This window comes from Eucyclogobius newberryi, unplaced genomic scaffold (assembly GCF_026437365.1).
Source record: "Eucyclogobius newberryi isolate DKJ021-1_F unplaced genomic scaffold, fEucNew1.0.hap1 SCAF_7, whole genome shotgun sequence".
In the NCBI taxonomy this organism is placed as follows: domain Eukaryota; kingdom Metazoa; phylum Chordata; class Actinopteri; order Gobiiformes; family Gobiidae; genus Eucyclogobius; species Eucyclogobius newberryi.
The window spans coordinates 15660701-15799838 of record NW_027316389.1 but is presented as its reverse complement, the minus strand read 5'-3'; the positions used below and the strand labels follow the sequence as shown (position 1 = coordinate 15799838).

General features: G+C 42.2%; 11 protein-coding genes across 24 annotated transcripts in view; 8 read left to right on the top strand and 3 right to left on the bottom strand.

Annotated features, from left to right (window-relative positions):
* tln2b (talin 2b) overlaps positions 1-33507 on the top strand; it is a 43246-nt gene extending 9739 nt beyond the window's left edge. Inside the window, exons 9-56 of one of the 2 annotated variants that reach the window (XM_072436007.1) lie at positions 1397-1552; positions 2540-2641; positions 3054-3130; positions 3488-3671; positions 4283-4396; positions 4756-4864; positions 4950-5158; positions 5494-5592; positions 6793-6960; positions 8011-8305; positions 9720-9886; positions 10199-10327; positions 10728-10841; positions 11145-11258; positions 11338-11472; positions 11619-11747; positions 11882-11984; positions 12123-12331; positions 13087-13206; positions 13282-13479; positions 13869-14008; positions 14165-14258; positions 15996-16085; positions 16181-16303; positions 16378-16521; positions 20755-20916; positions 21050-21190; positions 21450-21631; positions 21723-21855; positions 22426-22527; positions 22606-22776; positions 22880-23026; positions 23127-23228; positions 23479-23598; positions 23729-23875; positions 25695-25861; positions 26174-26357; positions 26475-26600; positions 26736-26852; positions 26984-27169; positions 27522-27629; positions 27713-27818; positions 30195-30319; positions 31989-32114; positions 32197-32259; positions 32339-32521; positions 32598-32723; positions 33343-33507. In XM_072436007.1, the coding sequence (XP_072292108.1) occupies positions 1397-1552; positions 2540-2641; positions 3054-3130; positions 3488-3671; positions 4283-4396; positions 4756-4864; positions 4950-5158; positions 5494-5592; positions 6793-6960; positions 8011-8305; positions 9720-9886; positions 10199-10327; positions 10728-10841; positions 11145-11258; positions 11338-11472; positions 11619-11747; positions 11882-11984; positions 12123-12331; positions 13087-13206; positions 13282-13479; positions 13869-14008; positions 14165-14258; positions 15996-16085; positions 16181-16303; positions 16378-16521; positions 20755-20916; positions 21050-21190; positions 21450-21631; positions 21723-21855; positions 22426-22527; positions 22606-22776; positions 22880-23026; positions 23127-23228; positions 23479-23598; positions 23729-23875; positions 25695-25861; positions 26174-26357; positions 26475-26600; positions 26736-26852; positions 26984-27169; positions 27522-27629; positions 27713-27818; positions 30195-30319; positions 31989-32114; positions 32197-32259; positions 32339-32521; positions 32598-32723; positions 33343-33471 (6675 nt within the window). In that variant the 3' untranslated portion in view covers positions 33472-33507. Of the gene's footprint in view, positions 1-1396; positions 1553-2539; positions 2642-3053; positions 3131-3487; positions 3672-4282; positions 4397-4755; positions 4865-4949; positions 5159-5493; positions 5593-6792; positions 6961-8010; positions 8306-9719; positions 9887-10198; positions 10328-10727; positions 10842-11144; positions 11259-11337; positions 11473-11618; positions 11748-11881; positions 11985-12122; positions 12332-13086; positions 13207-13281; positions 13480-13868; positions 14009-14164; positions 14259-15995; positions 16086-16180; positions 16304-16377; positions 16522-20754; positions 20941-21049; positions 21191-21449; positions 21632-21722; positions 21856-22425; positions 22528-22605; positions 22777-22879; positions 23027-23126; positions 23229-23478; positions 23599-23728; positions 23876-25694; positions 25862-26173; positions 26358-26474; positions 26601-26735; positions 26853-26983; positions 27170-27521; positions 27630-27712; positions 27819-30194; positions 30320-31988; positions 32115-32196; positions 32260-32338; positions 32522-32597; positions 32724-33342 lie in introns of both variants that reach the window. The other variant, XM_072436006.1, reaches the window with a different exon arrangement.
* An 8591-nt stretch (positions 33508-42098) lies between these two features.
* On the top strand, positions 42099-54567 carry tpm1 (tropomyosin 1 (alpha)). 9 transcript variants are annotated; one of them, XM_072434565.1, is made up of 10 exons: positions 42099-42370; positions 42966-43091; positions 46343-46476; positions 47365-47482; positions 47580-47650; positions 49677-49752; positions 49902-49964; positions 50318-50387; positions 50722-50800; positions 51642-51823. In XM_072434565.1, the coding sequence occupies exons 1-10, from the start codon at positions 42257-42259 to the stop codon at positions 51643-51645; spliced, it is 855 nt and encodes a 284-aa protein (XP_072290666.1). In that variant the 5' UTR covers positions 42099-42256; the 3' UTR covers positions 51646-51823. The 9 variants fall into 9 exon arrangements, with proteins under 9 accessions (XP_072290666.1, XP_072290667.1, XP_072290670.1 ...); XM_072434567.1 differs by lacking the exon at positions 42966-43091 and adding an exon at positions 42616-42741 and having other exon boundaries at positions 42135-42370; XM_072434572.1 differs by lacking the exons at positions 50722-50800; positions 51642-51823 and adding exons at positions 42616-42741; positions 54115-54567 and having other exon boundaries at positions 42136-42370.
* A 1438-nt stretch (positions 54568-56005) lies between these two features.
* On the top strand, positions 56006-60219 carry lactb (lactamase, beta). Its single transcript, XM_072435362.1, has 6 exons — positions 56006-56409; positions 56501-56567; positions 57520-57710; positions 57878-58145; positions 58451-58616; positions 59653-60219. The coding sequence occupies exons 1-6, from the start codon at positions 56092-56094 to the stop codon at positions 60179-60181; spliced, it is 1539 nt and encodes a 512-aa protein (XP_072291463.1). The 5' UTR covers positions 56006-56091; the 3' UTR covers positions 60182-60219.
* An 802-nt stretch (positions 60220-61021) lies between these two features.
* Positions 61022-63229, bottom strand: LOC140349136 (pro-neuregulin-4, membrane-bound isoform). The gene is made up of 5 exons (XM_072435363.1): positions 63002-63229; positions 62862-62923; positions 62697-62790; positions 61882-62034; positions 61022-61385 (listed from the first exon to the last, which is right to left on the bottom strand). The coding sequence occupies exons 2-5, from the start codon at positions 62869-62871 to the stop codon at positions 61271-61273; spliced, it is 372 nt and encodes a 123-aa protein (XP_072291464.1). The 5' UTR covers positions 62872-62923; positions 63002-63229; the 3' UTR covers positions 61022-61270.
* Positions 63230-63914: 685 nt separating this feature from the next.
* tmem266 (transmembrane protein 266) lies at positions 63915-70924 on the top strand. 3 transcript variants are annotated; one of them, XM_072434697.1, is made up of 11 exons: positions 63915-64296; positions 65745-65823; positions 66324-66503; positions 67360-67514; positions 67915-67988; positions 68368-68424; positions 68480-68618; positions 68935-69050; positions 69283-69460; positions 69633-69695; positions 69767-70924. In XM_072434697.1, exons 2-11 carry the CDS (start codon positions 65813-65815, stop codon positions 70294-70296), a joined length of 1503 nt encoding a protein of 500 aa, XP_072290798.1. In that variant the 5' UTR covers positions 63915-64296; positions 65745-65812; the 3' UTR covers positions 70297-70924. The 3 variants fall into 3 exon arrangements, with proteins under 3 accessions (XP_072290798.1, XP_072290799.1, XP_072290797.1); XM_072434698.1 differs by having other exon boundaries at positions 65742-65823; positions 69283-69448; XM_072434696.1 differs by having other exon boundaries at positions 65742-65823.
* Positions 70925-71099: 175 nt separating this feature from the next.
* On the bottom strand, positions 71100-74978 carry etfa (electron transfer flavoprotein subunit alpha). The gene is made up of 12 exons (XM_072434700.1): positions 74872-74978; positions 73582-73731; positions 73413-73494; positions 73232-73314; positions 73057-73156; positions 72830-72940; positions 72492-72593; positions 72355-72423; positions 72191-72273; positions 71944-72009; positions 71673-71753; positions 71100-71344 (listed from the first exon to the last, which is right to left on the bottom strand). The coding sequence occupies exons 1-12, from the start codon at positions 74908-74910 to the stop codon at positions 71309-71311; spliced, it is 1002 nt and encodes a 333-aa protein (XP_072290801.1). The 5' UTR covers positions 74911-74978; the 3' UTR covers positions 71100-71308.
* Positions 74979-76632: 1654 nt separating this feature from the next.
* isl2a (ISL LIM homeobox 2a) lies at positions 76633-78626 on the top strand. Its single transcript, XM_072435647.1, has 5 exons — positions 76633-76685; positions 76964-77153; positions 77225-77490; positions 77839-78125; positions 78609-78626. Exons 1-5 carry the CDS (start codon positions 76667-76669, stop codon positions 78624-78626), a joined length of 780 nt encoding a protein of 259 aa, XP_072291748.1. The 5' UTR covers positions 76633-76666.
* Positions 78627-80132: 1506 nt separating this feature from the next.
* scaper (S-phase cyclin A-associated protein in the ER) lies at positions 80133-115989 on the bottom strand. Of its 3 annotated transcripts, none has more exons than XM_072434559.1 (31): positions 115689-115989; positions 114740-114857; positions 109688-109749; positions 100077-100268; positions 99774-99874; positions 99538-99654; positions 99329-99456; positions 98910-99157; positions 98109-98426; positions 97421-97582; positions 97261-97327; positions 97057-97174; positions 96756-96867; positions 96069-96209; positions 95770-95925; positions 95556-95698; positions 94840-94921; positions 94604-94756; positions 94254-94361; positions 93563-93699; positions 92775-92840; positions 92498-92624; positions 87591-87706; positions 84111-84234; positions 83758-83975; positions 83447-83602; positions 82816-83047; positions 82328-82477; positions 81173-81364; positions 80532-80580; positions 80133-80415 (listed from the first exon to the last, which is right to left on the bottom strand). In XM_072434559.1, the coding sequence occupies exons 1-31, from the start codon at positions 115842-115844 to the stop codon at positions 80318-80320; spliced, it is 4347 nt and encodes a 1448-aa protein (XP_072290660.1). In that variant the 5' UTR covers positions 115845-115989; the 3' UTR covers positions 80133-80317. The 3 variants fall into 3 exon arrangements, with proteins under 3 accessions (XP_072290660.1, XP_072290661.1, XP_072290662.1); XM_072434560.1 differs by having other exon boundaries at positions 98166-98426; positions 115689-115988; XM_072434561.1 differs by lacking the exon at positions 98109-98426 and having other exon boundaries at positions 115689-115988.
* Positions 115990-116010: 21 nt separating this feature from the next.
* rcn2 (reticulocalbin 2) lies at positions 116011-120522 on the top strand. The gene is made up of 8 exons (XM_072434564.1): positions 116011-116206; positions 117147-117245; positions 117325-117427; positions 118095-118291; positions 118691-118804; positions 118884-118977; positions 119040-119179; positions 120282-120522. The coding sequence occupies exons 2-8, from the start codon at positions 117147-117149 to the stop codon at positions 120423-120425; spliced, it is 891 nt and encodes a 296-aa protein (XP_072290665.1). The 5' UTR covers positions 116011-116206; the 3' UTR covers positions 120426-120522.
* A 199-nt stretch (positions 120523-120721) lies between these two features.
* On the top strand, positions 120722-128531 carry pstpip1a (proline-serine-threonine phosphatase interacting protein 1a). The gene is made up of 16 exons (XM_072434563.1): positions 120722-121035; positions 121128-121548; positions 122441-122541; positions 122641-122715; positions 123464-123498; positions 123597-123703; positions 123775-123837; positions 124371-124475; positions 124588-124633; positions 124711-124790; positions 125243-125341; positions 125413-125509; positions 125585-125669; positions 125735-125808; positions 127635-127729; positions 128274-128531. The coding sequence occupies exons 2-16, from the start codon at positions 121519-121521 to the stop codon at positions 128436-128438; spliced, it is 1257 nt and encodes a 418-aa protein (XP_072290664.1). The 5' UTR covers positions 120722-121035; positions 121128-121518; the 3' UTR covers positions 128439-128531.
* A 657-nt stretch (positions 128532-129188) lies between these two features.
* On the top strand, positions 129189-130362 carry ch25hl1.2 (cholesterol 25-hydroxylase like 1, tandem duplicate 2). Its single transcript, XM_072434574.1, has one exon. The coding sequence runs from the start codon at positions 129312-129314 to the stop codon at positions 130146-130148; it is 837 nt and encodes a 278-aa protein (XP_072290675.1). The 5' UTR covers positions 129189-129311; the 3' UTR covers positions 130149-130362.
* Positions 130363-139138: the final 8776 nt, after the last annotated feature.

Below are 139138 nucleotides of genomic sequence, written 5' to 3'. Positions count from 1 at the left end.
AGTACTTCCCTGCAGCCTTAGCGATGATCTTAGTCTTTTCGGATCTCTTCTTGGTTTGCCCAGTACAGTTAATCACTTCCACTATAAAGAGGAAGAAATCTTTCCTCTTCACAACCAGTACATCCTCCGCACCCACAGGGCCTCTGCCCGTGGAAGCCACACTCACGGGCAGTCTTTTTCCGTAGAGATAAAGCCTGCAAGGGGGGGTGCAACTCCCCCCCTGGGGCAACATTCTTTGGCCCATCTTTATGACCCCTTCACAAATGCAGTTTGTCACACACCCGTTCTTCTCTTAGACTAATGATGCAGATAAAATATCACTATTATGCAGATAAAATACATCACAGAAATATAATCATATATTCACATTTTATCACACTTGGTTTAGTTGTTTTATGTCAGTTTTAGATTATATTTCATGATCTAATATTTTACACTCAAACTACTATTGTGATATATAGATAGGATTCAACATTAAGTAAAGCACATTCTGTTTTGTTTTTCTTTATTAAGATATAGCGTCAAGTACATGTGAAATGACTTCATCAGAATCAGAAAAGGCTGTATTGCCATTGTCAGTGAACACAATTCAGAAATTAGGAAGATGCTTCGGCAATAACTTGGGACGAATACAACAAAGAAAAGAGACAGACAAAACAATAGCACAAATAGATAAAAAGAATAATGGGTAATCATAATAAAAGACACTATATACTATAAGCTCTTTATTTCATCAGATATCACAATTAATACAGTTTTTCACTAGATACAGTTGAATGGCTGAATGGAATATGATTTTATAGGAGTTGGAGCAGTGGAGAGTGTGATAGAGATAACGCAATGATTATATTAAAGGCATTGGCAAAAATAATATTGATGGTAATTAAAAAAAATAAAAAAAATAAAAAATGTATTTTTGTTGTAAAGGAAGGTCTTGAATTGAGGTTGGCTTATGTTTTGTTCAATTTTGAAGCAAGTTTTTATGCAATCTTTAATGTTTATCCATATGTATATGAACGGTTGTTGTGTGGCAAGAAAATAATGTAGAAATAATATGGTGCTTTGAGGCCTCCGGCAGTTTTGTAACGTTATTGTGATTCTGGGTCTTATATTTTTCCAATAAAATAAAGTAAAGCACCTTTTTTTCTAAAGATAATAAGCCTGCCTAATGAGTGGGTTAATGTATTAATGCAAGGCAAATGGTACAAGACCTAGAATAGATTCTTAGGAGTCAGGATTGCATTTAGTATTGTCAATATATGTAATCTAAGAATACCTGCTGTGGGTAATGAAGAAGCAGGGCTAATACATCAGATTTATGTCATTGAGGACATTTAGCTCTACTTCAGTCATTGTACATTAGCAGTGTCTTACACTGTATGCCATGTGGTAATAGGAAAAGATGAAAGGTAAAAACAAGCTTGTGCCAAGACTGCTGGGGATCACCAAGGAGTCTGTGTTGAGAGTGGACGAGAAGACCAAGGAGATGGTCCAGGACTGGCCCCTGACCACCGTCAAGAGATGGGCGGCTTCCCCCAAAAGCTTCACACTGGTAACATGTCTCTAACTATTTTACAAATACTTCCTTTTGTATTTTTGTCATCCCACAAATTAGAGCTGCACGATTTGGGAAGAAATATCTACCAGTAATTGCAATTGTGATTAGATCTGCATTTTTTTATTATTAGGATTCTGTTTAAAATCACATGAATAATAAAAATATTATGTTCAGGAGAATTGACAAAAGACTGAAATATGCCTTTGAACTGATAAAGTAATAAAAGAATCCTGTGTGTTTCAGAACATGTTTGTTCAGCTCTAAACTACAGGACTAGCAGTATTTTGCAGAATAAAATAGGATATGTTGTTGTTTCTGGAGGAAATTATGGTACTTACAAAACTGCAGCCTTTGCAATTTGCTGCATCCATCAACATTGCGATTTTGATTAGATTTTGATTAATTGTGCAGCCTTACCACAAATGCCAAGACAGTGCAACCAGTTTGAATCTGCTGTGATACGGGGGTGAAGTCCTTGCATTTGTCATAGTGAAAAATGTTTTGTCAATGTATATCTTAAACCCACCTTTAAGAAAACTGGTCACTCCCAACTAGGTCTGCACAAAATGGCCCATGAACTAAAAAAAACAACAAAATATTCTAAAAAAAGATCTAAACCACAGAGTTAGAATAAGACACGGTTGTTGTTTTTGGAGGAAATTATGTTACTTTGCGTCTTCTATTTGCATCCATTCAAGTTTTGATTTAGTTTTAATCCTTTATCCAGACATATATTCACTAAAGCAGTCATTCCTAAACTCTACGACGCTGCAGCCCCCTTATCAATGCAAAGATCCCCCAGTGCACCTGTGTTATAAGGAAAAATCAAATCATTTTCTGATAAATATGAATAAATATGATACAGAACTGTAATGGTTATAAAATAATTTCCAGAAGCAGCTAACATGCCATCCTTTCATTAAAATTAAACTGCAGACCTGTGTAGGATGTGACGCCTCTCTATCTTACGTTACTAAACAGGATTTTGGGGAATACCAGGAGAGCTACTACTCAGTGCAGACCACAGAGGGAGAGCAGATATCCCAACTCATTGCCGGGTACATCGACATCATCCTGAAAAAGGCAAGTGCACTATCCCTCTACAAGCCACGCACCAGCTTTTCAAGTTATTCCACATATGATTTAACGGCGCACTGCGAAACTTTGCTGGTGGAGTGTCCGCTACCTACTTGAAAAATGTATTTGAATAGCATTAAACCTTTCTTTCTCTATCTATTTATTCATTTACTGGTGTTTTATTCCTCAAAAATACCTTGATAAAAACTCAATCTTGCCTGTAACTTGACTTTATTGTGTCACCTGTTTAATGCCTTGTGGAACAACCAGGCAAAGCAATAACACATCAATAGAGACAAGAATGTGGCGTACCATCCACCAGAAAAGCACAGCGCACCTTTAATGGTCATGATTAAAAAGCGCACACAGACATCACCCACTGTCATAGTAAGAATTATATTTGTCCGATCGTCCACAGAAGCAGAGCAAGGATCGCTTCGGCCTGGAGGGAGACGAGGAGGCCACCATGCTCGAAGAGTCGGTTTCTCCCAAAAAGTGAGACGCTTTTTAGTCCCCGCGAGCTGACAGACATCACACCTTTTGGCCTGTCAGCACAGTTGTCTGGAGTCACACAGAACTGCTGTTGAGTAGCGGGCATTATTGGCAGAGCTTCAACACTCTTGTCCGACACTAGACTCTTCTTTCCGTTACAGAAATAGCACACCAGCAGCGTGTGAAAAAGACTTCAATTTCAACGCAACGATACATTGCTTGTCTTTTTTATATTGAGCAGACGATATCTTTTGCCCTATTTATAGATTACCGAAAAATGTCCCTAAATGATCTTACTAGCTTGCAGTGTACTCAAAGGCCCTTATGACTTAGGCTTGTCTGTGTGCCTGTGTCTTTCAGGTCAACCATCTTGCAGCAGCAGTTTAACCGCGTAGGTCGAGTGGAGCACGGCTCAGTGGCGCTCCCTGGGATCATCAGTTCAGGCTCCATGGGGGGGTCTGACACCTACAGCATGGGCTCTATGCCCTCAGCTCAGCAGCAGCTCAGCACAGGTCAACTGCATCGTGCGCACATGCCCCCGCTGGTAAGGACAGGACGATTCACTATCACATCCATTTACCGTATTTTCCGGACAATAAGACGCACCTTTTTTCATAGTTCTGGCCGGGGTGCGACTTATACTTATATTTATACTTATATACTTATACTCCGGAGCGACTTATATGTGATATTATTTGTTATTTTTAAACTTGCAACTGCCTTTCATACTCCATTGCAACTTATATGTATTTTTCTTCTGTATTATGCATTTTTTGGCTGAAGCAACTTATAGTCTGGAAAATACGGTAGTTTTCTTAAATTAGCTACTTGCCTTTTTTTTATGTGTTGTTGCAAATCTGGTTACAGTACCAAAATTATTTGGGATGTCTCTTTGCCAGCTTTGGTAGAAAGCATAATATGAGTATTTGAGCTAGAATAGTCAAAGAGCCCAAAAAGGACCCCCAGACTCACCACCTGAAACAGATTATACACGTTGGGGCCCCTAGAGTTCCATTGTGATTATGTCATTGACGTAGCTGCAGGGTCACTGCTTTTTCCCCTTCATAATTAAGTGCCTTTGTGTCGCTTTGATAGTGATGACTGACTGGGAGATCAGTATTTCACCCCTTGCTGTGTGTTTGTTTGTGTTATCAGAGCCAGGCCCAGCAGGCCCTGATGGGGACCATAGGCAGCAGTCTACGGGCCGTGCAGCAGGCTCAGGGAGATCTGGGACACATGGACCCCCTGCCTCCACTGGGACACGACCTGGTCAGCGCACTCTGCCTCATCACCCAATGACAATTACAATCAATATGTCTCAATATCTACACATTATCTTTAACTAGATGTTGAATTGTAAGCTGGAGTTACTTTGGTCCATAGGCAACTCAGGAGGACAAAGTACTACTCCATCTACAAATCCACACAATTGTACTGTACATGTATGTATGACAAAGAAAGCATTTTACTTATAGCAATGGTAGTGTGCAAGTAGTATAGTTGTAAATTAGTAGTACAGCAGCAGCAGCAGTAGTAGTAGTAGTAGTAGTAGCAGTAGTAGCAGTGGTACCAGTACAGTATTGTAAGCAGCAGGCTCATGATGAAGCTCTTCTCTCTTTCTTCTACAGGCCTCCAGGGTTTGGGTCCAGAACAAAGTGGATGAGTCCAAACATGAGATCCACTCCCAGGTCGACGCCATCACGGCTGGGACAGCGTCTATGGTCAACCTCACTGCAGGTACCAGCGCTGCACAAAAACACACAAACAACTCTTTCCATCGTTACTCTTGAGAAAAGAGTTACCAAATACTTGTCCTGTCCAGGTGAGCCCTCGGACACAGACTACACGGCGGTGGGCTGCGCGATCACCACCATCTCCTCTAACCTGAGTGAGATGTCCAGAGGGGTGCGTTTGCTGGCCGCTCTGCTGGACGAGCCGCTGGGCAGTGGCCACAAGCTGATGGCTGCGGCGCGGATGCTGTCCGGCGCTGTGTCTGACCTTCTCCGCTCTGTGGAGCCCGCAGCCGCACAGGTGAGACATTTTACTTAATTCTTCTGATACACTCTGTAGTAATGCACACAGCAAAAATAAATAACTAAATGAACGGTTTGGAGTATTATTTTAGTTAGCACAGAACTGACTTGAATTGCACAATATCCATTCAAAGAAAAAATATTTTAAAAGGCTCTCATAAATACCAGAATGTAGAGATACTCCTGGCTATATACTAAATTACTACTAAATGTATTGTTATTTTTCTCTGTGGTTTCGTTTGCCCCTGAATATAATAAAATACATCAGTTTCCTCTTTGAGCCATGTTTGGTTGCTGTGTTTGCGCTGCTGATGTTGAGTTGTGTGTTTTCAGCCCAGGCAGAACGTACTGACAGCAGCAGGAAGCATTGGTCAGGCCAGTGGGGACCTGCTCCGACACATGGGGGAGGGTGAGACCGACGACAAGTTCCAGGTGATTCTTACTCTCCCCCTTTTATCTGTGCTTTCATCCTCCACTGCTTTTAAGAACAAACATTCCACCATAAAAACTATATCTTATGGCTTCTCATTCGGTTCTCGTAACCTTCACATCACCTTGCACCTCTCAAGTGTTAATCCCTGGAGTAGAACTGTGCTCTACGTTCTACTGACATGATTTTTTCTCATGACCTTGAGCTAATTCTGTACTCGTGCATGCGGATGACTACCCCAAGGCAACACTTTTTACATCATGCCATTGCTGTTCAATTGAGATTGAAATAGATCTGCAAATGGATGCGAGTACTTCCCACTTCAACTATACCATGTTTTTTGGTACTGGTGTATGAACAATACATAATTCACTACCATTTTATGTATTAAACATCAGTACGAGGGGAAAATAAATTGGTAGCAGTAACCTACCTTACCTATTTTTTCTGTACCGGTCCAGTTGTACTATAACTCATTGGTCTTTTTGGTACTGTATCGTGCCTTTAAACTGTACCCAGCCCCAGATGTGAGTCCATCCTGGGCACATTTACAGCCCGTCCTTTTTTTGTCTTTCCCTTACCAATAAGGAGGGGATAAATGGGATGAGACAGTTATCCATTGGCTTGTTTCCTGTGAATGTTGGTAAATCTACTTGTCTTTTTATTAAACAATGGCTGTTTCATTGATTGGTTTTCAAACCATCTCTGTTGGTTGAAATGAGTGAGTAAACATGAAAAGTCCTTAGGTTTTACTATTTCAACATAACTGGACCGCTTTCTTTCATTTGTACATGATGGTTTAATCTATTTATCATGACCACTTCTCAAATGTCATATAGTGGCAATGCATGAAGCTTTTTTAAGTTCCATCACTGTCAATAAACTAATTTCAGTGCTCACATTGCTTCCACAGCACAGCTCATCAACTATATAGCATTGCAGGAAGTATTTTTTACTTAATTCCACATCCTTTACTCTCTGTTGCTTTGGCTGATGTAGTTCTTGATAAATAGGTTGGAATAAATACATATGAAAAAGCAGGGGATTTGACTTTGTTTGAATACATTAGTAAATTAATCTACATATGATAAAACCAACATTAAATAATAATAATGTGCATTATTGGACTCCATAAATATTCACTTGTGTCAGATGTGTGCAGCTGTGCAGAGGTGTGACGGATGCTGATCTATATGTTTCAGGACACTCTGATGAATCTGGCCAAGGCGGTGGCTAATGCTGCGGCCATGTTGGTGCTGAAGGCTAAGAATGTGGCTCAGGTGGCAGAGGACACTGTGCTGCAGAACCACGTGATCACTGCAGCCACTCAGTGTGCCCTGTCCACGTCACAGCTGGTGGCCTGCACGAAGGTGATTTGTGCGCTGAGATGAGCCAACGTTAGCCAGACCCAACGTGAACACTCGAGTCTTAAATCAGCTTGGCGTCAGCCCGTTTAATTAAAGAGCAGCTGTGAGGTTGACCTTTCCAAGAAAAAAACTAAAATGTAATTTCAGTGAAAATTAAGTAAAGCTTATGGTGAGTTCTTAGTAAAAAAACATTGTGTAAACTAATTAAAATATTGCATTCCTGTGCAAAAAGGGACCATGTGGTATTGTATTATACTTGGGAATGTAAAGACCACAAGTGACAAATACACACTATACACAAGTCATCAATATGTAAGATAGAGTTCATCTTTGAGCTTCCAGGACAAATTCACAAAAGCCAATTTTATTTAAAGTTTGATGTGAGTAGTTTCCTCTCCTGTAAAGTTTCCAGAATAATTTATTGGCCTTTTTGATTTGGTGCACTCAATATTGACCAGCTCAGTTGGTGGAGTGCTCAATCCAAAGGATTGATTGGTTGGAATACTGCTCTCGGCATAAAAACATTGATGGTAGAGTGTTCACATCTCCTGGGCCTCAGTTTGGAGGTAAAATTCCAGCTCCCACTGATTAAAACTGTTATTGTGTCCTCTACATCTCCTTGATGTAAAGCCTTGAGGTGCCTGAGGGTAGAAAAGATTTGACCATTTACTTACTATTTATTTCCCTGGGTTAAACACGTATTATGTAAATCTGTAAATCTAGACTTGAAAAGATGATGTGCAATAAAGTGCCGTGATATAATGTGAATAATCTAACTTAACTGAAGTCACTTTACCCGTGAATTTATTGTGTCCATATGGTACACTGTGCACAACCATAGTCATAGTTAATAGTTTTATAGGCCTATATTTTTGCTGCACCTGCTGCGTTAAAACACTGGAGGTTCTCTTGTCTTACTAAGTAAATGTGTCCAGCTACTGTGTTTAAGCAAATTGTATGTAGTTGTAGAATAAAAAAGTGAAAAACAAATTCTTCATCAAGCCTTGTGCAGTGTTGTCTTTTTTGTACTAGCCTTGCTTTCTCCGTGTGCAGGTGGTGAGCCCGACCATCAGCTCCCCGGTGTGCCAGGAGCAGCTGGTGGAGGCGGGCAAGCTGGTGGAGCGATCCGTGGAGACTTGCGTCAAATGGTGCCGTTCGGCCAGCGATGACTCTGAGCTGCTCAAACAGGTGGGAGGTGCGGCCGCAGTGGTGAGCCAAGCACTCAGTGACCTCCTCCAGCACGTGCGCCACTACGCCAGCTGCGGAGAGCCAATCGGGCGCTACGACCACGCCACCGACACCATCATGAATGTGACCGAGAACATCTTCACTTCCATGGGTGATGCTGGTGAGTCAAATGCTGGATCGATTCATCAACTGTAGTTTTAAATATAAGATTTTGTTGGCATCAAACTGGCAGTAAAGACCATTGTAGGCACAGACAGACACTCCTGCGGTCTTTTTGTAGAAGTCGAGTCCAATGCGGGTTATGATTTTAATTTTTCTTTATTTTTAAATTATGATACTGCATTTAATCTTTTTTCTTTAAACACTACATGCCAGGGAAATTAAATCAAATATCAATATCAAATATCAAATAGCACAACAAACAACTCAAATAAATAGTTAGTCTGCAACCAGGAATCTTCCCAAATATCCCTGTTTTTCATTGAGAGCAATGATATTTCACCTCTTTTGTCTGTTGTTTGTCTCTGTCCCGCCTACCACTAAGATGTCTCATTAAACTGCCATTTTTCTTCATCAGTCCCATTCATTGGAACTCACAGGGTTTAGACAAGAATCTAATCAAAAATCTAATTGGAATATAGCAGGAAAATAGTTACACAGTGTGACTTTTAAGATCCCAAACGTTAACATGGTTTAGGGAATGTAAGTCCTTTGATATTTAAACATACTCTCACGAGACAATACACATGATGGATGATGGGAAACCGACAACTTTAGGATGCTTTTAACCTTGTTTTGAAATCATTAAAAAAAGATCACATTAAGCCCCACCCTACTAGATTAATGATTGTGATTGGCTGGGGAGAAAGGGCCAAACCACATTTTCAACTGTGTTTTATGCACTGGGAGACAGGCTTCGTTTGGTTGTTAGGTTTTGTGGACCTGGTTGTAAATCCACTCATGACTGTTTGTTGTCACACCGCCAACCCTGAAGGGGACTGTCTGGTTTAAATCAGAGATAGAGAGAGGGTCCCTCCCAAAGCTAAATGAAAACACATGACCAGGGAATTGTGACATAACAGTTTGCATCTACTGTGGGTATTCCTTCCTGTGTCTGTTTCTTCTTTCAGCTATAGTAATTTCAATCACAAAATTATTGAAAGTATGTTCTGTACTGCCCAGGGAAGTGACTGACCCATTGAAGTGAAGTCCCATTACTTTAAACTAATGATACATTTCCAAATGGATCCTGACCTGTCTTGTGAAAGAGTCTATCAGGATTTTTTTAATTAAATTTAGAATCTCTTGCAAAAGCTGTATTAGCTTCAAAAACCAAAGCACCCGGAGGGAACCAACAGTGACAGGCACGCAACCTCCTCACAAAATGGCCCCATCTGGACTGGGATTCAGACCCCAGACCCCAGGAGGGCTTGCTATTGGCCCATACTCAAATCTAGCTCAAGTTGCTTTAAGATTACAAAGGCCAAGGACCCCTCTTACCATAATCTTCATCTTCTTACTGGCTTGTGGTGGATGTCTGTGTGTTTTATTTTTAAAGATGGGTGTTTTTACAGGAGAAATGGTACGACAGGCCAGAGTTCTGGCACAAGCCACGTCTGACCTGGTGAATGCCATGAGATCTGACGCAGAAGCTGAGGTGGACGTCGACAACTCCAAAAAACTTCTGGCTGCAGCCAAACTCTTGGCGGATGCTACAGCTCGGATGGTCGAGGCGGCTAAGGTAAAGTATCTATAGCGGTGATAAAAAAAAAAGGTTTTAGAACTGAGATATTGATCCCCTCCATTATATTATGTTGGGGTTCAATGATTTAAAGAGAAAATTACAATGGATCGTATTGCAAACATAGGTTTCATCCCTTGCTTAGACTTTGCTCCTGTTCAAATCTACTGCTTGTATCATCTCTGGTCTGGGTTGACATCAGAGCAGACAGTAGCAGCTCTACAGAAGCCTCTGGCTCAGTTGAATATCCATCTCCGCTGCTCACAACCTGTAACACATTGTTTCCTCGCATCACTTTCATTGTTCCCTCAGGGAGCGGCTGCTTATCCAGAGAATGAAGAGCAGCAGCAGAGGCTCCGCGAGGCTGCAGAGGGGCTGCGTGTGGCCACCAACGCTGCAGCTCAGAATGCCATTAAGAAGAAACTAGTCAACAGGCTGGAGGTGAGTCGGTCTGAAGGTCACATACTGTTGCTCATCATTTATCCAGTCAAAGTAATGCATGTGTATTTGATCCAGGGCCTTGTAATCTGTACTCAGCCTTATTGAGTTTTGATGTATAATTATGTGTATGTGTGTGGGTTGTTTGGTGTGTATGTGTGGGTGTGGGTGTGTGTGTGGGTTTGTTGTTTGGTTGCGTACGTCAGGTGGTTGTGGGTGGACTATGGGCATGTGGGATTGTTTGGAATGCACAGGGAAGCACTTTGTGTTACAGTTTATGCAAGAAAAGCGCTTTATGAATATTGATTGATTTATGCTGAAGATTGTTTGATTGATAGAATTTATGTAAAAAGTTGTTTGATGTTGGTTTAAAGCAAACTTTACATTTGTTTCATTTGAACAGGTTGCAGCAAAGCAGGCAGCAGCCGTAGCCACTCAGACCATCGCCGCTGCCCAGAATGCTGCCCTGTCCAACAAAAACACTGCCCTGCACCAACAGCTTGTGCACAGCTGTAAGGTACGCTTGTGCACACGCAGGGGACATCGGGGGCTGGTCATGAACATGTGTTAGCCTTTCAGAAGTATTGTCATAGAGATTCGCTCTTTGTAATATTTCAATTCAATAAATCCATCCAACCATTTTCTACCGCTTATTCCCTTTCGGGGTCGCGGGTGACTGGAGCCTATCCCAGTGACTTCGGGCCTAAGGCGGGGTACACCCTGGACAGTGGCCAACTTGTCGCAGGGCAATTCAATAAATCAATATCAATAAATTTGTTTTATACTGATGTGGTGTTGAACTTCTTGTCCACGACTGAAGGTAGTGGCAGACGGCATCCCTCAGTTGGTCCAGGGAATGAGGAGCAGCCATTCCCAGCCAGAGGAGCTCGGGGCCCAGCTCGCGCTGATCATGGCCAGCCAGACCTTCTTACAGGTGATGCACAGCACAGTCAACCGCCAAGACAAACATTAAGTCAAGAACTACCAGTTAATTCCTTTGTCATTTCTCATAGCCCGCGAGCAGAATGGTGGTCTCTGCAAAATCAGCTGTTCCCACAGTAGCTGATCAAGCGGCTGCGATGCAACTGGGACAGTGTGCCAAGAACCTGGCAACGTGCCTGGCCGAGCTCAGGACGGCCACTCATAAGGTAGTGTCCATCCCTGGGGTGGCAGTGAAAGAAATATACATTTTAACTGTACTTACACTTTTTCTTTGTTGAGTCCTGTAAAGTGAACAGTTCTTGCATCTTATTGTATGAGTGAAATATTGTAAAATATTGTGTTTTGTCAATAGGCCTACGAAGCCTGTGGCCCTCTGGAAATCGACTCGGCTCTGAAAACTGTGCAGACGCTGAAGAGTGAACTCCAGGATGCCAAAATGTCTGTCATTGAAGCCCAGCTTAAACCTCTTCCAGGAGAAACGGTCTGTGGCAAATATCCAAACATAAACATACATTTCACAATATTTCCAGAATCATCTATACAATCATGTCTAATGTGTCATAATTATCGTTAAATGCTGATCACTGACTGTGTTTGTCTTCTGGTGTTTTAAAGCTGGAGAAATGTGCTCAGGATTTGGGCAGCACTTCTAAGACTGTGGGATCTTCTATGGCACAGCTGCTGACGTGCGCCGCTCAGGGCAACGAACACTACACAGGTCTAACATGTTTCACCTGCGGAATATTTTATCTGTTTAAACTATGTTTATGATTAAAAAACATTTTGTTTTACATTGATGTGATGAAATAATTACACTTTCATATTAATATAAACTACAGTAAATGCTTTTTTATAGGAGTGGCTGCCAGAGAAACTGCACAGGCCCTTAGGATCCTGGCCCAGGCTGCTCGGGGGGTGGCAGCCAGCACCCCGGAGCCCCAGGCGGCTGCTGCCATGTTGGACTCAGCCCAGTGTGTGATGGAGGGCTCTGCCATGCTCATCCATGAGGCCCATCAGGCTCTGGTGCATCCAGGAGATGCAGAGAGTCAACAGAGACTAGCACAAGTACTGCACACTCCAGCACCCTCTGTACTAGGGCTGAATGATTTAGGCCATTTTTCTGACTAATATTATTTCACTAGCAAGGACCACGACCCCAGTTATGATGCAAAATGTTTATTGGCATGCGAGAAACATGAACCACACAAATGTACAGAAATGGATGCCGTTTTGGGGCTTCTGGCGATGAGGGCTGTAGGCTCCCGGGCCTCGATACCCCCATCAAGGAGATAAATTAGAAGAATAGAAGAATTAAAAAGAGTGGGAGGGAGGTTCATGACGTAATGAACACAGGTGTATTTGATCTGGATGCTTAAATAGTGTAGCCGCAGGAGGGGGGCGCGGTCCTGCTCTCGAACTTAAGATAACAAACATATCTTCATATATAAAAAATATATATTATATGTTGAATTCTGTGCAAAATGCTAATTTTTAACCCTTCCATGAGCATTAACATCTGAGGGAAGACTGAAATCTGAACTGCCAAACTAATGCACGAATCCTATGAATTTCAGAGCATGTTTGTAGCGATCTAAACTACAGGGTTAGCATGTTTTATAAGGAATAATACAGGGCATCTTGTTGGTTGTACGGGAAATAATTACAGTTCTATTTGCTAATTGCGTCCAATCAAATTGCAATTTTAAGTGATTGTTTCCCCCATTTATGTTTGCTCTTTCCCCGTTCAGCTTATTTAGGTCAAATCAATGTGAGAAATATTGTTGTGATGGCTGATGAACAAGACCTGTGCTACATTTCAGGTGGCCAAAGCAGTGTCCCACTCCCTCAACAACTGTGTGAACTGCCTGCCGGGACAGAAGGACGTCGATATGGCCTTGAGGAGCATCGGAGAGGCCAGTAAGAAGCTGCTGGTGGACATGGTGTGACTTGACTAAAAGACTGTTGTTTTTAAACATGTATGTACAGATATTCTAACAGTGGTGTCTGCTGTGTAGCTCCCGCTCTGCATTAAGGCATTCCAGGTGGCTCAGAGCGATCTCAACAGCTCTGCAGCTGAACTTAACCACTCGGCAGGGGAGGTGGTCCACTCCTCCAGAGGCACCAGTGGCCAGCTAGCCGCCGCTTCGGGCAAGTTTAGTACTGACTTTGATGAATTCCTGGATGCTGGCATTGAGATGGCAGGCCACACGCAGGTATATGATCATGCCCCACCCATAAATGTTTAGAGCACGTAGTAGTAAATATGTTTTATCCTAAATATGAACAGCTATACAAATGTAGATGCTTTGACTTTGAATTTCTGTATTGTTCCACTGTAAAGCCCATTGAGTTGCTGTTTTGTGTTAAATGTGCTCTACAAAGCAAGTTAAAATAACTGGAAATCTGGAGGGTGTCTATGTAGCAATCAAATCACTTTTAAATTCTTCTTAGATCTCAACCAATAACCGCATATTTTTTCTTTATTAGTCTGAAAGAACCGAGTACAAGATTCAAGATTCAATATTGCTTTATTTTCCCCCGAAAGAAATTTGTCTTGCACACTGGCTGCCACACAGGAAAATACATTTTTTGTCTAATTCAGAGCAAAGACGACCAGATTCAAGTCATTGGAAATCTGAAAAACATCTCGATGGCATCCAGTAAGCTTCTGTTGGCCGCCAAATCTCTGTCTGTGGATCCAGGGGCAGCCAACGCTAAGAATCTTCTCGCAGTGGCAGCAAGGTCAGACAAATCCCACCTCAATATAAACTAGTACCTCACTATATATCTACTGTATTTATATCAATCTTCACCTTCCACTGTAAGATCTTTTTCCACAATATTGTTTAGTGGAGGTGAGGTCGTTCACATGTGAAAAACTGTGTTGTTGTGTTGCAGGGCGGTGACAGAGAGCATAAATCAGCTGATCACACTGTGTACGCAGCAGGCAGCAGGTCAGAAGGAGTGTGACAACGCCCTCCGTGAGCTCGAGGTACCGCTGCGCGCTCACTCATCTCTACCAGGACACTAGTTGTATAGTTAATGTCTATGCATGTTCTTTTTATTTTATTTTTAGAAACCAGGAAAGCTTTGTTTTTAATCTCCTTGAAAATATGGCAATGTTAAAAGTCCTGGGTTGAAACTGATTACAATGCCAAAAGTTGTAAAACCTTTAATATTAGGACAACGACACTATTTAAATGTAACAGGTTAAGGTTTAAGTAAAGGTTAGGCAAGTAATAACGATGGTTAAAGCTTGGGTACCAGACATTATTCTTGTAAATTTGTAAATTTTGTATTTTCCCCCAGGTAGTAAAGTAGTAAAAGCATACTTTGCAACAATAAGATAAGATAAGATAAGATATTCCTTTATTGTCCCACATGGGGAAATTTCATTGGTGCAACGCAGGTAGATCCAGAGGTAGATACAGAAGAACAGATCACTTATAGGAAGTCTGAAAAACACTTTCAGTAGAAGATCTCCTATAAATAAATAAATAAAAACTCCCATAGACAAATAAATAAATAAATACCATTGCATGTGATCCCGACAGTAATTGCACATGAATATGTGTCACGACAGCACATAGATTGCACATGAATTTCACAGTAATTGCACATGAATTGCACATGAATTTCACAGTAATTGTACATGAATTGCACATGAATTTCACATGAATTGCACATGAATTGCACATATGACAGAATTGCACATCAGTATTAGGTTAGGTCAGTATTGCGACGGGATAACGTGACGATCTCCGGGTAAGACGACAGTTCTCCGCAGTTTCATGAGTTCCTCCTTTGTGGAAACGCGGTACGGCGCCGGCCGGGGGGCGGGGCCGGAGCCGGGGCGGGGCCGGAGCCGGGGGACTCAGAGCCAAGACACATCGCAACGACACGACGAAAACACTCAATCCAGCCGAATAAAGTCAAAACAAGTTAATTTAAAGCGATTCCAGTGCGTGTCCCGATCGTTCGTGAAGTTCCTCTTTCATATAAACGTGTATATAAACGTGTACCGACGACACGCCGTACTTTAGCGCGGCCGGAGGGCGCGGGGGGGGGCTGGTGGGCTCACTCGGAGCTAGCTCACGTCACAACAACACAACGAACGCAACGAAAAACGCTCAAATCCAGCCGAAAAAAGTCAAAAACAGTTGAATTAAAAAACTATTCCAGCGCGTGTCCCTATCGTACAGTAAAATAGAAAAAATATACTAACTATATTTACAAAATATAGGAGATAAAGCACAATAAGTGTGAGAAAGAAGAGAGAGCGTTTACACCGGGCTGCCAGCTGTACCAGCGCTGGTACAGCTGGCATATAAATATGAATCCTGTTTGCATCTAAAATAATCCCTCTATAAATCCGGATACAAGAGCTGAAAGAAGCATTCTGATTTACTGCGGGGTTTTGTTCTGCCCCATTTGCCGTTGGAAAAAGCTGTTCTATAGCTGTTCACGGGCCAAAACTAGTTTGATAGATAGATCCTCCCTTTGCTGTTTGAAAATCAGGTACCCCAGCTTTAAGGTTAGCATCAGTCCTGAATTAATGTAAGTAAATGTCCCCAAAAGAGACGTAACCCAACATGTATGTCCTAACCCAACATGTATGTACTGCATATGTATCTATGAATGCATGTCAACTATTTTCTCTTGACACTTTTAAATCATGTTGCTGTTCTTTTTTCTAGTCTTGATATAATTGCTGTTTTGCTCTTTGCAGGCTGTGCGGGGGCTGCTTGAGACCCCTAATGAGCCTGTCAGTGAACTTTCCTATTTTGACTGCATTGAAAGTGTCATGGAGAACTCAAAGGTACAGACCAAATATTCCTGATAAACTGCATCATTCTGTTTGTTCGCCACGATCCGAAGAGTGCTTTTAAGTGTACTTTTTCTGCTTGACGTAAGGTGTTAGGGGAGTCCATGGCTGGCATTTCGCAGCACTGTAAGACAGGGGACGTGTCAGCATTTGGGGAGAGTGTTGGGGTAGCGTCCAAGGCCTTGTGTGGGCTCACTGAAGCTGCAGGACAGGTACTTCCTTTCATTCCATTGCCTTTCTTTCTTTGTTACTACTAAGTATTTGGACATGTTTCTGGATATGCCAGGCCTCATATCTGGTTGGAGTGTCTGATCCCAACAGTCAGTCTGGTCACGAGGGGCTGGTGGATCCTATCCAGTTTGCTCGAGCCCACCAGGCCATTCAGACGGCCTGCCAGAACTTAGTGGACCCTGCCAGCAGCCCTTCACAGGTAAATACCATTGTGTTTTTAGCAGAGTATGGGGTTAACTACAAAAACAGGTTTTAATTCCGTTATTGTTTATTTAAATGTTTCACCACTTAGTCACTCTGATTTTTGACAGAGACACAATTGTCTGGGATAGTGACAATCTTCTGTCACTGGCTTTAGCCTTCTTTTGGTTTCATCCAAAAAAATTACTTTTACCTTGTATGAGTATCATTCAGTTGCTTTGAAATTACAATCGACTGTTCAACAGCTTGTAAACAAAAACATTCTAAATTCTGGAATGGAAGAAACTGGAGCCAAAAGAGAAGTGGAACATAATGTGATTTCAATTGAGAAATTGGATTTAGCCTTAGAATATCACAACATATTTTGTGATATTCATTTGCCAAATTGTTTTTTGGCAAATGAAAAACTCACATACATGTGAGTGATATCAAAGCCTGGTTTAAAAACATGTACTCTTGTACGTTACATTATTTGTTAATTTAATCCATTACTGAATTGTGAGCATACTGAAGAAATAACATTTTAAGTGGTCTATATAAGAAGAAAGGAAAAAAATGTCAGGTAAAATCAATATAAATTAAAGACGCGGTAGCGGCGATGATGGCTCTCGCCTCCCGCGCGACCGCCTTCCCGCACCTCCATGTTTTCTGCTGCGTTTTGCCGCATACCAAACGACGCTCAGAAATTCACTGTTGGTGATTGCGTAATCACAATAGTACTTTGTCCTGACAAATTGCAAGATTGTGCTGAATGCAGACCTGAGCAGGGAAAAAGAGAGAGAGCCTCGACTTTTCATTGATGTTCAGGGGGTCAAAAATACCCGAGTTGAGGCAGAAAGAATAAAGTCTAAAGAATAAAGTCTAAAGAATAAAGTCTAAAGAATAAAGCCAAAAGAATAAAGCCTAAAGAATAAAGCCTTAAGTATAAAGTCTAAAGAATAAAGTCTAAAAAATAAGGTCTAAAGAATAAAGCCAAAAGAATAAAGCCTAAAAAATAAAGTCTAAAGAATAAAGTCTAAAAAATAAAGAATAAAGCCTAAAGAATAAAGCCTAAAGAATAAAGTCTAAAGAATAAAGCCTAAAGAATAAAGTCTGAATAATAATAATTCTAAGATAAGATAAGATAAGATATTCCTTTATTGTCCCACATGGGGAAATTTCATTGGTGCAACGCAGGCAGACACAGAGGTAGATACAGAATAATAATAATAATAATAACTTTTATTTTTATAGCGCTTTTCAGTGACCCAAAGACGCTGAACATATATAAAAAAGAGGGGGTATTTACAGACAGGGGGGGACAACACGTACAATACACATTAATATACAGATAAAATGAACAAGACAGAAGAAGTAGAGAGAAAAAGATGGGGATGTAACGGGGGGTAGAAGAGTAGGCAATGGGGTAGAGGAGGCTAGGGGTAGGGGAGGTCATAGGCTTGGGTGAAGAGGTATGTTTTTAGGCGGGATTTGAATGTTGTGAGTGAGGGAGAGTGGCGGACAGGTTGGGGGAGGGAGTTCCAGAGTCGGGGTGCTGTTCGGGAGAATGCTCTGTCGCCAAAAGTTTTGAGTCAGGATGTTGGTGCAGCCAGGGTGAGAGAGGAGGAGGATCGGAGAGCTCGGGAGGGGCGGTGGGGGATGAGGAGGTCAGACAGGTAGGGGGGGGCAAGGTGGTGAAGAGCTTTGAAGGTGAGGAGGAGTATTTTAAAGTTTATGCGCTGCTTGATGGGGAGCCAGTGGAGAGAGCGGAGAACGGGAGTGATGTTGTTGTTGTTGTTGTTGTTGTTGTTGTTTTATGGCGGTTGGCATCCAATTGTTGTTGTTGTTGTTGTTGTTGTTTTATGGCGGTTGGCATCCAAGTGTTGCATTACCGCCAGACTTTATTCCTCAGACTTTGTCGTAGTCCTCAGACTCTGTCGTAGTCCGTAAAAGTACTCCTTCCATTGCTTTGGTTGTTGTTGTTGTTGTTGTTGTTGTTTTATGGCGGTTGGCATCCAATTGTTGCATTAACGCCAGACTTTATTCCTCAGACTTTTCGTAGTCCTCAGACTGTCGTAGTCTGTAAAAGAACTCCTTCCATTGCTTTGGTGTTACAAAGCCCATGAGGTCATGATATGTCTTTGTGACTAGAATAGTTGTTGTTGTTTCAGAGACCGACCGGCTTTATTCCAGGGAGACTCTTCTTCATCTTCCTCTCCTTCTTTGACGTTCGGTGCTTCCACCGTACAGCTTTATTCTTGGGAGTGATGTGATCACGGGACCGGGTGTGGGTGAGGAGGCGGGCAGCGGAGTTTTGGACCATTTGGAGTCTATGGAGGGAATGGGAGGAGATGCCAGTGAGGAGGGAGTTGCAGTAGTCAAGGCGGGAGGAGATGAAGGCATGGATGAGGGATTTAGCAGCGGGGAGGGTGAGGCAGTGTCGGATTTTGGCGATGCGGCGGAGGTGGAAGTATGAGGTCTTGAAGATGTGGCTGACATGGGGAGTGAAGGAGAGGGTGGGGTCCATGATGACACCGAGATTGCGTACCAGGGTAGAGGGGGTGATGGTCGAGGTGTCGATGCTGAGTGAAAAGGGACCAGTTTTATTGAGAGTGGATTTGGTGCCAATGAGGAGGAGCTCTGTTTTGTCACTGTTCAGTTTGAGGAAGTTGAGAGTGAGCCATGATTTTATTGTAGAGATGCAGGTTTCGATGTGGCTGAGGGGTTGGGTTTTGGGTGGATTTGGTGGTGAGGTATATCTGGGTGTCGTCAGCGTAGCAGTGAAAGTCCAGGTTGAGTTGGCGGAGGATGTGACCAAGGGGGAAGATGTAGCAGATGAAGAGGAGGGGGCCGAGGACTGAGCCCTGGGGGACCCCTGCGTTACTGGGGAGAGGGTGGATGAGTGACCGGAGAGGGAAATGAACTCTTGCCTGTTGGTAAGGTAGGATGTGAGCCAGTCAAGTGCAGAGCCCTCAACACCCAGTTGGCGCAGCCTTTGTAGAAGAACAGATCACTTATAGGAAGTCCGAAAAACATTTTCAATAGAAGATCTCCTATAAATAAACAAAAACTCCCATAGACAAATAAATAAATACCATTGCATGTGATCCCGACAGTAATTGCACATGAATATGTGTCACGACAGCACATGGATTGCACATGAATTTCACAGTAATTGCACATGAATTGCACATGAATTCCAACAATTATTCTAATGCTAACGCTAATGCTAAGACCGCGGCACGAGAGGAATTGTCCCTTCAAAATAAAAGAGGAAGAAGAAGGGAAGGTATTAATTGCGCCCCTGCTGGCCAATAGTGAAAAATACACAATATCTGTAATGCACTTTTTTCATGGCGTCTTGAGGAGAATATAACCTATGAGTTTCAAACAAATCAGACATTGTTGAGTTTTTGAATTTTTTTGAATAATAAATTTCAATGTCTCTAGATACGGAAAGTGTTATTTTGAGCTCGATCGGACGAAAAACCTAGGATAAGTAAGATTTTTTTTTTTTTAAAGTCAAACGTGGCGGAGCCACTTTGATTCAACATGGCTGACTTCCTGTTTATCATAGAGCGATGCTGCCAGGTGTGTTTTACTCCTCATTACTGTCCGAAGTGTCATGTGCCGAGGCCAAAGATTAAGAGTTTCATGTTTTCTCTTTTGCGACGGGCGCTCTCGCAACCTCCTTTTATTCGAATTTGGGCCGAGCCGATCGCATCTGTGTCCCCATGTGTGACATTCATCAATGTTCAGGGGGTCAAAAATGCCCGAGTTGTGGCAAAATGACCCTGAATAATAAGAATGAGAATAAGAAGAAACCAGGCAAGAACAAAGACTCGTTGCATTCCATTCCATGGAATGGCACGAGCCAATTAATATCTCTACATAAAAGGTCTTAAATCAGCTCTTTTTTACAATCTATGTATGGGCTTCTGTTCTTGCGGCTCATTTTTTTTTGGACCAAACTCTTTCCTCGCCTTCCAATAAGTGTCTATGCTGCAGTCTTTGATCTGTGAACAGCAGAGTGAAAGAATGTTTTAGTTTCAAAATACTCGATGGACAGTGTCATTTTACAGATTTGTTGTTTTTTAAAGCAAAGTCTTGAACCTCAACAGCTCTACAACTGCTAATGTGAATTATCGCAACATATTCTTAAATGTCTGAACCGCTGTATCAGATTGAAAGTTGTTGAAATATAAAAACCTCCTCTAAAATGTGGCTCATGTGTTGAATGCTTTCTTTTTAGGTCTTATCAGCTGCCACTATTGTAGCCAAACACACCTCAGCACTCTGTAATGCCTGTCGTCTGGCCTCCTCCAAAACCTCCAATCCTGTGGCCAGAAGACAGTTTGTTCAATCGGCAAAGGAGGTGGCCAACACCACTGCCAATCTTGTCAAAACCATCAAGGTCAACTCACCAACTGATCAAAACGTTGAGTGTATACTTGTTACAAACATTTCTTATATTCAGTTCAGTGACAATTGTCTATAATTGTATGTACAGTAATGGATTTCACATATACAAAATGCTATTGTTTCAGAATTTAGATGGAGATTTCTCTGATGAAAACAGAACCCGCTGTCGGACAGCTACTGCTCCACTTCTCCAGGCCGTGGAAAACTTGTCCACTTTTGCAAACAATCCAGATTTTGCAAGCATTCCTGCACAGATAAGCCATGAGGTACTTTTCTAAGTGTTCTAACCAACAGAGAATGTAACATAGTGAATTCTTTAGATTGCATCATGTTTAAAAAAAACTTGGCCACAGAAAAAAAGGTGCACATGCTCTGTTATTTTGTAGGACCGCCTTTAGCTTTGATTACAGCACACATTTGCTGTGGCATAGTTTCAATAAGTAGATTAGTTTCTGCTCCTTCTTACATGTTTTTTTTGCGTGATGCCTATGAATAGACCCTAATATTGTTCTGGTCTTTTCTCAGGGCTCTGCTGCTCAGGAGCCAATTATTAGATCAGCCCGCTGTATGTTAGATAGTTCTACATTTCTGTTGGAGACGGCCAGGGCGCTGGTGCTCAATCCCAAAGACCCTCCGACGTGGTCCATACTGGCCGGGCACTCTCGCACTGTGTCCGACTCCATCAAGAGCCTCATCACTGCCATTAGGTGACAAACATTCATCCTACAACTGTTTTGATAAACACAAAGTCAATCTAATTTAACTAATGTACTCTGTATTTTTGAAATCTTTGTTTAGGGACAAGGCACCAGGACAGAGGGAGTGTGATTATTCTATCGATAGCATCAATAAGTGCATCAGAGACATTGAGCAGGCTTCACTCGCTGCAGTGGGACAAAGTTTACCATGCAGAGAAGATATCTCCATGGAGGTATGTGAACACAAGGCCTCTTTCTGTTCCCTGTCTGTTGTGGTATTTAAAGTTGTTTCTAAACTGTTTACTGTACATGTTAGGATTTTTTACATTGTGTATTTTTATTAAATATGTATTATTATTTTGTAAACGGCGGCTTCTCAAAAGGTTCACTCACCACACCAGAACGTATAGCCTTTTTTGTCCGGCTAAATGGAAACACATTGTGTGGGGAAAATGTGGCAATTTCGTCTTGCGAGACCTTGTGGCACAAGATCTTGTCCCATCCCTAGTAAATGGTATTTAATAGAATTTTCAACCTTTCAATATTTTCATTTTTAGTGCAGGTTAATTTGCAAGTTTGTGGTCTAAAATTGTCTAAAATTGAGTGTGTGCTTCCACCACTAGCCGATACATTTCAAGAAGCCTCTTTTCTGATTAGAGACGCCGGGCTGAAGGGGCGGAGTGTTTATGTCTGTTAGACTAATCACACTGACTTTTCCCAGTTCATCAGCTCATTTGGGCTGTAGTTTTGGGCAGAGTTTAGATGTTTAGTCCCACTCAAATATCTTCTTTTCTTCTGCCCAGGCTCTCCAAGATCAGCTGACCTCCTCAGTTCAGGAGATTGGACATCTGATCGATCCAGTGGCCACAACGGCCCGAGGAGAAGCAGCTCAACTCGGACACAAGGTGCAGCTCTGAGTCCTTTATGCTTCTACATTCATATGCGTCTATCCTCATGCTGACCTTTTTAACTCATCTTTCTAGGTGACCCAGCTAGCCAGTTATTTTGATCCCCTTATTGTTGCATCTGTTGGTCTGGCCTCCAAACTCCAGGACCACCAGCAGCAGATGAACATTCTGGACCAGACAAAAACTTTATCGGAGTCCGCTCTACAGATGCTCTATGCGGCCAAAGAAGGTGGAGGAAACCCTAAGGTACTGAGGAATACACCTGCTATCTCTTAACTATCTCTTACTGCAGGATCAGGCATCTTTAAGATATATTTTTGCTAATACATGCATTGACTACCTGTCCCAGGCCTGTCACACCCATGACGCCATCTCAGAGGCAGCTCAGCTTATGAAGGAGGCTGTGGACGACATCATGGTGACTCTGAATGAAGCAGCCAGTGAGGGGGGCATGGTCGGGGGCATGGTGGAGGCCATCGCAGAGTCTATGGGTCGGGTGAGTTCAACATAGATGAATAAATATAAGATCATTCAGTCAATCTGACCTATTTAATAGTTGTGTGCAGAAACAGTATAAATATGTATTGTGTTTCCAGTTGGATGAAGGGACTCCTCCTGAAGCAAAGGGCTCCTTTGTGGACTATCAGACCACCATGGTGAAGTTCTCCAAAGCCATTGCCATCACAGCTCAGGAAATGGTGAGCTCACCTCTTCTGATTGTTGTAGATGAACATTTTAGAAAGTGCTTCTTTGAATAAATCTGTGTCGGACTTATGATTAGTGTGTTGTGAAATGAGTTTCTCCATCAAAGTCTCGAAATTTGTATTTAATACTTATTTTCTTCAGGCATATGGGAAGTTGATTTGCTTATACTTTACATGAAGTAACAGTCTCTTGCCTCTTTTTGTTGTTACAAGAATTATTTATCTACATGTTTGTCTGTCTCAGATGACTAAGTCAGTGACGTGTCCAGAAGAGCTGGGGGGCCTTGCCTCTCAGGTGACAGTGGACTATGGGCAGTTAGCTCTGCAGAGCCGTCTCGCTGCGGCCACAGCAGAGATAGAGGAGGTGAGTGCCTGTGGCCAATTTTTTATCCCATTTCCAAACACTCAAGAAAGCTTGTATTTTCATTTTTAAGATTGCATTGTATGACCTAATAAGTACAAACAACACTGACCTCTTATACTTGTGCACTTAGGTGGGACTGCAGATCCGCAGCCGTGTCCAGGAGCTGGGACACGGCTGTATCTACCTGGTGCAGAAGGCAGGGGCTCTGCAGCTCAGCCCCACAGACACTTTCTCCAAACGGGAGCTCATCGAGTGCGCTCGTGCCGTCACAGAGAAGGTCAGAAGGGGGCAGTGGCTCTGGGTCTCAGTGGCTGCAGGCTGTTAATAATAATAATAATAAATATAGCCGCAAGCGGCAATGATCGGCCCTCGCCACGCCGCCGCCACACCGCCGCCACGCCGCAAGAGGAGGGGGCGCTAACGCGCCCCAATTGTCCTTTTATTACGCCTACTGCTGAATCTGTGACGCTGTCACATCTTCTCCCCTTTGTTTTACCATCAAAAAGCTTTTTTATTTTGAATTCTTGGCAAAATGTGCAGCTTTGCCGCACAGACACCGTGACTCTTTGAATAAAAATGTGGATAACTTTTGATGGTCCTGAAGATGAGTCTCACCAAATTTCAGGTTAATAGGGCTGACGCCCTGGGAGGAGTTTGTGAAAGTCTAAAGTGTAAACATGTTCTGGCGATTTCCCCATTGGAATAACATGAAAGGTTTCGGTCATCGTTACGGCAACGCCATAACAATTATGACATGGGTCTCATTGACTTTTTTGATGGGGATGCTAAAATTGAGTTGTGTGTCAAATTTCATATAATTTCGCAAAACTAAACATTTAACCTCCATATAAAATCTGTAGGGGGCGCTGTGGCGCCAAATGAATTTATTTCACTTCAAGTAGGTTTAGGGCAAAGAGTTTAACAACTGATTCTAATTTGACGCAATTCGGACTTTATCTGCGCAAACGGCAGAAATTTTAAATATGGGAGATTTCTGAAATTCTAGCTACAGTTTGCGGCTTCGCCGCACAGAGACCGTGACAGGTATCAATGTAATTTGGATAACTTTTGATGTCCCACTCCTCAGTAGCATTTTCACCAAATTTCAGCTTTTTAGGGCCAACGCCCTGGGAGGAGTTCGTAAAAGTACGACGTTTGGAAAAACTCCGAAGTCATGTTTAGCCATTTTTGAAGCAATATGGCCGACATTTGGTTGGGCGGACGGCGTTGCCGTAATAATATTTTTTACTTCTCTTGTCACCATCTACCTCGGCGCCAAATTTCATGATTCTACGATCAGATTTTTTTTGGGTCATTTCCCATCTCTCAATGCATTTTTGGTACATTTGGGGGCGCTGACGCGCCAATTTTTTTTTTATTTTAGAAAAGGGAAATAGCCAGAATGTAGAGAGGCACGATTTTTAGAGGTGTGCAAATTTTTGTGACTTTTCGTCAATGTTCACTGGGTGAAAAATAGGGGGGTTGGTCCCGAGAAGAAGAAAGAAGAAAGAATAATATTTCGATGCGAAAACAATGTTTCCCATTTTTCAAATATCATAAACTATACATTTTCGGAAAGCGCTCGCGCTTTCCTACCTCATGGTGTGGGTCCCTGGTCACTGACGGGTACTTTCGTTAATTTTGAGTGGGCTCCGCCCACTTTGTGTTTTTGGCCCTCTATACAGTAATAATGTTCAATTTTTGCATTACATGCTTATATGCACGGAACATGCAAGAGATGGGGAACGTATTCGTGAGCTACTTAGCGCAAATGAGTGGTTTATATGGGGATGACGACCGCTTCGCGGTCGTCATCTCAATGTAAAGTGCTCGTTTAGTGCGCACTTTTGCACGGGCTTCGCCCGTTTACAACGGTAATGTTCCATTTTCCTACTACTAATTAGTATGCACGGGGCGTGCATGAGTGAAGGAGTGCGTTAGTGAGTGTTTGGAAGTGGGCGAGCGCTTCGCGCTCGATTTCGTGCGCACTACGTGCGCACTTTCGCAGCCGTGCTTCGCACGGCCTTACGAGATTAATAGGCCTCTCGCCAGCTTGTGGCGCTCGGGCCTAATAATGATGTAATTATGTGTTGCAGGTGTCATTGGTACTTTCAGCGCTGCAGGCAGGAAACAGAGGCACCCAGGCCTGTATCACTGCTGCCAGCGCAGTGTCAGCCATCATCGCAGACCTGGACACCACCATCATGTTTGCATCGGCCGGAACGCTCCACCCTGACAATGAGGAGACGTTTGCTGATCACAGGTTACTACCCGCACAACAACCCATTCTATGAATCAAAAATAATAGCTGTAGGATAAAGTAAATCAATCCATTTTACCAACATGTTGGGGTTTGAGAACAGTGCTATACATCCAAATTTAAAATCTACTTATAAGTAATTGAAATGTATTGTCAGCTGATCTACGGGTTAAAAAAGCAGACTGTATACACTTATTTTTGAACATTTGTCCTCTTAGATACAGTAAATCATATTAAGCCAAACTACTTAATTGACTTTTTATCAGTGTCTCAGTGTTGATCAGGAAGCTTACTGTCCTTTGTGTCATTCTTCAGAGAGAGCATCCTGAAGACGGCCAAAGCCCTGGTTGAGGACACCAAACTGCTAGTGGCTGGAGCGGCTTCCAGTCAGGACAAACTGTCCCAGGCTGCTCAGTCCTCTGCCAAAACCATCACACAGCTCACTGAGGTGGTCAAGCTGGGGGCCACCAGCATGGGCTCCGAGGGCCCGGATACACAGGTCAGGCTAAGTTATGCAGAGATCAATAAACAGTGTATGTGTGTCCTGATGGTCGACTGTAATCCTCTCCATCACTCACTGATAAAACCTCACCTAGACCTTTGTGCTGTGTCTTAGGTGGTTCTGATTAACGCCGTGCGGGACGTGGCTAAGGCTCTGGCTGAACTCATCAGTGCCACCAAATGTGCCGCAGGCAAACCTGCTGATGACCCATCCATGTATCAGCTGAAAAGTGCAGCTAAGGTGAGGAATATCATTTATACGTAATTCAAATTTCAAACTCAGTACTGTTGAATTGGCTTGAATGTCTCTTTGAACAAATATGCTGTCCCTTTGTCATTATGGATTATTATATACAAACATGATGATCTGTTTCAGGTGATGGTCACCAATGTGACGTCGCTGCTGAAGACGGTGAAGGCCGTGGAGGATGCAGCCACTCGTGGGACCAGGGCTTTGGAGGCCACCATTGAGTACATCAGACAAGAGCTGACGGTGAGAGGGACATGAACTTACGATCATTTAAAATTATGAATAGTAATAATAATCATTGTGTTTTATGATTTTGGAATTATTGCAATATGTTTTAATAAATATTTTGCTTTATAATATTTTTTGTTTACTAGGTTTTCCAGTCCAAGGACATGCCAGATCAACCGGCCTCACCTGATGATTTCATCCGTATGATAAAGGGCATCACAATAGCAACGGCCAAGGCCGTCGCCGCGGGCAACTCAACCCAGCAGGAAGATGTAATAGCCACTGCAAACCTGAGCCGCAAAGCCATCTCCGACATGCTGACTACCTGCAAGGTGCCGCACAGAGACTCATCAGCAAAAAAAGCACTACACAGAGAGAAGCAGGAGGATTCAGGGTCATAACTCCAATATGCACCAGCACCTGGCGACTTAATATTATATTACTGAGCTAGTTACTCTACTCTGCTCTGTTCCAACTTAATAATGGTCCTTGCTTACAATTTTATAAATTTTACAGGCAGAAAAATATGACAACCTGAAGGCACTGTTTAGCTTATTTTAAACAGTTTCATTTTGCCAACAAAAGAGACAAACCTGTATAACTATATTCAAATAAAACAAATCTGCTGTTGGTTTTCTGCAGTGACACTTACTGTGGTTTTGTGCCTGGTGATGTTTACTACAGCGAGCGGCGCACCACCCTGAGGTAACCGAGGACGTGAGAGCCAAGGCGCTGCAGTACAGCTCTGAGTGCACGAGAGGATACATCATACTTCTGGAGCAGGTCCTACAGGTAAGACCTTCCTTTCATGAATACAGAACAGAACATACAGAGACAAGTCCAGCTCACCTTTGAGAGGTGTGGTTCTGTCCTAGGTGCTGCAGAGGCCCAGTCCAGAGCAGAAGCAGCAGCTGGTCAGGAACTCAGAGCAAATAGCAATGTGTGTGACCGAGCTGCTCCAGGCCGCCGAGAATATGAGGGGTGAGTCACCTCAAACAAGACCCATCTGCAACATGAACACTCCAACAAGACCCATCTGCATAACCATTCATTCATCATCATTTTCTATTACATTTAATGGTATATACACTTTCAATAACCTTAATGAAGCATAACTAATAGTTTGTTTTGCTGAGGTTAGTAACTACTTAATTAATACCCTGACCCCTAACTATTGAGTCGTTACCTAGCCATTCTTAATATTTGTTCATTTTAAACTAAGGTGTTGTTGTTAAAGTGGTACCGCTTGGATTTGAAAATGACTAGACAAACTTTTAGTCAGTGCCTTTAAACACAAAACAATTGTTAATGTATTCTTCCAAAGTCTGAATTCTGCTCCTTTGGATTTATTTTTAGGCCCGAGCGCCACAAGCTGGCGAGAGGCCTATTAATCTCGTAAGGCCGTGCGAAGCACGGCTGCGAAAGTGCGCACGTAGTGCGCACGAAATCGAGCGCGAAGCGCTCGCCCACTTCCAAACACTCACTAACGCACTCCTCCACTCATGCACGCCCCGTGCATACTAATTAGTTGTAGGAAAATGGAACATTACCGTTGTAAACGGGCGAAGCCCGTGCAAAAGTTCGCACTAAACGAGCACTTTACATTGGGATGACGACCGCGAAGCGGTCGTCATCCCCATATAAAGCACTCATTTGCGCTAAGTAGCTCACGAATACGTTCCCCATCTCTTGCATGTTCCGTGCATATAAGCATGTAATGCAAAAATTGAACATTATTACTGTATAGAGGGCCAAAAACACAAAGTGGGCGGAGCCCACTCAAAATTATCGAAAGTACCCGTCAGTGACCAGGGACCCACACCATGAGGTAGGAAAGCGCGAGCGCTTTCTGAAAATGTATAGTTTATGATATTTGAAAAATGGGAAACATTGTTTTCGCATCGAAATATTATTCTTTCTTTCTTTCTTTCTTCTTCTCGGGACCAACCCCCCTATTTTTCACCCAGTGAACATTGACGAAAAGTCACAAAAATTTGCACACCTCTAAAAATCGTGCCTCTCTACATTCTGGCTATTTCCCTTTTCTAAAATAAAAAAAATTGGCGCGTCAGCGCCACCAAATGTACCAAAAATGCATTGAGAGATGGGAAATGACCCAAAAAAAATCTGATCGTAGAATCATAAAATTTGGCGCAGAGGTAGATGGTGACAAGAGAAGTAAAAAATATTATTACGGCAATGCCGTCCGCCCAACCAAATGTCGGCCATATTGCTTCAAAAATGGCTAAACATGACTTCGGAGTTTTTCCAAACGTCGTACTTTTACGAACTCCTCCCAGGGCGTTGGCCCTAAAAAGCTGAAATTTGGTGAAAATGTTACTGAGGAGTGGGACATCAAAAGTTATCCAAATTACATTGATACCTCTCACGGTCTCTGAGCGGCGAAGCCGCAAACTGTAGCTAGAATTTCAGAAATCTCCCATATTTAAAATTTCTGCCGTTTGCGCAGATAAAGTCCGAATTGCGTCAAATTAGAATCAGTTGTTAAACTCTTTGCCCTAAACCTACTTGAAGTGAAATAAATTCATTTGGCGCCACAGCGCCCCCTACAGATTTTATATGGAGGTTAAATGTTTAGTTTTGCGAAATTATATGAAATTTGACACACAACTCAATTTTAGCATCCCCATCAAAAAAGTCAATGACTCATGTCATAATTGTTATGGCGTTGCCGTAACGATGACCGAAACCTTTCATGTTTACACTTTAGACTTTCACAAACTCCTCCCAGGGTGTCAGCCCTATTAACCTGAAATTTGGTGAGACTCATCTTCAAGACCATCAAAAGTTATCCACATTTTCATTCAAAGAGTCACGGTGTCTGGGCGGCAAAGCCGCACATTTTGCCAAGAATTCAAAATAAAATATCTTTTTGATGGTAAAACAAAGGGGAGAAGATGTGACAGCGTCACAGATTCAGCAGTAGGCGTAATAAAAGGACAATTGGGGCGCGTTAGCGCCCCCCTCCTCTTGCGGCGTGGCGGCGGTGTGGCGGCGGCGTGGCGAGGGCCGATCATTGCCGCTTGCGGCTATATTATTCAACTTATTTTTTCTATTTTGGTTATTATCATGACTTCATGGTTTTGGGATCAGTCAAATCTACTTTAGCACTTATATAACATTTTGTTGGTTTTCTAGTTTTCTGTTTGTGCTGCACTTTATAAACTGCTTCTGTTTATAAAATCTGCTGTATAAATCAAGGTTATTTTGATTTTGATTATATGACTTATTCCAACATGACCCTTTACTTTGCTTGGCTGATTTTGACCTTCTCTAAACTTAGCTCAGTTTCTCCCAGTTTTCCGGGAGTCCCTTACAGAATTCCCTCTCTTTCAGGATCAGAGTGTGTCGACACAGAGGAAACTACAGCCATCGCAGAGACAGAGCTGTTGGGAGCAGCCGCATCAATTGAAGCTGCCGCCAGGAAACTGGAGCAGCTCAAACCGAGAGAGAAGCCCAAGGTACAGGACAAAACACGGCCTCCGGTGAACAAAACACAACCGTAAACCAATAATTCAAGAATCCAAGATCTTTGAAATGTAATACAGAGAGACGTAGGGTAGATATGTCCAGTTTCAACAGGGTTTTCCCAATTTTATTAAATAATTCAACAGTCTCTTGTTTTACATCTGGAAATTATTTGTAAAGTGCCAGTCTGTTGTTTGTGACACTTGTCCTGTGTGCTCTTTAAAATGTATGTACACCAAGAATATTGTTAAAAGTGATAAAAGCTCAGCCACAAATTAATTCTAAATCTTAGTTTTTACTTCAAATTTGGCTTCATTTATGTTTTTTGTGACTTTTCAGATTGTATTTATTGTGTGACACGGTGGCGTAGCAGTTAGCGATCTTACCTCACAGAAAGAAGGTCCTGTGATAGGGCCTTTTTTGTGTAAACTTTTGCATGTTTGTGTAGGTATTCTTTGGGTCCACTGGTACTAAAAAAGTCCCCTGTATTGCCTGGACTACCTTGTTAAAGAGATGAGTGTAAAAGAGTGGGTTTTCTACTTAAATAAAGATTGAATGGCTAAACAAACAAACAGAATAATGAGTAATTTAATTTATTAGTCTGGTAAGAGGACTTTTTGGATGTATAAACGGTAGCACACCATATTCAATGCTGATCGCAGAGGCTTTTAGACGTGGAGCCGTAGTTTTATGCTCACTGTTTGTACTTTGTTTATCAGACGCTTCTTTTCTTGTCTCTCTTCCTTGTCTTTTATGCTCCCTGTCTCTCCTCCCGAAGGAAAGGGTCTGTCTCACCCCATGCATGTCCCCACCGACCTCGTCTCCCTTTCCAAACCGTTGTAGACATGGATGCCTTCTCTGCAGGGCTCTGTCTGATATGTTTGATATATTAGGTTGTTATTCAGTCCAACTATATATCAAACATATTCCTACAGTGTCCCGCCCTGTCTCCAGCCTCGTGTTCCTCTGTGTTGTGCAGTTGCATGTTGTGGGTTCACAGAGAAAGGGCCGCGCGTAGCCGCTCTGTGGCGGGTCGTCTTTTGAGGTTTTTTCCGTCGTGGATCGTGTAATGGGTGGTCTACAGTCGGTCACATATTCTGGGTTCTGTGCAGTGGTTCAAGTGGTGGAAATGTTGTTTTTATAAAAGAAGATTTATTCCGACATACTGTCTGCTATTGTTGTGTCAGTAAGCTAAGGAGCGGCTGTTACTACAGATGTGACTTACCTCAACTGACAGTGGGGAGTGAGCGATTAATGCAATGTCTAAAATGTGTCTTACAGTATATGTAATAACTGAATAGAACCTTCTATTTTATTTTAAATTTCGATGTTGCAACAGGTAAATAGAAACTAGATAAAATATACGGCTGAAAACTAGTATGTACTATAAGTGGCTATGACGTTGGTTACGTACAGTTTAGCATATGGACAGAATAAATGGCATGTAAACATTTTAAATCATGTAAGGTCTCTAGAAAAACTGAGGAAAGATTTTCAAAACACAAACCTCCATACTGACCTTGTTGATTAAAGGTAATGTGAGGAAATGTTTTGATGTAAAAAGTATACACACTTGTTTGACCTAATAATTTAAGGCTTGTTTTGTTTAAATCCCTTTAAAAATCTTTATGTCTTACTGGTACTGTCTGATGTTGTCCACAGCAAGCAGATGAAACACTGAATTTTGAAGAACAGATCTTGGAAGCTGCAAAGTCCATCGCAGCAGCCACCAGTGCTTTAGTGAAATCTGCATCTGCCGCTCAGAGGGAGCTGGTAATGCAAGGCCAGGTTAGTGTCAGCGCACACAACCAGCACACTTCTACATGCATTATGGTTATGGTCATTCAAAAGGATGATGTTGTTGTTATAGGTGGGATCCAACCAAGCAAATGCAGTGGAAGATGGCCAGTGGTCGCAAGGGCTTATATCAGCTGTAATATTAATGCACGATCAAGTATATTTAGTCATGAAAGTCTTTCTGGCTAATCACATTAAACATATTTTATATACAGGCACGAATGGTTGCAGCTGCTACGAGTAACCTGTGTGAATCTGCCAACGCGTCGGTGCAGGGCCATGCGAGTGAGGAGAAGCTCATCTGCTCAGCTAAGCAGGTGGCTGCCTCCACAGCTCAGCTCCTCGTGGCGTGTAAAGTGAAGGCAGACCAGCAGTCGGAGGCTGTCAAAAGATTACAGGTACTATGCGTTAAAAACAAGAGGAAAATCTTGTTGCATGTTGACTGGTTATTCTGACAAACGTGTGTCTGCGAAGGCTGCGGGAAATGCGGTAAAAAGAGCTTCAGACAGCCTGGTGAAGGCTGCACAGAAAGCTGCTTTTGACAAAAGTGAAGATGACAGTGTGGTTGTCAAGACCAGATTTGTTGGAGGCATTGCTCAGGTACGTCATACGTTAAATTATACAATAAATATTTAATTATAAAAAGAAAATATAAAATAATTAACACATAGGTCATATTGAAAGTCATATTACTCATAACAACTCCAAAATGTGTAATTTGCTTATGTAAATTCAGAAGGGTTATAATTACGTAGTAAAAGGTGCACTAAGAGGTTTTACACACAACATTTGGAATTACAGCAGGTAAAGTGGTGTCAATGGTTAATAATGAATCCTGCAAGAACAGATTTTGAGAGCACATTCAACACACTTGAATAAGCTGTTTCAGAGTATAAAGAAAAATTACTTGCACTTTTTGCGATTAGAATCACGATTTATACAGTATAGTTCTGTTTAGAGTGTGCATTGTACTATTCCAAGGGCCTTAAAAAATTGAGAGAAGAATAAAATATTTCCCATTAACTTTCAATCCATTTATATAAACAATAAATATTAACTGATAGACAGAACAACAACAAAACTTTCCAATCTTTGCAAAGGATAAAGTATTATGGGGGGTTGAGGCAAAGTGCCCCCTATCGCCCCCTGTTGTTAGCGAACAAGCTAACAATAAGAATATTTCATTCAGTCAGCTCATATTTCATCATATTTTCCTCAGATCATCGCGGCGCAGGAGGAGATGCTGAGGAAAGAGCGCGAGCTGGAGGAAGCTCGTAAGAAGCTGGCACAGATCCGGCAGCAGCAGTACAAGTTCCTGCCCAGTGAGCTCCGGGAGGATCAGGGATGAGCGTGGGTCAGAGCGCTTCACTTTCACACGGGTTTGGACAGAGCAGGGAGGGGGGATCTGAAAGAACACTGAGAACTGAATCTGAAGACAGTTTGTACATTTTGTCATGATGAGACAGCGATGTATGAGGGTGTCTGATGCGGCTGGCGGGTGTTGTGATGTGGACATTACAGACGTGGGTCATTTATCGGGAGGTTTGAATGTTTAGAAGCAAATAGAAACTTGCGAAATAGATGAAGGATACATATAAGGTAAGGCTTGCATGTATTATAATATCTTTACATATCAAAGCAGCTACTAACCAATAAAGAAGTGCTTTTAAATAGTGGGTCAGGGGAGTATATAGGAAATAATGGCTATACTGTCACTTATACAACGCATAAATATACCGCATAGCCCAACACTTAAATGGTTATTATAGTTGTAGATAACAATGTACTGGCTTTATATCCTCACAAACCACCACAGTAAACTCCCGAATGGACTTGAGAAGAAAGTGAATGATCAACGATAAATTTGCAGGACTAGTCAGGAACCACTGTAGAATAGTTGTGTACTTTGAACCAGAACGGCACTGATATTGAAATGTGAATTTGATGGTGCAATATTTATGTAAGTCTTTTAGTTCAAATAAGCTTTAGATCAAACAGTGAGTAATTGCAATGAAGAGTGACTTTGAAGACAGTGACCATCTCCTAGGCCTGTCCAAACGGTTGTATGAAATATAAATAAGTTACAGGACTGTACTTCCACACACAGCCTTTGTATGAGTTGTGATGTCTTTGGTAGCTATATTAGTTGTATGTAAATGGACATTACACAAGCTTGAGCACTGAAGAAGGCTTCCACTATGACCACTGTAATGCCCTTTATGAAGCAGAGGTAAATGTACAACGCTGTATGAAGTACTTATAGGTACACGTTATGGTGACGTTAAAATTCTGGGTGTGTATTCTGAGTTAATTTGAGTGTAAAGGCTCTGTCTACTAGTGCCTTACCTGAGTCTGCACTGAAAGCCGCAGTCAGAGTCCATGAGGTCGACGGGGGCGAGGGCACGTTGCAAAAGTTTTAAAAGAAACCTTCATGGAAATTTCTTCACGGAAAAATATCTATGGTATCAAGGGTTTTCCTCTGTCTAAATGGAAATGTGTATTCAAAAGTGACCACAAGATGAGTTCAAAAAAGTAGAACTGAGAATTTGAATCTTTAAGTTGCAAAGTGTACATTTTCTGATGGAAAACGCTTTGCCTGGAATGCTCCACAGAATGGCATTGAAAGCATCTATCTTACATTTATTTAATTACAGATGCTTGTATTTCTATTGAAAAACATGCATTCTTACAGTGAGTAGCCTCTCCACAGATCAGACCTGTAACTCTGACTGATGGTGCGTGTGGAGACAAACAGGTGGCGTATCCTCCACTAGAAAAGTTACACAGTGCACTAAGTATGGGGGGTATACTTATTTATTTGATGGACTTTTTGACTTGTTCCAAGATGTTTCTGATTGGTTTCAATACATTGCATCTAATTGCAGGTTAACTTAAATGCCCAGGTGGTAAATGGTAAATAATGGTCACATTTATAGAGCGCTTTTCTATCATCAAGGCACTCAAAGCGCTTCACATCAAGGAGCCAGTCACCCATTCACACACACAATCACACACCAGATGTTCACAGACACATTGGCAAATATATTTTCTTATTTAAAAATGTTGTGAAACTGGCAAGACATGTCTTTAGGTCAGTCCATAAAAAACTCAATTATATAAAATATTCTCAATTAAATTCTAGATATTCCATGTTGCATAGTACATTTGCCAACAGGTTATTAAAATAATCTGCTCTTGTGCCGAACAGGACAGACAAGATTCAACACCCTTTTGTTTGCCTTTTGATGTTTGTTCTGATGCTTTTCGGATGTTTTGATTGGCCCAGTTAGGGCTCCATAAATTATACTGCTTTGAGCATGTGATGGTTTGTATTAGAGTGTTCCTCAGAAATGTCCAACTAACCACCAGTTCCATTATAACTCCTTACTACATGTTACGAGTAAATGTGAGACTGATCACGAGTAGTCACTGCAGTAGAAGCTTTCCGTGTTGTACTTGCTTTTTCTCACTTGATGATGTACTGTATGTATGATATTTATCTGGTGACAAAGTATTTTTTGTATAAACTGAAAATAAAAAAAAAAATGAGGGGGGAAAAGACCACTAGTATCACTCAGCGGGGTGACATGACCGGCACAGTGGAGACATCAGAGTTTTGTTTTAAAGGATTTTTTGGCCCGCAGGCTTTATTAGACCGGACAGGTGAGAGTGAAATGGGGGTGAGAGAGAAGGGAGGGATTCAAACTCAGGACACTGCGGCCGGCTGCCCGTGGAGCCTGGCATGCGTTCTGCTGCCCCACTCGACCACTGGGCAGCACAGAGACTTCATGGCAGGGTCTGTTTTCCTGCACCCCTGAAATTGGCACCAAGATTGTTCAAAGAATGCAGCAGACTACAAAAAGTGTATTGTTCTTGGTGAGTTTTGGATGCTTTGCCCAAAATCTTGATTCAAATGAGTAGACCTATTTAACTGCACCATTACAGATGTATGTTTGGTATACGTATACTTAGTTATACTTAAGAGTGTTGCAATACATTTACAAGAATGAACTGCCGGTTAATGAAATGTTATGTAGCATCACATGTTAACCAGTAGATGTCAGTATAGTTTAGTGATGTTTTGTTTCTGTCCATGTTCCCAGAAAATACAGCTCAAAGGAGAAAAAGACTATGTGTGACTCCAAATAAGGATATAGTGGATGTGCCTTTTCTCTTCTGTTTCTCTGCCCAGACGCTGCACCAAACTTGTCTTTACTACATCAAGCTCTCTTATGGTCACTTTGTTGTGAAAATAGGCCCACAAATTAGACAAAAAGATGCGTTTCTAAAACATGTTTACTGACTTACAATGTAGTACCTGGATGTCCAACACATCAAAAGCTCCTGGTCAGTATTACCTGATCCAGAGGAACACCTGACTGACCACCACAGAAAAACAAATATATTTTTTGTAGGAACAGTGCAAACCACGTCTCCCTGTGCTTTATTCAACAGTGTGCAACTTATAATAATCAAACATTTACACTTACTTACTATGATTTAAGAGTCGCTCCTCTCCCTGCCGGATGTGAGCCTAAGATGAGGAGGGTTTCCTAAACTACATCACATGACTATTTTAGGTCAACATAGTTGGTCGGGCGGCCCATCTCGTCATAGCCCTGTGCTGCACATGCAGAGACTCAATTTACTAAAGGCCATGGTGTCAACCGTTGTGTAGTTTAACCATACAAACTGTGGTGTAGGTACATCCGTCACTCTTCGGATGTGGGAGTTTAAAAAATAACTTGATATCATGAATATTATATGACATTATACCTTTTCAAAAGCTAAAGTGGTATTTGGAGATTGCTACTCACAAAATAATGTGTGTATATGTGCTATAAACTTGCAAGTATCTTTATTGTCCAGAGAGTAATGCAGTAATTCTTCTTTAATTATCAGGATAAAGATTAATCAGGTTTCACTCCTTATATTGTTGACACATAACATTCGGAGGGTTTAACCACAAAGTACAAATAAACACATTTCTGTCCTCTGTAGCAGGGCAGATTTATCCCAAAACCGAACTTTATGAAATATGAAATAAATACACTAACTCTATGAGATGTTTCTCCCTCAGGATGGTCTCACGCTCAGAGCTGTCTCACAGATTTTCCATTGGAAACATTTTATGGATGTTTTGTGGACCTACAGACACCGGTCCTGATGCGTAGCAGGGCCATATATGGACTTGTACTGAAAGTAAACACGCACAAGTCTGTGGCACCAGCACACAAATATTTAACACGGCCGTGCACGTGCTCCCTGTGTGCAGTCACTGAGAGAAAGAGGAGGAAACAGAATTCAGCAGCAATCACAGAAGACAACTAATGATGTATCTAAGATATCACAGCTGTCTCTCATTCAGAGGAATCTCTCCCTGAAACTGTCTCAGAACTGTCTCTCCCTCCGAGCTGCCTCTTCCTCAGAACTGTCTCTTCCTCAGAACTGTCTCTCCCTCAGAGCTGTCTCTCCCTCAGAGCTGTCTCTCACTCAGAGCTGTCTCTCCCTCAGAGCTGTCTCTCCCTCAGAGCTGTCTCTCACTCAGAGCTGTCTCTCCCTCAGAGCTGTCTCTCCTTCCGAGCTGTCTCTCCCTCAGAGCTGTCTCTCACTCAGAGCTGTCTCTCCCTCAGAGCTGTCTCTCCCTCAGAGCTGTCTCTCACTCAGAGCTGTCTCTCCCTCAGAGCTGTCTCTCACTCAGAACTGTCTCTCACTCAGAGCTGTCTCTCACTCAGAGCTGTCTCTCCCTCAGAGCTGTCTCTCCTTCCGAGCTGTCTCTCCCTCAGAGCTGTCTCTCACTCAGAGCTGTCTCTCCCTCAGAGCTGTCTCTCCCTCAGAGCTGTCTCTCACTCAGAGCTGTCTCTCCCTCAGAGCTGTCTCTCACTCAGAACTGTCTCTCACTCAGAGCTGTCTCTCCCTCAGAGCTGTCTCTCACTCAGAACTGTCTCTCCCTCAAAGCTGTCTCTCCCTCGGAGCTGTCTCTCCCTCGAAGCCGTCGCTCACTGTTGTCTCTCCCTCAGAACTGTCTTTCACTCTTAGCAGCTGCATGTCTCCCCTTTCAGGACTCTCTGTCTTATCATCAGAGCTGTCCTAAAACTGTCCATAAAATGCTAACTTATTGATCTGTGAAATTAAATCTCCAACTGCTGTACACAATTGACTTGAACCTCAGTACTGCCAGTACTCAGTGGTGCGTTCGTGGCTAGTAGAACTTTAGTGGCTAGTGAATTATGTAATTTATTTACAGGTCGGAGATGACAGATTATTCCTTGCCTCCTCACTGGCCTCCTCACTGGCCTCCTCACTGGCCTCCTCACTGGCCTCCTCACTGGCCTCCTCACGGGCCTCCTCACTGGCCTCCTCACTGGCCTCCTCACTGGCCTCCTCACGGGCCTCTTCACGGGCCTCCTCACTGGCCTCCTCACTGGCCTCCTCACGGGCCTCCTCACTGGCCTCCTCACTGGCCTCCTCACTGGCCTCCTCACGGGCCTCTTCACGGGCCTCCTCACTGGCCTCCTCACTGGCCTCCTCACGGGCCTCCTCACGAGCCTCCTCACTGGCCTCCTCACGGGCTTTCTCACTGGCCTCCTCACTGGCCTCCTCACGGGCCTCCTCACGGGCCTCCTCACTGGCCTCCTCAAGGGCCTCCTCAAAGGCCTCCTCAAGGGCCTCTTCACTGGCCTCCTCACGGGCTTCCTCACTGGCCTCCTCACTGGCCTCCTCACGGGCTTCCTCACGGGCTTCCTCACTGGCCTCCTCACGGGCCTCCTCACGGGCCTCCTCACTGGCCTCCTCAAGGGCCTCCTCAAAGGCCTCCTCAAGGGCCTCTTCACTGGCCTCCTCACGGGCTTCCTCACTGGCCTCCTCACTGGCCTCCTCACGGGCTTCCTCACGGGCTTCCTCATTGGCCTCCTCACTGGCCTCCTCACTGGCCTCCTCACTGGCCTCCTCACTGGCCTCCTCACTGTGCACCTGCAGCTGAAGAATGTGACCTTCACCACCCTGGAATTCTCCCATTCTGGGTAAATCCTTCATGAGGAAACTGTTACATGTTGAACTGCCTTAGAGCTCACCGTGGTGTGCCCTAAGTAGTTCAGAGAGCCAGCTGCCATTAAGTCAGGCTAATTTACAGGTCTGCTGACAGTTTTAGCACTGCACCGAATGACATGTGTCAAAGTGGCGGGGCCTTGTTGTATCAGAGAGGGCACCAGTCAACAAGACTGTGTCAGTGAAACATTGCGGTAGATAAACAGCCAAACAAACATTTCTTTTGAGCTCATTTCACCCAAGAACGAGGACTGAACCATTACAGACAATTCATATTATAAGAAATAACTGAATGCAAGACCACAAGTCAGTCAATTCTGTTCTAAGTATTTGAAATGAAATGTGAAACAGTTGTGTATGGAAAAAATGCTTCCACTTAAGTAAATTAAAGAAGATGTATTTGAATAATTATACATTAAAATTGTATAAGTAAATATAATATTATATATAATATTCAACTATAGAGTTAATTATGAAATACATTTGACTCCTAAATCCTGCTGATAGTCAGTGGAACATGCCTGTAAATAACCAGCACCAGTTGCTGCTAAATTGGGATATGGCTTCCCCTACTCACGTTCTGCTACGGCAAATAATTATGGGGCTATCATATCCCTGGGGAGATGTCCCGGAGGCCCCGCCTCTCCACATTTATATTTATATATCTGAGAGGAGTCTGCACAAATGGAGACATGGCATTTGTCACTGGACCTGCAGGACTTCTAAAATCCACAGAGCTGCCCTTAATGCCCTCCCTGCCCTCTGTCAAGCTGTGGATGTTTTTAAACTATTAAAGCATAATGATGCCAACGTCAGTGTTACAACAAAGAATACATATTCAGAGCTAATCCTTTAATCCTAGAAAGAGCTGCCCTAATGTCCAACATTCAGACTATGACAGTTCTCTGTCTGCCAATAAGCCTGAGAATCCTGGCACAGTGAGCGCTCATTGTGGTCTTGTTAAGACTACACATTAGCAGGTTTGTGACACACACTCTCTCTCCTGCTCTTTGGCCAATTATTGTTATTTATTTATTTATTTTTTGCTGCTGCTGATTTCTGTGCAGGTGAAATCATTTATTACTGAAATAGTCATCATGTCTTCGGTCATTTCTGCAATACATTTCTCAGCCCAGGAGGGAAAAACTGTGGTGCTTTCAGAGGGCTGTGTCTGCTGCAAGATTTTTCCAAAGAACACCAAATTATATGTTTGAAATAGTTGGACTCCTCCAGGGCCTGTGAGCAAGAAGTGGCTTTTGGATTTAAGACCATAAGTCAGATTAAAGGGGAAATATAACTATACTAGACTGAAACAAAAATGAGTGAGCAGCAATAAAAAGTGTACAAACTTTAAGTAGTTGATCAAAGAGAGACAATGATGTAAATTAGTTGTAAACACTGTTGCTGTGAAGACGAGGAGCTGGAGAGGCTGGTTCTTCTACTGCTGCAGTGAAAATAGGATTGCAAATGCTTCATGTGGCTGAAGTCGCAAGAGGACTTGTGCTAAGATGTATTTTGAACTCTCACGTATACTTGTCTAATTGTGTCCGTCCCAAATTGGTCAAAAGCAAAGATGCAGTGGATTGCATTTGTTTCAGTTGTTTGCACGTGGAACACATGGGACAAGCCTGTTTGAATAAAAGATATAAATCAAATAAAAAAAGAGTTAGTAGCGATATTCAGAGATGTCGATAAAGATAGAGGATCCATTTGCCTCAGTTCAAAGAGCACATACCTCTGAAGTTAAAGTGTGAGCTCAGAGATACTATATAATGTTACAGTACGCATTTATACTCGTCACTGCAAAGTATAATGTTATAAATCTGGTTTATGCGTCCGTTGTACATAGGAGGGAGCGATATCTGATGACCGGGTCCTCTTTCAGTCAGGCCAGGTGCAAGAAGTGAAGGCAGCGTTATAAATAGAGCTGAATCTTTGAGAGGGGACACTTGGAAAGCTGTGGGCTGCGTCTCGACTGCTTGGTTCGTTACTGCATTAAGGAATAGTAGGAACAAGGGATTATCGTGGTTCATTTTCAAATCTCTTAACACATTTGGAACACCCCTGTGGTCATTTGGATGCAGTGGTGACACAGTGACATAACCAGCCATTCGCTCAGTCTCATTCACTCCCAAAGGTGACGCCAGAGATAGTTTGATCTATATTTGTTCAGTCAGAAACACAACATCTGCTCTGACTGATTATGCAAACCATTTACAACGACACTAATAACCTCTTCATATCTCAGCCAATTGATCCACATAATTGTATAACATCAGTACATGTTCCCTTGTTTTTTCTTTACAGAGTTTATATATACAGAACCACATAAGTGTCCTGTCAGCCACTGAGAGAGCAACTGACCAGCAACAATATTTAGAACTTAAAAGCATATCCTGTTTAGATAAAGCTGTCATTTGGACGTGTTTATTGCCATGGCTTCCCTTATCTCCCCTGAATCAAGTCAGTGTGTCATATGCATTATTATTAGTGACGTCGGTGAGGCCGAATGCGCAGAATGGCAGCCACGGCAGCCATACAGGGAACTTCTTAGGGGGACAAAGCTGCTGAGACGGTCGGCTCCTGTCCGCACAGCCCCCGTCGTGGTTAAATCCCGCATAAACAGTTTACAGGAAGGATATGAGATTCTCTATCTATAAACGCGCGCGCTCTTCTCATTCCTGAGGACATTTGTGCGTACCAACCACACACACACACACACACACACACACACGCAAATGTCCAAAAGTTCGTTCAACCCAGCCAATGGTTCATGTGTAAATTCCAAAAAGAGGGGTTCTTTCTCTGTTTTTTAAATGTCCATCTTGTCCCATATAAAGGCGTGTCGACGTTGGCGCACGGGGAATGGCCCTTGGAGCAGGAGACGCACGCCTACCACCAAAAAAGTCTCGCATGTCCAAAGCAATCCGATGGCCCCCCCTTTTCCCCAAACTTCATATTTGACAGAGCGCAGCGAGGCAGAGCTTGCACTCCAGCTTTGCGTTCAGCTCGGAACAGGCACCCCCCGGTCCTCCTCCAACCTTTCCATTGTCTTACTGTTGTTGGTGCCCTCCCAATAAGCAGCCATGGATGCCATCAAGAAGAAGATGCAGATGCTCAAGCTCGACAAGGAAAATGCCTTGGACAGAGCTGAGCAGGCTGAGTCAGACAAGAAAGCAGCGGAGGACAGGAGCAAACAGGTCGGCCTCTTGGAGATATATCCCTCTTCTTTTCTTTTTTTTTTAACACGGACTCAACGCTATGGGATTAAAATTAATTTATGAAACCAGGAATTTCTAACCATATCTTGAATGTCTACATATTTAGTCTGTGGGCTATTTTCTTTTGCAGTCATTGATTAGCGTTTAGTTCTACATCAATCACTCTGTGTGTGTGTGTGTGTGTGTTCTAACTATATCCACCGGTGTTTTAATTGCATGTTTAGTTAGAGGATGAGATGAGAGAGATGGAAAAGAAATTGCGCGTAACTGAGGACGAGCGGGACAAAGTTTTTGAGGAATTCCAGTCGGCGGAGGAGAGGCTGTTGGCCGCGGAGGAGATTGCCACCAAGGTATCTCTTTAGCACGTGCATGGACTAATCTGTCCCTCTCTTTTCCTTCTTTTCTCTCCTCCGGCGCTCTGTCCTCTCTCCTCCCTGTCCATCCATCCTCCCTGTCCATCCATCCATCCGTGCGTCCTCGTGACACGTGGATCCCCGCTTCCCCCGCGCACCTGCTGCACCCTTTTCTCCCCCCGCTGCCCTGCTCACCTGTGCGCACCACATCACCGCTGTAGCTGGAGGACGATCTGGTAGCTTTGCAGAAGAAGCTCAAGGGGACAGAGGATGAGCTGGACAAGTACTCCGAGGCGCTTAAAGACGCGCAGGAGAAACTTGAGCTGGCGGACAAGAAAGCCACTGACGTGAGTATGAAAAGTCCTGCTAAAGACGCGCCCTACTATACTCCTCACACTTTTCCCTTTCACTCTGGCACACAAATGTACAAAGTGGACAGCCAGTGCTTAGGCTGATGAAACATGTCTGATTAGTGATAAAAAGAACTTTCATTTCCAGCCCATTTGTGATGATAATGGCCTCACACTTGCATCAAGATCAACATCTGAAATAATTAAATGCGTTATATTCAAGTGACACGTGATTACATTATTTATGCCCAAATATAGTAGTCCAAACACTGCACTTTAGAGGCCAATGTTCATTTGAGTGTGCTGGCAATCCAAGACTCTGAGATGGAGCCTCAGACGCGCGCGCCAAGGCGGACTGGATAAATATAGACCACTGCTTTATATGGTCAAGACTGGCTCACATTTCTGCGCACTTCGTATACCGCAAGACGAAGAAAAAAAAAGTGAAAGAAAGAGGGGGGAAAAGGGATCCCAGCTAGGCTACAATAATAATATATGAAGTATGTGAAGAATTCAGACGGAGGTATTTAAAGTTCTCGAGGCTGACCGCGGTGTAGAAAGTGAGAGTTAAGATGGTCTTGGTCCTAAAATGTTCCCTTTGAAGAGGCACAACTTATGCCACTGAGACGAAAATCATGATCATAATGATAAAATAAAAATGATAAATCAGCATCACAACTATTAGTGTGACCTATTAGTTGTTGAATGTGGTGAAATGGAAGGACGGATTCTGGAAATTAAAGTTCATGGATTGTAGTATGATTTTCAGTTTTTCCTCACTCATCAGCAATGCGTTCCAACATATTACAACCCAGATATATAGTACACCCATTAGAATACAAACGTTCTGATTTTAGAGGACAAAATGCTTATTATAATTAGTTTTTCGATGTAGATCTCAGTTTTAATGGACCTATAATGTAGATGGCATCAAATATAAAGGGGAACCTATGGCTGTGCACGACAACCAAAAAAAAAAAAGAAAAAGAAAAGGAAAGGAAAGGTGATCGCCCAAGAAACCGTTCCAACCATTCCATTGTGTGTGGTTTTTTTTTTTTTTTTTAATAAATGTTGCTGTATGTAGTACCCACAGTCTGCCAGCAGAGGCCGCCATCGCACTGCGGCTGCCGCAAACCCCCGCACACTGGGACGTTGATGACTGGCTGGGTGTGTTTCCTCAACTAAACACGCACGCAATTAGATCTTAATTCAATTTGACATTTAATTCCTCGTCACGCACAGCTTAACATACATCCCCCAGTGCGGTTCCATTGCGCCATCGCGCGCTCAACCGGTTTTGCGGTCGGCGTTGATGCCACTTCCTGGATGAAATGCAATGTGCGTTGCGTTTCACTCCTGCCGCTCGCCTCCTGCAGCCTTCAGCACAAACTACACACGGACGTCATCTTTGCGCCTTGTCATTTTCTTTCAAAAAACATTGAGCCGGGACCGCTAGTTGTGCAGTTCGGTTTGTGAATAGGCCTCGCAGCAGCAGCAGTAGCAGTAGTAGTAGTAGTAGTAGCAGTAGTAGTAGTAGTAGAATCATGGCCGGAATTACATCGCTGGACGCGGTCAAACGAAAAATCAAATCGTTACAAGACCAAGTAGACGGCGCGGAGGACAGAGCCGAGCGGCTACAGAAGGAGCTGGTGTCGGAGAGGAAAGCAAAGGAACAAGTAAGCTACTACAGCTAAGGCACATCTTCTTTGTGACCACCTCCATTATTGTAGCTGCTTTGATCTTGTCTTGTGCCTCGCCCCGCACAGACTCACAAACTTCACTTTAGCTCACTTTCCATCATTACTTCTGGTTATAATTGGTAGCATCGGGCCGCTGATGTCAAAATGCACTTTTGTGTTGATTGTGTGCGGGACCCGGAGCAGCCCGTGTGGGGATGTGTTTTCACTCTTTAACGGACAGATTCACCTGCTTCTGAGTGATTTCGAGGACATAGTCTGGGCGTTTGTGCAGCTGGAAGCAGGAAGTCGCTGCTAAATATCTGAGGTGCCGCTGTGTTGCGCTCTTGTCCTTATAAGGACAAACTATGACAGATTCTCCTCTCAGACATGGCAGGAGAAAGAACACATACGTCCTGGCTTTGAATCACACCTTCTAAGAGTCTCTAATCATTCACCAGGGCAAGTGCAGTCACCTCTCTTGAGTCATTATCAGTAAGATGCACTTTGCTCCAGTGTTCACACTTTCACACTTTGGTCCTGTGTTAACACTTTAACAAGCTTTAGAGAGACTCATGTGTGTGCAGCAGCCTTCAACAGTCTCTAAAAGTCTTCTAATCTGCAACACTTTAAATAAAACATTACAAAAATACTATTGTTACAGCTGCCTCAGACGTGGATGAAGAGAAATGTATGAAAAAACACATTATTGCAGATTAGCAGCCAATCATTTACTGCAGTGATAAAGCCCCCCAGTTTGAACTTAAGGCGAGGCAAGTGAACGTGACTAAATCTTACATTTAGAGATGTCAATTTAACACCTCTGCTGTTGTTTACTAGTATAAATGTAAGGAAGAATATATTACACATTTTCATATATAAATTTGAGCAATTTTGTGTGTAAAATGGCTGAAATTTCACATATTCCGGGACATATAAAACTGAAAAATGGACAGAGCCAGATTTAAATGTATTCCTTTGTTTTGTTGACATATTAGACACCATAAAAAATTAGGATGTCTTAGTTACATAAACTAGTTCTTACTTAAAATTGGTATAAAAAATATTTTTTTTGCCTTTTTGTAGATAAATCTTTAATAAATCAGGCTAATAATTAGATACAAACAAAACCTTCTGTCCCATCCGTCGAAATTGTGTTAAGTACAAGATCGTAAAGTTTGATGAATGTAGACGCTTCTTCAAGTGAAGCATTTATGTCCCTATGAAAGACAAATGCATTTTGAGAAAACAGCCTCAATGTCTATGGATAAAGTGGAATAAACAAAGTAATTCAACGTCATGTAAAATTACAAAGTTCACTATTTAGTTGTTTCCAAGTGAAAGCATTTATGTCGAGAGAGCGTAGCGTCTCCTCTGAATGCTGAGCTGTAATAATACAGTCAGCTTTGCATAAATGTGGGTGTAAATTTACGTCCGCTGACCAATTTCCTGCAGATATTTTGAACCTATCGAAGCCGTCGTTTTGATACTCTGAACACGGGCCTGCTCTGTGACACCGGTGTGTAATGAGGCAGGAGTTGCACTTGTCTAATTGCTCCTCTCCTGCTCCAGGCTGAGGGCGATGTGGCCTCCCTGAACAGACGTATCCAGCTGGTTGAGGAGGAGTTGGATCGCGCACAGGAGCGTCTTGCCACCGCTCTGACCAAGCTGGAGGAGGCTGAGAAGGCTGCAGATGAGAGCGAGAGGTGGGTCCATAGTGGCTCCTTTGTGTCCCCCCCCCCAGAGCCAGAGCCACCCCGGATCAATGGGCCGCTGTGTATACACTTTGCTTTGTGCGAGAAAACAAGCGTTGCCTTTTCTGCTTTAGCGCTGGATTCTGGAGTTTACGGGGATGGGAGGATAATTCAGGCAAGAACTTGAGTCGCGTAGGCAATTTCTACGATGTTATTCATTTATATTGATCTCATATTGATCTTACTTTTATCTGTCAACGTAGGCAAAGACACAATCGATTAATAAAGTATAATCTGCTGTACTAGTAAGTTTTCTTTAGGGCCATCTTAATGAAAATAGTTAAATTATGCCTCATTTTCAACTGCAAAAGAAGGAAGTTTGTATTTAAATCTATCTAATGCATTCCTAGTACTCATTATCATTTTGGCACATCGTTAGCATTCGTTAGTATTCTTTTTTTTTTTTTTTGGGCCAGTAGCTCGACTATTAGAACAGCTTTTCCGGACAGGAAGTGAAGCTGGGTGGACCGCCGAAGGACAGCCAATCAGCTCTCATGCCGACGTCGTAATGTCGTGGACCTTTCCCACAAAATTGCAACACTTTAGATAAATATAGTTAGAATAGATCGTTCCAATTAGATGAAAGCGGCAAGAAGCGGTCCGGTTTTTGTCACAAATTTCTCGTTTTACTCTCTGCACCTTCTTAAAATGTATGAGGAAAAAGCTTAAGGCAGCTTTAATATAAAATGCAGTTCAATATCAAACTCGCAGTGTAGATCTAGTTGCCATGAATCCCTCTAGCTTTTACGTGCATGCAAATGTGTGTTCCTTCTCAGCCCAGTTAATGTGTCACTGAACAGTCCTGGCCGCCTGTTGACTTTGTGCTTGTCTCCACCACAGAGGCATGAAGGTCATTGAGAACAGGGCCATGAAGGATGAGGAGAAGATGGAAATCCAGGAGATCCAGCTCAAAGAGGCCAAGCACATCGCTGAGGAGGCCGACCGCAAATACGAGGAGGCCAGTTACTCGACACTGTCATATTTCCGTCGCACATGGGGAAGGGCCCGTGCGTGGCCTTCGAGTGGCCTGAAGGGTAACGTGTTTTGGGTTACAGGTGGCACGTAAGCTGGTGATCATTGAGGGTGACTTGGAACGCACAGAGGAGCGCGCCGAGCTCACAGAAGGGTGAGGCAAAAGGCCACGCTGACCGCTGTATGATCACATTTACACGCGCTGCCATGATTACAGTGTCCTCCAGTTATATCGGCACCGCTTTTAGGACGTCTGTGGTTGTGAGTTTTTGCTGGAGTTTAGGTGCATTAGGTCTGTTACCATCCATGTTTTTAGAGTGATATATATACGCATTTCCTTCAGAAAATATCACAATCATTGGAAGTACTTCATGCCACTGATATGGTAAACCTGAATCTAGTAAATGCCAATAAACTTAGAGAGAAAAAAAGCTTTCTAAATGTACAATACAGTTAAAAAAACTTTAAAATAAATAAATGCATACATACATAATACGACATTAGTATCTATGACAGTGACTTTGACTGTAAGGAATAAGCTCGATACTCTATACCGATTTCGATACCACAATGAAAATATTTTAGACTTGACAATAGAATGTAATTTTAAACAGAACATTTTATTACTTTTAAAGTTGTTTTTTCCCATGTGATCTTAGTGGATCTGATGAAGCTCAAGATAATTCTAAAACTGAACAGGAATAGAGACATTTATTTCCTGTTTGGGATTTTTCAATATCGATACTTGTTCAAATGAGTAGTAACAATACTAGTTTGAGTATTTGTATCTGATACCTTTTTGAATACTTTCGATAACCCTATCTTTTATTTTTTATTAGTTGTGGAAGTTGCTTATTTCAGCATCTACAGCTCAAATCTTACACTACAAAACAAAAACAAACAAATATTGACCCCTTAAAATGTTCCTTATTTCATTTATTCTCATTGTTGCAATTATTGTGACGAGACCACAACACGTATAACTGATCTGAGAGACACGATTGGACACACTGTCAAATCCGTTGCATTTTTATGACTTTTCCACCGGTGCCAATATGACAGACGGACACTGTATAGCCGCTCGAAGACAACACGCTGCCGTAAAAGCTCGTTCCATTGACCCGGCGTCTTGTGATTTCACTTATGTGCTGGTTATTTGCATGCTCTTCCTGGTTTGTATGACGTTGGCTTGCACTCGTATGCCACACCCTACTAACAGACGAGCGCGGACCCTTGAAGAGGAGGTCAGGGCTTTGGAGCAAAGTGACAAATCACTAAACAGCTCGGTGCTGCAGGTACTTGAGCACACACGGCGGACTACACCGCCCTTCTTTACTGACCCTGCGGCTGCTGCATGGCCTGGCTTGCTTTTGCTTCTGAAGCTGATCACAGTAGACTCTGATCTGACATTGTTAACGTGTCGTGCTTTCGCTTGATTTGATCTGATTTGATTCACTCACCTGTTGTATGTGTTGTTGGATAGGTGCTATTTAAGAGGTGCTTCGGAGGTCTAGGTTGTGTTCATGAAATGTCAAATTTAAACGGTCTGGTGGGCAGGTAAGAAAAGCATGTCAAAAAATTTCAAAAAATTAGTAGATATCCAATTTGTTATCGATCTTAAATGAAAAGTTGTTGTCTCCTAAAGCATTGGATTCAGAATCTAATATAAAACATTAAAACGGCAGGTCGAAAATGTTCCAATTACTGCGTCCGTCAAGCCACAAGATTAAAAACTGCATTACTTTAAATTTAATTAACTAATTCTTGCACTAAATCTCTAAAATATGTTTTTTCTTCTACTCAGTCACACTGGCTTTATAGTTTTGTCAATGTATAAAATAGTTTTTATTACAAACAAATGATAATGACGTTAAATATGTGGATTCATATATTTTTAAAAAAAAACATTAAATGTTACGCAGCATAGAGCTTATCCCTGACCTCCGTCTGACATTTAGACACAATCAGATCATGAATGCATCTTGAATGACTAAAGAATAAATAAAGTAATACTTATAGTGCCCAACCAACTATGTACTGTGTTTGTGATGTGGACTTCGGCTTCGATGTTGGGCTTTCACATACTTTGGGTTTCTCTTCTTTTTCTAACAATGTGTTCTCGCTTTCTCTCCTTGTCACTTTTCTTCCTTCCCCTCTGTCCTAATTTCCTGAAACTCCAGTAAATGCGCTGAACTTGAGGAAGAGTTGAAAACCGTGACGAACAATCTGAAGTCACTGGAGGCCCAGGCTGAGAAGGTATGTGGTCGTTCTCGGTCTTTGTGCACGCGGCTAGAGCTGGTGGTGGTTTCAGAGGAGCTTATTCTTCTTCTTACTATTATTATTCCACGCTCTTAAATGCGGGCTTTCGTATCTGACGCTTTGTATGTCCAACATTTGTCCAACAGTACTCACAGAAGGAGGACAAATACGAGGAGGAGATCAAAGTCCTGACAGACAAGCTGAAGGAGGTAATGTCACGTTTTCAAATCCCATTTATTTATACATCACATTTTATGCACAGTCTGTTTACAAAAGGCTGCACAGAGACAGAAAACTGCATATAAAAAGCAGGAATAAATGCTCACTTTCATGTTAATTCTAAAACTATTCACATCCAATCAAGCCAAAATCATAAAAAGCTACAAATGAATAAAATACTCCATTAAAACTTTGCAAAGATGTATATACAGTATTTGCAGAATAATTGTAAAAAAACGGCGTTGTAAGTTTCTGCTTCTAAGCAAATGAAAGGCAAAGAAAGAGTCACACTTCCCCCAGATAAAAGTGTCAGTAACATGACTCTTCCACATGTGGTCCACAGGCTGAGACCCGCGCTGAGTTCGCTGAGAGATCAGTCGCCAAGCTCGAGAAGACCATCGACGACCTTGAAGGTAAGTTTTTCCTCATTTATCTTAAACTAACGCGCACACACTGTAAGCACTTCACTATGGTCGACACTTATCACGGGACATGCCTCGCTTCTGGTCGGGCCTGCATTATGAAGTGTTGTATGTCGACACAATTCTGTTCAGTTTAACCTTTGTACACACTCTTAACTAAATACAGACCAATATTGGACTAATTCTTTAGGCAGAATAGGAAAAGCAAAAGTCAGGTTAGGTTTGCCATTCTCATTTTCTCTCACTTTGTGTTTACATTTTCCTGTTTTCCTTCTGCCACTCGGTCACTTCTTTTCCTTCTCTCCACACCCTCTCTCCCCCGTAGATGAGTTGTATTCTCAGAAACTTAAGTACAAAGCCATCAGCGAGGAGCTGGACCACGCCCTCAACGACATGACCTCCATGTAACTTCCCAGCTGCTCCTGCACCCGTCTTCTGCCTGTCCTACCCCACCTTCACCCGTCCTCCTTCACCCGTCCTCCTTCACCCATCTCCTTTCTTATTTCAGTTCAAGCCTTTTGTCCAGAGCCGTTTCTAGCTTTAAACGGACCAATCAAATTTACAAAGGGGCCTCACACAATGGAAACAAATCCTTCACGCTTACCATCCGGAATACATGTATATATTTCACTAAAGTATGAACAAGTAGTGTTATTTTTTTCTCTCCTTTTAAGCCCATAGCTCATCAACGTAAGGAATTTGGCGTAGCGTATTTAAGCTGGTCAAATTGGGCCCCTTTTAAAACAGCATTCGGGATTGGTCCTCCGCGAAGCTACAAACGGCCCTGCTCTTGTCACTTGAACTATTGCCATGATGAATGTTAAGTCTTACATCCTTAATTCTTACATTACGTGCTTTGTTCAGACGCTCTGTTGTTAATATACAATGATACTATTTGAGGAGTATCATTGGTGGCGACGCTGTTTTGTGCATGAACAAAAAACGAGGAAACCTTTAAGACGCATGGAGGCTTTTTGTCGAGACATAACCAACGATACTCACCGTGATCGGGACTTGTAATGTAACCTCGGTCTCCTTCTGTCGTTAAGGAAGGCCTGTCTCCTTAACACGATGTGATTTCTGTAGCAATCTCAAATTTCCTTTCCTTTTTTTTAAACTTTTTTTTTTTCTAAAATTGGACTGTGCCGTGGCCTTTCCGGTTTGCATCGTGCTCTTATTGTGATGATCGTGGTGCACACTCCAGGCGCAGCAGTTCCCTTCACTCTGACTCTTCTCTCCTCACAGATAAACAGTTCTCCCCTCCTCAAAGGCGCCTCCTGTTGGCCGAGCGGCATCTGTGCCTTTCCTCCAATTCTATTCTATTCCTCTCATGTCATCCCCATGTCAACGTCACTCGCCTCCCATCTCTTGTACAGACTCGGAGAAACGGTCTTTGTTACGTCCAAAATAAAACTCTTTTCTCTGTACCCCGCATCTTCCTCCTCTGTCATTTTGCTTTCATTTCCTTTTGCCTCAATAAATCTTTTATTTGCCTCCTTTTTTCTTTCGACCATCTCAGCGTCTACGACCACAGCTGCTCTCCCCGCAGTGTAGTTCGGAGTTGTATTTTAATTTTATTTTGTTAGACTAAGAGATTAAATTGCAGCTGGTATGTGAGGAATGGCGAGATGCGACCGTTAAAGCATAGCAAATGTGAAGTCGACTTAAAGAAAGATGATGATGTCTGATATTGTATTATATTGAAATAAATTTAAAAGCACATATTGGTTAAGTGTGTTTTATTATATGAGAGAAGACGGTGTCATAAAGGGTTAAGTGGTTTAGCGGGTTAAACGGGTTTTAAGACTCACCCAAGCACACTGAAGATACTCAAAACGCCTTTCCTACGCCAGGAAGGGCATCTGGGGTAAACTTGAGGAAACGTCAAGAGAAGAAGTATGAGGAGGATGCAAGTTTTTGCCACTTTATTTAAACTAGGACTTCAAATGTATAAGAAAAAGAGGTGTGTTTGTGCGAAAGGGGTTAGGACTTTGACTGGCGGTATCATTTAGAGATTCCTAAAGGTAGGTTTCTTTTCTTATTGCTTTTCCTGATTCCTGATTTTCCTCTCTTTCTGTTTTCTTTTACTTGCTTTCTGACTGCAAAGATCGTCTCCACCTGCAAGTGGAGAAAAGCGGCCTCCTCGCCAAAGAGCTCTGCCTGGCCTTGAATAACGACTAGATTAGAACAGAATTCAGAGTGATGCATGAGTCTTTGATATTGCGATGATCCGTGATTGTTGTGGAGTATAAGGATTTACAGTAACAATAAGGAGCTGCCCCTATAGTCGGTATTCAACAAAGGAAAATGGAGTTGTGCTGTTTGACACAAAGACCCTTTAAAAATGCTCCGTCATCAGAATGTAAAAGGATTAAGAATGGAAGCGACTGGGGGTAAAATGAAGTGGACCATAACACATTTTCGGAATAAAGTCTGGCGGTAATGCAACACTCGGATGCCAACCGCCATAAAACAACAACAACAACAACAACAACAACAACAACAACAACAACATTTTCAACAATGTTCTACCAGACTTTATAACCAAAAACTCTTTTGCTTTTTGCCATTTCTAGCCTCAAAATTGCAATTGAGCTGCACAAAACATAGCATTTGTGGCAAGATATGAAATATATCTTTGAATGAAATAAACAATTGTGAAGTCCAGATTTCTGTAAATGTTTTGATTAAAATTTAAAAAGCAGGATTAAGGCATCATAAAAAATGCTTAGTGTCTAACATAATCTATTATTATTTATCTATACAATTAACGATTATTGTATTTGTATTTAAACTGGATTCTGATATCACTAGCGTGTATCTGAGTCCTTTTAATTTGCCATACTTTTCATATTTTGTTAAGTTTTGTACTTAATCTTTCCCCATGTGGGACAATAAAGGAATATCTTATTTTATCTTATCTTAATCCCAGTCTCTCCATTGAAATCACATTATGTTCCACTTCACTTTTGCCTCTTGTCTGGAATTTAGAATCTATTTGTTAACAAACATTTAAAGGGTTCATAGTGCTTTGAAAATGTATTTGGCCCTCTTTCTAATTTTTATGTCGCATTTCAGCTCTTTGGTAACTAACTCTTTAGTTCAGATCTTAATCATGAGCATAGCCAATTAACAAAATGTACTATATTCAAATAAAGAAGACTCATGAGTCATCGTCAGGGACTCTTAACGTTTTCTCATAAAAAGTAAGCGAAACCCCTGCTCAAAAAGAGCACAAATTGGACTTTACTTTTGTGGTGTCACAATACTAAAATTTCAAACTCAATTCTGATCCTCAATACCAATTTTAATACCTCAATATTTAAAACTTCAGGTCAAGGTTTTTAGACAAAACGGACATTTTCAACATTAAATTATAGTGCTTTCTTTGTTTCCATGTGGGCTGTTCAGGAAAGTTCACTTTTTTTATTGATAAATCAGTATCGATAAATGAGTATCTATCTTTGATACTAGTTTCAGTATCGATACTTTGACAACCAATGCGTTATGACCACAAAAACCAAGCCTTCTTTTTCTTTAAAATTTTTGGCCTAGTTATAGCTTATTGAAGTGTTTTGATCCACTTAAACATTATTAAACTGTGACAAAAAATTGGGAATAGTGCCAATGTTGTTTTTCCCCTCCTCATGTCTGTAATAACCGCTTTTGTGTGTGTGTGAAATTAAATTGTGGTTTTGATTTGGCATTTCTATAACAGAGAAACTGTCCGCTGCTAAAGAAGAGAACGTGGGCATGACGCAGATGCTGGACCAGACTCTGATGGAGCTGAATAATCTGTGAAGTGGCCCGCGATAGTGACTCCTCCTCACACACAGCACTGATCCGCCTCTGCCCCGGTCACTGCGCACACCAAAGCATGAACCAATCACTTTTGTACGCCATACGTGGTCATTCCGCCCCTCCTGCACACTGCTGCTTTACTGTGGCCCTTCCTTCTGGGGAGGCGGTCAGTGTGTCGAATGGTGCTGCTGTCCTCCAGAACAGTGACTGAAAATGCAAACCTAACTCGCCGCGTTGGGCCCACATGTTTTCGTTACACGGATTCAGTCGGATGACTTTGTTTTAAAATAATGTATGTTCATGTTTGTAGAGGTTTCTCATTTTTGCTGTACAAATGATGAATAAAAATAAAAAGCACGTTTCTTTCTTGTTCAATGGTTAATTTTGTCCAGTGGCACAGAAAGCGTACAGTGTTTCTGGTCGTAATAGTCGAAAAGCAATAAAATGCTTGTTTTTCTTGTTCACAGAGATGTTACAGTTTGCTGTTTCGTAAAACAGTCTGCGTTTGGTACTTTAGGAGTTAGTTTATTTTATAGCTTAAATTACAAAAAAACATTTAAACTAGGCCAATTAATCAATTCATCATGGATTTTGAAATTATATTCAGTACTCTAAAAACATTTCTTAGTCGTGATGGCATATCGTTGTGACAGATGTGGGAAGAGTAGAAGAAAAATATACAAAAAAAATAGTTTTGAGTACTGAGTAACAGTTTTGACAAAAATGCATGTAAATTATTAACAAAATCAAATGTCTGAAGATAAGACGTATAAAGCGTTTAATGTTCATATTACTTTTGTCACTATAGAATTACTCACACTGGGAAGTGAAACCAAAACTCTTACACAAAAGTACTGCTACTTCAAACCAAATATAAGTATGAGTGAAAGAGAGGTGTCTGAAAACTACTCTAAAAAGTTAAATTTCTTCCAAAAGTTACTCGAGTAAATCTAACTGGGTACATTTCACATCCAAATACACGATTTGTCTTGGGAAGATTGAGTGCATCAACCTAATTAAGAATTTTGTAGTCAAACAGTGTCAACGGAAATAGGATAAGGAAACTAGAGGGACCCTTTATTCAGATTAGCACACTTTTGTTGTCATCTACCTGAATTAATTAAGTGAAAATACTCTGAACGTGACTGGTAAATTGTGGGTTTGCAGCCTACTTTGAATAATACATTAGAATAATTTGAATTCTTAGAATAGAATAATACTTGGTGTCAGTGTGGAAACTGTCAGGCAAGCTTTATTTAAACAACTTGCAGGTCTGGAATTCACTGTCTTTTTTGTTTAAGACAATGTTTTCGTCTGGCTACAATTAATGGTTGATTGAAAAAAACTGATTACGTTTCTCCAATGCACTAACCTCTACTTTGGAATATGAAGTAAAGTGATACTAGAGTGTTTTGTTTACTTACCATTAGTATTAGTATTATTTAGTCTTATGCTAGCTATTTTTACTTTATTTTATTTTATTATTTTAATTTTTTTATCTTTACCTTTTTATTTATTTATTTTTTTCCTCCATTCCCTATCAAGATATGAGAACATTTTGTTAATAAGAGTTTTTTGTTTTGTTTATAAGAGTTCTTCTATTGAGAGTGTTTATTTTGTTTATTTTTTTTAAACTTCCTATAAGTTATCTGTCCTTTCCCCCTGTATTTACTGCGTTGTAACAACGAAATGTCCCCATGTGTTGACAATAAAGGATTATCTTACTATACTGATCAGAGGGAGCAGCATCGCGCTACACCGGCGAAACGACTGCCGGAATATATTCGAAGAAGAAGACAAACCCGGAAGTACACAAAAAAGTAGTGCAGATTTGTTTACAATAATGAAGCACGCGTCTGAGTCGAACCGTTAGTCACCCAGAGGAGCTCGGATCATGCTTTCACGCGTCCTGCATCAGTGGTCCCGCGTGTGCGTGCGGTGGTCTTTGCTTTCCGCTCACAAACAGCGACATTTACAGCGCGTCCACAGGTCCATCCAGCAGAGAAGTCACGCCGCAGGAGCAGGAGAGTCCGCCGGGGCAAAGTCCAGACTGTGGCTGTGCGGCGTGGGGGTCGGGGTCGCTGTAGCTTTCGCCGTGGGTCTGAAATCCCGCAGGGACTTGGCGGACAGTCCGGTCGGTCCTCGTGGGACAGATGTCTCGGGTTTTAGAGGAGCGGTGGAGACGAGTCGGGAGCTGCTGGAGCGGGTCCAGGTGAGGGAGCTGTGTCCGAGGACAGGTGCTGCTCTTCTGAATGTGCTGCTGCTCACGGTGTGTGTCCCGGTGTGTGTCCCGGTGTGTCCAGGCCGAGGTGGGAGCTCCGGGGCTGGTGGTGGGCGTCTCTGTGGACGGTGTGCAGGTCTGGTGTGAAGGTTTGTGTCCAACATCTCCATACTCCTGCTACTACTGCCCATAAAGTACACTTTAGTGCAACTTTTATGTATGACATATACTGTATACTACCATATACATTCCAGTGTCTTATGAATGATTTTATACTGACAAAATAAATCTAAGGTATTTGTAAATATGCACCCCAAAATAACGTTTGAATTTGTACAAAAAATACACATATAAAGCATCTAAAACATATTTTTTTAATATATTTTTAATTAATTGTCTTTACCAAAACACCCCAATGGACAGGTACGATCTATAAAAGTAGTAGTTAAATATGAAATGCAATTTTTCATAATTTTCTTGCCATTGTTTCTTATTATGGAGCAGTGGCTGAACTCACAGTTCCCGGTTCAACTTTCCCCATAGTGAGTTTCTTGGATAAATTATATTTGTTTTGAAATAAATCTGCCTACTAAACGGTTATGTTTTATGAATTGCAAAATGAACAATGCTCTACTTTGTGACTTGAAACAGGTTTTCTCCAAAAAATGTATTTATTTCCTTTTCAATTTACAGTAACATTATTGGACATTATTTTGATATTTCATTTTATGCCTTTTTGTGGTTAATTCGATTGTCCATTCACGTTTTGTTCTAGACTTTTGTTTTGGCATTGTGAAAATATTGTCTGAAAATCAACATCAATGTAATGCAAAAAAAACTGTGAGGATATTAATTGTTGTTGATATTACCCACCCGTTTATCACATCCACTGAGCTCACCACAGTTTCTGGTTCGGGGTTAATGCAGTTTATTGAAGTTTATTTGTTGAGCTCAGTTCATACTCAAAGCATTGGTAATTGAAAGTGCTTTACAGGAAACAGGGGTCACAACATTTAGGAAAAATGCATTTAAATCCTGTTGTTGTTTTTTAGAGGTTAATGTATTATTATCACCTCCACCTTTTGTCTTTCTGAATGTCAGGAATGGGATATGCCGACTTGGAGAATCGCGTGCCCTGCTCAGCCGACACTGTGATGCGCATCGCCAGCATCAGCAAATCCCTCACATCTGCTGCTGCTGCACGATTATGTGAGGAAGGAAAACTGGAGCTCGATGAGCCCGTTCAGAAATATGTCCCCGAGTTTCCCGAGAAACAATTTGAAGGGCAAGACGTGAGTTGCTGGTAGTGAAACACCTTCAAGTAGTGGAACACCTTCTACGCAGATGAGGAAATTCTTATTAAATTAAATTAAATTAAATTAAATTATACAAGCAGAATTTTAATCCAGAGTACAAAATGGAGCCTCAAACTACTATGTAACAAATCTATTTTCTACAGGTGACAGTAACCACACGGATGGTCCTCTCCCATTTAAGTGGGATCCGGCACTATGAGAAGGATGCAAACAAAGTGAGAGAGGAGCGAGAGAAAGCAAAGGGCCAAATAAAACCAAAAGGAGGCGAGCAGGAGGAAAAACAGGGGCAGAAGAAAGCGGTGCGGAAGAAAAGCGAGTTCGAGCTGGAGGAGTACTACCTCAAGGACCACTTCAACAGTATGACTGAGGCGCTGGACCTCTTCAAGGATGACCCTCTCATTTTCAAACCAGGTTAATCATTGTTCTTTTGTTCTAATTTGTCCCTTTCTTGAAAGACTGCACTGATCAACATAACATCGATAAAATACACGCATTGCTCTCCACAGTGTATTATTTATGTGTCTTCGTTGGACAAGGCACACTGCCCACTTTTGCTTGTGTGATTTTGTTTGCTTGAAATTTGGTCTTTGGTAAAAAAAAACTAAAAACTGCCTGCTGAGGGATGAATGAATAGATTATACAGCAAATGCATTCTATAGCATACTGCAAACTCATACGTTCAAACTAGGAGTGTTTAATTGTTGAACTGTCCACAGGCACCACATACCTGTACTCCACGCACGCCTTCACCTTGCTCGGTGCCGTGGTGGAGAGAGCCGCTGCCCAGCCCTTCCTGGATTACCTGGCGACGATGTTTCGTGACGTTGGAATGGTCCACACCGTGCCGGAGCTGAACGAGCCCATCATTTATCACCGCTCCAGGTAAGACCGCTTTGCTCCTCGAACTGCCTGCTGAATATTGCATATTTTTGTGTTTTATTTTTCAGAGGTGAGTAGCAAATTACACACTTTTACTTTACTGGATGACAGTGGTTTTATTTCATTAAACAACAATGACAAATGCTTGATATTAATATTATAATGACAATATTAAGGATTAAAATATTTGCTTTTCTTGCACCTTAATTAGAAAAAATAACGTTTATAAAATGCTTGTGGTTATTTAAAAAATATAATACATGTGTATAATACATGTGCATTGTTTAATGGTTTATTACTCACATTGCATTATGTCTAAATTATTATGTATTACTACCACATCTGTAATACATTTTTTGTGTCATTACGTTTTAATTGTGTTTTAGTACTCTCATTTTGAAGTTATGGTAGTCGCAAGAAAGAAAATCTACGTGAAGAAAAATATTGAATCACCTGTTTTAAAATTAACTTATATAGAGTATAAAAGTAGAAGTATTTCAGACAGATTTTGAGAACTAATAAAGCGTCAAATATAGTGATCTCGATAAACAATTGTGCTGAATTTTGTCCATCAGAAATATTTGTTGTTGTTTTTATTTGCATGTTTGTTAGGTGCGCTGAAGCCCCGCCTTCTCTCTAAGCAAATCATTGTTTGAATAGTCATGATTTCATTTGTGATTTTAAATAATCATGATCATTAATTTTTGCATAATCGAGCAGCCCTAGTAAAAAGCATCCACTGCAGAATGTACTTTTTTACTTCTACTTTTCATTGCTTTCCACCACTGCTCTGACTTCTGCTGTTTTTCAGGCAGAAAAATTATATTGGTGGTTTTTATTGTTTTCATTTTGAATCAATTCTCTTTTTATCTGCGAGTTAGATGTCAGAGCGTTTTTCTTTTTAAATGAAATCGTATGAGGAAACCACATTTATATTGTCACCATATTCCAGCCCCACCACAAAATGGCACGAAACCTAAACACTACTTTGCCATCGAATGTTATGATGTCATCTTAAATGGAAGTACGTTTCTTTCAGGTGTTACCATCTAAACAAAAAAGGCCGCGTTGTTAACTGCCCGTACGTGGATAACTCGTACAAATGGCCCGGAGGCGGCTTCCTGTCGACCGCCGGGGACTTGCTCCTGTTTGGAAATGCTCTCCTGTACAGCTATCAGATTGCACAGCTGAAGGACACGGAGGGGTTATTGCCCGGCTACCTAAAACCCCACACTGCACTTGAACTGTGGACTCCTGTGGACAATACAGAAGGCAGCTGGGATAAAGAAGGACAATACGCTCAGGGCTGGCTCGTCGTGCAGGAGCAGCAGAAGTATGGCCAGTGCAGGAAGCGCAGGCACTATGTCTCACACACGGGGGGCGCCGTGGGGGCCAGCAGCGTCCTCTTGGTCTACCCTGCTGCGAAAGGGGAGCCGTGCAAAGGGTCGAGCGAGCAGCTTCCTCGAGGGGTGGTGGTCACGATCATGGCGAACATGCAGTCGGTGGGCCTGAACACGACAGCGCTGGCGATCGCGCAGCAGTTTGACCGAGCCAGACACAAACCGTGAGCTCTTCAGTTTGAGAATGAGAATCAGAGTAGGGAAAGGTTTATTGCCATTGCTAATTAACATAATTCACAAACATAGGAACTTGCTTTGGTGATACGGTGCAACATAAAACAATGAACAATGATAAAACAACCTATAGGAATGGTTTTGAGAATGGTGTCCGCTTTTACTGCCTCACAAATGAAACAACTACCTTAAGTGGCCATAATCTTTTAATTTTTTTAAGTTGTTTACAGTTATTGGTAGCTATGTCTTTCATTACACTTTTGTACTTAATTCCATTGGCTTTCCATTGGAGTTCATTCACTTTTTGCCCAGTTCTAAACAATATAAACAACAGTGTGAAAGATTTTAATGTATTATATTGAGTTGTATGTCTATGTTGCTCTAAATGTTGTACCAAAATGCCATACGTCTCCTTTCTTATACTTTTTAATGATAAAACACATGCACACGTACAATTGGGAGTACAAAAGATTGCAGTTGATGCCAAGAATTTTAGGAATGGCTTGGTAACTTTGAAACAGCCCTTTTGAAATTCTTTGGGGTGTTTGTCACTGGCGCAGTATGTCACTTTATGGGACATCGAGCTTTCTTTGTTGCGGTTCTTCTGACAAGAAGGAAGAACCAGACTTCAATTTAATTTCCATATTAAGACTACCTCAAAAAGCATGTGAAGACGTGTTCTGAGGCCTCTTATTCTTGTTTATTTGGTTAGAAACTCCACCTATGCTTGTCTGTGAGTGTCCGAACAAGGTTCAATACATTTTTGCTTGTTAAGATTGAATAAATGTTATGATGCTGCGGCCTATATGTGACAAATAACAAAAACGGGTCATAAAGTTATTAAATATATTTACAGTTACACAAATATGTTTATAGCAGTGTTATATTATATTTGATACTGTTTCAAATGCATAAATACATTTCAGGCAAAGCACATGTATTGAAATGTCCCTTGTGCAACACAAGCATGACATTGCTTCATTGCAAAGGTCAGAAGTTACATAGTGATTGTCCCATCCTGGTGTATAGCAGTTAAAAACATAACATCCTTATCTTCCCGTCAGATCTGTCAGTGCAGTTCATTCACAGACAGCCCTGAGTGCAGTGGTCAGTCGCCCCAGACGCTCTTGTTTTGACCTTCCAGTAGTGACTTTGCTGGCCACTGTCCTGCAGCTCCTTTTTCCTGATTTGAAGCCTCCTGCAGGTAAACATGAGTGTGTTTAAGGAATGTCAAAAGTCATGTTTATACATTTTATGCAACAAAAAGTACACACGTAGAGGTCCTGGGACAAGAGTTTGTGCCACAAGATCATTGTCACTTTTGAAAATGATCTTACATAGGCTTACAAGGCTATACATATTTTTTCATTTTAAATTTGCAATCAATATAAGTTTGGCTGCGTTAGAAAGAAAGCAGTAATCTTCATCCATAGATTTTCATTACATAAACGTAACTGAAATGAAAAATGACTATGAAATATGTGCTGATCGCAATAAATAATTGTCTTTTCTTATGAACTCAATATACACGTCTTGTCTTGTCTTGAGGAACGAGTTATCAGTGCCAGCAGAAATGGAAGGAACATCCTCTACAGACAAATTAAGTCACTGTTGTTATACACAGGATTTAACAGGCTTAATCTAACTGCTGGGATATTTTCCACCTTGGCCATACATGATCATCTTGAACTTACTTAATGATATAGTAAATAAAAACTGCCACTGCCACAGCGATGAGAATGGACACGATGAGGACGGCTGCGATGAGGCCACTGTTCTGTCCATTCTCGCCGGTGGTGAACAGGCTGAGCGTCTCACAGCGGCTGCCCCTGTACATGCTCCCACACCTGCAGCAGACGACATCAGGTCACATGTGAGACAACAGAACCTCATGTGTTTCACCTTCATGCAGAGATGACCCAAAGGCATGAATGGAATGATCTGAGACTAAGTTGACTGTTGGCCTTTTGCCCATTTCTCAGAACCTCAAGTGCACTGTGCATTAGGCCAATTTTTAAAGCATCAATTGAAATGCGTGTTTATAGAAAATATATTTAGACCATGATGCTTGAAATATGCTTGAATAACTCAAACATGAATTAACCTGTCCTGTGATATTTAAATTGTATTAATATCCAGCTGTACCTCATTTTATATTCTAACAATCCCAATATGATACATTTTCCCAAATGCACTAAAGTACAGCAATTCAAGGATGGACTTGAGTAGGTTATAACTTATGTGTTTATTATAATACACATTTAATGATAGGCACATTTTTAAACCACACTAAGGAGCAGGTTAAGGCTTGTGTGTACAAATAGCTTGTCCACACTAATAGTGTGAAAAAATATGCCCTAAATTGTATAGGCCAATTTAACTATACATGTTTAATTGAGCAATAGAGCTAAATATACTATTATATACCATTACTTCCGCAAAGGCTCTTGATTCCTTAAAGGCTCCCACGTTTTCTCCCCATTAGACTGAACTTTAGTGTGTTACTTACATGCACGAGAGAGAGTCCATGGTGGGTAATTTGTAGCAGGTCCCTCCGTTCATGCAGAAAGTGGCCTCCTGACCACTGCAGGTCTCTCCATAGACTACACATGATAACAAAGGTGTGAGCCAAAGAGAAGAAACAACCCCGTCTCATAAACTTTGAATTTCTAACCTGACATCATTGAAGCTTTCTTCAGACTTGACTCAAACAAAACATCGACACAAGAAACAGACCTATAGAATCAATGCTGTCATAAGTTGTTCGGGCCAAATCCAAATAGAAAACAAAGCCGAACCGAACCACCTCCTTACCTGAGAGCGAAATGTGTTTTCAGTGGTGCCTCAATGACGCGCCAACTGCGCAGAATACTTTTGTGCGCCAGGGCCACGTGGGTGTGTCTGTCCTACAAAAATGTAGTGATAGCTGTTGGTTCACATTGTGAATGGATCTCAACGATACGAAACTGCTTTCATGGTTGTGTCGTCAGATGTGTGGGAAGAACACCCACAGACAGAAACTTAGTTTCAACACCATCCTCTTGAACCAGACTCCATTCTAACGGTGTTTCTGACAGTAGAAGAGGGGCTGAAGTCCAGGTGATGGCCTTAAAGTCGGACAGGTAATGGACAGTGATGCGCATGCGTGTCTGACGCAGAAGGACGCTGTACACAAAAGGCATCAAAGGAATGCGATTGAAGAAACAATAAATACTTCAGCACGATGAGCCTCTTAGTGATTTGTATTGTTGCAACATTGTTGACCTAATAACCTATGTCTTAGCATCATTGTCTAATTATAGGCATGTGCTGTTTCCTGCTCTGGGGAAGGGTAATTGTTTGAATTAGGTGCCTCAGTCTACAATAACATTCTTTTCAGACAGATAAATAACCTAAACACACAGACAGACATATACTACACAAAAATAGACCTCTCTTTTCTTAAACGTGTGAAAACGAGAAGGAGAAGCTCAGTATAGGCTGTACAGGTATTTGTGCTCTCAACTATTTCCCTCAGCACCTTTGACTGTGTAGGACCAACATGTGCACAGACTGCACGTTTGATCAAAAGAACGAGGGGCCCGCGCTAAGTTCATTTGATGCTCTCGTGCGTGAGCGAGAGATATCGCGAGGAAGAATGAAGGTTACTATTTTTCTCCGTCGACGCGGCTTGTCTTTTGACTTGAGCTAATACATTGCCCATTATAGGGAATTATTATATTTTTAATGGATTTTCTAGTCCACTACTGACGGTCTATGTCGGCATTTATCGCTTGTTTTTGCTGAGTTTACCCTGGGCTTGGCCCTGGTCCGTCCGTTCAGACCCTGGACAGCTCCTGCGGCTCCCCTCGTCTCTCTCGTCCCTCTCGTCCTCGGGCACATGGATCCCCGGTGCTTAGGGGAGCCCTGCCAGCACATTTTAGCCCACACTGAAGACACCGCGTTCAGCTTGAACCAGTGACGGTAGTCTGCTCTGCCAAAGCATGGTGCCGTGGGTCTGGAGGAGACCATCAGGATACGTGGCGATTGTGAGACGAAGCGCAGCCCACATGCAGCGGTCAGACTCGGCACCAGAGCATCCTCCGTGCGCTGCATCCTCCTCTTTACCGGTGAGGAGAGCAATGTCTCCATCCTTAGCACCAGGGCACTGGGGGAACAGAACATCTTGTACATTGTATAGCGAGTGAATGCGAGGCTAGCAGCCTACGCACAGGCTATTCAAGGCCACAGAGGCTGAGGCACTATTCTGGTTAGGAGCCTCTGTCTATATTACTGAATATCTAGTGCATGAAATGGTGTGTGTGTGTGCGTGTGCGTGTGCGTGTGCGTGCGTGTGCGTGTGCGTGTGCGTGTGCGTGTGCGTGTGCGTGTGTGTGTGTGTGTGTGTGTGAGTGTGAGTGTTGTGCACTGTGAGCTCACATGTGTGTGTGTGGGTGTGGTGCACTGTGAGCTCACGTGTGTGTGTGTGTGTGAGTGTTGTGCACTGTGAGCTCACGTGTGTGTGTGTGTGTGTGTGTTGTACACTGTGAGCTCACATGTGTGTGCAGTGAGCTCAACTGTGTGTGTGTGTGTGTTGTGTGTGTGTTGTGCACTGTGAGCTCACATGTGTGTGTGTGTGTGTGCACACACGTGCGTACGTGTGTGTGTGTGTGTATTGTGCACTGTGAGCTCACGTGTGTGTGTGTGTGTGTGTGTGTACACACGTGCATGCGTGCCTGTGCGTGTGTGTGTTGTGCACTGTGAGCTCACATGTGTGTGTGTGTGTGTGTGTGTTGTACACTGTGAGCTCACATGTGTGTGCAGTGAGCTCAACTGTGTGTGTGTGTGTGTGTTGTGTGTGTGTTGTGCACTGTGAGCTCACATGTATGTGCAGTGTGTGTGTGTGTGCACGCGTGCGTGTGAGTGTTGTGCACTGTGAGCTCACATGTGTGTGTGTGTGTGTGCACACACGTGCGTACGTGTGTGTGTGTGTGTATTGTGCACTGTGAGCTCACGTGTGTGTGTGTGTGTGTGTACACGCGTGCATGCGTGCCTGTGCGTGTGTGTGTTGTGCACTGTGAGCTCACGTGTGTGTGTGTGTGTGTGTGCACACGTGCGTGTGTGTGTTGTGCACTGTGAGCTCACGTGTGTGTGTGTGTGTGTGTGTGTGCGTTGTGCACTGTGAGCTCACATGTGTGTGCTGTATTTGCTTAATGCTTGTTAGTTGCCAGTGGGCTCTGCTGATGTAAACCGTCTCACTTGGACATCAATGAAGGCCTGTTTTGTGGCACAATGATCTATGCCCTGCACTTGTTATGCAAGAGGGATATGTTCCTGTGCCACAAGACTGAAGCCAAGTGTAGATATCTTAAAATCAAAAAAATAAATAAAAAGCCAATACATTTCTGCTTCTGGACCACTTTTCACTGATATATTCTTTAATTTGTTTTTAGTCAGAATAGTTTTGCTTGCTCCAAAAGTGTTCCCATACAACTTCAGTTTAGAAGAGCCAACTTTGAAAAAATAATCAACTAACTAATAAGTTGGACAAGCATTACAGTTCTTTTCTGTTTAGAAGTGATATGAGCCGGACGTCTGCAGCGGAAGCACTATATTTGGTGTGAGCATCAAAAACAAGTCCTCATCATGAGCAACAAGTAAGTACCGTACTTATTTCTGATTTAAATTCATACATGCCTGAGGCTAGAGCTCTTCTACATTTCTCACAAAGCTCAGTGAGTTTTTCCTACACTCAGTATTTCTTATTCCAATCCTAGCTCACTATTTTCTGCAAGGACAAGAACAAACAAAGATATCATAATGTGAAATGTTGTCTTAAATATCAGTGTGGGAATGTATATGTCACAGTTTGAAAACTGATAACCCGAGAACTGTCCGAACAGCTGCTTTATGTAATACATTTTAGGTTGATATTGCTGTTTGTCAAAAAGGAGTCTAGAACAATTTAAAAATCTGTAGATTATACAAGGCAAAATATTTTTTTGAGGTGGGTCAATCAGTCATCTTCATTCTATTGTACTTTTCAACACTAGAATGTTGCTAGCTTTATTAATGATATTGTCAGTGAGCTACTGTAATGCAGTACATAATAATTTATTTTTTTATTTTCTATTTCTTTCCTGTATTTTTACAACAGAGTTCCTCCACATGCCAGAGCCTCAGATTTGGAGGTGATTTCGGCTCAAGTGGAAGACGATCCCCAGCGCCTGGGTCCTGTGCCACTGGTAAGCTTTGCCTACAGAGACCTGCCTCTGGACATGTCCCTTGCCGGCTCTCAACTCATCTCTAACCCAGACGAGGATGACAACCGAGATGGGTGAGTCAATGTTGTAAAAACAGTTAAATATATCATTCGTGCCCTAAATGAAATTAAAATCTTTAAGTTTGCTGAGGGATTTTTCAAGTGCTAGGTAACTACTAACGATTTAGGTTACATTGCTCACATTAATGACCAATAATTCTTTTCATTTTTAATTCAGAAAAGGGGCGACAGTGGTGGAATTCTGGTTAATAGTTCTGTAGGGACCAAATTCCAAGATACTGTGTCGGGGACTGAAAAGCAATCTTTCCAGATGTAGTCTTTCTGAATAGGGTTTTGCAGTTTCCTTCCCCAGCAGCATCTGACTGTGCACATTGCACAGACACACAGAGGTGAAATCTGCGGCTAAACTGTTCTGAGATTGGATTGTGATTGTAGGGATGCAGGCATTCCTCAGCACACTTGTCACTACACTATACAGGTTTTATACTTTCTGAAAAAACTGCTTCAACATTCCACCACTGCCTTTAAAAATGAACTATATGTAGGTCAATGGTTTCAGATGACATCATAGCTTTCAGAAGGCCTGCACTGTTTGAGATGGAGCTGATTTTCAGCTCAACTCCACTTGTGCTCAACACAATTAATCAGATGAAGCAGGAGTGTTTGGAGAGCGTTTGCTTCAGGTCAAGTGAACTCTACAAACGAACCCTTGTTTTCAGTTCTGCCCATGTATTCTAATGAAACACAGGTTTCATAACACTCATCACACTTTTTCAGGTATGAGGGAACTTCTTCTGGAAAGATACTGAGCTTTTGTCCATTAGTCTGTTACATTTTAATCTTTACACTTAATACAAACATTTAACACAAAGCCATTGTCTTTGTCCTGGTTTCTGTGTGACATCTGCAGGTCGGACTGGCTGAAGCCATGCTGTGGACACCGAGCTGCCTTGTGGCAGGTCTGCCTCCTGTCTGCTGGTTTTAACTGTTTCCTGGTCTTCTGTGTGATTGTGGTGGTGCTGCTGCTCACTCTGGAGCTGCTCATAGACACCATGTTACTGCAGTGTAAGTACTACTGCCTCAAGAGAGTTAACTATTACATTCTAACCTCTAAACTACAAAGAAAGCACTACAAGGAAATACATATCAGTAAATACAGTAACATAACACAGCACAATGTTCAGCAGTTTAAAGGCAACAGCAGCAACCCTGTGTCTCTCAGTGGAGCAGCAGCAGTAACAGTCTATTGCTGAACAAGCTTTTGCATCTGACCAGCACATTGTGAAGCAGGTGGAGTGTCCAGCTCCTCCCCCACAACATGCCCAGCCTTCCCCATGATCTTACTGAGTCTATTAGTGTCCCTCACGCACAGACTGCTGCTCCAGCAGACCACAGCTCCCTTTGCACACAGTTTTACTTTTCTCTCTTGAATTCATATAGTTATTGTATTTTGTTGTTGTTGCAGTTAATAATGCAGTGCAGTTTGCCTGCATTATCCACTGGATCAGCCTGGCTATTCTGTCTGTCTTCTTCACTGAGGTGAGTGTCTTTTATCTGCACATACTGGCACTCTTGCCTCAACCCAAGAAGGTCCTGGGTTCAATTCCTGGGCCAGGAGAAGCCTTTCTGTGTGGAGTTTGCATTTTATCACTTTTCTCTGGATGGATATCTTCCATGCAATCATGAGAAACAGAGAGAACATTGCTCCCACCTTTCCTATTATAGTAGAAAAAGATTCAGTTGTTGTCATCTGGACTCTGTTTTTTGCAAAAATGACTCTCATCCAAGAATCATTCTCAATCTGCAGATTGAGAATGACTCTTGGATAAGAGTCGCATTCTACTATGGAACGCTCCTGGATGAATGAGGAATTACACCGACATCTTTAAATGACTGGCCCTTTTCTTTCTGTTCACAGACAGTGTTCCGGATTGTGGTGCTGGGAATATGGGATTACATAGAGAACAAAGTGGAGGTAAGCTCCTGCTGTGTGATATTCCTCCTGTTGTTGTTACAACTTCTTCTCATAGGTGTTCGATGGAGCCGTCATTGTCCTGTCCCTCGCACCCATGGTAGCCTCCACTGTGGCCAATGGCCCGAGCAGCCCATGGGATGCCATCGGCCTCATTGTGACCCTGCGCATATGGAGGGTCAAGAGGATCATTGATGGTGAGTGTCAGCAATGTGTCAATCATTGTGATTAAAATGGTGAATACTCAGCAGTGTTATAAAAGGAAAAGGTGTAAGGTATAAAAGGTGTCTAACTGTTAGTAAATAAAAAACCCTACAAAGAGAAAATAATGGACATAATATGTAAATATTTTTATCGGGGGGGAAATGGCATTGCACATGACTAGAGTGTTGAAGTTGACTAAATAATCACCAGTGATTACTAGTAACATTTACATCACTTTTACCAGTATAACCAAAGTAAACAGTGTTGGTGAGTGATTGCAACACTGATACTGTGCCCTTTGTGTTGTAGCTTATGTAATGCAAGTCAAAGTGGAGCTGGAGCTGGAGATTCAGCAGTTTGAGAAGGCCAAAGCCATTCGAGAGGAGCAGCTGGAGCGGCTCACTCATATCTGCCAGGAGCAGGCAGTAAGTGCTTTATTTCATCCCTAAAGGACCAGTAGAGGGGGCTAAAGATCTACTTCCAATCGCTTCCAGTTCGAATGTTTGGGAAGGGCTTATTTGCACAAAAATATTGTGGTTAATAAGCATCATTGAGATGCTAATAGGTATAAAGAGCTTAAAGAGCTTAATTTAAAAAGTCTAGTCACAACAAATAATTTCATAGTCAATCGTAAACCCGAGAATGCTTTTTGTCTAGTTTGAGATCCGGCAGCTGAGGGCACACCTGGCACAACAGGACCTGGACCTGTCAGCTGAGCGGGAGGTGGCCCTGCAGATGCATGGTCTGTGGGGCAAACGCAACAGCAGCTTCCAAGAAGTGGATGGGCTGGAACAAAGGGTCCCAGCGAGAGCACGGGAGCCAGGTGAGGCCACAAGTAACCCCAATGTCAAACAGTGTTTTTGTTGAATCCAAATTGTATTCTTTGGACAGGGGGCGATAAAACCCCAATAAAGGAAGGTGGAAGGAATTAACTGCTTAGTGGATCTTGTCATGTTGCATATGTAAATATTAGTGTATTACGTCCTAAACACATGTGTATATTTTAGACCACAGCGTTCAAGACGACATGAATAATTACATCAGCCAGTACTACAGTGAACCCAGCAGTGGTGAGCCAAGACTTATTTTCTACCCAGTATTCAGTAGCTACAGTTGCAGATGATTTTGATTATCTTTGCAGACATGGGAATTCCAGATCCTGCTGCCAGAGTCATCACCACTGCAGCCATAGACGTGCACCTTCCCACCAACCCTAGCCAGCTGCCCTCTACTCTGGTGAGTGCAGAGGCCTTGAGCTCAGGCCGTCTACAGCCAACAGAGAGCTCCGTTAGCGAGGCCTCCAGCATAGACTGCAGTTCCACAGTGAGAGAGGCTTCCACCTCCACTGACTACCCACCGCCCTACAGCAGCCCCCTGGTTCGGGGAAGTCCAAGCGCTGTGATGCAAGAGCTGCTCTCTTCGCTGTCTGAACACTCATGTTTAACTCAGAAAGGCCTGGATCCTGTCAACCTCAAACCTCCCAGCCCAACTGGATCCACCAAAAGCAGCCCTGAACTAGAACGCAGGCTCAACATCTACAACAAAAACCAAGAGAGAGCACTGCATGGCAAAGCTCTTATCCAGCTGCAGAGCAACGAGCCGCTTGTGGACGAGAAGCACAGACTAATGGAGCCAGTCCAGGCTTCCCTCAAGCGCCTCTCTAAGACATGACACATGGGCTGCTGTCACATACAAGCGTGGAGCTTTTAGAGCACCCTGGGGTGCAGTCTGCACTTTCCTCCAACTGCTGAAACTACACACTTCTTTCAGGCTACTCTTCAGGAACAGACATTGTTTTAACCAAAACAGTTGGCAGTATTGAGGCTTCAAACAGACTAAATTTCTCATGTGATTTCTATTGAAATCTCATTAAGCTGCATAGATGTTTTGGCTCATTTGATACACTTTGTAACAATTTAGATGCTGATTTTATTAATGAGCTCTTTGTAACTTCAACATACATTTGATAATGTCTTAACTTACTGGATTTTCTGGTGCGTTCATGTGCCATAAGGGGGAAATGATGCTACAAACTATCTACCTTATTATGAATTGAGCCATACTGCAATCACCACATGCTTAGTTTCCTCTAGCTGTACAGATATCAGTGTTAGTCAAAACTAAAAGGAACTTCCAAGCTGCTGCTGAAATGCAAACATTTGAAAGCATGAACTTTTTTTGTTCCAAAACATTTCAAACTTATCTGGTTTAGTGTAACATTTCCCCATATTCACCTAAACAAGACTGTACAGGGATTTAATAAAATTGAATAAAGAATGAAGAAATGGATGTGGCATAACTTTGTATTTAATAAATTTATTTAGGAGTAAAAACCAGAAAAACCCAAAGTAAAGCTGAAATTAAGTTGTCCTTTCATTTCTTTTTCCAGTTTAGGAAAAACAAAAAAAGGGCAGTAAATTAAGCAGAAATTACATAAGAATTCAAGCCACAAACCGAGCCACTAGGTCTATAACAATACTAAGAAAGGTTTTACTGTAACATTTTACATATAATTAAATATTTACAATAGTTTATAAAAATCTACAGAGAAAGTGAATCAGGAGTTAGTCTCTCCTTTGGGTGTCACAGCCCTCTCAGCCACTCTGACCATGTCCGTCCCCCACATTCAGATGTTCATCAGGTAAACACGTGGCCAGTCTGTGGTGAATGCACATTACTCCATTCACTTGTTCAAGGCTTTGGTCATCTCTGGGACCGCCTAAAATAAGAGAACATGTTTACATATCAAAATATTCACTTGAATGAGCCTGGATGAGACGGTGCCCGTTTTGAGTTAGACACAGAACTAAGAGCCAAAAGAGATTGCATTTCTCATACAAGAAAACTTCAATCAAGCTCAAAATTACAACTATATAATATTAACAGAATGTCAGTGGAGAAATTGGGAAGACAAGTATAATCTGCAATTCAACCAAATATTACTCCAAAAAGTGATCAGTTAAGTCATCTAACTTTGTCAATTAGTATCATGCACTCTGTTTATCAATATTAAAGCAGATTTAATGAATTGACTGACACACAGTTACCTTGAAAAGATCAGCGACCAGGCCATAGTCAGCCACTTGAAAGATGGGTGCCTCTGGATCTTTGTTGATCGCAACAATAGTCTGAAGAATAAAAGAACAATCACTTAAACTCTGGCCAAAAATATTTGGATAAAAATATTTCTGGAAAGGGCTGAAATGGCATTACATTCCTCACGACAAAAACAAGCTCTTAGTTGTTCTTTGTGATCAAAACAAACATAGCTGTACATTACACATTTAACAAAGATTGCATTTGTTTATAGACTATTACCTTGCTATCTTTCATTCCAGCAAGATGCTGAATCGCTCCTGAAATACCAACAGCAATGTACACCTCCTGTAAACATTAAAAGACAGTGAACTTAATATTACTACTTACATCTGAAGCAAAATATCAGGAATATACAAAACAAAAACTTGAAATGTGATGGAACAACCTTAGTAATTCATTATTTCTGAGATGAGAATGAGATTTCGATGAACAGTGACAATATCCTGTTGATAAAAGGATTTCTTACCGGTGCAACAATTTTGCCAGTTTGCCCAACTTGCATATCATTAGGCACATATCCGGCATCCACGGCGGCTCTAGAGGCACCAACTGTAAAAAAGCAAAAATAAAAGTCTTGTTTTATATACACATCAAAAAACAAATGACAATCACATCATGTCCAACACATACCGGCAGCATTTAACTTGTCTGCAAGGTCATAGAGGAGTTGAAAGTTGTCTCCACTCTTCAATCCCCTTCCTAGAATAAAGACCAAACGGTCATCAAAACATCTACAATTTTATCAAAGTATTTATTACAAAACACACCTCCAGAAATGACCACTTTAGCGCTGGTGAGCTCTGGCCGATCACTCTTGCTCAGATTCTGCTCAAGCCACTCTGAAACACCCACTGCTGAAGAGACAGGCACTGACAAGAGAAACACAATTTTACTACACAAATCAAGTTTTTTTTACTTTCAAAATGCTTTTATTTTGACCCTTTTGCTGTAGTATTAACATAATATAAGTCTGAAGTAAACATGCAAGTGCACAAACTAGATGGATTCGGTGTATGTGTTGCCCTCTACTGGCACTAGTCGGAACCTCCTTGAATTACAGCTCTGAGGGTAAAGATGCACAGAGATCGTTATGAAAGATCAATACCATTTTCAGATTCAGCGCTGCCTCCGTCAGTAGCTGCCGGTTCAAATGCAGTTCCTCTCACAGTGAAGACCTTGATTGCTTCATTGCACTTCACAGTACTGAGAGCATTCCCTTCAAATAACACAGATAAACACATTTACAAAAGCAATTAACACACAGAATTGCCTAATATAATACAGCTTATGCAAAGATCTGCTTATGTGCATCCTTTACGGTCATTAAAATACCTGCATAGATTGTTCTGACAAAAGTGTCTGGAGCCTTAATCTCAATTATGTCGGAAACTGGGGCGACATCCAACTTGGCTGCTACTCTGGGCAATAGATTCTGACACAGACGGAGGACAGTTAATTTAATCAATGAAAGATTTTACAAAACAAGGTAAATTGTGTACTAAATTACCTTTCCAAAGGCAGATGCGCCAGCACAAATATGGGTGAAGTTAAACTGGTTTTGTGTGGCCAAAATAAGTGGAGTTAACTCCTCTGAGGAAAAAAAAAGACAAAAAATGAGTTAGTACATTTGATTAAACTAGACTTTAATTTCCTGCTTGTGTGAAAATATTAATCTTGGAGTAACATACCAGGAAGGCCCCCTTTGTAACAGTCGTGTTGGGCCACCAGAACCTTCTTGACTCCTTGGACCTTGCTGAGCTCCACTGCGACCTAAAGAACACAAGAGCAAGATGTGGAAATGAATGTTAAACAGACCGAGATCGAGGGTTTGACCAGCTCCCGTTTAGTCCTTTCTACCTTTGCACAGTCTGTTCCAGCAACAAGGCACGACACCTCTCCCCCGAGTTTACTGGCAGCAGTGATGGCATTGAGGGTGATCGGTGTTAGCTTGTCATTGTTGTGCTCCGCGACCACTAGGGTGCTCTGAAACCTGTGGGCGAGGCCCGTCTGCAGAGAAGAGAGGTCATGTTGGTAAAAGGTTTGAAAGGGCAGGTGAACATTTCTTGCATTTAAGTAATGTATAATTCTATATTAGGGACTGATCATGGTTGGCTATTAAATCTAGTACATTTAAAGTCTCTCCCTTACATAGGTTTATTCAGGGATGTAACAATATCCAAAAAAAGCTAAAAGAATAGTATTTTATTTTTTTTAATTTTTCCCCATTAATAATGCATTGACCAACAATTACTGTCATGTCAAAACACTTAATATAAAAGAGCTTCATGTCTTCTGCACTGAAATGGAGCTCATAACTCAATAGGCTATACTGTATTATTGTAAGACTTTTGATTTCACAATATTCCCGTTACATCCCCATTCACAATCATGTGTACAGTATACAGTATACAGTGTATGTGATTTACTGCCACAATTTAACATTCACATTACACCTTCTATGAACCCTCAACAAGCAAAAATAATAAACTGTAATGCTAATTTACTGTCCAACTTTATTATTATTATCTCCTCTATCAATTACAAACTAATTGAAAACTGTAGGCCCCCGTGCTTCACCTGCACCGCCACATCAGCAGCGCTTGTGTAAGTGCGGGTCAGGTCAGGACCAGTGCCATCCAGAACTCACTGCACATGTGATGTAAGGTCAATTATACAAGAGCAAATAAAGCAAATACAAATGACTGCACAGTGCAATAAGCACAAGGAGTAACAGAAATGTGTCTAAGAGAGCACGACCACTAAAATCGAACCACAAATGCTCTGTAACCAGTTGACAGTGTTGTTGTCGTTTCCAGGTTTCATAACTTCACTGAAGCTAACCTAGCCGTCTATGCTAACAAGAGTGACAACATTGTGGATGAGAAAGAACTTATTGGACAATTAAGTGGATTAACATGTTGTTTTCAGCCAGTAGCAGTATGCATTTAGGAGTAAAACGTCATTAGTTAGTTTTCAGGTGGTTAAGTTTTTCGTTTCATATAACTTTAGCATTAGCACATATGTAACCATACCACAGTTTAGCCACGATATGTAACAATCTAGCACAGCACAGATAAAGCTCTAATTAGAAGTCCATGCATACAAAACTGACGGGTTTAACCACATCTCAAGGTGATGTTTCCTCACCAGGAGCCTGATGTTTGATCTGTTCAAAGCTCTGTTCATCTTGGTCCTTCTGCTGCTGCGCACGTCAGCTCAACGGTTCTCTCTGTGACAGAGGTCACTTCACGTTAGTGCGGAGAGTTCTCGCGAGAATAAGAGAGGTTTGTAGCAGCCGGTCCACTTTACGCTTTGTTTTTTTTCAACCTTATTTATAACTCATGATGTGGGGTTATTCTGTGTGCTTAAACAACCTTGAATATAGCTCGTAGGCTAATTATTTTCATTACAGGAACTGTAGTTCCAGAAGAAAATCTAGGTATATAAAAAAATATAAATTCATTGTTTAATTAAATTCTGTTGAATTTCAGGCCCAGACAAATCATGTAAACGTTTTAATTGTGTACTATTTATAGGCTTTGGGCTTAAAAAATATCAATTTAAGCAATACATCAATTAAAAATCGCTCATTCAGCGATAAGATGTGCTACTGGGGCACCAAAAATTTGAGTTGGATATGATCAGGGTACTGTTTGTGGCAATAGTACTTTTAATCCAACAAAATATATATTTAGGCTATTATTAATTTAAACTGCACGATGGGAACTGGTGTACAAAGATGGGATGGAATTTCTAAATTTTGACAGCACCCAAGAGGTGTTTACTTTCCACAAGCCTAAACAAACCAAGACCCTTTGTGACCTAAACAAATGGACCAGTGGAAAAGCTGCTCATCAAAGCATCCAAAAGATTTGAGTTTGAAGCCCGTCGATAAGGCATATGTATGAGTTTTAAATTCTCAGGTTCAGGTTGTTTTTTTTTCAGTCTTGATTGCTCCAATATGACCAGCTCCAAGGTCAAATCCATAACAGGTACTCATAAATGAGCCAGGTTTTATAGCAAAAACAAATTTACTGCCCATTTGTGATATGTGAATTTAGAGTAGAGAGATATGACAGATGCAATATTGTAAAACATAGAGAGAGAGACCAAATTACTTGTGCTTTTCAACGAAAAGTTGCTTTCTTCCAGGAGCCAAATGTTGGCGGGTTTCACCAGTTCTTTTCATTATCATTAATATTTTTATGACACAGCTGGAACCTGAGGGCCTCTGTTTTGTGAACCACAAAAGGTGCCCACTTGTTTGCACTTACAGAACTATCCTGTTGGGTTCATCAAGCCAGGAACCTTGAGGCTGCAAGTTCCACCATAGATTCTTGCCCTGCTGTCTGGAGAGCACCAAATGCATTATTTTAAATATTTAGGGGTTGTTTTTATGTTTTATAGCTCATGATAATGGGGAGAAGCACTGAGATGTGCAGCTAATTGCTGGGAGTTAGTCAGCAGTAAGTTAGTATTTAGCTTCATAACATATTTGCATAGAGCCCCAAAGCTTTAGTTCAATCGCAAAATTAAAAAACGGGAATATCACCCACAAATTAATTAAATCAATTACAATTAATAGTTGCCTCTAACAATACAAATTAACTTTTTGTTCAGGCGCTTTTTTGTTGACAAACGTCGTTGGCCTAGGAAACAGTGCGCAATATTTAGCATATAATGCAAGGCCAACAAATGTTGATTTTTAGATAAGGTTTTAGAGTTTCCCCTAAACATGAACATTGAGTGTGGTTCCAGGACGTGGGCCCCAGGGAGGCAGAGGGCAGTGACAGGGGCCCTCACACGTCACAAGAACAGCGCTGTCTTCTCTCCACCTCCGACACAAATACAAGGTGAAGCCGCGCGCACGCCTCAGTTTCCCTGGCCAGTGTTTGAGGTCCACATGCTGGACTTTCTCCTTTTCACTTCCAGCTTAGATGTCATGGGGGATTATCCAAAACGTAAGTAAACTATCCGTGCGTAATCGGGAGCTTATTTTTCCGCAAAATGCCAAATGCCTGTTTGCGCAAAATTAGCAAAACTTTTGTTTGGTAAAATGTTAAAGTAAATATAATAACAATAAGACAAACCTAAAACTGTCTGTTCGTTGAACGTTGTAACTTGTATTTTGTGTGTAAAAGTGACAAGGTGTTGCAGCATGTGGTGGTGCAGACTGACTGGTGCAGACACACCCGCAAACTGTGGTTTTATATTAAAGTATGATCATCCTGATCTGCAGAGAGGTCTGGAGTAACGCTGTGTGTGGGGTGTGGAAGTCAAATACTTGACCAGTACATCCTCCGCGTGTCCCCGGACCTCAAATGGCACGCCGCCTGTCTGAAGTGCGCAAAGTGCAGTCAGTACTTGGATGAGACGCGCACATGCTTCATACGAGACGGAAAAACCTACTGCAAAAGGGACTATGTGTGGTAAGGAAGAACCTGAGAGGCCTACGCGGTGGACATACACACACTCATGTTTTCTGCTGCTTTATCCGCAGGTTGTTTGGAATAAAATGTGCAAAATGCAACAACGGCATCGATAGGAATGACCTGGTCATGAGAGTGCATGGAAACGTGTACCACATGGAGTGTTTCCGCTGCACGGTCTGCAGCATCGCCCTTCTGCCCGGGGACGAGTTCTTACTCCGGGATGAGGAGCTGCTCTGTCGCGCAGACCACGATGGGACAAAGGAGCGGGTCAAGAGTCTGAGCCCCGGACACATGACGCACGGGCGACCGATACGCCTGCTCATTAGGCCTCCAGGTATTATTATTATTATTTTTATTATTACTACTATAATTTAATATAATTTATTATATAACCCTGCTGGCATATGAAACAACAGAAATATACATTGCCATTTCAGAAAAATATGTTTTTTGACGTTTGATTGGATTGGCTCCTTTGCTCAAGGAGTCAAATAAATTGTAAGCACAAATTTAATTTTACTTTGGGCCATGCTGGATATGTTTATGCCTGTACCATTTGTATTCCCTTATTTTCACCTTTGCAAAGCCCTGCAAGTGTAGGAAGATAATTTATTTTAAAAAAAGTTCAGTCTTATTGAGTTGTCCTTTTATCAAATCCATAGTCTGTGTTCTGACTCCACAGACCCGGTGTCAGTGCGACGCACACTTCTCCATCGACATCACGTGCACAGCACGGAGAAGTCAACGCGCGTGCGAACGGTGCTCAATGAAAAGCAGCTGCACACGCTGCGCACATGTTATAACGCAAACCCGCGACCGGACGCGCTCATGAAGGAGCAGCTGGTGGAGATGACCGGCCTCAGCCCCAGAGTCATCCGCGTGTGGTTCCAGAACAAGCGCTGCAAAGACAAGAAGAGAAGCCTGCTCATAAAGCAGCTGCAGCGGCCGCAGCAGGGAGCAGACCGCACGGTAAGGACCAGGGATTTATTTTAATTGACAACAAATCGTTGATAAACACAAACCTAATCCATCCAAGCCTATATCTAATTAGCCTAGTTTTATTTAAGATATGCATGCTGCACCTGACCTGACCGGAGTCAACCCAGGACCACTGCAGCATTTCTTGATCAGATGTTGTAATTTGGTACAATGACATGGCCAGTAAAAAATTAGTTGTAGAATAATCAGAATAATCTGCATCCGTATATAATAATCTGTAATCTTTGGTGTATATTTACACACAGGAGAAATCTGATCACCAACGCCTGCGACATGTGTCAGTTAATCTGAAGATAGATAAAAGGTTTTGTTTGGGAGACAAAATTATATCATTCATTTTCTACCGCTTGTTCCGTTCCTGGAGTGACTGGGCCTTAAATTGGCTGTAACAAATTTCAAAATAATATTACAATATTGAAAAGGTCTCTTTCATTGTTGTCTTTTCCTCATTAGTTTGCCATTTTTTCATAATTACTTGTCAAAACCTGCACAAAAGTTAATGATCAGAAATAAATCAGATTACTCACATCAATATAACAGTTTGCATGACATTTCAATAATCTGATGACTCCAAAAATCAGATGATATTTTTTTTTGGTGTGCATTTGAACATAGTAAGTAGGAAACTAAAATGTTGTGTATGACTTTATTCTGACTGTAACCTGCAGGGCCTGACGGGCACGCTGCTCACTGTAACAAGTCCTGTCCACCACCACCAGACTTCTGAGGGAGAGTTTGTGGAGGTGCACACCCACCAGCATTTGTGGAACTCTTTCAACAAATTTACCCAGCAAAGGGCTCTCAAACCTCACATATTTCAGGTGATTTGACAAACAAACAGAATGGAAATAAATAAAAACACATGTTCTTACACAATGTCTACATGTGTTCAGGTGTCGTTAACGGACTCTCTGAGCAGCTCCTCCGGCAGTGAAGTCTCTCTGTCTTCAGACACACCCAACAGCATGGTCCTCAGTCCCGGGGACACGTGAAGAAGCCTGTGTTATTGCTATGGACTGTATGTTATTCCCCACATGAGATAGACTTTTATGTATATCTCACCACTGTCTTGTGAATATTGCAAACGCAAAGGACACACACGATTGTAACTCATGGAAATAAAATCTGTTGTGAATGAAAAAAAGGCATTCAATAAGCAAATATAACCTTAAAGGTGTAAACTTGTAAGAGTCAAGACTTGACATGATAAAATTGTTAAAGATTTGAGACTCAACTTAGACTTGAATTTCACTTGGGACTTTATCCTTAAAAAAATACATGTTTAAAACATTTGTCTCTATAAATGGTAGAAAGATTAACAAACATCAAAAATTGCAAAACTCAACACTTGTGTGCTTTCCTCGTGGTGCAGTGGTTAAGAACGGTGCACGTCTGTGGTCGCTTCCACTGCAAGGTTAGTGCATCATGGGTTTGTGTCCAGACCTCCACATTTGCTGACTGTCTCTTCACTCTCCTTTCACACTACAACTGAACAATCAAATTAAGCCTTAAGGTGAAAAGATTCTGTAAAAAATCCTTTGATTTGTTATATGGAGTTAGTCATGTTGTTAGTTTTTGTATGGAACTATGGATTCATGTGGCTTGAACAAGGAATATCTTTAAATCCATGTATTTTATAATCCATATTTGAAGCCCATATTACATGGCCAAAGGAATGCAAGAATGGCACAAGATAACAATAAATTATGTGATAAATTGAGTTTATATGTTTCAGCCAGAGTTTGATTCTAAAATAAGAAAAAAATTGAACAACTACAGTGGTCTCTTAGTGTTATAAGAGTGTATATATTATAATAATTACTCTTGTACAAATACAAGTATAATAAGAGTAAAGAAACAATAAATTAACATTTATTAATTGCATCAAAAACCAAAGGAAACAAGAACACAGCATGAAAAGATACAAACAAGGCTAGTAACTGTTCACATCCAAGACAGTCATAAAAAAACATTTGTTATGGCATTACAGTATTAACAGTTTTAACTTATATATTAATAAAACAGCGTACACTATAAACACAAGGCATTAAACAGTATTTGAACAAATTAACAGCATGACAGTATAACAAGTATAGTTGTGCAAATGTCAAACTCGAAACCAAACTATCTGATGGAGAGAATTAGAGAAGTGTGTAGTGTGTTTATGATTGCTCCTTTTGCAGAAAGAACTTGAGTGCAGAGTCCCATTGATCTCTGGGGAAACGAATGGCCAACTCTCTGTAGTCTGGCATCGGCGAAACTGAAAGAGACACAGAACGAGCTTCAAACTCCAGGACAAATTCTACTTTAGAAACAGCATCTAACCATGGAAGACACAAATATCAACGTAATGCTTTATTCAGGTTCATCACTTACCCGTCTGCTTGGTCTTGTTGTTGGAGTCTTTCTCGTTTGCAGCAAAGTCCTAGGATAGAGCACAGACTGTAATAAACAGTTTCAGAAAAAAATTATCTCTAAATTTTATAAGTGTACGCATACAAATGTTTATGAGTTTGACACTCACAAGTGTAAAACTAAATTGAGAAGTGAAAACGCTCCAAAACAGTTAAAACGCTACCATGAATCTGTGCTGGTTCACAGAGTAGGTGGCAGGGTTAGTGGCAGCAGACCAATCAGAACAATGGAGAAGGAAAGTGAAATATGAGATAAAATATACGCTAAATTTAAACCAAAAGAAACATGAGCGCTGCGTTCATGCAGTCGACACTCCATCAGTCCGCTCAGATTCTTCTCAGATTGTTCAATTGTCTTTTTCATTTATTCTGCAACTTGACCTGGTCTGGAGCAGGTTATGTTTTCATGGCACGTTGCCATAGAGATTTATTATTATTACCCCGATAGAAAGTGAGCCCGATTCGTAGTACTGCTGACCCACTTATCCAGCTTTGTAGCACAGACCGCTGCCCAGTGTAACTCTTTTACCTGTTAATGATATCTACTCATAGACCTATGCAGTCTATAATATGTGCATGTGTTTGTTTATCTTCTATTCTTACCTGTATAAATGTTGCAAGCAGCACGCAGCTCATCTCGTGCTGGAGGATGACCTTGTTGTGAGGGTTGTTGTAGCAGGCAGAGATCAGAGTGGGGAAGAGCACGCGGATCAGGCCGGGGTGGCTGAAGTACTGGAAGGGCAACTGACAGAGCTTCTGCAGAACACTTGGCTGTCGACCCGACTGCACAATCCCCTGCAACAAAAACGATCAAGGTTCATAGAAAATATGTTTATATACAGTCATTTTATAATTAGCAAGTCATTGGAAGATAATACTGAGGCCAATAGTGAGGCCAATTTTATATAAAGGACTGTTAAAAAAATCTATTACAAAAAAAATAACTGTCACTGTAAAAATCAGACAAATTATCCAAATACATAAGCCAAGTTTGGCAGAGTATAAATGAAGGAGTAACGTGGTTCGTTTGCCAACTATTTGTACATGTTGCGTGCATGGGGCAAATGCTTAAGAAAATTGGTTTCTTAACATGTCGAAAAACTTGCAGATTTGAAATGCGAACAGGAATTAGCAGGTTTAACCTGTCAACAGTTCCAAACAACAGTTGAAGGTCAGACAGGTCAGAGATCCCAAATCTCATCACCTAAAATGATTCACTGTAATTATTGTGAGCCCCAGAGCTTATGGCTGCATGTCTCAGCAAGACAAACCAATGCACCACCTCATTGTCACCGCACATCAACAGCAGATCTCAGAAGGACCAGAGGAGATGCACAGAAGGGGCCCGCACAGAAGGGGCCCGCACAGAGGGGGCCCGCACAGAGGGGACTCACTCCAGGGGGGTCACAGTAGGGCTGGCTCTGTATTGCAAATTTTATGGTATGTATTGTGATTGTGCGATTTATTAAAAAGCAGGGTTCTGTTCAGAGTGCACATTGTAAACAACTCCAGAAGAAACTAATACAGAGAATTCCCGAACATGTTTGTAGAGGTCTAAACTAATGGCACAAAAAAAAGAGGATATTTTGTTCGTGTGCAGAGGACATTCTATGCGATTTGATTATTACGACAACTCAAATTATGACTTTGATTTGATTGTGATGTACTGTATTGTGCAGCCCTGGCTCACACAGGACAACCAAAGTGAAGTTATTCTCGCTGCCCGGCTGTGTTCTGATGAGCTGAACGCCGGTGTACCTGGTTGTCGGGGTGATTGACAGTGAAGTAGCCCACGCAGATGATGACCTCGTGCAGCAGCGCCTCTGAGGAGTGCTGGCTGCAGTACCAAAGCAGGGAGCTGACGACGTGCCGGAAAGCCAGAGACAAACCTTCTGCGCCTAGAACGGACTGAAGGGGTTCTCGTTAATAAATTAAGAGTACATTAAAAATCTTATCGTCAGGTCTCAACTAAGCCCTAAAAACAAGCTAGAAGAAATGAGAAAATAGGTGATACTTTTGTGATACAATTATTACAAAATTAAAAATATAGAACACAAATAATAATAATGACTGAACTGACAATAAATGACAAAAATCAATTTTTTTTGTTTTTTTTAGAAGAATGGCTGAAGTGGTAACAAGACTGTAAACTTATGCAAAAAAGTAAAAAAGAAATACATTTGAATGACGGAAACACTTTACAAAACATGTGTATTCATCTGGAATGTGTTCATCTAGATGCTTACTTGGAAGGCTGGTAGATTGAGCAGGGCAAAGCTGTTGAGGAAGCGGATACCATTCAGGGCCACTTGGATCACTCCGGAACTGTAGGGCTCTTGACAGTGGGACGAAGAGTCGGGGAAAGTGTGCAGAAGGATTGAGTAGAGAGTGTGGACCACGCCCACCAAGTCTGTGCCCTGCAGCAGACTGCTCAGACCACTAGGGTCCTGGCGCTTGTTGTCAAATATACTGGGAGCGCTGAAAAGTCAAAATTATATGATATTACAACTGGGTTTGGGCTATAGACAACAGGTAGAAAAGGGTGGGCTTTGGATGTGCTAATATACAAGTAAACAATATGTAAAAGCCAAAATAGGACTTCCATAATCTTTCTGGTTAGGATAAAGAAAATTAACTGCAAAAAACAAAAGCTTTTTCTCCCACAATCATTAAGGTAGAAAACACAATGGTGACTCTGAACTCTAATATCAGAAGATTATCACTCAAGATGATTTATTATATATATTTGAAGATTTATTATATTTGCCTCCAAATCACCGTTTCTTATAGTAACATCTCATCTTAAAAGTTTTAATTGTTTTTTTAGGTCAATAAACATGCAATACAGATTCTGGTATGAGACACAGCGCTACTCACCGTCCATTTACCACAAAGCACAGTTTACAAATGTTATGGAGCAGAGCAGAGGCTTCCCGAAGAAATGAAGACATTTTTGGGCAATCGTCTACAGGACTTTGGATAGACAAGAAGACGCCATATAGTTTGTCGATTAAACCCACGTTAACCACATAGCTGTAACACAGACGAGAAAGCAGTCGTTAAGAACACTCCTTCATTGTCAGTAAGAAATACTAAAGCATTACTCATTGTCCCTGAAAGACAGGTTCAGTGGATTATTTATTATCATAACATGACAGTTTGGAGGGGTAGATCAGAACATACTGTACCTGATGAGGTCCTGGGTGCGAGTGTTGAAAGCATCTGTGGCGGAGCTCTTCATCTTAGCATCTGGAGAGGTAATTCTCTCTCCGCTTTCATTAAAAAGTGGCCATAGGAACGAGAGGATGGAAGAAATGGTCTGCAGTAGACCTGTGGTTAAACCTTCAAAGACCAGTTTGTTTACACTTCGACCAAAAATAGTCTTATCCTCGTCCGGAACATAGAGCTAAATACAAAACACAGACCATTAGTTCCACAGTAATAAGTTATATGGGGCCCACTATTATTTCAATGAGATAGTCTTTTTATTATCGTCATTGTTCTGCTCAGGTCATGAATACGAGTCACTTCTTGAACCTACTGTGAGCTGGTGCAGGAGCAGGTCCATGAGGAGGGCGATCTTGTTGCTGAACAGCACATAGGAGCAGTTGGGTGGACAAGAGGCACATGCCAAGCAGTACGTGTTCACAGCCGCACAAAGAGACCTGAGGACACACATTAACATCCAGCTAGTCTTCTCCACTATACAGCCTATGTAGCAGCCAGCAAGCAGCACACACCTACCGGTACTTATAATGTAGAATATGATGCATGTTTGCCATTTTGTCGGACCTGGAGTATACACATTATCCTAACAGAATCACACTTTGTTGCTCATTGCATTATCCTAAACATAGTACGGAACTATATAGTTAAAAAAGGCTGCTTAATATAGATGTTATGTTACTCTTATACACTACTAATTGTATGACAAAAATATATATGAAATTTAGTGTCACCTTTGTTTGAATGAAATCTATTGGAAACATTGTGATCCATAAGCTTAAATAAAACATTTTGTTAGTCTGTCCCATTCTGATCCCTGCAACTTCTGCTCACTGACTCCACTGATAATTTGCCACCTTCCCTCATGTCGCCTGTAGGAGGCGCTTTGTTAAAGGCTGCTTTACGACAAACCTTAGCAAGGTTCAGTGCATGTTGAACACAAGGCTTCTGTTTGTTACTGACACTGTTTGTTACAGCTACTCAATAAATTTACTTTTAGGTCCTTGATGTAGTGTTGGTTTTGTCACTTTTTATTTGGACACAGTTGAACTACGTAATAGCATATTGAAATATCATAATCATATCAATACAGCACTTAACAACCGTATCGCAAAAATCTCCAATATCATGCTGTCCAACTGTTTATTATATAGTTTCTAGGCACAGCCAGCGGCCCAAGGATGTGTGGTTTGGGGACCACATGTTCAGGGCAGTGCAACTGAGGTGGCTCAGGTAAGAGCTTTAATCTAGACCAGAGCAAGTGTCCAGCTGTACACCACACCCAGCCTCAGGAAACCCAAAGAAGACAGATGAGAAACCATCTTTGTCTCATTTTAGTTCTGAATTTGATATAATAATACATTGATATTGTAACACGACAGATTTGTCACCATTAACCAGCGCCCACACGTTTTTGTCTTGGGTTTCCAGCTGACACCCGATCGCCCCTCCCTCTCACCACCTGTGTGCTTTTGTGGGGCACAAAGCGAAGAATCATTTTGTAAACTGTCATGATCACCCGTCTCATGTTGCACAAAAAAGTTTGAAGTGACTGATGCATGCCAACAGTAATTTCGCTGCCTCTGTGTTAATTACGTGTCATTGCATTACACAGGTTTAGCCGAATACGTCCGTTCAGTAACCACAATCGTCCCCCACTGGCTTACGGCACTACCTGATCTTTTTTTTAACCAATTTATCACTGTCATGAGCTATTGATGCAACCATGCCATTGTATTTTCTTCCTATATAATGTTTCTATTGCCTACAGTATACTCGATGGCCATTTCCTGTCAAATGAGACCAAAAACAGTGGGCGGAGGAGACTTTCGCCCACTCCCCATCCTCGCAGCTCCTGGGATCTCTGTATGGGTTGTCAGGTGTCACACAACCATGCCAGAATCTAAAGCCAATTAAATTCAACGACAATTAAAAAAGGCATCTTATTATAGCACAAATACACATGATAATCTGTGTAAAATGTGTGTTTTTGTACAGTCGTAAGTTGGAGTTTTACATTTCTTTCGTCTCCTTTGTGTCCCCTTGACTGTGCAGCAGGTCACACAGAGTCACAGTCCCTGCAGCTTAAACCGGCTAAATGTGTGCGCAAGGGAGGAAATGGAACCTGTGCCAAAATAAAAGGCAAATCCATGTCCTTGTGCCGTCAAACAATCCCTTCATTCAGGGCTGGTCAAGTGACATTTCACTTGATTCTGCCATTGATCTCTGCAATACCCTGCTGAAAGTGTGTAAGACATGTAGTCACACGGAAGGGCAGTGAAAGGGAGGAAATCTGACACACCGGCGCAACACAAATGGCAGAAAACATCCTGAAATCAAACCAAAAGTGTCTGGACCTCCAACTCCTGTCCTTACACACACACACAGAACTACTGGTAAATATAAACAAAAGGCTGCACTGTGCTTTTTAACAATGCTACAATGTTGTTCATCATCAAGAACATACGCAGAGTTGTGTATTACAGGTATTTACGCCTTAAGTCATCCAGCAACAATCCCCCGTTTGAGAGCTCCAAACCCAAACCACTTGCTGACATCATCCAGGGGAAATCGAGCGAGTTCATTTTATTTTTAAAGTCTGTTCACCTTCACATGACTGACGACAAAATCAAACCATCTTTTCTGTTGTTCTTACCGTATTTTCCGGACTATAAGTCGCACATTTTTTCATAGTTTTGGCCGGGGTGCGACTTATACTTAAATCATATCACATACAAGTCACTCCGAAGATAAGTATATGTTATTTTCACACTTGCAACCGCATTTCATATTCCAGTGGGACTTAAATATGTTTTTTCTTCTCTATTATGCATTTGACTGGTGCAACTTCTACTCCGGTGCAAATTTTAGTCCGGAAAATACGGTACTTGTTGGACATCTTAAAAACAAAAAAAATTATGTCTAGGGTGGTCACGTTTGATAAGCAAACTTGAGATATTTTTGTCATCACGAATTCTTTTTGAGGCCGTTTTTCTGCTGCTGCTGCTTTGGTGATTTTTAGGGCAATAAAGGCCAATTGGGCAAGAAAATAAATACAATGTCACAACAGGATTTTACCAAGACATCAGCTGAGCCTTGCAGAAGAAATAACTCATTAATGAAACATAAACTATATGAACTGGACTCCTCAGGGACCAAGCCACAGTAAACAGATAACAGCCCTAAGATCACCATTCAGATGACCGCCAGAGATCGGACAGAGGGGAGCGGCCAGACAAATTTAATTTAAGCTATACAGGACCATTGGCAGAGGTGGGTTATACTCAGTTACATTATGTTACGTCGTTTTCTGACACAATACTTTTACTTGTACTTGAGTGATATTTTGTCTGAAGTAACAGTGCTCTTACCGGACTAAACGTTTTTGTTACTCTTCCCACGAGAATCTACAAGTGACAAAAGCTTTACGTGAACAAACATGTGCACTTCTCATCTTCTGATAATTGTTTAGATACATTCCGTTTTATTCAGAACCCAAGTAGTAGTTTCTCTAAATACTACAAATTATTTAGATTACTACTTTTCACTTCTAATGTTAATTTACGGTAACACTATTCTTGAGTTAAATTTCAGGTTGCTCTACCCACCTCTGTCCTTTGGTGCTAGAAAATGGTTGCATTAGTGAGACCGATATCAGTGGTAAGAAATATGATAGCAACGCATCTGTCAGGAGTGAACAAATCATGCATCAAACTGTAAAAAGACAGAGCGATCTTTCAATTTAACAAAGCGGCGGAAAAACTAACCAAATCCCCTTTTATCATCTACAACTCACTTGACGGGAATACGGGGGACAGCGCTGGGTGTGGACGCAGCAGTGACGACCTGCAAGATCTGCTCCAGCGCCAGAAGACCACCGCCCACTTGGAAAGCCATTTGGTCTGCATTGTTCTGTGGAGTAAAAAAGACGGTAAGTTGGCACCTTCTATTTCAGTCTGAACAAAATAGTAAAACAAAATGAGGGATTACACCGACAGTAAAACAAAACAAAAAAACATGTGCTACAATTAACAAGCATGTATATAGGTGACTCCTTTAGCAAAGATAATAGCTCGGAATGTAACTTTTGGAAAAAATATGAAACAAATCCTCAACATAAAAACTATCAAATGTAATTCAGATCGAGATATGTACAAATAAATGGGATTCTGTGGCAACTATAAACCATTTTTATATCTGAACTATCCAGTAACAGTGGCTACGGTTACAATGCACAGTGCACTCAAAATATGATAATTATGGTATCAGATGAGTTATAAGATTTTATATAAACTGCAAACTCATCTTTTTCTTTCGGATTATGGTCCCTCTAATTTCTGGACCATTAACATTAAGTAATTACGTGCAAAATCTGTTGCGGGTAATCAGATAATAGACAGATTTTTGTGTGGATGTAAACATAGCCAAAGATTTTCTATCAACAGTTGAAGAAGTGAAGCTGTAATGTGCTGCTGCCTCATAAGATATTCCTTTATTGTCCCACATGGGGAAATTTCATTGGTGCAACGCAGGTAGATACAGAGGTAGATACAGAAGAACAGATCACTTATAGGAAGTCTGAAAAACACTTTCAGTAGAAGATCTCCTATAAATAAATAAAAACTCCCATAGACAAATGAATAAATAAATACATAAATACCATTGCATGTGATCACGACAGTAATTGCACATGAATATGTGTCACGACAGCACATAGATTGCACATGAATTTCATAGTAATTGCACATGAATTCCAACAGCAATTGCACATATGACAGAATTGCACATGGTTAGGTCAGTATTGCGAGTGTTCAGTACTAACAGTTTTTGTTATAAAGTTTGACAGCAGCAGGAAGGAAAGACCTGCGAAGCCTCTCCTTCACACATCGAGGGTGGATCAGTCTCTCACTGAAGCTGCTCTCCAGAGCGGAGAGAGTGTCCTGCAGGGGGGACACTCATGGTCCAGCATAGATGTGAATCTAGCCAGGACCCTCCTGTCCCCCACCTCCTGCACCGAGTCCAGAGCACAGCCCACGACGGAGCTGGACTTCTTGATGACTCTGTCCAGCTTCCTCCTCTCCCTCTCTGTGATGCTGCTGCTCCAGCAGGCCACACCATACAGGAGGGCTGATGCCACCACAGAGTCGTAGAAGGTCTTCAGGAGTGGCCCTGTCACTCCAAAAGACCTGAGTCTCCTCAGGAGGTAGAGCCGACTCTGGCTCTTCCTGTACAGTTCGTCTGTGTTATGAGTCCAGTCCAGTTTGTGGTTCAGATGAACACCCAGGTACTTGTATGAGTCCACTCTCTCAATGTCCCGTCCCTGGATGTTCACTGGTGAGGGGGCAGTGGGGTGGCGTCTGCGGAAATCCACCACCATCTCCTTGGTCTTCCCCGCGTTGATGAGGAGGTGGTTCCGCTGACACCAGTCCACAAAGTCCTGCGCCAGTCCTCTGTACTCCGCGTCATCGTCGTCCGTGATGAGTCCGATGATGGCAGAGTCGTCAGAGAACTTCTGCAGGACACAGCTGTCCGTGTCATGTCTGAAGTCTGCAGTGTAAAGGGTGAAGAGAAAGGGCGCGAGGACAGTGCCCTGGGGCGCCCCCACACTGCAGGTCCGAGTGTCAGACACACAGTTCCGGGCTCTCACAAACTGGGGTCGGTCTGTGAGGTAGTCCAGGATCCACTCTGCCAGGTCATACTCCACACCAGCCGTCTCCAGCTTGTCCCTCAGGAGCAGCGGCTGGATGGTGTTGAAGGCGCTGGAAAGATCGAAGAACAGAATCCTCACAGAGCTGCCAGGCTTTTCCAGGTGAGAGAGAGAGCGGTGCAGCAGGGAGATGACGGCGTCCTCCACTCCGATGCCAGACCGATATGCAAACTGCAGCGGGTCCATGGCTGAGCTCACGGTGGAGCGGAGGTGGTCCAGGACTAGCCGCTCCAGTGTCTTCATCAGGTGGGACGTGAGAGCCACTGGCCTGAAGCTGTTGAGGTCTTTGGGGCGCGGTGTCTTAGGCACAGGTACCAGACAGGAGGTCTTCCAGACCTGTGGTACCACCCTCAGCTTCAGGCTCATGTTGAAGACATGCTCCATAACTCCACACAGTTCATCTGCGCAGGACTTAAGGAGCCTGGGGCTGATGCCATCAGGTCCTGCTGCCTTCCTCACTTTAATCCTCTTCAGCTCACTCCTCACCTGTGCTGCTGTGACAGTCAATGGTTGGCAGGGGGACCGTGTGCTGGGGGGATGGGTGAGTCCAGGCGAAGTGGGGAGCTGATGGTCCGGGGCAGATAAGCGAAGAGGAACAGATGCAGGGCATTGTCCAGCTGTGGAAGAGGGAGCATGCAGCCGTGCAGGGGGAGGGGCGGGTGACCGATCAAACCTCAAGAAGTGAGCATTTAAATCATTCACCCACTGTAGATCCCCCTCTGTCTGGGCAGGGGGGATTTTGAAGCCCGAGATGGTTTTCAGGCTCCTCCACACTCCCTGAATGTTCTTCTGCTGCAGCTGCTCCTCCATCCTCCTCTTGTAGCCAGCCTCAGCCTGCCTGATCTTCCTCCTCAGCTCCTTCTGCACAGTCCTCAGCTCCTCCATGTTCCCTGACCTGAAGGCTCTCTTCTTCTCCTTCAGCAGAGCCTTCAGTTCACGGTTAATCCATGGCTTGTTGTTTGGAAAACACCGCACCGTCCGGGAGGGAACAATGTTCTCAAAACAGAAGTTGATGTAGTCCGTGATGCACTCTGTGATGGTGTTGATGTCCTCCCCATGTGGGTCATAAAGCTCAGTCCAGACAGTGGTGCTGAAGCAGTCCCTCAGAGCCTCCTCGCTCTCAGCAGACCACATCCTCACCTCACGGGACACCACAGGCTGCCTGCGCACGATGGGTTCATACACAGGCCTCAGATGTACAAGGTTGTGGTCCGAGCTGCCCAGGGGAGGGAGGGGGGAAGAAGAATAAGCCTCCTTGGTGTTGGCAAAAAACAAGTCCAATGTTCTATTGTTCCTGGTGGGGCAGGTAACATACTGGGTGTATGTTGGTAGAACAGAAGAGGGAGAAGCGTGGTTAAAGTCACCAGAGATGAGGAAGAGAGCCTGTGGATGCTGTGTTTGCAGCCTACAAGTGCAGGAGAGCAGTGCTTCACAAGCATTTTCAGCATTGGCAGACGGGGCCCACATAGACTGCGATCAAAATCACATGTGAGAACTCCCGGGGCAGATAATATGGCCTCATGCCAATAGCCAATAGTTCAATATCCTTGTTACATAGCTGCTCCCTCACTGTGCAGTGTTCGGGTTTGGACCAGCTCGTGTTCACATACACCGCCAGACCTCCACCTCTTTTCTTCAAGCATTCTTTCGTTCTGTCCGCCCGCAGCAGATGAAAATTGTCCAAACAATAGAGTCTGGCATTTCTGCTGTTAACCAGGTCTCTGTGAAAATCAAGACGCTGCTGTCCCTATAAATCCTCTGGGACCGCATGAGGCTCGCTATTTCCGTCATTTTATTTTGTTAACTTTGTTTAATTTTATTAACGTTTTGCATCTTATTCAGCCACACTGTAAAGGGGAACCAATTTCTTTCAAAAGGTATTTGAAACTTTCCACCCCATCAAGTTTAATCCACTCTTGTCAATAGTGTCTGTGTTAAACTAGGACCCTTTTCATAGCAGCTTATCAGAGGCCTGCCCAGTCCTGACAGTCTCCTCTGCACACTTCTACTCCGCTGACAGATCTTCCTCCTGTGATGATTGAACAATGCTTCCCATTCCGTCTCTAGGTGGTCTAAAGAAATCTACAACAAGACTGCCTTAAGACCTTTGACAAAGGTGGATTAATGTGCCTTCAAAAACACTATGCCAAAATACACAAGTGGCTCAGCTAGTGAAGAAGCAAACTGAGTATTATGTTTATAGAATTATTCTAGAACAATAGGCTGATATTTTTTTATTGTAACAATGATTAAATTAAATATATCACTAACTAAAATAATATTTTTTTTATTACATTTGTAACATCACAACTGAAATAAATACATTTACATAAAAATGTGTTGTGTGCACAAACTATACATTTAACAACCTGTGGTAAATAATTTCTTAATAAACTGCTGCAATATTCTAAATTATTGGCGCTGTGTGGCACAAAAAGGATGCAGCTCCCAGCTCAAATTTAGAGACATAATTGTTTCATTGCATTACTGAACCACACTGCTCCCGATTCAGATGTTAGGAGTTCATATGAAGCGTATTCGGGAGCACCAGATGAAATTGTCTAATATAGACCGTATGGAAATTAAACACTTGGTAACGAGGAAGTTGTAGAAGCTCTGCACGGGGAATAGTGTTTACTCTCGTGCTCCACATTTATACCACGTGCTCTATCAAAACACATTCAGTCTGCTCTTCATTAACCAATAAGCAAAGGCCAGTGGTTAGAGTAAGTGATAGTCTGCCCTGCACCCGACCACAGCATCAGCAACACGCTCAAGTATTTGAGGCCTTTAATCCTTCAGCCAGTGTTAGACTCTTCCTGTAAAATGTTATTTTTCAAATAGTTGTTTGATGACAATATTTACATAATAATCATAATTTCTGAAATATAACAACATTTTGGGTAAAGTTTTAGTCAATCTTTCAGGAATTAATGAAACAAAACTCAAAAACTATGTATTTGGATGAAGGGGCACAGTCAAACATTTTCCCATACCTGTTTCTCTAAAATGCGGGAGATTTCTCCCAGAGTCCGGTCAAGTGCTGACACACGGCTGCTGCTCCACTGACCACTGTCCTGGCCTTGCAGCTGCTTCAGGAGGTCCCTGACCAACCGCTGCAGCCTGCAAACATGAAGAACATTCAGTTATAGCACAAGATTTGCTTCCAAGACAGACCACCAGATCATTTCTCAACACATTGTCGTTTATGTTAGTGAAAATAGAATGAAATGGCTTGAATCTACTACAAAATATCCAAAACACTGCACTCACTTGGCTTTGTATGGAGAGTCTGAGACCTGTGCCTTTGCCTCCAGTGACGTCTCGTATTCCTTGGCCCTGCAGAAAACAAACGTAGTCAGTACAAGAAGACGCAGTGCATGTAAAATAAGTCCAGTTTAGTCTATTTATTTGGCCTGTCTGTCAGACATTCCCCTGGTAACCTGGCTCCAAATAATCACACACACAGATCAGTAAAAACATGTTTTTACTGCCATCTTGTCATACCACATAGAGCCTAAACCAAACCCGCCGTCTGCAAGTCACACTTGACACGAAGGGATCAAATTCTTTATTCGGCTCAATGTTAAATAAACAGTTAAGAGGGTAGTATGCCCAAGCGTCACCTTGGTCTGGGTCACTCAGACATTCCCAGACATGATAAAAAACTATTGATCACAGCACATTCCAGTTAGCCATTCCACACCGATGAAATCACTGTTCCTGGAAAAGCGCAGGTGAAGACTTAATCTAATATTTGTAATTAGGGGTCTAACGATGGAGGATGCCTTTGTGGTTTGTCTGGAGGGCAGTAGAGTGAAGCCTTATATATACACACATAATATAGAGGACTCAAGCAATAGGACAACGAAACAGCTTGGTTGGCATTTTTTCCACATACTGATACATACAAGGCTTAAAGCAGCAAATAAAAGAGGGTCTGTCACCATCTGCTGGCAACAAGAAGAAGTGGTCGGCAGCACAGCTATTAGAAACCTGACAGCTACATCAGTGTTAGCACTCTTAGTCTGGATCTTAATGTGATAGAAGCCAATCCAAACCTGGAGTTCATCCGAGCGCGCAGCTTCTTGGCCTTCTTGCGAGCCTTCTGCCGTTCCTCAGTGTCCTTTGTGCTCTCACATGACACAGAGATGTCAGTCATTATGTCCACAATGTACTTTTTTAAGGAAAGATGCTCCTAATAACAGAAAGAAAAGATAGTCAGATTTTCCATTTCCATTACTGAGCTTCATTGAAAAATCTTCAATTCACATAACACAGCTCTGTTATGAAAAATGTGTATGTTTTCCTTGACACACCAATTCAGTTTTGGATCTATTACGGCAACAACAGAATGAGCAAAAGCAGCAGTTGTAAGTTTTCGCCAAAGTTCTGTTAAGTCCCTTGGGATTTTGCCAAAGTAGTTCATTGTGAGGTTTCTTTTCCACACAACATTTAAAAAGTGCCGTAGGTGTAACCCAGAGGAATATTTAATAGTCCTTATCAAATCGACCATTGTAAGAAATTAAAAATTCGGCTTTGCGCTTTGATTCAGAACAGCCGCCAAGTTGAGACGTGGTTTCATGGTCAAGACCAGATGTTGAATTGTTTGCTTCATGTTTTAACATTTAAAGCCGTGAGGTAACCGTTGTTGTGGATTATAATATAGGTTATAATATATGTATTTCACCACATTTTGCAGTTAGTCGTTATTCTCCCTCTCTAAACGCACAGACTCTAACGTGTACGCACCACTTCCTCGTCAGAAAGCTCTCGGCCCTGAATGCTGCTGCTGTCCCGCACTGCCTGCTGGTGTTGCTTGCCTTTCGTGTGACTGAACAGGTGCACCTCTGATGTGATCTGCAACCGCAAGCAAACAAAGAGAAAAGATCAACAACTAAATCCCAGAGACGCCGGAAGAACAAGACAGGAGTTATCCCACACTGAGCTGCTGAAAAAAAAAAGTTGATAGAAAAATAGATAAAAGCAACTGTAGAAAATGTTGGAGGAACTTTATAATAACCATCGTAATGCAGCAGGTTTACCAGGCAAGTCAAGGTTGTAAAGATGAAAGAAAACAGTAATTTGACTGTGTCCCTCACCAGCACAGAGCAGAGGGAGCAGTGCTTTTTGCGTTCATACGGTGTAAGTTTGGGAGCGTAGTCGGTGTTGGCGTGGCGTCCGCTGCTCAGCTCGGCAGCCTTCTCTTTTCTCTGCTCGATCTGCTCCATGTGTCTTCTGCTGCTTTCGTCGTGCTACATGAAAAAGGCACACTCAGGTCCCAAGACTGATTCACGATTTGTGTCGGGTATACATACAAAAGGTGATTAAACAATACCTTCATCTGAATCTTCTTCTGCAGTTCCTCCATGGCCTCCTGTTGGGCCGCACTAAGGGCTGCCAGGCGTTCCTCTCGATCTCTTCAAATCAAAAAGATTTCGTAAGCATACTGTGCTCATTTACGTAACCCAATCAATTTCTAGAATATATATGCATTTCTCAGCAAATTCCCTAAAGTGACAGAATAGATGAGTATAGGGCTGCAACTATCATTTTAATAGTAGTTGATTCGTCAGCAATTCATTTTTCGAAAACGATAGGAGACTTTGTTATTACATTTTTAAACCAATTAAAGGTTGAACTATGGTGACTACCGGTAAAAGCTTCAGACAGAGAATGTTATGCATAAATTATCATAATCATATATTAAATCAGAAAGTGTTCATTCTATTTTTGACATTTAGATTTAATAACCGCCAGTCTTTGTTACGAGGTCTTCTGGCATGTGTTTAAGAGTCATTATATTCCAGATATTGATTACCTAAACAAGACAGTTGGACTGAGTCGCTGAAATGTCTCGGAATAAAATGCTCTCGTTTCAATGTGAAAGTTCAGTGAAATACGGTGACAATTGTTTTATTCTATTGTTATAGTGTGTTGTGATGAGTGGTTGAGGGGTGGATTGGAAATGTAAAAGCAATATGTTATGTGAACTAAATAGATTGAATGGTAAAAGTGGCACATCCATCACCCAGCTGGTTGTTGGTGACAAACCTTGCTCTTTCTCTTGCGGCGTCCTCCCGGGCCCTCTCCTTCTCCTGCCGCTGAAGTTCTATACGCGTTTCCTGCTCCTTCCTCTTCATGAGCAGCTCCTCAACCCTCGCCTGCCGCTCCGCCTCCAGGACCCGCTTTCGTTCCTAAAAAGAAGACATTTGTGAAATGTTTCGATTTCCACCGAATCCCAGCGCAGAGGTCCCGATGACGTCACCTGCACAGCCTCGTCGCGGGCCTGTTTCTCCTCCTGCCGTCGCTGCCGCTCTTCTTGGAGCTCGTTCAGGCGCAGCTCGTACTCGTTCAGTTTGGCCAGAGCATCGTGCCTCTTGTTTTGGGCTTCTAGAGTGTTGATGAATGCTATTTCATTCACCTGAAGGGATGACACACACGCACGGTTTAATCCAAGTACCACCATTTTGTATAACTTGCTGTCGTACTTAAGCAAAAGCATCATGTATCAGAGGCTTAACAAACAAAGACTGAAGTTATTGCAGGTTTACGTTCGTTATGTACCTTGGCTTCTTCCTCTTGTGCCTTTTTTACAATCGCTTGAAGCTGCACCTCTCTCTTCAACTCGGCATGAAGCAATTTTTCTTCCATCATTTTCTTACGTTGCTCCAGCAGCTCCTCTTTCCATTTACTCACGTCTTTCTCCTGATAAAGTAATAATAAAAAGTCGTTTATTTCCTTTTTATTTTTTTTATTTTTTTTAAAAGGAAAGGTATGAGTCACTGCAATTTAAAAACAGCCAAAAGTGTAGAAAGTAGAAAATAATACAAACCAAAGTCATGTGCAGAAAGAACCATAAAAGGTCAAATCTATTTCACTCCATACAAAGTTATTTGCACTAAAATCAAATTACTTTTTTCAATACATTTGTTTTTGAGAAAGAAAGTCACTTGCTTAATGGAAATTAGGTAAAACAAACTATTTGAAGGGAAAAAAACAAACAAATAAAAGCCGTTACGGAACATTCAATATTGTTTCCTTGTCATTTTTCTCTAAATCGTGGTGTCAAGGACAAGGAGGGTACTGTATATATTGTCTTGTACCATTCTCGCGCTCTCTCACACTGCCTGGGCCCAGCTGTCCACGTAGCGAAAGGCGTTTGAATATTTGGCGATTCTTTCAGGGCGAGCGCTGACAGACGCTCTCGTGGGAGCCTAGTTGGACTACGCTTGTAAGGGACATTGAACTTACCCTCTCCAGAAGCTTCTGCAGTTTAAGCGTCTTTTCCTCTCGGAGTTTGTCCCTCAGCTGTTGTGCCTTCAGCTGCTTCTCCTCATGTTTCTTCTTAGACTCTGCGATGGTTCTGTCAAAATATGGAAACAAATCATTTTTTCCTCATTAAATGCACCCATCAACAATGCACTTGGCACAACTAGACTTGGTTTGTTTGGGACTTCTGGGTGGTACAACAAAAAAACGAGAAGGTCACATAACACGCGGGGTGGTAAATCCTTTGTTACTGGTACATTAGAGCAAAGGGAATTCTCCGTACCTCCTGCGCGATGGCGAGGACAATTTTTCGTGCATGTGGATTCCGTGTCCAGGAGGCCGAGCCGGTTCCTCTTCCACCATATCGCCCCAGGAGGTACCCTGACGCCAATTCTCCCGAGCTACAAAAGAACGTTGAAACATACGACGATGTCAAAATACACCTTTTTATCCAAAATAAATTGAACAATATGATAACAATGTTTACCATCATAGTCTGCCAGCATCTCACTCCAGTCAATGTTAGTTCCACCGCCTCCACTGCCAATGCTCACCTTTAGTAATCAAATAAATACATAGATTATTGGCGGTGCTGTACTACGGTGAGCTACCAATTAAATTCAATGCATGAAGAGAAAAGCTCTCACAGAAAAGTCATTGTCGGTTTCCAGCTCACTGTTCTCCGCCTGGATCTCTCTGGTCAGTTGCTCTTCCTCCGCAATGGCACTGGCAATGGCCTCCTCGTTGGCCTTTTCCAGACGGTCGGCTAATTCCTCCTTCTTAGCTAAGACTTCTGCCATGGACTGCGGCTGGAAGACAGCACACAAAGTAAGACCGATACTAGCACTGTGCAGGCGCTGCTTTATGGAGGGATTTGTCAAAACTTCAAATCAATCAATCAACTTACAAATGGTGCACACAGTAATGTCAAGACACAAATGTGACGTGTTCAGGAATCATGCACGTTCACTGTGAGAATGGAGAGATGGTGGAAGGAGGACTAAGGCTTTTCTTGATTCTTCCATTATTGGCATTTAAATGCTTTAAATATTTTTTTCTTCATGGCAGTTGAGGATCAATACAGTATGTAATTTTTAGATCAGAGACAAATTCTTTAGAGGGACTGGTGTTAAATTATAAACACTACTATCTATTATTGCAAAACTTGCATATCTCTTTCATTGGTATTTAAATGTATTACATATATATTGATGCAAAGTAGATACTTTTCCTTTACACGTCTTTGCAATATCATTGTATTGAACTCTATTTTTAGTGAACATCAATATTACAGCACCACTCAGAGCTATGAACCTTTGCTTTCTTAAGACTAACTTTGTTTAGGCAGTTAAGTACCCCCGGGGTAGAGCTCCTCCATCTCTCAGCACTCACAGTAGAAAGCTCTGTGGGGTCCAGTGCACTCTCCAGTTTCAGCGCTGCTGTGGAAGTCTCGGCCTTTCCTGGAGCAGATGTGGCCCACATCGTCTCACTGCCCCCCAGGGTCAACAGTCTGTCCGCAGGGGCTGATAGGGCTATGTCTGAGGGAGGGGTGAGGGTGGACTCAGGGGCTGGGACAGGGGTGGGGGGTGGTGCTTCTTCCAGGGCAACAGTGCAGAGAGTCTGCCCTGAGTCTTGTACGCCCTCTGCTGGGGACTGCACCAATAATTACACACAAAAAGATGCAAACTCAATTATCGCATGCAATTTCAAACAATTCAGGAGAGCAATGGCAAAAATCAAAACCATTCCATGCAACACACAATAAAGAACACACACATGCAGGGATTCTGTAGTTTTATATCCTGAGGATATAGGAGCAAAGGACAGTATCGGAACAAATGACAACAACATTTATTATTTTACTTCCTGTTATTCATTACTGTTATAAGTTGGGATGGAAATGACCAAATATCACTGTGATGAATTCATAATATTGGCTGCATTATCCAACAAAATATTGTGAGGCCCAAAACCTGGATTTAATATATTGTAATAATTAATATAATGATAATAATAATGTTTGATTTTGTGTAATAACATTATTGTTAAGATTGTTACATCCCTGCTTCCATGTTGACAGTGAACAATGAATGGAGAAAGAGCCCTAAGGGAACCAGCACAGTGGACCCGCAGTACCTCCAGTGCGTCCTCGCTCTTTGGATCCTCCTTCTGAAGATCTTGCTCCGGTAGTTTAGAGTCCGGACATTGGTGTTGGGGGGCGAGTTTTTCCTGTGGCTGTGGCTGGGACGGTTTAGCTCTGGTCTGGTCTGCTTTGGGAGGAGCATGGGACACGACAGGACTGACCTTCGCTATCATGGTAGCAGAGCGAGGCTTGGCAGGTCGTCCACGCTGCACCGTCTCCCACCCCTCTGCGTCTTTTTTAGCTGGAAATTACAAGCACATCTTTTTAATGTTGAATATCTTTTTAATCAAGATCAAAATTAGAATATATTTAACTTAATTGTGTCACTAAAATCTGACACCCCTTTTCCATCTGGGCAAAACATCTATCGTGTATCGTGCCACCTAAACTAGAGAGATGATGAGTTTCCTACCTGGTTTCTCCACCTGGGAGACTGTAGTTAGATTGGCGTGTTGCATGGACTGAGAACACTTCACTCTGTCCGCCCAACTGGGGCCAGTGTGAGAGAGCCGTGCAGCAGCCATTGAAGGCGGAGGCCCCCTAGATGAAACAAACACAGCATGGTACAAACACATTATGGTAAAATTATGGTGAACATTAGTCTTTGCTAAAAAGGCTTACCCAAAGTTGAGCACCCGCCGAGCGCCTGGAGAAGGAACTATTCTATCTGCTGAAGGGCTGGCCATCACATGACGCCCAGGGGACATCTTCCGTACCTCCCAAGCCAAAGATGTTGGCCTGTAAAAAAAGGAGCGTTACAGACCTTGGAACAAGTTATTTCTGGAAAGTTAAAGATTAGTTGATGTCAATTCTAATCTTTACAGTAAGGTTACTTCTGGGAAAAGGAGAACCAGTACCTGTTCTGGGCATCCGTGTTCTCCAACTTCTCTTGAAGCTGGATCCAGTCAATCAGAGCTTTGAAATCCCGAACATAATTGTCCAACATCATCAGCACCTCCTTAAAAAGAAAACAGGGAAAGAACAGATCATCATGTACCCATACATCTACAATACAACTAGGACAGTACAGGCATGATTTCAGCAATGTTAATAAGAATCAAAACTGTGACAATGAAAGCCATTGGTCATTAAATCCTGGTTGCAACCGGGTCGACCTAATTTGTTATTGATGGATTATTTGTGATATTGCAGAGACCCACCCTGCACTCCACCACACTCTGATCAGATTCACAGGTGACATAGATCTCGTCCACAGCCCGCCTCAGGTTCTCAAAGAGAAAGGCCCAGTATCTAGCGCGCAGGTCCACTTTACGAGGCTGTCTGTTCTTCGACGGGCTTTTCTCCATGCCTTTGTCCAGTAGAGCAGAGCTTTTACCTTCAACCCCAGCATTCTGTAACCACATTGGAATGTCATTACTATCAGAATCAGAATCAGAAAAAAGGAAAGTGAACAAAATTCAAAAACTCTAACTTGCTTCAGCGTTAAGGTGCAACATACGACAATTAATAATAATAAATATAGCCGCAAGCGGCAATGATCGGCCCTCGCCACGCCGCCGCCACGCCGCCGCCACACCGCCGCCACGCCGCAAGAGGAGGGGGCGCTAACGCGCCCCAATTGTCCTTTTATTACGCCTACTGCTGAATCTGTGACGCTGTCACATCTTCTCCCCTTTGTTTTACCATCAAAAAGCAATTTTATTTTGAATTCTTGGCAAAATGTGCGGCTTTGCCGCACAGACACCGTGACTCTTTGAATGAAAATGTGGATAACTTTTGATGGTCTTGAAGATGAGTCTCACCAAATTTCAGGTTAATAGGGCTGACGCCCTGGGAGGAGTTTGTGAAAGTCTAAAGTGTAAACATGTTCTGGCGATTTCCCCATTGGAATAACATGAAAGGTTTCGGTCATCGTTACGGCAACGCCATAACAATTATGACATGAGTCATTGACTTTTTTGATGGGGATGCTAAAATTGAGTTGTGTGTCAAATTTCATATAATTTCGCAAAACTAAACATTTAACCTCCATATAAAATCTGTAGGGGGCGCTGTGGCGCCAAATGAATTTATTTCACTTCAAGTAGGTTTAGGGCAAAGAGTTTAACAACTGATTCTAATTTGACGCAATTCGGACTTTATCTGCGCAAACGGCAGAAATTTTAAATATGGGAGATTTCTGAAATTCTAGCTACAGTTTGCGGCTTCGCCGCACAGAGACCGTGAGAGGTATCAATGTAATTTGGATAACTTTTGATGTCCCACTCCTCAGTAGCATTTTCACCAAATTTCAGCTTTTTAGGGCCAACGCCCTGGGAGGAGTTCGTAAAAGTACGACGTTTGGAAAAACTCCGAAGTCATGTTTAGCCATTTTTGAAGCAATATGGCCGACATTTGGTTGGGCGGACGGCGTTGCCGTAATAATATTTTTTACTTCTCTTGTCACCATCTACCTCTGCGCCAAATTTCATGATTCTACGATCAGATTTTTTTTGGGTCATTTCCCATCTCTCAATGCATTTTTGGTACATTTGGGGGCGCTGACGCGCCAATTTTTTTAATTTTAGAAAAGGGAAATAGCCAGAATGTAGAGAGGCACGATTTTTAGAGGCGTGCAAATTTTTGTGACTTTTCGTCAATGTTCACTGGGTGAAAAATAGGGGGGTTGGTCCCGAGAAGAAGAAGAAGAAGAAGAAAGAAAGAAAGAAAGAATAATGTTCCGATGCGAAAACAATGTTTCCCATTTTTCAAATATCATAAACTATACATTTTCGGAAAGCGCTCGCGCTTTCCTACCTCATGGTGTGGGTCCCGGGTACTTTCGATAATTTTGAGTGGGCTCCGCCCACTTTGTGTTTTTGGCCCTCTATACAGTAATAATGTTCAATATTTGCCTTACATGCTTATATGCACGGAACATGCAAGAGATGGGGAACGTATTCGTGAGCTACTTAGCGCAAATGAGTGCTTTATATGGGGATGACGACCGCTTCGCGGTCGTCATCCCAATGTAAAGTGCTCGTTTAGTGCGAACTTTTGCACGGGCTTCGCCCGTTTACAACGGTAATGTTCCATTTTCCTACAACTAATTAGTATGCACGGGGCGTGCATGAGTGGAGGAGTGCGTTAGTGAGTGTTTGGAAGTGGGCGAGCGCTTCGCGCTCGATTTTGTGCGCACTACGTGCGCACTTTCGCAGCCGTGCTTCGCACGGCCTTACGAGATTAATAGGCCTCTCGCCAGCTTGTGGCGCTCGGGCCTAATAAATATAGCCGCAAGCGGCAATGATCGGCCCTCGCCACGCCGCCGCCACGCCGCAAGAGGAGGGGGCGCTAACACGCCCCAATTGTCCTTTTATTACATCTACTGCTGAATCTGTGATGCTGTCACATCTTCTCCCCTTTGTTTTACCATCAAAAAGCAATTTTATTTTGAATTCTTGGCAAAATGTGCGGCTCTGCCTCACAGACACCGTGACTCTTAGAATAAAAATGTGGATAACTTTTGATGGTCCACCCCTGAAGATGAGTCTCACCAAATTTCAGGTTAATATGTCTAACGCCCTAAGAGGAGTTCGTGAAAGTCTAAAGTGTAAACATGTTCTGGCGATTTCCCCATTGGAATAACATGGAAGGTTTCGGTCATCGTTACGGCAAAGCCATAACAATTATGACATGGGTCTCATTGACTTTTTTGATGCCAAAATGAGTTGTGTGTCAAATTTCATATAATTTCGCAAAACTAAATATTTAACCTCCATATAAAATCTGTAGGGGGCGCTGTGGCTCCAAATTAATTTATTTCACTTCAAGTAGGTTTAGGGCAAAGAGTTTAACAACTGATTCTAATTTGACGCAATTCTGACTTTATCTGCGCAAACGGCAGAAATGTTAAATTTGGGAGATTTCTGAAATTCTAGCTACAGTTTGCGGCTTCGCCGCACAGAGACCGTGAGAGGTATCAATGTAATTTGGATAACTTTTGATGTCCCACTCCTCAGTAGCATTTTCACCAAATTTCAGCTTTTTAGGGCCAACGCCCTGGGAGGAGTTCGTAAAAGTACGACGTTTGGAAAAACTCCGAAGTCATGTTTAGCCATTTTTGAAGCAATATGGCCGACATTTGGTTGGGCGGACGGCGTTGCCGTAATAATATTTTTTACTTCTCTTGTCACCATCTACCTCTGCGCCAAATTTCATGATTCTACGATCAGATTTTTTTTGGGTCATTTCCCATCTCTCAATGCATTTTTGGTACATTTGGGGGCGCTGACGCGCCAATTTTTTTTATTTTAGAAAAGGGAAATAGCCAGAATGTAGTGAGGCACGATTTTTAGAGGTGTGCAAATTTTTGTGACTTTTCGTCAATGTTCACTGGGTGAAAAATAGGGGGGTTGGTCCCGAGAAGAAAGAAAGAAAGAAGAAAGAAGAAAGAATATTAAAGCCGTAAGCGGCATCCAACGGCCCTCGCGGGCCGCCGGCCTTCCGACTCTGCTCTCTGCATTTTACAGAGATGGCGCTAACGCAATTGTCTAAGAACTAAGACAGCGACACATTGTACATGTTCAATGCTGTGCTTAACCAGTGCAAATGAACACAAATATCGGTCGAATGTGCAGCTCCAGCGCACAGAGACCGTGACACTTGGCATAAAAATATGGATAACTTTTGATGCCCCGCTTGTGTAGATGATTTTCCATAAATATGAGCTTGATCGAGCTATTGCCCACAGAGGAGTTTGTTAAAGTGTGAAGCATAAATGTGAACATTTCAAGGATTTGGCGTTTTTCCCATTTGTGACATATATTTGCGGCTCTACCGCACCTAGTACTTAAAATCTAAATATGGATAACTTTTGATGCTCCGCTTGTGTAGATGATTCTCCCCAAATATGAACTTGATCGGGTACCCTAGGAGGAGTTTGTTAAAGTGTGAAGTGTAAAAATGTGGTCATTTTAGAGATTTTGCGGTTTCCCCATAGGGATAACATGGGATGTTTCTGTCATCGCTACGGCTACGCTTTACCAAATATGACTTTGGCTCTCATACTTTTATGATCAGGATGGCAAATTAGAATTTAGTGCAAAATATCATGTCATTTGGAAAAACTCTATTGTTTATAGGCCACTCTGAAGGCCAAATAGTCAGAATTCTGGGAAACGTTTGCGGCTTCGTCGCACAGAGACCGTAAAAGTTATCCTTAAAATTTGGATAACTTTAGATGCCCCACTTGTCTAGAGGACGTACACCGAATTTGAGGTCGGTGGGCAAAACGCACTAGGAGGACTTCGTTAAAGTGTAAAACATAAAAATGTGGTAATTTGAGAGATTTTGTGGTTTTCCCATAGGGATAACATGGGAGGTTTCTGTCATCGCTACGACTACGCCGTAAAAATTAAGGCATTTTTGTGATTGGCTTTTGTGATCGGGACGGCAAAATAGAATTTTGGGTAAAGTTTAGACAATTTTGGTAAAACTAATTTTTGACCTTCAATGTTAATTTAAAGGTCACTCTGTAGGGGGCGCTATCGCGCCCATTTCAATTTTGTCATCAAAAAACTGGTCCAAACAAGAAAGTTTAACAACTGATTCAAATTTGGTCCTAATCGGACTGGTTTTGATCAAATGGGAGCAATTTTTAGATCGGAAATATTCCAAAATAAGTTGTCCAACTTTGCGGCTGCGCCGCACACAGACCGTAAAAGGTATCTCAAAAAATTGGATAACTTTAGATGCCCCACTTGTCCAGAGGACGTACGCCGATTTTGAAGTCGTGGGCAAAACGCCCTAGGAGGAGTTCGTCAAAGTTTGACGTGAACAAAATGGCTAACACAGCGTGTTTTCATTTTCAAAGGAAGATGGCAGCCATAGGGTAAGTCCGGGGGCGTGGCCACAGTAATATTTTTTTTTTGTCCTCAAGAGAGGAGTGCGTGTCCCGAATTTCGTAGCTCTACGACAAAGTTGACCTCGGGGCGTCTCCCATAGGCGCAATGTATTTTGACTTTTGTCGGTGGCGCTGTCGCGCCATTTTTTAACAAAAAAAAAAAAATGGCCCAGAAAAAAATCTAATTTTTCGCCGATTCTGAATTTTGGCCAAAGTTTGGTGAGTTTTTGAGCATGTTCAGGGGGTCAAATTAGAGTTCAAAAAGCAGAAGAACAAGAAAAATTAAAGCCGCAAGCGGCATCCAACGGCCCTCGCGGGCCGCCGGCCTTCCCACTCTGCGCTTTCGACTTGATAAAGATGGGGCCCTTATTGTGTGTTGAATTAAAAAAGAACTTGACAGACGGCGACAAATTGGACATGGCCAATCCAGTGCAAATGAACACAAGTGTCAGTCAAATTTGCTGCGCCGCCGCACAGAGACCGTAGCACTTGGAATAAAAATATGGATAACTTTTGATGCCCCGCTTGTGTAGATGATTTTCCCCAAATATGAGCTTGATCGGGCAATCGCCCTAGGAGGAGTTTGTTAAAGTGTGAAGCGTAAATGTGAACATTTCAAGGATTTGGCGGTTTTCCCATTTGTGACAGTATATTTGCAGCTCCACGGCACAAAGACCGTACCACTTAAAATCAAAATATGACTAACTTTTGATGCCCCGCTTGTGTAGATGATTCTCCCCAAATATGAGCTTGATCGAGCTATTGCCCTAGGAGGAGTTCGTTAAAGTGTGAAGCGTAAAAATGTGGTCATTTTAGAGATTTCGCTGTTTTCCCATTTCTGACATAAATTTGCGGGTCCGCCACACAGAGACCGTAGCACTTAGAATCAAAATATGGACAAGTTTTGATGCCCCGCTTGTGTAGATGATATTCTCCAAATATGAACTTGATCGGACAATCGCACTAGGAGGAGTTCATTAAAGTGTGAAGCGTAAAAATGTGGTGATTTGAGCGATTCTGCGATTTTCCCATAAGGATAACATGGGATATTTCTGTCATCGCTACGGTTACGCCGTACAAAATATGACTTTGGCTCTCATACTTTTATGATCAGGATGGCAAATTAGAATTTTGTTCAAAATATCATGTCATTTGGAAAAAACTCTATTGTTTATAGGCCACTCTGAAGGCCAAATAGTCAGAATTCTGGGAAACGTTTGCGGCTCCGTCGCACAGAGACCGTAAAAGTTATCCTTAAAATTTGGATAACTTTAGATGCACCACTTGTCTAGAGGACGTACAGCGATTTAGAGGTTGGTGGGCAAAACGCACTAGGAGGACTTCGTTAAAGTGTAAAACATAAAAATGTGGTAATTTGAGAGATTTTGTGGTTTTCCCATAGGGATAACATGGGAGGTTTCTGTCATCGCTACGACTACGCCTAAAAATTTTGGCATTTTTGTGATTGGCTTTTGTGATCGGGACGGCAAAATAGAATTTTGGGTAAAGTTTAGACAATTTTGGTAAAACTAATTTTTGACCTTCAATGTTAATTTAAAGGTCACTCTGTAGGGGGCGCTATCGCGGCCATTTCAATTTTGTCAGCCTAAACTGGTCCAAACTAGAAAGTTTAACAACTGATTCAAATTTGGTCCTAATCGGACTGGTTTTGATCAAATGGGAGCAATTTTTAGATCTGCAATATTCCAAAATAAGTTGTCCAACTTTGCGGCTGCGCCGCACACAGACCGTAAAAGGTATCTCAAAAAATTGGATAACTTTAGATGCCCCACTTGTCCAGAGGACGTACGCCGATTTTGAAGTTGGTGGGCAAAACGCCCTAGGAGGAGTTCGTCAAAGTTTGACGTGAACAAAATGGCTAACACAGCGTGTTTTCATTTTCAAAGGAAGATGGCGGCCATAGGGTAAGTCTGGGGGCGTGGCTACAATGATTTTTTTTGTCATCATTACGAGCGCTTACGCGCTCGTCACTCCCTATTCCGTCGGGATGCCCCGCCCACTCCCCATAGACTTCCATTGATTTGAGCAGATACAAGCATGGCCCATGCCTGCGGCATGGATTCTCGCGTACGGGACGATGCCAGGAGGGTTTTTGAAGGAATGCAGCGCTTCGCGCTGCTGTTGTCAACAATTAGTGAATGGGCTACGCCCATTCACTAATTGTTGACTATTTCTGTCATAGCAGGAGTAAGTATGCATGATCCATGCCTTCGGCATGGGCTAGTTCACTGTACTTGCCAGGGGCGACGGGGCGAAGGGGCGAAGGGGCGAAGGAATGCAGCGCTTCGCGCTGCTGTTGTCAACAATTAGTGAATGGGCTACGCCCATTCACTAATTGTTGACTATTTCTGTCATAGCAGGAGTAAGTATGCATGATCCATGCCTTCGGCATGGGCTAGTTCACTGTACTTGCCAGGGGCGACGGGGCACCAAACATGCGGGCTGCGCCCGCATGTTTGGTAAGACAGTTGCAACGCTGCCTTCGGCAGCGTTGCGGGAGCAATAGGCCCTCCGCCCTGCTGGGGCTCGGGCCTAAAAATATAGCCGCAAGCGGCAATGATCGGCCCTCGCCACGCCGCCGCCACGCCGCCGCCACACCGCCGCCACACCGCCGCCACACCGCAAGAGGAGGGGGCGCTAACGCGCCCCAATTGTCCTTTTATTACGCCTACTGCTGAATCTGTGACGCTGTCACATCTTCTCCCCTTTGTTTTACCATCAAAAAGCTATTTTATTTTGAATTCTTGGCAAAATGTGCGGCTTTGCCGCACAGACACCGTGACTCTTTGAATGAAAATGTGGATAACTTTTGATGGTCCTGAAGATGAGTCTCACCAAATTTCAGGTTAATAGGGCTGACGCCCTGGGAGGAGTTTGTGAAAGTCTAAAGTGTAAACATGTTCTGGCGATTTCCCCATTGGAATAACATGAAAGGTTTCGGTCATCGTTACGGCAACGCCATAACAATTATGACATGGGTCTCATTGACTTTTTTGATGGGGATGCTAAAATTGAGTTGTGTGTCAAATTTCATATAATTTCGCAAAACTAAACATTTAACCTCCATATAAAATCTGTAGGGGGCGCTGTGGCGCCAAATGAATTTATTTCACTTCAAGTAGGTTTAGGGCAAAGAGTTTAACAACTGATTCTAATTTGACGCAATTCGGACTTTATCCGCGCAAACGGCAGAAATTTTAAATATGGCAGATTTCTGAAATCCTAGCTACAGTTTGCGGCTTCGCCGCACAGAGACCGTGAGAGGTATCAATGTAATTTGGATAACTTTTGATGTCCCACTCCTCAGTAGCATTTTTACCAAATTTCAGCTTTTTAGGGCTAACGCCCTGGGAGGAGTTCGTAAAAGTACGACGTTTGGAAAAACTCCGAAGTCATGTTTAGCCATTTTTGAAGCAATATGGCCGACATTTGGTTGGGCGGACGGCGTTGCCGTAATAATATTTTTTACTTCTCTTGTCACCATCTACCTCTGCGCCAAATTTCATGATTCTACGATCAGATTTTTTTTGGGTCATTTCCCATCTCTCAATGCATTTTTGGTACATTTGGGGGCGCTGACGCGCCAATTTTTTTATTTTAGAAAAGGGAAATAGCCAGAATGTAGAGAGGCACGATTTTTAGAGGTGTGAACATTTTTGTGACTTTTCGTCAATGTTCACTGGGTGAAAAATAGGGGGGTTGGTCCCGAGAAGAAGAAGAAGAAAGAAAGAATAATATTCCGATGCGAAAACAATGTTTCCCATTTTTCAAATATCATAAACTATACATTTTCGGAAAGCGCTCGCGCTTTCCTACCTCATGGTGTGGGTCCCTGGTCACTGACGGGTACTTTCGTTAATTTTGAGTGGGCTCCGCCCACTTTGTGTTTTTGGCCCTCTATACAGTAATAATGTTCAATTTTTGCATTACATGCTTATATGCACGGAACATGCAAGAGATGGGGAACGTATTCGTGAGCTACTTAGCGCAAATGAGTGCTTTATATGGGGATGACGACCGCTTCGCGGTCGTCATCTCAATGTAAAGTGCTCGTTTAGTGCGCACTTTTGCACGGGCTTCGCCCGTTTACAACGGTAATGTTCCATTTTCCTACTACTAATTAGTATGCACGGGGCGTGCATGAGTGAAGGAGTGCGTTAGTGAGTGTTTGGAAGTGGGTCAGACAGTTGCAACGCTGCCTTCGGCAGCGTTGCGGGAGCAATAGGCCCTCCGCCCTGCTGGGGCTCGGGCCTAATAAAAATAATAATATTTTTAGCAAAAACAATATAGCCGTTTCCACTATAACAACAAATTATACATCGTTTGAAAGCTCTAAGCCTTCCCGATGCCGCCATGGGGTGGAATCATCATTACGAGCGCTTACGCGCTCGTCACTCCCTATTCCGTCGGGATGCCCCGCCCACTCCCCATAGACTTCCATTGATTTGAGCAGATTTGTGTTTTTGGCCCTCTATACAGTAATAATGTTCAATTTTTGCATTACATGCTTATATGCACGGAACATGCAAGAGATGGGGAACGTATTCGTGAGCTACTTAGCGCAAATGAGTGCTTTACCAATTTAAAGTGCTCGTTTAGTGCGTACTTTTGCACGGGCTTCGCCCGTTTACAACGGTAAAGTTCCATTTTCCTACTACTAATTAGTATGCACGGGGCGTGCATGAGTGAAGGAGTGCGTTAGTGAGTGTTTGGAAGTGGGCGAGCGCTTCGCGCTCGATTTCGTGCGCACTACATGCGCACTTTCGCAGCTGTGCTTCGCACGGCCTTACGAGATTAATAGGCCTCTCGCCAGCTTGTGGCGCTCGGGCCTAATAATGCCCCATAATAATAGAATATGTGATGTGTTGAATAGTGAATATGTAGAATATCCTGTTTGTTTGTACCAACCTTCCTGCTCCTCTGCTGGCCAGAACCAGCTCTCTGGGTTTTTGAGCCGCCTTTGGACTTAGCTGTGAGAAGCACAAGAGGAAAATGAGTCATACGATTAGAATAATCTTTTGTGTTCTAAAATAATGAACGATACAAGTTTTGCACCTCTCGTTTTACATTGTTCTTTGTCAAGGGAAGGCAAGGCAAGTTTATTTGTAGAGCACAATTTGTACACAGTGCTTCACACAACAGGAGAAAAATGCATTAAAATCACAAAGACATGACAGGAATCACAAAACAGTTTAAGACATAAAAGAGAAGAGTGCAAAGAAAATAATTTCAGTCATATGCACAGTTAAAGGCGCAATGGACGATTTTTCGGCGATTTGAGAACGCAGGCGGAAGTGCGCATGCGCACCCCCGTGTGGACTGATACAACACACACATTTTGCCCCGTACACTGAGGGAACTAACGGGCCAAAACTCCGCTGCCCGCCTCCTCACCCACACCCGGTCCCGTGATCACATTACTCCCGTTCTCCGCTCTCTCCATTGGCTCCCCATCAAGCAGCGCATAAACTTTAAAATACTCCTCCTCACCTTCAAAGCTCTTCACCACCTTGCCCCCCCCTACCTGTCTGACCTCCTCATCCCCCACCGCCCCTCCCGAGCTCTCCGATCCTCCTCCTCTCTCACCCTGACTGCACCAACATCCTGACTCAAAACTTTTGGCGACAGAGCATTCTCCCGAACAGCACCCCGACTCTGGAACTCCCTCCCCCAACCTGTCCGCCACTCTCCCTCACTCACAACATTCATATCCCGCCTAAAAACATACCTCTTCACCCAAGCTTATGACCTCCCCTACCCCTAGCCTCCTCTACCCCATTGCCTTCTCTTCTACCCCCTGTTACATCCCCATCTTTTTCTCTCTACTTCTTCTGTCTTGTTCATTTTATCTGTATATTAATGTGTATTGTACGTGTTGTCCCCCCCTGTCTGTAAATACCCCCCCCCCTTTTTTTATATATGTTCAGCGTCTTTGGGTCACTGAAAAGCGCTATATAAATAAAAGTTATTATTATTATTAGGCCCGAGCGCCACAAGCTGGCGAGAGGCCTATTAATCTCGTAAGGCCGTGCGAAGCACAGCTGCGAAAGTGCGCATGTAGTGCGCACGAAATCGAGCACGAAGCGCTCGCCCACTTCCAAACACTCACTAACGCACTCCTTCACTCATGCACGCCCCGTGCAGACTAATTAGTAGTAGGAAAATGGAACTTTACCGTTGTAAACGGGCGAAGCCCGTGCAAAAGTACGCACTAAACGAGCACTTTAAATTGGTAAAGCACTCATTTGCGCTAAGTAGCTCACGAATACGTTTCCCATCTCTTGCATGTTCCGTGCATATAAGCATGTAATGCAAAAATTGAACATTATTACTGTATAGAGGGCCAAAAACACAAAGTGGGCGGAGCCCACTCAAAATTAACGAAAGTACCCGTCAGTGACCAGGGACCCACACCATGAGGTAGGAAAGCGCTCGCGCTTTCTGAAAATGTATAGTTTATGATATTTGAAAAATGGGAAACATTGTTTTCTCATCAGAATATTATTAGGCCCGAGCCCCAGCAGGGCGGAGGGCCTAATAATTGTTGCAACGCTGCCGAAGGCAGCGTTGCAACTGTCTGACCACCGTCGCCCCTGGCAAGTACAGTGAACTAGCCCATGCCGAAGGCATGGATCATGCATACTTACTCCTGCTATGACAGAAAAAGTCAACAATGAGTGAATGGGCGTAGCCCATTCACTCATTGTTGACAACAGCAGCGCGAAGCGCTGCATTCCTCCAAAAACCCTCCTGGCATCGTCCTGTACGCGAGAATCCATGCCGCAGGCATGGGCCATGCTTGTATCTGCTCAAATCAATGGAAGTCTATGGGGAGTGGGCGGGGCATCCCGACGGAATAGGGAGTGACGAGCGCGTAAGCGCTCGTAATGATGATTCCACCCCATGGCGGCATCGGGAAGGCTTAGAGCTTTCAAACGATGTATAATTTGTTGTTATAGTGGAAACGGCTATATTGTTTTTGCTAAAAATATTATTATTTTTATTAGGCCCGAGCCCCAGCAGGGCGGAGGGCCTATTGCTCCCGCAACGCTGCCGAAGGCAGCGTTGCAACTGTCTGACCAAACATGCGGGCGCAGCCCGCATGTTTGGTACCCCGTCGCCCCTGGCAAGTACAGTGAACTAGCCCATGCCGAAGGCATGGATTATGCATACTTACTCCTGCTATGACAGAAATAGTCAACAATTAGTGAATGGGCGTAGCCCATTCACTAATTGTTGACAACAGCAGCGCAAAGCGCTGCATTCCTCCAAAAACCCTCCTGGCATCGTCCCGTACGCGAGAGTCCTTGCCGCAGGCATGGGCCATGCTTGTATCTGCTCAAATCAATGGAAGTCTATGAGGAGTGGGCGTGGCATCCCGACGGAATAGGGAGTGACGAGCGCGTAAGCGCTCGTAATGATGATTCCACCCCATGGCGGCATCGGGAAGGCTTAGAGCTTTCAAACGATGTATCATTTGTTGTTATAGTGGAAACGGCTATATTGTTTTTGCTAAAAATATTATTATTAGGCCCGAGCGCCACAAGCTGGCGAGAGGCCTATTAATCTTGTAAGGCCGTGCGAAGCACGGCTGCGAAAGTGCGCACGTAGTGCGCACGAAATCGAGCGCGAAGCGCTCGCCCACTTCCAAACACTCACTAACGCACTCCTTCACTCATGCACGCCCCGTGCATACTAATTAGTAGTAGGAAAATGGAACATTACCGTTGTAAACGGGCGAAGCCCGTGCAAAAGTGCGCACTAAACGAGCACTTTACATTGAGATGACGACCGCGAAGCGGTCGTCATCCCCATATAAAGCACTCATTTGCGCTAAGTAGCTCACGAATACGTTCCCCATCTCTTGCATGTTCCGTGCATATAAGCATGTAATGCAAAAATTGAACATTATTACTGTATAGAGGGCCAAAAACACAAAGTGGGCGGAGCCCACTCAAAATTAACGAAAGTACCCGTCAGTGACCAGGGACCCACACCATGAGGTAGGAAAGCGCGAGCGCTTTCCGAAAAGGTATAGTTTATGATATTTGAAAAATGGGAAACATTGTTTTCGCATCGGAATATTATTCTTTCTTTCTTCTTCTTCTTCTCGGGACCAACCCCCCTATTTTTCACCCAGTGAACATTGACGAAAAGTCACAAAAATGTTCACACCTCTAAAAATCGTGCCTCTCTACATTCTGGCTATTTCCCTTTTCTAAAATAAAAAAAATTGGCGCGTCAGCGCCCCCAAATGTACCAAAAATGCATTGAGAGATGGGAAATGACCCAAAAAAAATCTGATCGTAGAATCATGAAATTTGGCGCAGAGGTAGATGGTGACAAGAGAAGTAAAAAATATTATTACGGCAACGCCGTCCGCCCAACCAAATGTCGGCCATATTGCTTCAAAAATGGCTAAACATGACTTCGGAGTTTTTCCAAACGTCGTACTTTTACGAACTCCTCCCAGGGCGTTAGCCCTAAAAAGCTGAAATTTGGTAAAAATGCTACTGAGGAGTGGGACATCAAAAGTTATCCAAATTACATTGATACCTCTCACGGTCTCTGTGCGGCGAAGCCGCAAACTGTAGCTAGGATTTCAGAAATCTGCCATATTTAAAATTTCTGCCGTTTGCGCGGATAAAGTCCGAATTGCGTCAAATTAGAATCAGTTGTTAAACTCTTTGCCCTAAACCTACTTGAAGTGAAATAAATTCATTTGGCGCCACAGCGCCCCCTACAGATTTTATATGGAGGTTAAATGTTTAGTTTTGCGAAATTATATGAAATTTGACACACAACTCAATTTTAGCATCCCCATCAAAAAAGTCAATGAGACCCATGTCATAATTGTTATGGCGTTGCCGTAACGATGACCGAAACCTTTCATGTTATTCCAATGGGGAAATCGCCAGAACATGTTTACACTTTAGACTTTCACAAACTCCTCCCAGGGCGTCAGCCCTATTAACCTGAAATTTGGTGAGACTCATCTTCAGGACCATCAAAAGTTATCCACATTTTCATTCAAAGAGTCACGGTGTCTGTGCGGCAAAGCCGCACATTTTGCCAAGAATTCAAAATAAAATAGCTTTTTGATGGTAAAACAAAGGGGAGAAGATGTGACAGCGTCACAGATTCAGCAGTAGGCGTAATAAAAGGACAATTGGGGCGCGTTAGCGCCCCCTCCTCTTGCGGTGTGGCGGCGGTGTGGCGGCGGCGTGGCGGCGGCGTGGCGAGGGCCGATCATTGCCGCTTGCGGCTATATTTATTTATTATTATTATTATTATTATTATTATTATTATTATTATTATTATTATTATTATTATTATTATTATTATTATGATAGATCAATGCGCTTAGACACGCGGAAACGTGGGGACGAGCCGCACGCGGCTGCAGGTGAGCGGTAGGTGCGTTTTATGATTGATACGTGGCAGGACTAATCGGCAATCCACGCCACGAGGAAATAAGACTCAGATTTGGCCAAAAAAATCGTCCATTCAACCTTTAAACAAAACAGTTTTTAGCTTAGACTTGAACATTGCTAGAGAAGAAGCCTGTCTCACATCTTCAAACAATCAATCTTTTTTTTTTTTTATTTGAGGGTGCTATATTTTTCTAGCACTTTGAGAGTACTACTGTATCTTTTTTAGCCAAAGTTAAGTTAAAAAAAAATAAATCTGTTTATACCAGGGGTTTGGCTAATAAAAGTATTTTGTTCTTACTCTGATATTAATATTTTATTTTATTTGTTATAAATACTCTCTACTCTCTACTATTTCTTTTTCTGGTCAGTTCAAAGTCTGAAAAAAAATAATATTCCCCTGGGAAAGAAGAAAAGTAATTTGGATTCTGAGTTACAACAGCAACTGCTCATATAAAGTGCTTTCCATCAGTGGTAATGAACTGGAAAAAGTACAGCTTAAAAATGGTAAGTATTAGAGCCCGTTTACCTTCCTCTTCTTTGGTCTCCAGGGGAACACTCCATGCTATGAGGTTTCGAGCCGCACGTCCTTCTTCAGCAACAATCTTCCTCACTTTGTCATGACTATTGGAGCGCTGGAAGGCAGCCTGCCAAAACAATATTCTTATTGAGTAAATGAATGACACAAAATCAAAACAACAACATTTGGTTATCGTAATAATATTAATGACAAATGTCTTGTTTTAGAAGAAACATATCCAGATCAAACTTTGTTTCATCATGAATAAACAAGCTCAGAGACAAAAAAAACAGCCATTTCCAATTATCACATTCCCAGGGAGCATTGAGGAAATATACCTGAACTGGCTCCTCTTAATGTGGAGGAGCAGTGGCTCTACTCAGGGCTCCTCATCTTATGTGTACATTACACATGCATTTGTATCAACTCAATTCTCAACAGGGGAAAAGCAGATATAAAGGATGACAACTAACACTGCAACTAATCATTTGGTCGACAAGCAATTCATTTTCTGTATGTTGAAATGTTTAAAATAAATTCTTAACCCAATTAAGGTTGAAATATGGTGACTGGAGGCTTCAAAATAAATATAATTATTCATTAAAAAGAAAATGCATTATAAATTGAATTGTTGATTTTGTCTTGTGTTTCGAGGCAACTGCTGTGATTTTGGGCGTTACAAAAATGAATTGAATTGTTTAAGCGTCTGTGTAGTTCAGAATACAATTGCAATCATTTAATCGTCACGAATAATCCCATTAATCATCTCAATATGCTAAATCATAATAATCAGATATGAGAAATATAGAAATATGAGCCCGGCTGTCATCCAAAAGGAGGCAGTGTCCGGCGCGTGGACCATGACGGTGCACATCTTCAGCTCTGTGCAGTTCCCTGCGCCACTGACATAGGACTGCAACACAACACGCTGATGGTTTGGAGACAGTAGAACGCGTACCTTCAGGGCATTGACGGGTGTATTCTTGCTCCTGCCACCTCCATGCGATGATCCAGAGCTGTTACTCCCAGACCTGTCCCTGGTGTCCCCGCCCTGGCTCACCCTGGGGCCGGATCGATACTGGCCCGCTCCCCGCCGCCGCACGTCTTTGGACATCTACCCCCGTGCTGCTGCCGATATACTACCTAAAATAGTGCATACACGGGCGCAAATAAGTCTTCTTGTCCGGGATAACGGAGGAATGTGTCAGACATGTTTGCTAAGGACAACCGAACCCCGAGTAGGAAGTGTTCGAAGAACCCGTTTGACAGTCAACACGCTCGGCCAATGGGTTCGACACAACCTGGATCATGAACCAATCGTGTTCAGGAGATTTGGGTCATAGGGTGGGACTTCCGTCTGTGTGCCATGGCAACGATGAAAAACGAGCGGGACGTTTTATTTTTATTACACCTCTACATACCGGACTTTTATTGTGGAAACTGCAGGCGGAAACAAGAAGTCACTGAAGAAGCAAAGTAAGTTTTTCACCCTGCTGCTAACCTTTTTTATGTATCGTTATTCTATTGTTATTCTGTCGTTTTGTTCATTCTGTATGATCTGAAACTCTACTCACGTTGCCTGGTAAAGTAAATATCTTGTGTTTTGTTTGTCTGCAGCAGCAAAACCACCAGTGTTGCAAGAGTTGTTGTCCACTCATCAAGATATTTTGTCACTAATTCATTTTAAGACTAATTTAGACGACTTGACAAACGTTAGGCGCTGCATACTTAGTCTAAGAAACACACAGACAAGATTTAGTGAAGTAGAGAACCATTCTATACAGTTTATTGCTGTCTCTAACCAGCCATTGTAGCATGGGAATGGGGGTGAAGAGTGGGAAAGACATTCGTTAAATCCCTGGAATAGAATTGTAAATTGTGATCATGTAAATAATTCCTGAAGTCACATTTGTGCTGTACTAGTCATTACCAGTTGCCTTGTAGGTTATAGTTTTTACTCTTCTGCACAGTCTTGTTGTTGTATTTTTTACCTTTTTAACTCTATTCAAAGTATATCTAATATTCTAGCTAAATGGTTGAATCTATTTCAAAGAGAGTGTATAGACATTTGGCTCATGGCCTTGGCCAGAAAGCGAGCTCACAAAGCTACGTTTTTGGCAATCACACATGTGCAACACCTTTAACCGCAACAGCACCGACGAGCACAGGTTTAGTTTTATTGCATATTGTTCATACTTGTGCTGTTCTTGTTCTCTGTGTTGCAAAACTGGTATATTTCCACATTGACCACAGTGCAGGGCAGGGCAGTCTCGAACCACACACTCTGGACACACCTCTGGAAGTATTGTCCCCTGTTGTTAATTGTTAATTTCCTCTACTGTACGCCATACTCACTTAATTAACCAAATGTTGTGAAGTCTATGTGCACTGTAAATAATTTTGATTGTCTCTTTAGATGCCGCTTTGGCTTTCGGCGGTGTTGCTCTTTTTGCAGTTTTACTTCAGTCAGCAACACACGGCACAACATGGCACAAACGTCCTGCTGGGAGAAGAGGTATTTATTCTTATTATTGTTATTATATCATTACTCCTCATCGAAACAACCTTTTTGACTGCTTTGTGTTGCATTTCAGGACTCGGGTGAAGTGGAGAAGCTGAGCCCCTCAGAGCAAAAGACAAAAATGCTGGAAATTGTGAAGAAGATTGATAGAAATGGAGATAATTTTTTAAGTGCAGGTAAAACTGCTTTGTCCCTGTCGTTCTTTGAAGATCACTACTTTTACTCTGAACTTAAACCAACACCGTCTCTGTCCTCTATTCATTTGAGAAGAAGAAAAAAAATCAGTTGAGGCACTATTAAGATAAAATGGGGAAATTTCACTGTTGCAACACAGATTATGAACAGAAACAGATTAGGCACAGAAGTATCATTATTTTTAAAAGAAACTTATATAAAAAAAAAAAAAACTCTTAAAAGAAAAACTATAAATAAAATCATTTATAAATAAAAAATAATACTTTTATTTACAGCCGTTATATGGACAGAAAATATTTCACCAGGATGATTATTTGAACATAGATTTACATACATTGTTTTGTTTAACTGTTTACTATACAAAATAGAGATTTCTTAATTATTTATTTGCGTGTTCATAATGTTTTACTATTATACCACCAATGAAAATCCATCTAGTCCAATATAATATAGTAATATGTCTAATTGATTGATCTGACTTTTGTATCTTTTCTATGTTCACAATATAAGGAAATATTCTTTGTACAAAAGTGTATTTTGGCTTCCATGATTGGAGGTCAAACTTATTATTCCAACATTGTTCATTCACTGTCCCATCCAGATCCTAAACAACCATCAAAAAAGGTCACATTGTTGTTGTTTCTGCAGAGGAGATGGCAGTATGGATCCAGCGCGTGTACAGAAAGTATGCCATGGAGGACGCTGCGGAGCGGTTCCCCGACTTTGACCTGGATGGAGACGGTCTTGTTTCGTGGGAGGAGTTCAATACCGTCACCCACGGGCGCCTCATCCCGTTGGACAGCGGTGCACCTGCGGACGACCCGGAAGAGGAGTCTCTCAGACATGTAGGATTTATTTTAACAGGATTTACAGTGGTTCTCATGAAAGCTCAATAGCTCCGCCCATCTCAAAGCCCACTCTGGTTCTGGAAGTTAAATTCTCATTATTTTTTTTCCATAGACTTTGAACAGTCAGTGTGTAAGGCTAAATAGCAGCTATATATGTAATCTCCGCAATGAACCCAAACAAAAAAAATATGACAAAATGTATTTATGAATGTGAAGCTTCCAAACTTCCATATCATTAAGAAAAAAAGGGAAGGGAAATGTCACAAATAATAAAACGTGAACTGTTCAAAACAGAACTGCTTATAGAGGAAGTACAGTTGTATTCAGTTGTCGCATAAATCTGTGCCAAACACTGGACGTTGAATACTGTCGATTTTTTTATGAATCGATTCGCAGCTGCGCAGACGAGAGAAGCAGCGATACGACTTTGCAGACGCAGACGGGGACGCGGGCCTTAACGTGACCGAGTTTTTGGCCTTCACCCACCCATCCGAAGTCGACCACATGGCTGTAAGCAGAACTCCCGCCACAGATTCCCGCCCCCTGTTTAATTAATTTTTTTCACTCATATAAATGCTGCCCTCTTCAGGACTTTGCCATCGAAGACGTGTTGAACGAATACGACGCAGATGGAGACGGATTCATAAGTCTCGGGGAATTCATCGGAAACGCCCGTGGTGGGGGTAAATATTCATCAGCGCCCAATGTTTTGACGGTGTTACTTCTGGTTTTCGTCCTCTTGCAGGTGATTCCGCGTCACAGTGGGAAATGGAGGAGACGGTGCGTTTCAAAGACCTGTACGACCAAGACAAAGATGGGAAGTTGAACAGAGAGGAACAGTTACGATGGATCGCACCTAATAGTTATGGTTCAGCAAGAGAAGAGGTACAAGCTTTTTTTTTAAGTTTGGTGATCTAAAAGGTGCACTGTATAACTTTTCTGGTGATGGGTCCTCCACCTGCTTGTCTCCATGGAGATGTTATTGCTTTGCCTGGATTATTCCACAGCTTTATCCCAGTTACATTTTTAAAACGTTCCGTGAAATTATGACTAGAAATGTCGAACTTCCTCTTCGATCTTTTCTCGCTTACCACTGGTCTCTAAACTCCCCACATGCAAAGCTTTTGGACTCATTTCCTCGCCACATTATCTATTTATAGTTCACAAACCGTATGTGGACTTTTTTTGTGCCCACTCAGTTTTTGAGCAATAAAAGGACCTGTAATTGAATAAATGCAATAAACTGTAGGTACTGTATAGTAGAAAAAGCTTCAGTTGTAGTCATCTGGACTGTAGGTACTGTACATACTGAGGACTTTAACCTTAACCTTTAGGCTTAACAGAAATGTAAAAACAAAATAATTAGTGATTTTCCTCAATAATACACTTCATCCCTAAAAATTCTGTCCTTCAGTCACCGTATTTCAACATTGATTTTGTCGATTTTATGAATTTAAGAAGTCTAAATGTTCAATAGAAATAATCGTTTGACTTGACGAGCGCTAAACTCAGACTTTTCTCCACAAAACTGAAATGCTGGCTTAAAGATTTGTCTGAACACTAAACTGCCTCGCGATGTTTAGTTTTCAGATATGACTGATTATGTATATGTATTCTCAACTGTCTACTTCAGTACTTTCTATTTGTGTTCCAGCATCTTTAAAAGCTTACGTAACCAGGGACAGAAGCTGCAAATTAGCAGTATAGTCAGTTACCTATTTGGTGGCAATCTGTACTCTTCCTGTCAACAAAAAAAAAAATAATAATAATAATTGTTCGTTGAGCTAATCTACATAGAGACATCAAGTGACGGCCTCTCCCACCAGTCACACAGTGCACCTTTAAACCTGGCATGTGGATTTTGTTTAGCTTTTATGGAATCAAAATTACTTATTTCAGTTGCTTGTATTCACTGATGCACTTGAGCAAACTGACTGTCGTCCTTTATGCCAGCATTAATAGCTGATCCGTGCGATATGATTAACAGGCTCTTCACCTCATCAAGGAAGTGGACCGCGACCAGGATGGACATCTGACAGTGTCTGAGATACTGAGAAACCAAGATACATTTATGAACAGCGAAGTAACAGACTACGGTCGGCAGTTACACGTCACACACGATGAACTATAAACTGCTGCTACTAAACCTGCTCTTCCAGCTATTTATTGATTCACTGACCGACTATATCCACAGCGACAGTATGTATAAGCACAAATGTTCAGTGAGCGACACGAGTATTTATACCTATAGAAGTCACACAAGGGAGACTCATTCCATGCCACGTTTATGCATAATTTACACAATTGGACCCTCTAAAGCTTAATTCAACGGAATAATGTGCTCTTGTATTATTATATTTGTCAAATAAAGGAAAAAACATTGACAATAGATGAGTTTTGTTCCGGTGGTTGCAAGATAATTTCCCTAGTGTGATGTCAGCAATTACAAACAGGAAGTAAAATTATTCTGAGATGAAATGTGTATAATTTTTTTGCTAAATTTAAAACATATTTATCTTGATTCCATTTTAGGTCAATGTGAAGTCCAGTCTGTCATAGGCACTTTCAAATATGTAAACATTTTGCTGCTATAATAAGACTTTATCTCACGTTCACTAAACAGGTTCACGTGTATAATCCATAGAAACTCCCCATCTCAAATGTTTTTTTGTTTTTTTTAGAACATAGCTCAACTTGAGAGGAACAAACACGTGTAAGATGATTCTTGAGTGCATCATTTGGTAAAACTCACTTTATGTTATTGGTCATTTTTGTGTTTTTTTTTTTTATATCAAACGGTTCAAATAAATCTTATACTGTGTCTTTTTCTCAGCACTTCTCAGAAGGGTGTGAACTGAAGTGAAAGTCAGAGTGGAAAGCATCTCAGCACGGCATAGAATAAAAGCACCACAATCTTCCGGTTGATAAAATGGTAAAAACAGTCAAACAGGTGACGAGAGATGCGAGAAGCAGAGACGAGTTATGCGGTCGACAGTTAAACCGAGCGGTGGTGACAGAGAGGACAACTAAAACTGCGCCACCAATGCCTCCAAGCCCTCAGAAGTGGAGCCAGTGAGGCAGAGGCGGTTGCAGTTGTGTGTGTTGTGTGTCTTCCTCTTTTGCGTAGCTGAGTAACTGCTGTGTTTCCTCTGTCGTCTGCCACATGCAAAGAGCGCTTGTCCTGTTACAATTAGAGAAGGGAAACACAGCCAAACTAAAACGACATGATCCTGCAGTTTAAGGACTCTTTTTGGGTGAGTTATTATGATCAATCTTTGTGCTGTTGGGACTGAAAGTAAAGCTTTGTGAATAGTATAACTACTCTTATGACTGAGGGTGTATTCGTCTATGTTCAGTCAAACAGAACAGAAGTTTGCCCCACATTGCAACACTTGAGCGTTGCATATAAAGAACATTATCATTGTGTACTTCCCTGGTTATTGAAGCACAAGTGAGGATGACAATTTTTTCTTTAGTTTTCTTTTTCATTTCCTCCAAGCCAACAGCCATGTAACTATAACTTTTCTGGTGGAGGGTCTGCCACCTGCCTCTGTCTATGGAGATTTTATTGCCTGGAATAAAACAGTGTAGGGTGCATTTATCCAATTAGGTGTTTTGGTAACAATGTATAATAGTAAACGTTTATCAGCCCTAATAAAAAATGAGCAAAGATCCATAATGAGCAAATACTGTGGTAAGAATTTTTTGGCCTGGTAACTGTTTAAGTGGTGGGGTAGTTACTAAGCCTGAATCACCCTTAATTGTTCATGAATTAAGTATGTGTTAATGATTTATTAAGGCTAATTATGGAGTAGTTATTATAAGGTTGTACCGGTGTATTTATTGCTAAACAAATATCTTGGAAAACATTAATTCGTACTGTTAGCTGGCTTGCCTTTCCAAACACCTGACTTGTAACTGGATCCGGTTGTCTCCATGCAGACGAGTTCAATGCCACACAGCGGAACATTTTAGGCAATAACATCTCCATAGAGACAAGCAGGTGGTCGTCCCTCTGCAAAAATAGTTACACAGTGCACCTTTAAAATCAGTATGACCATGTTTGGGGAAAAAAATCATGGATTCAAGTGCAATGTACAAATGTATTTGAAGTTTGAAGTATGAATAACCCCAATGCTATTTTAGAGTGCAGATTTTCTTAGTAATGCGGGCTACGAGGCTCTGACTCAGAGGCTCAATGATGGTCGCCGGACATGCAAAGAACTGGAGGAGTTGTTCAAAATGAGGTAAGCTTACAATAACATGCAGTGTTTTATTTTAGGTCATGCCTGCCACATTAACGCGCTAAAATAAAAGTAAATAAAAATGTGGTTTTGTTTTCTCAGGGCCTCGGCTGAAGAGAAATATGGCAAGGAGCTGGTGACCATAGCACACAAATCTGGAGGCCTTTCTGAGATATGGTAGAGCCACTGACTGAAAATAGATTTAACGTAACAACAATGACTCAAACTATGACTACAATTGTATCAATGAAAAGTATGACTAAAAGTAGATATTTCTATAAGCTTGTTGTTTGACTATAAGATAAGATAAGATAATCCTTTATTGTCCCACATGGGGAAATTTCATTGATGCAACGCAGGTAGATACAGAGGTAGATACAGAAGAACAGATCACTTATAGGAAGTTTGAAAAACACTCTCAGTAGAAGATCTCCTATAAATAAAAACTCCCATAGACAAAACCTCCCATTACCCGACAAGGGATGGAGGAGAAAAATAATAAAGATAAAAATAAATAAATACCATTGCATGTGATCACGACAGTAATTGCACATGAATATGTTTCACGATGGCACATGGATTGCACATGAATTTCACAGTAATTGCACATGAATCACGGAATTGCACATGGTTAGGTCAGTATGTTGACTAATACAAAACTAAGCATGAATTAACAAATGTACATGTCCCATGAAGCATTGCAAAACTATTTACTATAATCAAAATATAAAAATAATTATCTGGTCAATTAAAACTATGAAGTTAGTAGAATATAGAGGTCATCTAATTATTCGACTAAAATTTAAATCATTGGTAAAAAGACTAAAACAAAATGAAAAGTTCATAATGAACCCTGCATACATGTACATCTGTGTTGTCATGTGCTTTTACTTCTATTTTTATTCATCATTTGAATATTTTCCAGCACCTTGAGGGCGTCCTTTGATGAAATTAAAAAGCGTAAGCATTTTTCAATTTTGCTTTAGTTTTTCTCAACCAGTCTGATTATGGGACTTACGAGTATTATGAGTTTTACTTTTTGTTGTGATGGTCCTCAGAAATAGAAAATGTGGGGAAGCAACACATTCAGCTGTCTGTAGTGCTCCGGGAGGAAGTGAAGAAGATGGAGCAGTTCAGAGAGCGGCAGAAAGAGCAGAGGAGAAAGGTCTGTAATGTTTCATCTGCATCATTATCTGTCACGACAGTCATTGGAGCAACTTTATGATCCTTTTGCAGTTTGAATGTGCTATAGAGAAGGATCAGAAAATGAAAGTCTCCTTTTTTAAGAAGACTATAGATGTGAGTATCACTCTAATTCAGTTTCTGTTTTAAGACACTACAGTGTGATCTTTCTGGCTATAACTGCACTTGACGATCAACTGCATTTTAAATATCTATACTGAGCCACAGCTGCTTGATCTAATACAGGGGTGTCCAAACTTTTTTCACCAAGGGCCGCATTTTGAAACTTAAACGGGGCAGAGGGCCACAAACAACCTGACAATGTCGAATTTGTTGAATGACAAAGTGAATCATTCCAAATTTTGCATTTGACATAATTGCGATGAGCCTCCACACCTTTAATTAGACCTAGAATATGAACATTAGGTTGGTATAACATCAATATGCCTGAATTTTCCCAATTGCACAGTAAAAATAACTACTTTTTGTTGTTTGGGCCGACATAGCAGGAAGCTGGAGGGCCAACAAAAATTGGTCTGAGGGCCGCATCTGGCCCCCGGGCCCTAGTTTGGACATGCCTGATCTAATATGTGGGTCGTCCTTTTTCAATAAGCTGCACAATCATATCTCATGTTGTATTGTCCTTTCAGTCTAAAAGATTTTATGAACAGCGCTGCAGAGATGCAGATGAAGCTGACCAAAGTGCAGAGAAGATGAGCAATACTCCTGCAGCTAATCCCAAGATGATAGAAAGGGTAAAGTATCTACTGTACTTGGCACATTGTGACAACAATAAAACATCCCAGAAAAGCAAAACATTTTGAAACATTTCTATGAGTTTTGCTTCCTACTTTTTTTTTTTTTTAGACAAAAATCAAGTCAATACAGTGCAGAGGAGAGGCAGGTAAAGCTGGTGAGTTAAACACAATGGAAATCTGAACTATGAATTTGGTTCTTGTGAAAAATATGCCATCCCTTATGTTTCTTCAGAAAAACAGTACATGGCAAATGTGGAACAACTAGACAAAATTCGTCAAGACTGGGAGTTTGCGTATATAAGCACCTGTGAGGTAATTATGCACTGGTTCTAATACATGTGTAGTGTTCTTAAGTTCTCTCTACTCTTTTATATTACAACAAGACAAAACTCTTGAGACAGTTCACCTTGAAATCATAGCCCTAATATACAGGACTCTGAGCCATGAAATTACATTGTGTGTGTGGACCTAATCTCTAACAAAAATGATAAAACGTGAGACTCAATGAATGTTGAATAAATGATAGTGTACTTAATTTGAGGGTTAAATCTGTTTTGGGTGGAACCAATCACAAACCCTAAAGGAAGCGGAGGTTATTCTACCTCAGAAGATACAAACCTTTTTATACAGAAGTGCTTTACATCCTTTTCTTCATCATGCTGTTCTTGAACTCTGTGTTGCAACTCTTAATTTCCCTTTTTGTAGGACAAATACTGTAAATGTGATGGTAAATCATCTGAAAGCTTCAGCATTTTTTGTTGCAGATGTTTCAGCAACAGGAAGAAGACCGCATCAACATTCTGAGAAATGCAATGTGGGCTCACTCAAACCATTTATCAAGTTCTTGTGTGAAGGACGATGAGGTGGGTGCCTTTGACTACTGTTCGGATCTGTTTTAAAATGCATGATTTAAGTGTATTATATTTTTGCACAGTGTTATGAGAATATAAGGACAATTTTGGAAAGCTGTGACGCGACAGAGGACAACAATGGCTTTGTAGAGATGCGCAGCACCGGCTCAACTCCCCCAGGTTCGAAACAGAACTTCTTCATTTTTAATCTGATATTGCGTTGTGTGATTATTTTTGTTCTTTTTTACTTTTTAGCTCCTATCACATTCCAAAATTACTACCAAATTGACACCGCCACTGAAAAACTTGGAAGCAGCAGATTTGTGGGTGTGATGAAAAGGTCAGATGAGTATAATAATGCCACTGTGTCACTATTACAACTAATTCTGTTTTTATGCCGTGTAGGTTTTCGGATCTTTTTCAAAACGCAAGAACGGTCTACAAACTTAACCTGACCGAGCCTGGCACACAGACTATCGGTAACGTATTCAAGCAAACTGAGCAAACTACAGCTGTTCTATTGAATGTGGCTGATTTGCAAGTCTGTACGTAATGTATCGGTACATCTTGCTGACTGTGGTTTGGTTCATTTGTTTATTTGAGCATTGTCCAAGTTCGGTGTCGACAGCGTTACTCGTAAAACAAGTTTGTTAGGTTCAGCATCTTTCCTGTGTGACATAGTAGTTAGCTTCAAACTGGCGAGTTGCACTTTGCACTTTCACACCAGATAAGCTCCATCACTGTGGTTCAGAGAAGAGACTCTAGTTCTTCTTTGTCGAGTCAATAGAGCTGTCATTTTAGGTTCTGTTTTTTGTTGTTGGTTTTGTTGGGTCAATAGAATTACATTTTCACCCGTCTGCACAATGAAACAACGCAGATTTCAAGCGGAAAACGGCAGCTTACCCTCTTTAGATGCAATATCACAGGGTTTTTTGAGTGAGGGAGGGTTGGCGTGTTTGATTGACAGGTGTAACCTTGGACACGCTGGAAAAACTATGTTCCTATAGGTGTTTTGGCACATAACAGCACCAAGACCTAAATTCCTATAACCCCCATATCTATTTAGTCACTCCCCTTTGCTAGCTTTAAAATTTGAATCTGTCAAATTTGAATCTGATGTTTTTATAATGAATTCAGTGTTAGGAAGAAAAGAAACTGTGCACTGTAAACATGCACAGAAAACTATGATACACAAAAAGCTCAAACAACTGGTGAAAGTAACAGTAAAACGCAATTATTCACAGTCAAGTCGAGATACTGTGTCCAAATAATTTCTCTTGTGGATTAAAAAAGTTTGTCTAAGTCTGAAAATAAATTAAAAATGTTTCCTAACAGGGTGCACGGTGGCAAAGGCGGTTAGCGCTCTTGCCTCCCAAGAAGGAGATCATGGGTTCGATTCCCGGACCAGACCAACATCACATGATCTCTCTGGGTGGAGTCTGCATGTTCTCCCCGTGTTACCGTGGGTTCTCTCCGGGTTCTCCGGCTTCCTCCCACCGTCCAAAGACATGCATGTGTTAGGCAAAATTGGTAACTCTAAATTGGCCCTAGTGAATGAATGTGAGAGTGAATGTCTGTAATGTCTATGTCTCTGTGTTGGCCCTGCGACAAGTTGGCCACTGTCCAGGGTGTACCCCGCCTAAGGCCCGAAGTCACTGGGATAGGCTCCAGTCACCCGCGACCCCGAAAGGGAACAAGCGGTAGAAAATGGATGGATGGATGTTTCCTAACGCAGTCAGTGTTACGTGTGCTTGTGTCACACTACAGCTAAGCTAAGTTAAGACGTTAAAAGGTTTCTAAAGTGTGCCCTCAATCCCTGGTTCCTATTCTGTGCGAATGTGCATCAAATGTGGACTGGAACACACACAGAAATGTATCAGGAACTGAAAAGGTTCCCTACAGTGCCCAAATCCCTATTATCAAAATGAACTTACTCAGAACTACTGCCTGATGCTCACTGATATTTAATTAATTTGGCTTTGATTACGGCACACATTCCCGGTCGCATAGTTTCAATAAGCTTCTGCAATGTTAAAAGATTAATTTAATTCCAGTTTTGAATTATTTTTTCACCAGTTGCTCTTGTATTGATGATATGAGAGAGTGACCACTGCACAAAGTCTTCTCCAGGGTTTAAATGATAATATGCACTCAGACAACTGTTCTACGTGCACGCTGGCAATAAATACATTTTACAATACAATAACAATTTGGCAATAGTTGCTCTTTGTCACGCACACACGTCACAATGTTTTAACGTTTGTAGAATGAGATTTTAATAAATGCTTCAAATTGTCTCCTTTAGATGAGAACTCCGATGGCGTATACGCTTCAATTCAAGGACTTCCAGAACAAGAAGGAGTGGAGGAATTCACTGTCATGTACGACTACACGGCCCAGGTTAGTTCACATGGTTGGTGTCCCGGTACATAACGTGCTTTCTATCCAACTTGGTAATACTGTACAAATACCTGCTCTTATATTTAATTGCATTGTACTTTAAAACTCGATTTGTCATATTTAGATTAAATGACGTGTTATTCAAGGTGTAGCTACTGTTGTGGTTTGAGTGCCGTTCAATGAAGATGTAGTTATTGCCTAATTAGTGACATTTAGAACGGTAATTATGATGTTGTTAGTCATTTAACCTACAGTATAATTAATTTACATTCCTAGTTTACGTACAGGGTGGTTGCTGTTATTTGTATTTTGAAAGGATGGTGTTACTTTTAATTAGGTTTAATTATGGCTTAGTTATTGTGTAATTAAGGTATGATACTAACTGGAGCGCTTCCACCTTTTTGTTCTCACTGCGTCATTTGAGCTGTTTGTCATTTTTGAACACTTCAATATCCTGTGCAACACACACTTGGGCCAACAGATGTCAGCATTAATGTGTAACTGTGTAACTGGAACTGTGTAACTGTGTAACTGTGGTTGTCAGGAAGACGGTGAGCTGTCGGTGAGCGAGGGCGAGACGGTCACAGTGACGCTGCAGGGGGAAGACGGCTGGTGGACAGTGCAAAAAGACGGAAAAACAGGCTTGGTCCCGGGCTCGTACCTCACACCGGAATCGAATAGCTTCAGCGTAGAAGAGTTTGATCCCTAATCTGTAGTTTTGTAGCATTAACAGGCTGTGTAGACGTTTAGGGCCACCAAGAATTATTTATACATTGTTTAAGCATATTTAGTGTGTTAGTAAAAAACTGTGCTAATGTCGGCTATTGACAAATGACAAATAAATAGTGATAAATCTGTCCAAATATTGACCTACATTTACTGCATACTAAATTTGAATTATGTAACGCAGTGTTTCCCAATCAGGGGTTACTTGAAACGGTTTAAAGATTTAAAAATGAGGTAAAATTGAATTGTATGAATAAAGAAGAAAAATTTTATTTGCGGTAAATTTGACATTCTTGAAAATATGTTGGAGGATTTTGGACATTGATATCATTACACAAAAAAATAAAAGCGTGATAATTAACAATATACTGCCATATTAAACAAATTTACTCGCCTAGTACCTGAATGAGGGGATAATCAGAGTTTAGGGGGTAGTCAAGGCCAAAAAGGTTGGGAAACACAGGATGATTCTCAATTTAAGATTTAATTTAAATTTAAGAAGTTATTCCTTTATTGTCCACACATGGGGAAATTTCATTGTAAACAAAACCAAAACGCACCTGGCATCCCTGTCCCAATTATAAAATATTAGGCCAAGACTAATTGCATTCTTAACAAAAATTATTATCATTCAATTTGAAATCAAAGTCAAAATACTGAAATGAGGTTCAAAGACATTTCTGAAGTTGGTCTGAAATGAGCACAAATAGGGAGACATTATCACCTGCTAGTGCTGAAATCCGTTACCTGTGCAGGTGAAGGCATAAATAATTAGTCTGTGTGAACCGTCACTTGATAGGCCTTGAACCACAGTGCACCCGCAGCACCAGCGCGCACATCCACAAACTTTTGCACCATGGAACTGTCAACTTCTCGTCAAATTGGGATCGACTATTTTCACAATGAATCCTTGCTGCAGCCGCTCTGGGATACACTCCGGCTTCGCTACAAGGACCACTTAAGATCGCCACTATTTCCCGTCATCCTTACCGTATCCTCTTATTTTATTTTTTGCACCCCTTATGCCATCTGTGATCTCATGGGTAACAAATGGCCTCGGGTCCAGCAATATAAACTTCAGCCTAGTGTACGACCGACCTATTCCACGATGCTGCACTGCGCTGGGGTGACTTTGTGGAATCACTTGATTTTGGTCTTTCCGGCCTCGGCGGCTCAGTGGGCTTGGAGACCACCGGTGGATCTCCCTGAAATGGCCCCGACGTTGCCCGAATTTGCCGCCGGCGTCATTGGCAATCTGCTCCTCTTCGACTTCCAGTACTACATCTGGCACCTGCTGCATCACCGCGTCCGCTGGCTCTACGTGACTTTCCACGCCATCCATCATAGATACTCGTCGCCCTTCGCTCTTGCCACCCAGTGTCTCGGCGGGTGGGAGCTGCTCACGGTGGGCTTTTGGACCACTCTGAATCCGATCCTGTTACGATGCCATCTCCTCACGACATGGGTTTTCATGGTGGTGCACGTCTACGTTTCGGTGGAAGATCATTGCGGCTACTACTTCCCGTGGTCCTTATCGCGTGTCGTTCCTTTCGGCATTTACGGCGGTCCGAGCATGCATGATGTCCACCATCAGAAACCTACCAGCAACTTTGCTCCTCATTTCGGCCACTGGGACAGAGTGTTTGGCACCCATGCTGAGTTCTGCTTTGCAAAGACCGAAAAAAAATATTAAATAAACATCTGTTTTGAATACCTTACAGCAGGAGAGATAATATTTGGCTTTCTGAGGACTAGCAAACCTAAACCCGGACTGGTAGGTCTAATTTAGGGCTAAAACAGGTGAACAAATGAATTTAAACCACAGATAAAGTCATCATAAATAATTATTAACCCGAATGAGGACAAAAACTTCAATAGAAGGGTCTTTAAATGATTGTCGTTTGTCATTATTATTATTACTTATTATTGTCTTCATTATTATAATATCTTTGTTGTAATTGCTATTGTCACTATCATTGTCATTATTGTAATCCTGAATGTACTTAAAATAATACTTTGTCCTCTCACCCCACCCCCCTCACATTATGTCTTGTGTTTTTAATGCACCACAACATCAACATAGTAGGGGAAATTCACTTACACATTGAAAAATACTCTAAAACACTGAAAGGCGTGAGGTGGTTTCCTTTACGACAACATCTCTGTTCCAAGTAAAGACACATGCAAAATGTCCTTCTTTTGATGCACCTTAGACACTACAGATGACACACAGAGAAAAAGGAGCAGTAAGAAAAAGGGCAGAAATTATGTGGAGAAAGTTAACCAACTATTGAGTCTATTGAGGAGTGACAATCAGAATCAGAAAAAGTTTATTGTCAATGGCAATCGGAAAACCTGATAATATAATTATGATGTTATGATATATAATGATATATACTGTATGGTAGTATGACATTGCGATGATAGTAATAATGATATAATATATTTTTGCTTTGTCCCAATGCATACACTTGCACGCACGCACACACACACACACACACATGCACGCACAAACACACACACACGCACGCACACGCAAACACACACACACACACACACACACACTCTGCCTGTTGCTGTTGGTGTTGTTGTTGTTACTGTTTTGTATCAGTCTCACATTTAAAAAATTTAAAAAAAATCAAACTACAGGGGTACCTATAGATGCAGCTCAGCTTGCTTTGATATCATATCTATCATATATATCCAGCATTAAAAGTTGTCAATATCTGAAAACGTATATTGCGAATGTTGTTTTGAATACATGCAACATTTTAATATTAAGCATATCATTTATATAATAAAAAAGCTAAAAGAACCTCATAACAGTAAAAAAATATTGAGGCCTCATAAATATTATCAACATTATTGACTGCTATGAACAGAGAACGCTCTTTCTCTTGCTCATCCCACTGCATTAGAACTGAAGTAGAGCCTCCTCGTGGAGCTGCTGCTCAGTCTGAGTATGTGTCTGAGTGATGGGTTAGTGACTTGTCTTTCTTGCCATTATCTCATGGATTGATTCACCTGCTTCATCAGGAAAGGAATGGTCTTCGTGAGGAGCCAATCATATCTGACTATGACAGAAACACTGAACCAAACAGTAACTTGTGTGTAAGGTTATGTGGGTGTGTATAGTCTATGTAAAGGTGTGTGCATGGGGTGTAGGGGTCATTCTTAATTCACCTGATGGCTTGTGTTTTTCCAGTCATAAATTATACATGGGGCTTCAAGTGCTGAATTCACTGAGAAACATACTATTTCATGGCCGAATGCCCTTCTATAGGGGATACGTTGTCATTTAAGTTAAGGTATAGGTATAGATATAGGTACTTAAAACAGCAATACAGTCACAACTGAACCTGTAATGCACTGACTGTCATTTATTGAATATTATAGTGTTTTAGAAAGGAACCCCTAAGTCAAAATCAGAAAAATCCCCTAAGTGAGGGTCTCATTCTTACGACGGAGTATAAGGGCCAACCAAGAAAAAAAAAATGCGCTGCACTACGAGAATAAAGTCATTAATTAATGAGAAAAAAGACGTTAATTAATGAGAAAAAAGTCGAAGTCAGAAAAAAGTCGTAAATTAACGACTATAAACTCATTAAATAACGAGAAAAAAGTCAATAATTAATGAGAAAAAAGTCGTTAATTAATGAGAAAAAAGTCGTTAATTAATGAGAAAAAAGTCATTAAATAATGACTTTTTTTCTCGTTAATTAACGAGAATAAAGTCGAAATTTTAAATGAAGCCGGTCAGTGGTACCTCTCTTACGTTATGGAGAATATTGAACATTTTGTGCAGGTATACTTTCACCTAGGGTTTACGCACGGTGAAATACTGTGCCTTCTAGCACATAATCACCACCATATCATCAGTTCAAGGACTTTGAAGCGACATTGCAGCCGTTTGGGTTTGTTTCGTCGGAAGAACCAAACGAATTTAGAAGAAATCGCTTATTTTGTGGAGGAGGAACTGACTGGAAGTGGTCGGCTACAGGGCTATCGGTGGTTACACCACAGAGCTATCCAGAGAGGATTTGTTGTATCACAAGAAACTGTGCGGATTTTGCTGGGAATTTTGGATCCAAATGGAGTGGATTTGCGAAGAAGACGGCGTCTTCGGCGTAGACGGTACCAAACGCATTGTGGCATTTGGATTCATACGATAAACTGAAGCCGTACGGCATTGCTATAAATGGCTGTATTGATGGCTTCAGCCGCCACATTATGTGGATGGAAGCGTACGTTACCAACAGCAATCCAAAGGTAATTGCGGATTATTATATCAACACCGTGACTCGCGTTAGGGGGTGTCCGCAGAGGCTCCGGGCAGATCCAGGTACAGAAAATGCACATGTCCGAGACATGCAACGTTTCCTGCGGAGAAACCACACCGATGCATATGCTGGAGATCAAAGTTTCATCTATGGATGTAGCACCGCCAATCAACGAATAGAGTCTTGGTGGGGAATCCTGCGTAAACAATGCATTCAGTTTTGGATGGACATCTTTCAAACTCTAAAAGAAGATGGACATTTCACTGGTGACTTTGTGGACAAAAACTTGGCACAGTTTTCTTTCCTCAACATTATACAGGTAGGCAATTATCAGTGTTGGCTATAGCTTTTAAAAGTAACGTGTTACTCCCATGAAAAAGCGCGCACGCACACACACACACACACACACACACCGCACGCACGCACGCACGCACGGGACCGAGGTGCAGCGGAGGGTCTGACACAGGCTGGCTGGGTGCGCGACAGGCGCTATAACTTTTGCGTGCTCACTTGGAGATTACTTTTACATTCACAAGGTTTCAAGTTGGCTGTTCGTGACTTTGTGGTGCTCTCCAAGCATGCACGCACAAATATGCGCTTTTTGCAACCCAGTGACTATCGCGTACAGCTTTTATACACAAGCACCAACCTAAGTTTATTTTTAAATGGCCAAAGAAGGTTCAAGAAAAGGGGATTCACCGTGTGGCCTCGGTAACCAGAAAAGTGAGAATCTGTGGCGAAAGAGAGGACTAGATCCCTAAATCAGCCGACAATGTAGAGAAATATTAAAAAAGCTAAAGAGAACTGCTTTTGTTTCTTCCCCCCCTCCTGCAAATAAAGGGGTATTTGGACTAGAATGGAAACACAAAGAAAGTCATACACATATTTTTATTAAAATGCAGGAGGCGGGGAAGAAACAAAAGCCGTTCTCTTTTTATTTGATATTTCTCACATAGTCTACTGTAAAATTTGAATTGACACATTGTTATTTAAACCTGTCTCAATTTTGTATTTAGGATGAAGTGGATGGTGTGGTAAGAACCTGGAACTCACACCGCATAATGACAAGACCTGGCTTTGAGGTGCTTGGAGGAAGACCAGTGCTCATGTACACCATGCCACAACTTCATGGGGGTGAGGACAGGTTGCAGCCAGTCATACCAGAAGAGATAGTGATATGCAAAGAAGAGTGCACGCCTAAAGGGCAGTATCCATGTGATCCAACCATCTTTGAACTCTGTACTGTCCTCATGGATGAAAATGGTTGGGATGCTCCAGTGGATGGGTCCACAGCTGCAGAACTTTACATCAATTTAAGAAATGAAATACTTAACAATATTTGAACTGTTGGACTTACTGTTTATATTCATTATGGGGCAAGTGCACAGGGTGTTATCAAGTGTGCATTTTGAAACAAATATAGAAAACAAAATGTTTTTGTTTGTTTTGTTTTTTTTCAACTTTGAATTTATTGCTCAATGTTTTAACAGTGCAAACTGCTGCAAATGTGTGACTTTGAACAGACACAAGTATGGTAGCCAACCAGAGGCAATGCAAAGACACTTGGATTGAACACACTCCACTTTTTGAACACTTGGTGTAACTGTTTGAATAAAATGTGAAAATGTAAAATGAGATATGCATTAAACAATTGTGACGAAGGACCCGCCCCGTTTCTGCCAGGTGCCTGATTGACAGGTCGAGTAGCCAATCACGCGTTAGCATAGGCAAGTTAGGTTGAGGATGCTACGTGTTTGCAGAGTTTTAGTTGTTTTCCCCCACATCGTGTAGAGCTTGTGGTTGTAGTTTGGTGTGCGTGATAAAAAGTGAGTATTTGTTAGAAACGAAAGTAGACATAGACACACCATTTGTTCCATGATTGTATAAAGTGTTGCATGCCATTCGAATTGTTTAATAGTGTAGTTAAAGTTATATATTTACCTTGTTTTGTGTTTGTGAATGCTAAGTGCCTCGAGCTAAGCGCTAACAGCAGTAGCTCCGACGGAGCTCATGTATATTTGTGCATTATATGTTATTGTTTTACAGATTTTAATATAATTTATGTTCTCCTTGTTTATATTACAGAACCACACACGTATTTACATGATTAATAACTGCTCTGTAAATACCAACCACCAGTATTATTTGACTGAAATCTTTAATAAAGAGAAAACCCTGGATCATCTCTCCCAGTGCATTCTTACCAATGCCCCCTGGCGGTCACAACCCGTATAAAACCAGTAAATTAGCTCTCCCCAAAACAAATGGTGCCGAAACCCGGGACAAGTGAGGCCACCGTGGAATAAATAGAGATGTATTCAGACCAGAGTCACCTTCTACACGATGCAGGTGCTCGGCCACGCCGAGACAGAAGACCACCTGTTTGGATGCAGGACTACGTGTCCACCCCTGCACAGCAAGCTGCTCTCAATGCATATGAGCAGCAACAACCATATCCCAGCGTGGAGAGATCGGTGGGGAGAATTGCCAGGACGACGTCTCTCACACCTCCACAGCCTGCTGACTGGAGTGAACTAGAAGGAGCCAGAGCTATGGATCCATATGCTGCTGAATATTCCCTGCGTTTACCTGTAAGTACACCAGTCACGCCCAGGCAGAGACCAGCTGCAGAAGAAACATCTGACACTCTAGCATTGTTACACCGAGTGCTTAACGACAATCATAGTATGCAAAGACAGATGATGGACATGCAAAGGCGCCTTGATGCAAGAGAGTTCTCATCCCAACGATTCATCCCGATGCCAGCCCCTGCTCCACCACAAGGCCTACGTGCACCTTTGAGCCAGGATCACAGTCAGCTTCTGCTCTCTGCTCCGCCTGCACAAGCTGTGAACTTTATGTTGCCTACAGATCCTGAGTACTGGCCACCTCCTCCCCCTCCTGTAACAGATGAGTTCATTGAAAGGCCACTATCACCGCCACCACAAAGGATGGTGTCTGAACTCACGGAGCTGCTAAGGGACATGAGAACTACCCCACAAGATCCGCCAAGGTATGTTGCAGATACACACCACTCCCCATCTCCTGTGCCGACGCCAGAGTATGGCAGCCCCTATACTCCACCAAGACGTGAGTCAGAGCACACCAGACCCCTGCCTCCTCCTAAACATGAGGTGGTGTATCGCGGCCCTAAGCCTACAATCCCTTCATTCACAAAGGGTGATCCAAGAGAGTTTGCCAGGCTCAAGGTGGCCCTGGAGAATCTTCTGCCTGAAGACGCCACTGAACGCTTTAAGTATCAAATACTGTTAGACCACTTAAAGCACGAAGATGCCTTGCTTATTGCCGATTCATATATCAACTCACAGCAGCCATATACAGACACAATGGCCAGTTTAACTGAGCGTTATGGCCAGCCCCACCAGTTAGCACTCAGGAAGATTGCAGACCTGATGGAGTCCCCAAACATAGCTCGTGGAGACACCCTGGGCTTTGAGCGTTTTGCACTGAGGGTGAGAGCGCTGGTGGGCTTGTTGGAACAGCTAGGTGAAAGTGGACAGACAGAACTCTGCTGCAGGTCACATGTGACACGTTTATTATCTAAGCTGCCACAAGATATGAGAGCTGAGTTTAAAAGGTTCCTTTACCCCATGCGTGTCACAATTCCCAGCCTTCTGCACTTCTCCGATTGGCTCAATTATGAGCTGAAGATACAAGAGACAGTGTTTGAGTCATTACACAGTGAAGTAAGGAGTAGCAGTGTACCCAAGTCAGCTCGGCACCATGACAATAAGAGCAGCAGAAACACTAACATCTTTCATACAGGAAACAAGCCCAGTGATCCCCCGCCAGCAGAGCAGACAACAGTCACTCCCAAGAAGTCCCCTTTTTGCCCATATTGTGTCAATACACTACACTACCTTGACCAGTGTGGTAATTTTGCCCTGTTAACAGTGGATCAGAGAACGGCGTGGATCAAGTCTAACAGAAGGTGCTGGCGCTGCGCACGTTCACATCAGGCTGCCCAATGTCGTTTGAAAGTCACATGCCCAAAGTGCAAAGGAAAACACCTGCAGGCCCTACATGACGTTAATGCAAAGCCCTTTGAGACACCATTAAGCCCCGTCAGCTCAACCAATGAAGTTTTGTACCTTGACAGACGTTCTGGCTGCAACCAAGTCCTGTTAAAGATTAGCAGGGTGCTGCTCCGCAATGGTGAGAATTCACTAGAGACGTATGCAGTGCTTGATGACGGATCAGAGCGGACTATTCTGCTTCCTGCTGCAGCCCAAACACTCAAACTCATTGGTGAGCCAGAAGACCTTGCCCTCAGAACTGTTAGACAAGACATCAAGGTCATGCATGGTGCAGCGGTGTCATTCACCATTTCCCCTGCAGACCAGCCAATGAAGACGTTTGCCATTAAAGGTGCATTTACTGCTGAGCCACTGAGTTTAGCTGAACACACATACTCAGTGGAGGCACTCCAGCGAAAGTACAGACACCTCAGAGGTCTGCCACTCCCAGCAATGAACAGAGTACGCCCCCTATTGTTGATAGGCTCTGATTACCCTCACCTCATCACTCCAGTTGCCCCTGTGCGCCTCGGATGTCCTGGGGGACCCGCTGCTGTGAGAACAAGGTTAGGCTGGACACTTCAGGGGCCGATTAAGAATGCCAAACACCCATCTACCTCTCAGCAGTGCCTTCACCTCTCCACCATGTCATCCTCTGCTGAAATACTCCAGAATGTGGAGAAGTTGTGGCAATTAGACATCCTCCCCTATCGCAGTGAAAAGCTGGTGGTGCGATCCAGGCAGGATCAGGAAGCAATACAGCTGCTGGAGGATAAAACCACACGTGTGAACATCGATGGTGTCCAGCGATATGCCACTCCCCTCCTCAGAGTAAAGAACATGCCACAGCTTCAAGCCCCAAAGGAGGCTGTGCTGGCCAATCTTCGTAGCACAGAGAAAAGACTCACTGCTCGATCCAGAGTTGCCCCCAAAAAGCAACAGTCTATGCCCAGGCTGGAGCTCTGTGCAGCACTGACAGCTGCCCAGCTCTCTACACTCCTGCAACGCGAGCTGACCGTGCCAATCAACAGTGTTATCCTCTGGACAGACTCCACCACCGTCCTCACCTGGTTACAGTCAGACTCCTGTCGTTTTAAGGTGTTTGTGGGAACACGAGTGGCCGAGATCCAGGAGCTAACAGACCCGCTGAGTTGGAGGTATGTGAATACAGCACAGAACCCAGCCGATGATGTCACTCGTGGTAAAACCTTGCAGGAGTTGTCTAACAGCGGAAGGTGGAAACATGGGCCAGCCTTCCTACAGCAGCCACCAGAGACCTGGTCCATGCAACCAGCCAAAGAAGAACCTCAGGATGATCCTGAACTAAGAAAACCTACCATCTCCTGCCTTGCCACCACAGTTGCCAAGACCACACGACAGTTACAGGAGGACCAGTGCTCCTCCTTCACTGAACTCATAAACATGGTCGCATCGTCCTATCACGGGGCGGCACCTGGCCAGGCCGCTCCCTCTGCTGCAGACCATCAGAAGGCGGAGAGGGAGATCCTACAGCAAGCCCAACAGGATAGTTTTCCAGATGAGTACAACTTGCTGAGCAGTAACAAGCCAGTTGCCTCTGCTAGTCGGCTGTTGACCCTGTCCCCAGAATTTGATCCCACTGCAGGGCTTATTAGAGTTGGTGGGAGGTTAAGGCGCTGCAGTCAACTACAACCGGAGTCCATTCACCCTGTGGTCTTAAATCCCCATCACCGAGTTACCCAGCTCATCATCAAGGACACAGACATTGCCCTACGTCACCCAGGCTCAGAGCGCCTGTTTGCCGAACTAAGGCGGAAGTATTGGATACTCCGGGGGCGAGAGGCAGTGAAAAGACACCAGCATTCATGCCCAGAGTGCCAAAGATGGAGAGCAATGCCAACTGTGCCCAAGATGTCAGATCTGCCAGAGGCGAGGTTGAGACTGTTTAAGCCGCCCTTCTTTTCTACTGGTGTGGACTGTTTTGGACCTTTCACTGTCAAGGTGGGCCGTCGTCTGGAGAAAAGATGGGGTATTATATTTAAGTGCTTGACAACACGAGCCGTGCACTTAGATATTCTCTCCAGTTTAGACCACGATTCGTTTCTCATGGCACTCCGCAGATTCATTGCCAGAAGAGGCAAACCAGCTGAACTCCTGTCTGATCAGGGGACAAACTTCAAAGGAGGAGAGCGGGAGCTCAGAGAGGCCTTTGAAGCCCTACAACCTGAACTCCGTGATCATTTGGCCAAGCACCAGATCCGGTTTAAGTTTAACCCGCCAAGTGCCCCACATTTTGGGGGTGTGTGGGAAAGGGAAGTGAGATCGGTCAAAGTCGCACTTTATGCCACCATCCAGTCTCAGTCTGTTCCAGAAGAAGTCCTGAGGAC

Bases quoted from the DNA above. Each gene is read 5' to 3' on its own strand.
- tpm1 (XM_072434572.1), top strand. From the start codon at position 42,257: ATGGATGCCATCAAGAAGAAGATGCAGATGCTCAAGCTCGACAAGGAA. The intron at 49,753-49,901 runs GTATGTGGTCGT...TTTGTCCAACAG, and splicing joins TGGAGGCCCAGGCTGAGAAG to TACTCACAGAAGGAGGACAA. The intron at 49,965-50,317 runs GTAATGTCACGT...TGTGGTCCACAG, and splicing joins TGACAGACAAGCTGAAGGAG to GCTGAGACCCGCGCTGAGTT.
- lactb (XM_072435362.1), top strand. From the start codon at position 56,092: ATGCTTTCACGCGTCCTGCATCAGTGGTCCCGCGTGTGCGTGCGGTGG. The intron at 56,410-56,500 runs GTGAGGGAGCTG...CGGTGTGTCCAG, and splicing joins AGCTGCTGGAGCGGGTCCAG to GCCGAGGTGGGAGCTCCGGG. The intron at 58,146-58,450 runs GTTAATCATTGT...AACTGTCCACAG, and splicing joins CCCTCTCATTTTCAAACCAG to GCACCACATACCTGTACTCC.
- LOC140349136 (XM_072435363.1), bottom strand. The intron at 62,035-62,696 runs GTAAGTAACACA...CGTCTGCTGCAG, and splicing joins ATGGACTCTCTCTCGTGCAT to GTGTGGGAGCATGTACAGGG. The intron at 61,386-61,881 runs GTAAGTTCAAGA...GTTTACCTGCAG, and splicing joins TTTATTTACTATATCATTAA to GAGGCTTCAAATCAGGAAAA.
- tmem266 (XM_072434697.1), top strand. The intron at 66,504-67,359 runs GTGAGTCAATGT...TGACATCTGCAG, and splicing joins GAGGATGACAACCGAGATGG to GTCGGACTGGCTGAAGCCAT. The intron at 67,515-67,914 runs GTAAGTACTACT...TTGTTGTTGCAG, and splicing joins AGACACCATGTTACTGCAGT to TTAATAATGCAGTGCAGTTT.
- etfa (XM_072434700.1), bottom strand. From the start codon at position 74,910: ATGAACAGAGCTTTGAACAGATCAAACATCAGGCTCCTG. The intron at 73,315-73,412 runs GTATGTTACTCC...TTTTTTCCTCAG, and splicing joins TTACAAAGGGGGCCTTCCTG to AGGAGTTAACTCCACTTATT. The intron at 71,754-71,943 runs GTAATAGTCTAT...TTTATTCTTCAG, and splicing joins CTGGAATGAAAGATAGCAAG to ACTATTGTTGCGATCAACAA.
- isl2a (XM_072435647.1), top strand. The intron at 77,154-77,224 runs GTAAGGAAGAAC...CTTTATCCGCAG, and splicing joins TGCAAAAGGGACTATGTGTG to GTTGTTTGGAATAAAATGTG. The intron at 77,491-77,838 runs GTATTATTATTA...CTGACTCCACAG, and splicing joins CCTGCTCATTAGGCCTCCAG to ACCCGGTGTCAGTGCGACGC.
- scaper (XM_072434559.1), bottom strand. From the start codon at position 115,844: ATGTCCAAAGACGTGCGGCGGCGGGGAGCGGGCCAGTATCGATCCGGC. The intron at 114,858-115,688 runs GTACGCGTTCTA...TTGTTTTGGCAG, and splicing joins CACCCGTCAATGCCCTGAAG to GCTGCCTTCCAGCGCTCCAA. The intron at 87,707-92,497 runs GTATGGGAAAAT...TTTACTCCACAG, and splicing joins CCCGCATTTTAGAGAAACAG to AACAATGCAGACCAAATGGC.
- rcn2 (XM_072434564.1), top strand. From the start codon at position 117,147: ATGCCGCTTTGGCTTTCGGCGGTGTTGCTCTTTTTGCAGTTTTACTTC. The intron at 118,292-118,690 runs GTAGGATTTATT...ATCGATTCGCAG, and splicing joins AAGAGGAGTCTCTCAGACAT to CTGCGCAGACGAGAGAAGCA. The intron at 118,805-118,883 runs GTAAGCAGAACT...TGCCCTCTTCAG, and splicing joins CCGAAGTCGACCACATGGCT to GACTTTGCCATCGAAGACGT.
- pstpip1a (XM_072434563.1), top strand. From the start codon at position 121,519: ATGATCCTGCAGTTTAAGGACTCTTTTTGG. The intron at 125,342-125,412 runs GTGGGTGCCTTT...ATTTTTGCACAG, and splicing joins CTTGTGTGAAGGACGATGAG to TGTTATGAGAATATAAGGAC. The intron at 125,670-125,734 runs GTCAGATGAGTA...TATGCCGTGTAG, and splicing joins TTTGTGGGTGTGATGAAAAG to GTTTTCGGATCTTTTTCAAA.
- ch25hl1.2 (XM_072434574.1), top strand. From the start codon at position 129,312: ATGGAACTGTCAACTTCTCGTCAAATTGGGATCGACTATTTTCACAAT.